Source organism: Ptychodera flava, chromosome 2 (assembly GCF_041260155.1).
Source record: "Ptychodera flava strain L36383 chromosome 2, AS_Pfla_20210202, whole genome shotgun sequence".
NCBI lineage: Eukaryota > Metazoa > Hemichordata > Enteropneusta > Ptychoderidae > Ptychodera > Ptychodera flava.
The window spans coordinates 37,420,993-37,550,023 of record NC_091929.1 but is presented as its reverse complement, the minus strand read 5'-3'; the positions used below and the strand labels follow the sequence as shown (position 1 = coordinate 37,550,023).

The 129,031-nt window shown below is 37.8% G+C and overlaps 6 protein-coding genes and 1 long non-coding RNA gene across 8 annotated transcripts; 3 read left to right on the top strand and 4 right to left on the bottom strand.

Moving 5' to 3' along the window:
• Positions 1-13,708: 13,708 nt before the first annotated feature.
• LOC139120290 (uncharacterized) lies at positions 13,709-26,566 on the bottom strand. Its single transcript, XM_070684593.1, has 7 exons — positions 26,453-26,566; positions 23,651-23,918; positions 21,154-21,210; positions 20,357-20,512; positions 19,600-19,734; positions 17,914-18,034; positions 13,709-15,316 (listed from the first exon to the last, which is right to left on the bottom strand). The coding sequence occupies exons 2-7, from the start codon at positions 23,915-23,917 to the stop codon at positions 14,796-14,798; spliced, it is 1,257 nt and encodes a 418-aa protein (XP_070540694.1). The 5' UTR covers position 23,918; positions 26,453-26,566; the 3' UTR covers positions 13,709-14,795.
• A 12,217-nt stretch (positions 26,567-38,783) lies between these two features.
• Positions 38,784-74,668, bottom strand: LOC139120277 (gamma-tubulin complex component 2-like). The gene is made up of 19 exons (XM_070684564.1): positions 74,254-74,668; positions 73,185-73,352; positions 72,185-72,359; positions 69,334-69,436; positions 57,735-57,901; positions 54,785-55,012; positions 52,822-53,021; positions 50,857-50,971; positions 50,086-50,260; positions 48,829-48,979; positions 47,602-47,781; positions 46,886-46,959; positions 46,454-46,563; positions 46,009-46,079; positions 44,425-44,599; positions 43,614-43,757; positions 42,947-43,051; positions 41,513-41,771; positions 38,784-40,535 (listed from the first exon to the last, which is right to left on the bottom strand). Exons 1-19 carry the CDS (start codon positions 74,304-74,306, stop codon positions 40,288-40,290), a joined length of 2,901 nt encoding a protein of 966 aa, XP_070540665.1. The 5' UTR covers positions 74,307-74,668; the 3' UTR covers positions 38,784-40,287.
• A 210-nt stretch (positions 74,669-74,878) lies between these two features.
• Positions 74,879-92,029, top strand: LOC139120285 (uncharacterized). Its single transcript, XM_070684577.1, has 6 exons — positions 74,879-74,994; positions 82,291-82,328; positions 82,980-83,098; positions 83,342-83,419; positions 83,921-84,031; positions 84,829-92,029. Exons 1-6 carry the CDS (start codon positions 74,951-74,953, stop codon positions 86,056-86,058), a joined length of 1,620 nt encoding a protein of 539 aa, XP_070540678.1. The 5' UTR covers positions 74,879-74,950; the 3' UTR covers positions 86,059-92,029.
• Positions 92,030-94,860: 2,831 nt separating this feature from the next.
• LOC139120269 (uncharacterized) lies at positions 94,861-101,023 on the bottom strand. Its single transcript, XM_070684553.1, has 7 exons — positions 100,898-101,023; positions 99,147-99,339; positions 98,837-98,893; positions 98,242-98,391; positions 97,001-97,132; positions 96,326-96,355; positions 94,861-95,683 (listed from the first exon to the last, which is right to left on the bottom strand). The coding sequence occupies exons 2-7, from the start codon at positions 99,318-99,320 to the stop codon at positions 95,669-95,671; spliced, it is 558 nt and encodes a 185-aa protein (XP_070540654.1). The 5' UTR covers positions 99,321-99,339; positions 100,898-101,023; the 3' UTR covers positions 94,861-95,668.
• A 1,090-nt stretch (positions 101,024-102,113) lies between these two features.
• On the bottom strand, positions 102,114-113,853 carry LOC139120264 (membrane-spanning 4-domains subfamily A member 12-like). 2 transcript variants are annotated; one of them, XM_070684530.1, is made up of 7 exons: positions 113,705-113,853; positions 109,988-110,182; positions 108,471-108,527; positions 107,214-107,372; positions 105,283-105,414; positions 104,833-104,892; positions 102,114-103,220 (listed from the first exon to the last, which is right to left on the bottom strand). In XM_070684530.1, the coding sequence occupies exons 2-6, from the start codon at positions 110,159-110,161 to the stop codon at positions 104,863-104,865; spliced, it is 552 nt and encodes a 183-aa protein (XP_070540631.1). In that variant the 5' UTR covers positions 110,162-110,182; positions 113,705-113,853; the 3' UTR covers positions 102,114-103,220; positions 104,833-104,862. The 2 variants fall into 2 exon arrangements, with proteins under 2 accessions (XP_070540631.1, XP_070540642.1); XM_070684541.1 differs by lacking the exon at positions 102,114-103,220 and having other exon boundaries at positions 104,742-104,892; positions 109,988-110,176; positions 113,705-113,843.
• A 4,900-nt stretch (positions 113,854-118,753) lies between these two features.
• On the top strand, positions 118,754-122,825 carry LOC139148233 (uncharacterized). The gene is made up of 3 exons (XR_011555900.1): positions 118,754-118,867; positions 122,134-122,273; positions 122,780-122,825. It is a non-coding gene; the product is annotated as an uncharacterized lncRNA (long non-coding RNA).
• A 74-nt stretch (positions 122,826-122,899) lies between these two features.
• On the top strand, positions 122,900-127,112 carry LOC139149968 (neuronal acetylcholine receptor subunit alpha-2-like). Its single transcript, XM_070722066.1, has 4 exons — positions 122,900-122,914; positions 124,048-124,157; positions 124,698-125,742; positions 126,508-127,112. The coding sequence occupies exons 1-4, from the start codon at positions 122,900-122,902 to the stop codon at positions 126,616-126,618; spliced, it is 1,281 nt and encodes a 426-aa protein (XP_070578167.1). The 3' UTR covers positions 126,619-127,112.
• The last annotated feature ends 1,919 nt before the right edge of the window (positions 127,113-129,031 follow it).

Here is a 129,031-nt window from a genome sequence, read left to right as displayed (position 1 = left end):
CTATTGTTGATTAGACGAGAGAATGGTTTAAAGTGTCATTGAGGAAAGTTGTGCGAAATTTTAAGTTTTTCACCTTCAAGACTCGCACTTCCTTCAAATACAACGTTCTCTTGTGTACTTGTTCCCTTTACCACGGATAGCATCAACGACAAGAGCTGTTTCTCTTTTACAGTGTCCAAAAGATCTCGACGAATATTTTCCACGCTCTAAAATTCGCCATGAATATAAATGTTTAACTTGTGCGAGAGTGTGAACAACATGATAAAAACGAAGCAATTCACACAGAGCACATCCATTCAAACGCAGAAAACAGCCCCAAAAAAGGAATTGTATGAAAAATGAATTCTAATCAAGACTGAAATAACATCGGTTTGACACGATAACGTTATACACTATAAATAGGAGGCTTTGAAAGGCTTTGTCCGGGTATTTTAAAAATATCTTAGGAACAGAGCAAGTCACGAAGCTGTATTATGTTTATTAGCTGGAAAACTACATCAAAAGCTACAGCTGAGTGATTTCAATTTTGATTCCGTAATTTCGAGATGTTCCCAACGGCACTTTCTTGACAATTGAATGAGGATAGAAGAACTCGTCTATTGGCTTACAGAATTACCAAAGTAGGTTGTATCGATCACGTGTTCAAAATTCTAATTTTTTTCAAAGCCGATAGGAATTTGCTAAAAGTAGTTTTTGCATATTGACTAGCCGTTTATAGCTGTATGATTTCCTCTTATTAGCACAAAGTTCACAACACAACAATACTGTACTGAAGCAGGATTGACGGGTTAATACAACATCCCGTGTCAGTCCAACTCGCAAGACATCCCCGCGACATCTCCATGTCAACCGGTGTTGTTTTGGTTCATGAATATTCATTTATGATTGAAGCAATCTGGCTGAGCATCTAATTATGTCATCATTTGTTCTGCTCGGATACACCGAGTACGTATAATAACGTCATTAGCGGATGCCGGAGTTGGAATAGATCGGCGTGTTTTAACATTGTTTCTATGTGGAAATTACGGACATGGCGGAGACGACGTTGTTTGCTGTGATGATTTTGCTTTCACTGGCAAGGTTAGGAGGGTCTGTTCAAAGCAGCCCTCACCCCCCTGACCAATTTGTATTGGAAGGCGAACCAGAAAATAACTCCTCAAGATTCAATTTTTCCGTGCAACCACAAATTTTACAGGAGGGAATCCCTATCCAACACCACTGGTTCCCGTGTCCGAATCCAAAGTTGCATCACGAAATCCACTACGTTTTTCTCTGCGCAGACACGTGTCTCCAACGTGGAAAAACATGTACATCGTTCAATTATCATATGTACTTACGAGAATGTGAGATCTGTCCGTCCATGGCTTCAGACGAGGACGCGGCGTTGGAATACCGACCTGGATGGGAGTATGCAAGGAAAGAGCAATATGAATTGATAAAAGTAAGTATCTAATATTTAATCTCGAAAGAAAATTAAATATTCCTTTTTTACTGTATTGTTTATTGTATTGTCTTCTTTTCTTTCGTTTCGTTTTGTTCTGTTCAGATTCTGAACAGATAGATAAGGTTGTCATTTTTTGTCTGTCGCCCAAACACAGTTTTCCCGAAAAGCAACAACTAATGTTAGAATAGCTGCATCTATACGCTTCGCTTCTAACGAAGGTCGTCTCATTTTGTCCGTTTTGCCCCTCCGAGTCTCCTTTCACGAGATTGCATCGACTTCTGCAACACATGGCCTCGTTTTAATATGGTAACCATGTTACGATTAGGACATCTATATTTTTAAAAACTGTGCTTTTATTGTAGATTAGCAAGCTTTCCTTTAGAGTTTGTAGGCGAAACCAGATTGTTCATTTTGTCGAATTCGTTTAGTTTGTTCCCCTCCGGGCAAGAATTTTAATGTTTCCCACTTTTTTGAAAAGCATTGGTTGCAATATTCCGGGTTTCAACTCAAGATTTTGTAGAAAACACGATTGGAACTAATTTGGGATAATTGGATGGTGAAGTAATGTCGATTTAATCTACAAATGTTATCTCATCTGCTTTCCTTTTTATATTACACACTTGTTTTTAAGAGTAATTTGCGATATTGCAACATTCAGCTATATGGCACCTAACACTTTTGAGAAATTTGCAAAATATAAAATCCATTTATCCCAAATTAGTTCCAATCGTGTTAGAATGTAACAACAAAGAGACACGCCTAACATTGTCATCACGAGGGAATAATTTAGACACCGGGCGATAAATTCTTTGGTTTGTTTGAAAATGTTTTGCCAGTAGTAGTATAAATACGACGAAAAGAGTGCGGAAACTTAGATCTGTTTTCAACAGGGGACGGTGTTTTACTCATGTGAGTAACCTACATTGTGAGTTAGAGTGGAATGTGTCTAGGGGACAGATATTCAGACCCCTATATTTTACTATTCTTTTCTGGTATACCACTTGTGGGGGCTTGTTTTTAAGCTCTTTGTTCAAACAACAATTTCTACAGTCTTAGTTTTTCGATAATCGAAAATTTTATTTTTACATAGAGTTTGAATTTGGAATTTTAAATATCGGTAAATCTTGGATAATTTTTTCTGCATCACCAAAATTTGCATGGTGACCCCCCGATTTTTTATTCTTGATTTTTTAAAGAGAATGGCTGAAAGATTCCTCAAAGAAAAATTGAGTAAAAGTTTGAATCTTTCGTTTTCGAGGCACATACGACTTTAAACATCTGAACACATGAATAAACTCTAATGTGTTACTCTTTGAAAACATGTTTGCATAAGGTGGTTAATCCATGGTAAACATCCGTAGAAGCACGTGCACGATCAGTGTTGTTGGCTTACACTAGCTCCTATTGCAGCAAAATTACCGACAAAGGTAACGAAGGAGAGATTCATTCTCAAATTGCTAGCTTCGTCCTGTAACCATAATATGTATCTCTGTGAACCACAGGCCCCCCTGGGAGGATGTGCCAGTAACCCGTGTTTGAATGTGGACACTGCTACAACCTTGGTTATATGTCCTTGGACTTTGTCTGTGTTTGCAAAGTTGGTAACAGATTTATTGGGCAGAGATGTGACATTCCAGGTTTGTGGGTGAAATTTCTTAACTTACTTGCTCGGTTATTTATTTGTTTATTTACTTTCTCCCTCACACGACTACTTAAGGTAGTAAGCTCCTCGAAAAGAAACGACTAAAACTTTTGCTCAAACGTTCTTAAATTAAAATTTCAACAATTTTCCTACCTAATGAAGAACACAAATCAGGGGTTATCGTGCAAATTTCGGTACAAGGAAACAAATTATCTGACATTTACCGGAATCTGAAATTGAAAATGACCGCTGTCCCTGTGCTAACTCTATGAGAAAAAGATAAATTCTCGATTTTATAAAAAACTAAGACTATGAAAACTTTTCTTACTCCCTAACTTTAAACTGAGCCCCACAAGAATTGTAAAAGTTTGAGAGTCCGAATATCTGTTCATGAGGCGCATTGTACCTACTTACTTACTTACTTACTTACTTACTTACTTACTTACTTACTTACTTACTTACTTACTTACTTACTTACTTACTTACTTACTTACTTACTTACTTACTTACTTACTTACTTACTTACTTACTTACTTACTTACTTACTTACTTACTTACTTACTTACTTACTTACCTACCTACCTACCTACCTACCTACCTACTTACCTACTTACCTACCTACCTACCTACCTACCTACCAACCAACCAACCTACCTACCTACCTACCTACCTACCTACCTACCTACCTACCTACCTACCTACCTACCTACCTACCTACCTACCTACCTACCTACCTACCTACCTACCTACCTACCTACCTACTTACCTACCTACCTACTTACTTACTTACTTACTTACTTACTTACTTACTTACTTACTTACTTACTTACTTACTTACTTACTTACTTACTTACTTACTTACTTACTTACTTACTTACTTACTTACTTACTTACTTACTTACTTACTTACTTACTTACCTACCTACCTACCTACCTACCTACCTACCTACCTACCTACCTACCTACCTACCTACCTACCTACTTACCTACCTACTTACTTACTTACTTACTTACTTACTTACTTACTTACTTACTTACTTACTTACTTACTTACTTACTTACTTTCTTACTTACTTACCAGCCCTGATGATGGAAATTACTGTTTGACGTTCAGTATTTCGGCATGTACAGAGATAATGGACAATTAAACAGACGACATTAACATTGAAAAAAATAATAGGCAGCGTTTTATTAATTTTGAAATATCGCAAAGAATAGCCATTCCTCGGTTAAGAATTTCTTGAACAAGGAGTGGTTCAACTTTATTGTACATACATCTACGTGTATTACTTTCAGACTCAAAAAACTGTTGATAACCTATTTAACATGTTTAAAACGTCTTTTGATTCCATGATTTTGCAATGAACAGGTTGTCTTGCGCAGTGTATTTTTTGTCCCTAAATTTTCATCAGCTTCATGCAGTAACTTTTAAGGATATCGAACTGCAATTTACGCATTCTCTGGTCGGAAAGTCAATGACCCGCTTGAGATGTGGATCAATAAGCAAAAATATACAGAAAGACTGCAATTTCCTTAACAATTATATACGTTGTAGTCAGAAGTGAGTACACAAGAAATATGGCAAGAAAATCATTATCCCCGTCTGACATTTTTGAGATGCATCGTATCCATTTACGCCATACTACGGAAGCTTATTAGGGCCAGTTTATTTTCTTTGAACTTGGTTTTCGCGCGTTTTTTTTTCAATTGTACTTCTTTAGTTACGTTGGTTTTCGTACTCGTTCATTAACTTTTACTGGGTTTTAAGAAATCATCTATTTGTACTTTTTATTTTATTCCACCACTGTGCATATTCTTTTATTATGTAAATATCTTTCGTCAAATTTTAATTCGTGTTTGTGCCGTTTCTTATTAATACTTTAGTAATCTCTTGGTAACTTTTGTTTTCGTGAGTAATTGTTTTGTTTGTTTGTTTCTTTTTATCATGGGTCTAATAAGCTTCAAAATTCGTACCACGTCCTTTGAGTATTAACATTATCCAATAATGAGATTATGAACGTTAAAATGTAGAGTTTGTAATTTAAATATTCTTTTGTAAATGACTTTCAGAACACATGAAGAAAGTTTTGTGTTGTTCATAAGGCAATGCATCCACACAATAATATATTTGTCGAAAAAACAAAGAACAAATACCGAGTGGGAGTGTTTCATGTGTTCATTTGCAAGGAAAGGATTTATCTTGCCATTTTATCTTGAAAACTCGCGCAGTGACACCCGCTTTTCTAGATACATTTTACAAATGACTTCTTATTCAAAGTCTTTTGTGAGGGTTTCAAGAAGATGAATATATATAAGGATTTTTTGCATTTCTCCGCCAGAAGCAACGGCATTGCAACCAATTCGTAGTTGCTACAGTAATATTTCTTTATAATTTAGGAGGTATCGTATCGTTTTCTCATTAACGTAATTACATTACTTTTGTCAATAAAAAGATACATGACTATATATTGTATTTTTGACGTCCTAGTAAGTGGCACATTCAGACTCATTGGCGTTCATTGTTCGAATGTCAATACGTTAATGGATGAATACGCATTTTCCTATTATTCTTCTGTCCCTATGAAATTTGAATACATTATCGCTCGATCATACAAAGACGAAACATCATTAAAACTGCAATAGCAAGATCCGGTATCATTATGTGGAATATTAAACTGTTGAAATATTAACAACTTGCATTGGCAATGTTTAAAGGGTCCTGTATGACCGAGGAACATTTTGAACAAAAACGCAACCATGTTTATTTTAACGGTTCCAGTAATCAGCTCGCGCTTTTCGTCTTGCTGTCGGCGGATGTTGATCTTTCCGTGACATCTTCACCGGTCACGCTACACAGAACTGTCACCTTCACCGGATACATCTTCATTCTCAAAACGCATCTATCATAACAACAATATCCGATTTCCAGGAATTCTATTCGGTTATAAAATCATGCCATTTCCTGTTTTTATTATTTCAAACAACAAAACAAGGACACACATCCAATAAACATTCATCTTAAAGTCCGATGGCCGACTGTGCAATTGTACACGCCGCCTACAGACTTTCCTAGTATAATAATCTATCACACACACACACACACACACACACACACACACACACACACACACACACACACACACACACACACACACACACACACATATATATATATATATATATATATATATATATATATATATATATATATATATATATATACATACATACATACATACATAGGTAGGTAGGTAGTAGGCCAATCTATATTTGGGCCAGTTTTGTCTGACGATTGTGGAGTTAGCGGTCACTTTATGGGTACTAGAGAAACAAATTACCCAACATCTACCAATATTTGGAATTCACAATGGCCAACATCTCTATATCAACTGTGGGGGATACAAATCAATTTTCGAAAATCTAAGACCGTAAACAGTTTTCTTACTCCATGAGCCTCAAACTGAGCCTACAAAAGCGATAAACTAGACTTGTTCCAGGTCGATGGGCATATTAAATATCGAGACAGAATAAATTGAAGAATTTAACTCTAGCAGACTGTCGTGCTACATGTATAAGTGGTTGGCCGTTGCGTAGATCGTGGTGTGAACGCCTTGACCGGCCAAGCTAGCCAGTAACTGCTGTCGAGAAACGCCAGGCGACTGGGGCCAGTCTAGCGATAGACCAGAAAAACTATTTGAGAGTATGAATATTTGTCCCCAAGCACGTTCTTTCTTTAAGAGAGGGCGACTTATTATAGTCTCTTGAAATAAGTAGAACAGAATAGATCAAAACGTACGTTATATAGAAAAAAAAGTTACATGAATTGGCATATGACTTATTTTGTTGCATTGCAGTAACGGACGGTGGCTGGGGAGAGTGGGCTGCCTGGTCGGAGTGTACGGCGTCCTGTAACGCTGGATACAGAACGCGAACACGGCGATGTGACAATCCAGCCCCGGGGGACGGAGGAGAGACGTGCCCAGGGAGTTCCATTGATTATGACAAATGCCACATGCATATTTGTCCAGGTATAATATTAATCATATTTATACGTCTTTTTAACTTTACAGTGCAAGCTGGCGCCTGTTACAGCGGCCATTTCAACATATCTTCAGTCAACATGACTGATTAGATTTTTTCATCCATTTAAATTTTTCATATTAGTGATCTCAGTGCCTATTAGGATCGTAAATTGATAGGTTTCTTTTCATCAACGGACCTTGCAACACCTGTATTCGCACAAAGGTCGAAAGAAGCCGCCTTTTATATATCTTGGCAGACTTTTTGAAAATTAAGGGCATGACAAGGACAAAATTATTGTTTTATCAGAAAACACTCCAGCTTTGTTTGAAAACGAGGGAAGTAGAAAGAGCTCTATGCAAAATTAACGACTACAATCATGAAATTATTGCCCCCGCGCGTCCTACAAATATAGGTTCATTTCACAGCCGGTGAAAGTTATATATCATAAGTGATTATTTAACAGGAAAGGTACTGTATAAATCAGTGGACAGTGTCGTAAAACTCAAGGTTAAATTCGTCTTGGGGACAAAAAAATTGACTCTCAAATTACTACAATATTTTGGTCAACCACTTGTTAGGGTTCAATTTGAAGATTGTTGAGTTAATAAAATTCTAAAAGGCGCCCTTTTGTGAAAGTCGAAAACCTAACTTTTCCTCAAAAAGCACACAAGGATAGCGGTTATTTGAATTTCATATGACGGCAAATCCAGTGTTATTTGATAATGTTTTATAATAGATTTTGCACGCTTATCTATGATTTGTATTCTTAATTTCGATAATGAACGGATTAAAATTCTTTACGAAAAGTTTAAATCTTTCAATTTCGAGGCATTAAGTACTTAAAGTTTACAACTAAATTTCCATAAACATTTTGCGAAGCTTTCATTGGCTGTTTCATGTCACCTCCGGTTAGCACAAGCTATAGTTGAAAGGCTTCAGTGCGAGTTGTGACACATCACATTTTCAATCGTCCTTATTCTTTTGTCCCCTTTAAAAATTAATGTATTTTTACGTTTGGTGGTTTTGAACATGATTGTCTAATGAATATTTAACCTCGGCAAAATGCTTTCTTTTCAGTTTACTGTTTCTTAATACAATCAAAAGAAAAGTTTGATCAAATTTCCCTACAAGTAGGGTCAATGGAACTACGCACATTGTCAATTTCATTTGACGGCTGGCTGCATTTTGTGATCTCATTAGAAATCGATGATTTAATTTTGTCATTGACGTTGGCGCCTAACTTTACAACTAGGATTATAGTAATATTCGAATAAACCTTAAAGTTGGAAGTTTTCCAGTTTTCTTGAGGGCAGGTACTGTATTTTAACATGTTAGCATTTGCCACCTGCAGAAGAAGCGACGGCCAATTTCGACAAACATTATTACGTCATTGAAATAATGAGTGTCCTTGAGCGATGTGCCGCATGCAATCTCGCGAGACGTGTTGAAAAACAAGAATACGAATGAGATCGGTATGATTAGTTGCCGCGGTTAATAATTGATCACGTGTAGGGATGGGGCCGTTGGTAGGGCACTGGTATCGCCTAGGACAGGCATACATACATCTCGCACAATCATAAGAACACATATGTTTAGCGGGTGTGTCACTCCTCGCTTTTTCCGCGTCATGTACACTTTTGGTCGAGAAAGTTCGATAAAGGGTAGTTATTTTACCCAAGTATTTTACTCTGGCTCGACTTTAGGTCCCAAGATATCTTTATCCATCATAAATTTAGAAAATGATTAGTTTTCGCCTTTGTGTTTAGCCAAAATGAAAACTTTTGACCCCTCTGAAAGTTAAGAGGAAATAGTACAGTTTGTGCCCGTCGTTTGAACTGTCCAGTGCAAGCCTGTACCAATTTTTTCGATGAGTGACCCCGAGGGTGTTAGGCTACGTATCAATGTCAAATTCGTAATCATCGACGTCTGTGAAACTTTTAATTTGTTATTTGCGGTGTATCGTCACTACTGATAAATTAAACCCTTTTTCTTCAGTTTGGTCAGAGTGGAGTTGGGTTGCCCTGTACACCCGTAGCTGGATCACGACTGCACGGCCGACGAACGAGAACACGAGTGTGTCTCTTCGGCGGGACGCCCAACGTCGATGTGGGTTGCCTTGGGAACGAGACCGACATACAGGAATGTCGCATCCGTGGAGTCAGTAAGTCATGTTTTGTTGTCGTCTGAACATTTCCTCAGGTATTTGTCCTCATTGATATGTCACAAAATATCGGTATCTATAATTACTCTCATCCTTTACAATACTTATACCTCATTTCATCATTTTTGTTTCAATGGGCGAATGTAATTTTCTAGGAACTTGGAGAAGGAATCATTTATAAATTTGAGAGAAATTACTAAAACATACTTCCTTAGTCTAAAAGGGTAATCATTAAATCAAAAGGTACCGTCTCTAGATCTCGTCACATGTTGGCGCACTGTCAACTGTTGAACCCTCAAAGCGGGTATAGGCTTTTGTAAAAAAAAGTCTGGAAACTCTTCACCACAAAAAATTGTAAAAAGATTGCAGCTATACTGGTCTGACTTTGGAAACATTTCACATGACTGTCGGCCGAAAACGAGTGAAAACTATTCTATGGAAAATCGAGAGAAAACACTTCCAATTTTTTGTGCGGAGAAAAATATTTTTACCTTCTGACCACTACCACGAGAAATCTAACGTGAAAAGCAACGTGTCTGACAAAACGGTATATGCATACACGGGTATGGTGGCCTGGAGTTGTCACCAATAAAAATACGTCTAAATTATTAGTGTATTTTGTTTTTATGTCAAATATTATTTTAAAAGCGATTTTTAACAAACGAATTCGTGCTTAATAAGTAATATCGAAACAAAAACGAAAAACTATTGCAAATAAGACAAAATAAATTTGAAAAAATAATTTTTTTTGTTTCTTGAAAAGGAAAAAATCAAACATTAGACATTGGAAACAAAAATTGTTTGTTTTATGATTTTATCTTGATTTAAAAAGCAGGAACATTTCATTTGAAACATTTTTTAAGAAAAATAATAAATTCACAGTTAAAATGAAAATATAATAAGGTGAAATTAAAATGAAAACATTTCATGTGAAATAAAGAAATTAAAAGTTAAATGAAAAAAATTAAAGTTGAAAATAAAAATTCAAAGTAAAATGAAAATAAAAGTAAATTCAAAGTAAAATGAAAACGAAATGAAATGTATTTCAACTATGGCCGACAGTTGTCATAGTAGACCAGCATCCTTTTCGGTTCCCATAGAGTTACATGCAGTCTAATGACAATCCTCGGCCGTCCTGTCACAAGCAAAAATTTTCAAAGAGAAAAAAATCAGAATGCGTTTTCGAGCACACTGACCTCATCTAGGTACATGATATGCTAAGCTGCGCTTGTAAACTTACGCAAAGCCCACTTTTCTCCCTATATGCGAGGGAAGCATTCGTATCTGCCGCCATTGTGGATCTCCTTCCCGAAAAGCATGCTGGTATACTATGACAATCGTCGGCCATCACCAAATTCTGATTTTTTTCTCTTTGAAAATTTTTAAAAAAATTTTAAAAAATGTTTCAAATGAAATGTTCCTGCCTGTTTTAATCAAAATAAAATCATAAAACAAACAATTTTTGTTTCCAATGTCTAATGTTTGATTTTTTCCTTTTCAAGAAACAAAAAAATTATTTTTTTCAAATTTATTTTGTCTTATTTGCAATAGTTTTTCGTTTTGTTTCGATATTATTTATTAAGCACGAATTTGTGTTAAAAAATTGCTTTTAAAATAATATTTGACATAAAAACAAAATACACTAATAATTTAGACGTATTTTTATTAATGACAACTCCAGGCCACCATACAGATGTGAAAGCTTTAAAAATTTACATTCAAAATTTGTTTGGCATTGATGTCTTTGTTGCCTGTCGCCATATCAGTTGATATGCAAATTTTAAAGTGTTACGTATTTTCGCTGTTTCTTTTTTTATCGGAAGGTCCGGTTCGCCTGTCGGGATCGTCGGAATTCGGCCGAGGTCGGGTCGAAGTATTCCGAGAAGAAAGGGTACAGTGGGGGATAATATGTGATGATGAATGGAAAATGACCGATGCAAATGTCGTCTGCAGGGATTTAGGATTTCGCGCTGCTGCACAAGGTTGTATACATAGATTTTAATTTTTCTCTTTGTCCGTAGGTTGTAATATCGTTATTTCTAGTTGAAAAGCCGGTGTTTTTAATATTGGTGTTTCGGTGATAGGGCTAGTGACGTCACATCGCCATCATTAATATGCTAAACTATTTGTCTGACATGTTTGATGACAATCTTCAAAACTACTCTCACACAAATGGCAAACATGACAGTTTTTTACCAATGATTTTCTGATTGAAATTTTGAAAATTCAAACGAACTGGCAACAAATTGGTATACATGGGCACACAAGAAATTTGTCCTTTTTTCTGTCGGCAGCTGCCGATGTTGCTCACATATATTTATCATTACATCATAAGAGTATTTATCACATGCCTCGTATATCGAACGTCGCGCGCTCCACAGGATTCAATGCATAATGGTAACTCGCCGATGACGTCACGGGCCGCATAGTCATCACTGGACTGAAAGTAAACCGGAAGTGTTTTCAACTTGAAAATTTTTGGATATAAAAGTCTTGAAATTTCATGTTTTGCACAGAAAATCCGTGGTTTTTTTTGAAACTTTCGCATAAAAATATTGATAAACCGCATAACAGTAGTTTAAATATACCAATGCGCCATTCGATGATGAAAATGGTTCTATTTTCCGTTTTTTCGTCTAAAATGAAAATAAAGCATTTGACTATAATTTGCCAATAAACGTTAATATTGTTGGTGCAAACTGAGTAAGAGAGGCATGCAATAAAAACATTATAGCCCAAACAAGGGACTATGTACCCTCGGGGCAGGAGACCATTTGCCCTCCTTACGTCGGGCAAATGGTCACCTACCCTCGGGCACATAGTCCCATGTTTGGGCTATAATATATAATATTGATGGCGCAAAAACTGTTCTGATAGGTCGAGAAGTAAAAATAATCGTGCTATATTCGTGATGTAGAACAAAGTGCAACACGCGCGAGCTCTCACCTAGAGAAAATTTCCCTTTTCACTGTTTTACGCCAGAATTTCAATATGCTGTAATGATATAACAGCAATACACCACCCCAGCACGGGTATACCACTCGATTTTGATCAATTTCATCAATTAATGACAAATATGCACAAGCGATAGCGAGCATGAACTTGTTAAAATCTAATGGTATACCGCATACCGTCAATGAGTGTCGTTATCATAACAAACATTAATCTGAAACATGACTGCAGATATTTCACTCTGACAGGGGACAGAACCACGGAGCCCCACTTTTTCGCCTTCATGATAATTTGATTCATATACAGAGTAATACTGATACGACAATGTCATACCTTGTGAATTTTCAGCGCCAATTTATCGCTGTCAAATTTCAGTCTGCATTTTCACAATGCAATGCTCTCGAACTACAGTTGAATAGACCGAGCAAAACTTCGAAGTTTAAAGAAAGTTACTCGTCCCTTATTGTTTTCCACTTTAGACTTGGTTCATGTCTGAGCTTTGTGAATGTTTGAGTGGGGTAAACGCGGTGATTTATGTTCTGTTTTCACATGAAACGTGTGAGTTGGGTAAATGCGATGAGTGGGGGTGTAACGCGATACGGGGAGTTTCATCGGGCAAAAACTAATCATTATACGTATACTGCGCAGACTCAAATGTAACGCATTACACCTGCTATGAAATTCTGAACATGACTATTATAACAAATCGATCAAGAATTCGAAATACGGCGAATTCTTTAATATATCGAAAAAGCGTTCACAAAAAGAAAAGAACATTTGTATAAGAATAACTAAGTATTGTCCCTTTCATACTCTAATAAGTTTTGTTTCAACTACTGTATACCCTGTTCCTCACATTCCTGTACTGTATTATGAATTATAAGGTGACTTATAAGCCCATTAGGGTGGAGAGGTCTTTTTTCCTCAGGTCACTATAATAAAATAAACTACTACTACTATGACGTCGTCATCACTCTGTGTGTCACAATTACCGCTGCATCAATGTAGGCATTCCCGGTTTTCCAATTTTCATGTTTGTAATCGAATATTGTTAGCTAAGAAACCCTTAAAACCGCGTCACCGCATTCGATTTTTGTGAAGGCAAGGATGAGAAACATGCGCACAGCCAGACAACTTGCTAAATCTCATCAAAATTTCACCATATGTTTACTCCATTCTTTGTTAATGGTGGATGTAGTAAAAGCTCAAAGAGACGCACACACTTGTGTAACAAAAATCTTGCTCGATAATATTTCATCCACTTCGAGATTTCATCTACTTACGGTCACCTGTTCCAATTTTGCCACAGTTACCACGGAAAGAGAAAATCTAACCAATCACAGATTTTAAGCGGGTGGCCGCTTTTAAAAACAGCGCCCTCACATGGGCATTTTGAATACCAAGGAACGCCCCTTTGACCATATACGGGCATATTTAAATTACAGGTGACTTTATACCTTTAAACGACCAAGCTCCAGACTAAATGTTTATTATTTGTAATCAGCTTTTATTTACTCAGCAATGATTGTGATTTCGATTTCATACAAAAGTGGGGTTATGCAGCTTTTAGATTTAATAAATTTTCTGTGGTGGCAATATCGTGTTTGTAAAATACAGCCAATGTCCAACTCAAGAAATCATGTATACACGCCAAGTGTTCATATTGTCAACCATACAGAATGTTTGTAATGTCAAATATCGTTGTCGAAAACTAAATTCCGTCCGATTCCGAGGAAACGTTTATCAAAGGTAACATTGCATTCTGTACAAAAGGCACTGTGTAGGAAGCATAGTACAAACTACTTTACGTTCTAACATACTTTATGGTAAAGATTCAGAAAATAAATTTGTTTTATAGAACAAAGCTGAGGAAATAATCAGCTATACTATACTCTTATTAGCTGATTCCCATTTGTTCTGCTGTCGTTCTTGAACATGAGTCAAAAAATTCAAATCCACGAAAAATATTCTCTAACCAGATTCACATTCGCATTGGCGGAAGCAATCATAATACGCGAACTTTATTCTGAAAAAACGACTTTCAATGCTAGGACCTTGTAATATTTATATACGGATATCAAAAAAGCTTCAAAATCTATCTTAGAAGCTGTAAAATGTATAGTACGCGATTTAAGGCGCATAAATGTTCTTTAATGATAATGAAACATTGTAGCCTAATTAGCATACATCATCAATGATTGAAATTTGATTGAGATTTCTTACCACCGTCCTTTCACAAATGATTAAGGAATGTGATTTCACTCTTACACAGAGAGAAAAACGTCCACAAAACCACGTAAATGAAAGTGGTAACAACCACTCGTTACTATAATTTGCATAAATGAATATTAATATGCAGCATATCAAATATTATATATGATGTATTATATGGTGAAATGCATTAAGGATTTGGATAATCTGATTAAAGGCACTGACTATTTCTATCTGTATACTGAAGACAAATATTGATATTTAAGTGTAATCACAAATAACATTCCTAGAAAGCTTTGTCAGTGGGGTGTTTCCAAGACCTTTCAGTGGATTCCAGGGGCCTGCCAAAGCCTCATATTCGATTAAGCTAAAGTGATCTCGTTTTCGACCAGTCCAGCTGACATATCATCTCTGACATGGGAACTTGTCGGTGGCGACTGAACCTGATCCTGGTTCACATTCACATCCGGGCCAGTGACTTTTCCTTCAGGCTGCTTGGGAGGTCCAGTTGTTTGCTTTGGCTGTGGCTGAGGTTGTTGATGCACAGCTCCAGGTTGCACTGACTGCGGCGGTGGATGCTGCAGCTGCTGGGTCCGTAGCTGCTGAACTTGTTGGCGTTGTTGCTGTGGTAACTGCTGTCCCAGTGGTTGCTGATGCATGGCTACTGGTTGCACTCCTGGCTGCATTTGATGCTGCGACTGCTGGGGCTGTGGCTGCAACACTTGCTGGCGTTGCTGCTGCTGCTGTGGTAACAACTGTCCTTGACCTTGTCCTTGTTGGTACACAACTCCAGGTTGTGGCTGCATTTGGCCGCTAGGCGGCTGATTGGATATCACTGTTGGTTGCGTGGCAACCATGTAACCTTGCGGTGCTTGCTGTTGATCTGTAACGTTGATAAACAACCAATCAACAAAGTTTTCTGAAACTTAAGATTCAACAGCAATGAAACAGTATTGCTCCGAGCTGCAAGTTTCAGTTCTTTTTAGAGATAGACTAAGTGATCGGTAATACCAAGCTGAATATAAAGAAAAATTCCACTGAACATTCAGAACAGACTGGATCGATCAATCAATATGAAAATTTTTTATAACATAAATTCAACAAAGGAATGGCGGCCATTTTGAATTTCTAACAAGTCATCGTTGATGACACAGTCCCCGCTTGTCCATTTTGTTATAATCTTTGGTGTCTAGGTAGCTGTGGTCTAGGTCGCTGTGGAATGACATTGATGCAGCGGGTGCATCAGGCCTGTGACTTGCATAATGAAGTAATCTGAGGAACATTTCAATAAATGACTCATCTCTGCCGGTAATGACCACTGAAGGAACTTTTGATTACATCACACATAACGATGCCCTCACTGCCTCTAGTGTCATGACGGCACATACTATACACATGGTTTGGTGGAATTTTCGAAATGCTATGGGATTGGGTATGTTGTTGTAATCAGCCATCAGCCATTTCGGATCATATAATGAAACAATTTAATGTGCACAAGAATGCAGCCATAGTATTTTATCTTCGTATCACGTTTGAACAAAATCAGTCCATCGAGGGACAGTGACCTATGTTTATGTTTCAAAGACATAAAAAAATCACACCAAAATTGAAATCAAATGGCTGTCTCTTGACCATATGGATCATAGCACAAAATTAGTAGACATGCATATGTATGCCATGGTACTTTATCTTTGTACCAAGTCTCAACAACATTGGTTAAGGAATATTTGCATATGATTAAGCCTCAAAGACATGAAAAAATCCAAAAATGACCATCGGGCAGAGATATTGGAAAAAAATTTACAATCTGGCAGCCATATTGGAACATGTCACGAAGTAAATTGACATGTATGCCATAGTGCTTGATCTTTGTGCCAAGTTTGGACAAAATGGGTGTAATGACCTTTGAATTATGCTTCAAAGACATGCAAAATTCCAACAAAATGGCAGTTCTGCAGCCATATTGGATCCTATCGCAAGGTTAATTGATACATGCATATGCATGCCATAGTACGTGCTTTGCCTTTGTGCCAAGTTTGAACAAAATCGGTTCAAGGATGTTTGAGTTACGGTTCAAAGACATGAAAAAATCGCAAACAAAATGGCCACCTGTCAGCCATATTGGATCATTTCACAAAATAAATTGGTGTTCATATGAAGGGCATACTATTTTGCTTTTGTGCCAAATTTGAACAGAATTGGTTCAAGAATGTCTGAGTTATGGTCCATAGACATGAAAAATCGCAACAAAATGGCCGTCTCACGCCCATATTGGATCGTATCACAATATAATTTGACATGCATGTGTAGGCCATAGTGTTAAGCCTTTGTGCCAAGTTTGAACAGAATCAGTTTGAGGATGTTTGAGTTATGGTTCAAAGACACGAAAAATCGCAAACAAAATGGCCGCCTCGCGGCCATATTGGATCGTGTCGCAAACTTATTTGACATGCACATGTAGGCCATAGTGTTATGCCTTTGTGCCAAGTTTGAACAGAATCTGTTCAAGGATGTCTGAGTTATGGTCCAAAGACACGAAAAATCGCAACAAAATGGCCGCCTCGCGCCCATATTGGATTATATCACAAAATTATTTGACATCCATAGTGTTATGCCTTTGTGCCAAGTTTGAACATAATCTGCTCAAGGATGTCTGAGTTGTGGTCCAAAGACATGAAAAATCGCAACAAAATGGCCGCCTCGCGGCCAAATTCGATCGTATCACAAAATAAATCGACGTGCATCTGTAGGTCATAGTGCTATGCCTTTGTGCCAAGTTTGAACGAAATTGGTTCAGCAGTGTCTGAGAAACTGTTGATGACGGACGGACGGACGGACGCACAGACGGGACCCAATCTATAAGTCCCCGCCGGACTTCGTCCGCGGGGACTAATAACGGTAAATCTTTGGTTATTTGTTTCTCTAGTACCAAAATTTACATGGTGACCCCCCCGATTTCTATTCTTTAATTTGAAAGACAATGGTTGAAAGATTCCTCAAGGAAAGTTTGAGCAAAAGTTTAAGTCTTTCACTTTCAAGGATCATACTACCTTAAACCTTGATTTCCTCTGAAAGCTTCAAAATGAGCCCCCACAAGTAGTAGACTACACAAATATTGTAAAAGTTTGAGAGTCCGAATATCTGTCTCCGAGACGCATTCTACCTTAATAATATGTATTTATGTATTGATATGGGTAACAACAATTACTTTGCAGCTACTGTAAATCATTGCATTGCGGTAATAATCACAAAGTATGTAAGGTTAACAACATAACTCTGTATCTTTATCGTGGGGAACAGCATATGATGTTTTTATTACCGTCTCAAACAACTAACTTGGAGAGTTGTTGAGTTATACTTAACTAAATGCAAAACAGATAATGAAATCTGGTGGAAACCAGCTTATTCAGACGAGTTCAACTTATTAACATAACAGATATCATTGGTGTCACCCAAATAAACCTAAATGTAAGTACTTACTTAAGTTCTGTGGTACGAACTGAACTCCAGAGGGCGTCATATACTGAACAGGTGGGTTTTGCAGCATGGTCATTGGGTAGCCCTGAACAACCCCTTCCTGATTACTCGCGGCAAAGTACATCTGTGATGGTAAAACATACAATAGATTGGAAAGATTAGGACATTTTTTAAATAAAAATACCGCAATTATACGGTGTCGCTCACATTTGATCAGAATTGGTACATACCAGTATGGGTACCAAAGATCAACAATAAATGTTGTTTCTATTTGTTCAGTGCAGGAAAATTCTACGTTGATGTTATGACAATAATTTCTGCACAGTACAACCAGAAAAACAACAAGAATGACAGAAGTTTGACATACTGCTACAGAGAAATTGATGTTTTGATCAAAAAAGGGCAAAATTGTCCTAAAAACGCAAATATTGATATTTCACCACATTTTTTGCAAACAGCTTCTCAGCTTGTCAAAAGATGATCTGCAACATTTCGCGAAATCTGTCAGCAATATAAATCACTGGGCCATAAGTAGTTACAGCATGCAATCTTATTTGCGCTAGTGATATGGATGTACAATGTATCTCAGACAGCGTCTAACTAAAAAAAAATATAAATCTGAAAATTTACTTAGTAAAAAATATTAGCACAGCTTTTCTCATTTGGAAAAATTTTTTTTTAGAAATTTACAGTTGTAAAAAAAAATGTTCACAATTTCATTGAGGCCACCCCTCCCAAGATCTAATGGTCTGTCCCTTAGTTTGAGCAGGTCTGTTAATATGTAACAGTTCATAAACAATGACAGAAGACTAGAGGTCAGTGGAGTATCCTGTTTCAGCCATTGGCATGCGACCACTTCTGAACATTTGCAGAATTTCCCTTTTTCTTACCTCATTTGCACATTTTTGACACTGATGTGTTCATTTGAACAAATTCACATCTCAACCCCTGCATCTACCTGTACACCAAATACTGAGACGGTAGCTTTGGCGGTATGGGAGCCTTTGTGTGTGACGGACATACATCCGCACATACCCACAAATATACAGACGCCACTCAGACTCATCATATAAGCTCTTTTTGGTATTTATATATAAAACCAAATATGAGCTAATAAAAATCAAATAATAACAAAATAACAAATTCTCATAAACAATAACATCTATATTGTTTCGCTTGTTACTGATTGGTAAACAACTGAGTGTTCACATTTTAATCCAAGTTTATACGAAGAGAGGGCGCTGTTCTAAGTGGCAATCAAGCTAATATCAAGCTAAAAATCTGACCAATCCAACTGCACGAAAACTAAGAATTGGTTTCCTCTTTAACAAGCAGGCGACAGGTTTCAGCTCGGAAAGGCGTTAGATATAATGAATTGATGACATCAGCTGACCTTCGATGTGGAAGACAAGCTGCACTGTGAATCAACATTCGATGTGAAAAGGGTATATCTGTAGCTACATAAGTTGGGAAGTTCTGAAGGGTAAAGCTGACTCTGGCGGGCATATTACATTTCCAACAGGATACTAGCCTCTGCCTGTTTGATAGTGGTGGGTGTTTTACCCTACGCAACACTTCTACAAGAGCAGGACACCAAACAATATGCCTCTTTCATTCCGTTTTTCTCCCGTTTTCCTGCTCACATTTAAGTAGATTTCTCTGATGCATGATTGAGGGCGATATACTCACCGTTGACTGGTAACGCGTTGATGACGTCTGATTACAGCAGTACGCTGCACAACAGAAAACTGACTGAAGGATGGCGATCACTAATTCAGCCAACGTCACCAAAGCCAGGATACTGTCAACGGCAACTCTACCACCCTGAAAAGTGAAGAATATGGTGTATAAGTTTATTATGAAGTCACAACATGGGTAAAGAACGTACAGATGAAGATCAAGGATGTTTCCAAAAAGCAGATTGACGTTTTCACTGAAGAGCTGACCAATTTGATGGCAGTGATAGTCATTGCAGTGGGTGAAAGGTCATCCCTCTGAAACCCATCTTTGCTTGCCACGGTCTCTTGTCTGGGCAGCTGGATCTTATGCTCCTCAAAATCAGATGTCAAGTAGTTAGTTGATGATGATGATGATGATGATGATGATGGTGGTGGTGCTGGTGCCGGTGCTGGTGCTGGTCGTGATGCCACATCCCAATTTTACTAAGATTGGGTTGGTAGCTATGAGTTAACCCTCTGAGTGCCAAAGTCAATTTTTGCCACCTTTATAAAATGTACCCCAGTCAATTTTTTCAGATTTTTGCCAGATTTTGGGGGGGAAAATGTAGCCAATGAAATGTAATGTCAATCTGATCCAAAATTATAAAAAACATTACAGAAACATTCACAAAAATTGGTAAAATGTTGCACTAAAATTTTGGCGGGAAAAATAACAGCACTCAAAGGGTTAATGAGCAAAAAATAAAAACTGAGACATGTCAACTTACATAGCTTGAATCACAATAGTAGTCGTAGTCGTAGGGGTAATAGTTACGATAATGGTAGTAACACTCCTCTTCAATTGCTGCAGCGATGATATTTGTGATACAGGCACCGCCCGCCATAGTTGCCGCGATGATAGACAGAACCATGGTGGTAATTATCTGTCGATAAGTAAATACAATTAAATGTATACTGTCACCTGTTCCAATTTTTCACAGTTACCATGGAAAGAGAAAATCTAACCAATCACAGATTTTAAGCGGGTGGCCGCTTTTCAAAAACAGCGCCCTCACATGGGCATTTTGAACACCAAGGAACGCCCCTTTGACCATATATGGGTATATTTAGATTACAGGTGACTGTAGTGTATACCTTTAATATCCACAGGGAGATCAGACATGTGATCTGATTATATCCATATGAAAAAGCAAACTTCAGACGAGGACATCGCAGAAAGAAGAGTTCAAAATCGAAATTAAATTAATGAATGTAGAACGTCAACAAAAGAGCTGTCAAGGCAACCCTCTGTATTACTTCAGTAAAAATGAGGTGTGTGAAATAATGTGCCAGCTTACACACCGTCAAACTTTTTCAAAGTTTATTACCTCTATTAAAGTGGTGTAATATTCACATTAGAACAATCGCAAGAGAATGATCTGCTTGCTGTCTCGAATCGGTCACTTGTACTTTTAATGGCTTGATGTAAGACTGTGAAAGCAAACGTACAAATAAACACTTGTCGGTCACCCTGCAAAAATGTGTATAAAAAGCTTTAGGTACAAGTCGATGATGAGAAGCTTACCATTGCATTCGTCTTCTTGAAAGATGCCAATAATCCAAACACTCCAGCTAATGCGAACTATCAAAACAAATAACATTGATAAATGCATATCTTTATAGAAATAATACCTTCACAAATATCAATGAAGACCTAGATAACAAAGATATTCGTTGCCTGAAGAATGGACATCCCATTCAAGTATAACTTGATTGACACGACCTTACAGACATAAGTAGATCATCAAGGTGTACTTTGGTATAACACGATTGGAACTAATTTGGGGTAATTGGATGGTGAGTAAGGTCGTTTTAACCTGCAAATGTAAGCTCATCTGCTTTTCTTTTTAAGTTAGACACTTGTTTTTTAGTAATTTGTAATATTGCAACACTCAGCTATATGGCACCAAACACTTTTGAGAAATTTGAAAAATATGAAGATCCAAGTTCACATTGTGTTGTATTATTTAGGCCAAATAAAAAACAGTTTCCGGTAACCTGACCAAACTAGAAACATAAGGCCAAAGTCCCTGAAGCTACTATAGACATGGATACAAAATTAAGTATTTCCTGACTGTATGAAATTATCTCACTAAGGTCATCCTAGGGACATGTAAACCAAATATCATATAACCGAGTTAGTATTTCATCGGGGTTGAGCTTTTAGCGAAAAAGGAAAATTTAAGCCAGCGGTTTTGAAAAACAAGCGACTCAACAGTTGACAGAGCTCTGCTGTGTTATGTAGAGAATAACCTTTTGTGACACATGTATTGATGAAGAAGGTAGATAGATATCTTTGATAGCTCATTTCAGGATGGCCTGACCAAAAATGGAAAAAAATTCCGTAAAAATACAGATTTGCATATTTCATCAGACTATATTAGTCTATAATAGCAAATAAACGAGAGTTAATTACATTCTAATTAAAGTAAACAAGACTTGCTTAAATCAAGATTTACGTCATAAAAAAACAGCATATCTGTCAGGTTATAAAGAATCTTGAGCTGGTTACCTTTCAATATCAGTATTTTCATCCTATTAACCAAGCACATTTTAACTTTCAAATTAACATTGTAAGTTCTGTTGAATAAGTTGAGACTGTACGTACTCAGAGAAAGCACACTGAAGAGACAAATGTTTGAAACTTAAGAAGTTCAAGGTCATCAAAAGCATTATAAGGAATCATGTTACACTTTCATTGCACTGTTTACACAGATTGCATAATTGCTATAAATAGCACATGAGGAATCTTACACTTACAGCCCAGCTTTACCATAAAAACACTATCACTTTGACCACTCTTTTAATTGACCACTCTATTTTTTTCCTCAAAAAGTAATCTTATTTTATCCTTACCAAGTCAACCATAAATGGAAATTAGAACTTTCTCTATCTCTATTTATTTGACCACCCTATCATGACAAACTATTATGAGCAATTTTTTAGATACCATAAATGGTTGTTCAGAATATATCAAAGTTGGGATTCAGGAAAGTTGCCTTTACATGTTTTAATCCTCAATTCACTATGAACTGTCAAAAAAAGTTGAACTTACTGATAATTCCACACTAAAATTATTTTGGCTTTGATGATTTCCTAATTAATTCAATTATTTGAAATCGTATTATATTTTTTCTGGGTGAATTGATAGGGTTTATACAGTACAAGAATTACATACAATGTAAGTCAAACTTTGACCAAAAATGACAAAAAAATTCCTTAAAAATACACATTTGCATATTTCATCACAATTTGAACAAACCTAAGTTGGGTTATCCCTAGGGACCTGTATACCAAATAACAAAGCTGTCTGACCAGCGGTTATGAAGAAGAAGATTTTTTACCAAAAACACCTTTTTTGGCATTAATTTGCCTATTTCAACAATATCAAAAAATTAAAAAAAATAGTTTCTCAAAATCGTATTTTTCATCTACACAACAAATATCAAATCAGTAAGTACTGCAGTTCTCAAGATATTTGAGTGGACGGACGCCTCACAAACGGACATACATACATACATACATACATACATACATACATACATACATACATACATACATACATACATACATACATACATACATACATACATGACGACGACGGACGCCGGACGGATACCCATCCCAATAGCTTCTATAGACTATAGTCTATAGTAGCTAAAAAACCCAACGATTATAGACTTTTCGAAATTTAAAAACATTTTGACTAGACTTTCGGTCAACAAAAAAAAAAAACGCTAAAAATTTCCTCCGCATACCCATTCTAATATTCAGAGGTATGTTATTGGAAACAAATATATTTTTACTTTGCCTGACATGACCGCAGAATAGGGACTTTTAGACTATTGCATTTTCATTGCTATAAAGTTCACAGCAAAGTAGAAAGGAAATTACATCTCACATGACCTAAAAGCGTAGCCTTGATCCTGTGAGCCTGAAACATTTACATGTATTTGGTGAGACTTGCGAACATCGATTCAATCTTTAAAGAGAGGGCGGCGTTTCGAAAAATTCATACCTACCATGACACCACACCATATACCAATACCGGCTTCCCGAAGTTGGCATCGGATAACGATGGCAGTAATACCAAGTATTACACAAATGCCACCGAATATCATCTGGAATATTCCAAAGACCATGGTCGCCCGTGAAGCAAAGCCTGGTCGTTTACCCGTTCCGTTGGCGTTCCCTCGGGTTCGTCCCTGTACAGCCTGGGTTGGCTGGCTGGCATAGTATTGCTGCTGCTGTTGCAGCGGTCGTTGTTGTTGCTGCTGTTGAACTTGCATGCTGAAGCGAAAACAAGAACCCCAATACCGTATTCATAGGACTGCAATATACATGATGTCACTGACATTGTCAGAAACAACAAGCCGTGCTGTCACTCGACTCTGTCTTGTCACAGTTCCTTACGCAAAAAATGGCACAGTACGATGAATCAGCTCAAAGAAGGTATTTAACCCTTTCACCACCATGGTTTGTCCCAAATCCATTGTTTTCTATGGTAAAGTTGGACCTGTATACAGGAAACTGGGGGTGAAAGGGTTAAACAAGCTGCAAATATTGTACGTATATTGTATGGTCGTTATCTCCGTGCATTAACTTGTATTTTCTAACTGGTGTTTTAAATCCCAGTCCTCAATCGTTAAAAAGATTCTTTTTTCTATGGTCCATGACGTAATTGTAATATCTGTGGACATTTTTTGACGGCTACGCGGCGCGGCTACGCACGAATAGTGATGCGATCAGACCAACCAGTTACATGGCTGCAATTCTGAACACCATATAACCATAGCATTCCCGGTCGCGTGTTTTTTGAGGGATTCTGTTGCACACCTTGTCAGTATTTTGGTTACAGTGGCGGGCATATCCACTGATCAACAGATCGACCCGAAAATCGATCTACTTAGCAGACTGCCCAGCTAAGGAGCGCCTGTGCCGCTATCGAGTGGTTTAGGAGTTTCCAACATGTCACATACAGAGCATTCCACTAATTCGCAACAAAACGTTTGTTTGTCATTTTCCAGAAAATATTCTAAATAGCTACGCGGAGACGCAAAACGATTTTTTTTAGTTTGGCCAGATAAAGCCAATACAGCGCCATTTGTATGAGTAAAACGTAAATTTTTTTTCAACATTCAATCCCTCGGTGACGTATTACTCTGTATTGAATATGAACAAAGAGCACAACCTCAGCGAACCGAAAAGGGTAGTGTACAGGCTGTCACCATTGTTTTCACGCAAACTACCGCTGTGAGTTATTTTGTCAAGGGGGTCGCACATACAATTCCCTGTACATCAACCTAAACTCTATTGGCAGTTCAGGGCACAGCACCTTAAGGTTTATGTCATTTACTGCTGGCCGTGAAAGTTCAAGTTTTTTTGTTGTAATCGTTATGCAATTACCAAAATCTCATTGGTAGTTCAGTTTAATGTGTTGTTCACGATACAGAACAACTGTAGACAATAGCGAATAATTGAAAATAGGAAGTATGCACGGAGCACATGGTTATTTCAGAGAGATATGATAATGTTTTGAAGCCGTGCTTTTTTACGGTTTCGGAGTTGCGTATGTGTACGAGTTTTCTGCGCGTGTGAACATTTCGGAGAAAGTCTGTGGCCTATGGCCATGGATCGCTTGTCCTTGAATCTGACCATGGGCCAAAGGAATCCTGTGTAAAAACAAAGCTGTCGTTTGACTCACAATATGGTCAGAGCTCCGTGCAAGTAGCAAGCTAAGGTGTACTCGTCTGAGTAGAAATTAGTGTACCCGCCCAGGTTTAATACTCGACATTTCTCGAAGGACATATGACCATACTCAAGCAGCGCAATAAAATCATATGTAGAGATGGCATGTTCGTTCGCACTTTTGCTTAATTCTGCAGTGAGGCCGGCTAACGAGAACTAGCTGCAGTAGGCCCCCTACACTAGTAGCTCGAGGTTTTGCCTGGGTATTTGGGTCGGACGGCAAATCTGGTTTTGCCGTCCGACCCAAATACCCAGGCAAAACCTCGACTCCTGTACTGCAGCTAACGAGAACAGCAAAGAACAAGATCGTCCGAGCGGTGCAAATTCATTCCACAGCTGGCGCTTCTATATGTACGCGTACTTGGAAAGACTCAAGTCACGACCGACTACGACAGTACGGCGCAAACGAGAGAGAAAAGTGGGCGCAGACCGTGAACGACAAAATACAGAGACGCTGTTTCAGTATGTCTTCTTGCATTGATATAGGCCTACCAGGGGAACTCCGGTAACATTCCCTTGCCTACCGCACTGAATTGTCCGTCGACCGACTACAAACTTACTTGACATGTAAATTTCTATTTTTTCCTCTTCTTTTTTTTTTTACTTCGCATTGTATTTAGGCCGAGGCCTACGGAATTGTAAGGCCTAAGTATCCCAGGCGCTTTATCGTTCGACAGGACGGCTCGAACGAATACGATAGCTCGCAATATTTTGATTGCGCCAGTGCTTTCCGGATCTAAACAATATGCAACCACTCCATTGCCGTGTCGTTAGCAATAAAAACGCGCGAAACAGCACCAAAGAAATCTTCTACCGTGTGACGAAGATTGTGAGTGATTTTCTATAACAAGGTCAGAGGTCATGGACATATGCTAATTAAAAGGAATGTTATCATCGGGACATAGTCACGTACAGCACCGCGCCTGTGTTCCGGGTTTGGCGACTGCGCGTCACTACAAAATTAACTGTAGAGGAACCTTCGGATACACTGGCAGTAAACTGGTAGTTTAGATAACTTCCATTATAAACAAATTGTCCGTAAATCATCATATATTGTAATGTTTTGATAACATTACCTGTTTGTGTCCGCTGTAACAAAATCACTCTCACTGTCTCAGCTCGTCAGTGGAAGCCACAACAACTATGGCCGTCAGTGATGATGTCATCTCCTTCTGTGTGACGTCATGGGTATCCCTAACGCTTTCACTGTTTGACACCTGTCCTCACAAAGCATACTCCGTACTTCGTTCGGAGTAATCTTGGTGGCATAACTTGAACACGATTGGAACTAATTTGGGATAATTGGATTTTTATATTTTTTTTCAATTTCTCAAAAGTGTTAGGTGCACGATAGTTGAACGTTGCAATAATACAAATTACTCATAAAAACAAGTGTGTAATGTAAAAAGAAAAACAGATGAGATTACATTTGTAGATTAAATCGGCATTACTTCACCATCTAATTATCCCAATAGTTGCAATCGTGTTCTTGACTCGTGCTCCTAGTCAATATTTGTGACTATGAAATAATAAGCTTGATACAAAATTTGGTGACGTCGACCACTGTGGTTATTATTAACTTCGAAGGAGTGTGTGGTTTAATTATAAAGTTTTCTGGATGAAAGTTCAAGCAGATGCATTTCAACTAAGTTTCGAGGCGCATACCACCTCAGTGTAAATAATATAGCGTGTTTTTTCTGGATTGGAAATTGTAGCAGTGTTGCAGATCACCCGTGGTCCTCCTTTTCTATGTTGTATTTAGCGGCAAACATTTGCAATACGTATCTGATTAAAGTTGTGTGTACTGACTATTATGGCACTGTTTATTTCTTACAAGAACACGTTTCTGCTTTTATTTTGCCAACCAAGGGAGGCCAATAAAGCCGTTCGGGATAAAGGTATATTGGCAAAAAAAACTTTTGGAAGGCATCAGTGGGTGGGGAATGGGGTTTTCGATCGATATGCATCGTCAGCGCTAGCCAGCGAGGAAATTTTATCCCTTGGCGTTGAATCTCTGGGTAACTTTGTGGAGACATAGAGGGTGGGTGTGGACAGGGAGTATGATTTGGGTATTTGTGGAAGTTTTGCTGTTGAGTAAGCTTATATCATGTAGCGAGATGTAGACACTTTTCAAATTGGAACTTTTTAGGGAAAGGGCCATCTACGCCGATGGTAGTCCTGCTGGGCGGAAAGGTCCAACTTTGGGTGTTTGGCGGTTGTTGATGCGAAGAGCTTTCACTTGCCGCTCAATAATGTAAAAAATGCCGAAATAATAGTACCTGTAAAAATTGTCCGTCTTTACAATTTCATGTAATAATCTCGTCGGCTGCCCATGGCAAGTGTATATCAGTGCTGTTCAAAAGTCGTGAAAACACATATTGCCTTGAAGTGCTCATTAATTTTATTATTTTATTTGTTCGCTTGTTGGTTTATTTGTTTGTCTATTTGTATGTTTTATTTTCTGTCCTCTGTAGCAAGTGCGACGTTCTCTACACCACGCAGTCTGCCCGTCGTGATAACGCAGGTCGACTGTAGCGGCAACGAAGACTCCATTACGTTCTGTCCCTACAGCAATGCGGTTGGCGTGGATAGCTGTGATCATGAACACCAAGCAAGCGTGACGTGTGCCATCGGTAAGTTACACGTACAAGTAATCTTGCGAGTTGATTTGCTTGAGGAAAGTTTGAGCAAGTCTTTCGCTTTCGAGGCGCGAAGTGTCATGCATATTGTCAATAAAAGGACAACTGACATTGTCATCGCAAAAATTTTGTATCAAAACTGCACATTTTCATTACATGAATGCTGGCACGTTATCACTGCACATTATCAGTGTTGTACATTATTATAGTGTTATGAAAAAGAATAGCGAATGTCAAATACACATACATGTCAAAACTTTAGACCATACTGATGTTCAAGCTGACTTGATCAAATGTTACTTTCACATTCTTGTTTCACTTGTATTAGATGTTTCGATCCAATAGATGTGATTCTCAGAGTTACCACTCTCTCACAAAAGTAGGTTTGATTTATTAATCACCAAATAATTCATAAATCTTCTAAATTTGCTCACTGTCGCTGCTAATTTTCATTACTTCTAAATTATCATTACTTGTTTATTAAAACTTGCAGATGGTGGGTGGGGAAAGTGGTCGCAATGGAGCAGTTGTGCAAATCCTTGTTCTTGGAGTGTACGCGTGCGTACTAGAGACTGCGACTCGCCCTTGCCAGCCAACGGTGGCGCGCATTGCGAGGGGAATAACACGGACACGAAACCTTGCAGGAGGGAGGCAGGCAAATGTGGTAAGAATGAAATATTTTCTGTAAGTACGACCGAAAATAGAAAGCCTTTTTGAGAGATTCTCTATCCTTTTCGTTCTTACACTTTGGTTTCGTTCTTACATGCCTGACGATATTATATGTCCTGAAAGTTGCGATACAGAAAACACGTACACACAATTAAAAACAATATGCTTATATATCTGACTGTGTGAAAATGCCGTACGCAATCCTACAAATATTATATTTTCAGGCTGTCCAGAGCTAGGTTCTGTAGAACATGGATCCGTAACAGGCGATACGTCTTATATGGGCTTCCGTGTTTTTACATGTAACACCCGTTATAAACTGGTCGGGGAACGGTCAAGTCAATGCATAGACGCACATTGGTCCCATCCTGCTCCATCATGCAAAGGTTAGTAACATACCTAAAACCTTGCCATTGTCATGTTCTTTAAGTATACCATCACCCTTACATCTGTTTCTTGTCAACTCATTTCCGTAAAGGTAAAGTAGTGCCAGTCACGATGCAGAAAAGAAAATCGTTCTAAGCTTACGCGATCTTTCCCTTTACCACCAGGACCCTTTTGATTGTATACTATCACCTGTTCCAATTTTTCCACAGTTACCACGGAAAGAGAATATCTAACCAATCACAGATTTTAAGCGGTTGGCTCCTTTTTAAAAACAGCGCCCTCACATGGGCATTTTGAATACCAAGGAACACCCCTTTGACCTTATATGGGCACATTTAGATTACAGGAGACTGTATACCATTAAAGTCCGGTTCGAAAAGGTCCCGGAAAAGGTCAGGGACCGGCATTAAAAGTCAACTGTAATCTAAAGATGCCCATATATGGTCAAAGGGGCGTTCCTTTGTATTCAAAATGCCCATGTGAGGGCGCTGTTTTAAAAATGCCACCACCCGCTTAAAATCTGTGATTGGTTAGATTTTCACTTTCTATGGTAACTGTGGCAATATTGGAACACGTGACAGTATACCTTTAACTAAGGTGTTAAGAAGATTATGCATGTGTCTATATCTCTTTGTTTTTCTTGAAAATTTCACTCGTTGTATATGAATGAAAAATATAAATATGTCGCTAGTCCCGGTCGAAGAGATAGAATATTCTAAGTTGTTTGAAAAGTTTGCTCATGAGCAGTTACATTGTGCTCAATTAAGTTCTGGAATCATTTCATCCTGCACTCGTATGTGTTCATGTACTTTGTCACGGTCTCTGCTCCGACTTCTGAGAAGGGTGGATCTGCTGTCACGAAGAGATCACGTACTGAACTACTTAAATACCGCGTTGTTTCTTCTCAGAAGCAGTTGACTTGTGACTACGTATATATTTGTGATACAAATGACGGACTATAGGGGCGGGGGTTACTCGAATTGAAAGGTGCACAAGTTTGTGCTCTCACGACAAAAAACTATACATTGGTCGAGTTTTTATACAAAACCCTTCACATGGGTCGATAGAATATGTAATATGCCCAAACGTTTTAAAGCACCTTGACAATGCAACAGAGTAAGTAATGGTCGATAGAATATGTAATATGCCCAAACGTTTTAAAGCACCTTGACAATGCAACAGAGTAAGTAATGGTCGATAGAATATGTAATATGCCCAAACGTTTAAAGCACCTTGACATGCAACAGGGTAAGTAATAATCCTGTAGGTATAATCCAAATTTTTCAAAACCTCGCCCCAGCCGGTCGTGATATACATAACGCCATTAACAACTCTGGCCAACTTGTAACATGGAGGTTGATGACCAGTAGTGACCCCGCCGATTTTGAACAGATATCACTGCAAATTAGTCAATTTTGGAGTACATGGACAGATGTTTAAAACTCTGGCCGCACACCCCGTATGAAAAGATTCGGAGTACTCCTGAATTATTCGCAACCCCATCAATGTGCGCCTATCTATACATTACAGCGTATTGCGAACCGCCGACTGACAGAACCATCAAAAATGGCACGGTGGTGTGGGAAGATTGGACACCTCATGAAGAGACTGCAGAAGTCAAGTGTATCCCGTTTCATTCAACGGACGATCCAGTGCTTACATGCGATGATGGGGAGTGGAAACCGACCTCTACGCCAGAATGTTCAGGCAAGTAGGGTCTGTTCAGTGAAAATATGCGCTCCACACTCATCTCAGCAGCTGGGTCAGATTCAGAACTGGAATTGTAAAATGATTTTCAGAATCTATACCAAATTTACGAAGCTGTAATGTACTCACAATGTGTTCAGTATTGCGCAGTCACAGTCTTGCCGTGGCCAACAGGCGCCTGTGTCCTGGCTATCAACGGATGATATTAATCCTCTGTCTTCAAAGTTGTATTTATTTCTTCGGTTTGTCTCTGGAGCCTTTGTAGAAAGATTTTAATTAATATACTATTATGATGGTCACAGAAATTACTTCTCAAAAGAATTAATTGATCAATAATAAACGTAAACTTTTAATAAGACCAATAACTTAAAGTTATGTCGAAAATGCCGCAAATGGTGCACAAATACTAGCATTAGCACATCGTATCGCCTGATGTGAAGTCGGGGGGGGTTAGGGGTTGGTGATGGTGATGCGTGCGGCACAATGTCAGAGTGTATTTATTATGCAAGTATGGAACGATATCTGGACGTGCTTCTGATGGAATGTGTATCTACACGTGTACAGTGAGAGACACAACTATCCAATTGGTCCCTTTAACCTCGTAGAATAAAAGTCGTGCACTTGGGATACCCTGAAACAGTTTCGAACACGCGTTCTGTACTTCCTTCATAACGCACGCAGACAAAACTTTGTTTGAAAGCATATGGTGGATGTATATAATCTGCACTGTACGGTAATTTTAAGTGACTTTGAGGCACTAATAACTAATCATTGATTAACAATCATTGATTAACAATGGATTCAATTACAGAAATCAAGGCCTGTAAAAAGATAGTCACAATCGGACTTCATTTCGTCTGCATCAGTAAGTCGAAGTCTTCTTGGGAAACAGCCAAAGAGTTTTGTGAGGACAACGATGCACAACTAGCAAAGGTGGAAGATCAAACAAAATTTATCGACCTTTCTTTAAAACTTCTTGTAGATAACAAGTTTCCATATTGGTGCGGGCTCAGCCGAAAACGCAAAGTAAGTCAAATGGATCGTTTGATGGGCTACAGTTATGAACACCTATTACCTGGTCATGAGGGCTTTAGCGCCCGTTTATTACCCTGAGGGGCCGTGCGTTACCGGAAACACATCGATTTTCCCCTAGGCCGTAGGCCGAAGGGTATAGTGATGTGTTTCTGGCAATGCAACGTCGCAAGGCCAAACAAGGGGTAATAAACGGGTGCTAAAGTCAGAATAGAGACCAAATTATATGTGTTTTATAACACACTACATGCTCATACAGAAATATGTTATAGTTTTAAATTTGCTTCGACAGGTACGAAACAATAGGTTGTGTTCACTTGGCGATTCCACAGCGGAAACTGTAGTGCAAATTTCTTCATTAAAAGAAGTTAAATGTCCTCAACATACCGTATAACGTCCTTGGTTGCACTTGAATCTTTGTTGTCAATGAGTTCATCAAGTTCCTACATTGTTGAAATAGGAAATCTTGCTGTCTATCAGTCGGAGACTCGTCGCTCATCCCATGCAGGCACACATCATGCTCCAATCACTCGCCATTGTTTCAAAGCTGCAGACGACACTGAACCTATCGTCACGTGACCGGGTACTTTTAGAAAAACATTTCGCTATGCAAATAGTTTTCGGAAAAAATACCCTTTGACGTTCATGTTTTTAATACCAGTACGACTGGTCGTATGTTTTCTCGTCACGTGACGTGTTCTGGCGAATCGCAGTACAGAATAAGCATGTGGCGCGTTAATAAACTGTAGCTGTATGTGTATGGTCTGATTCTTGCCTTTATGAACGATGTATTTTTCAGATCTCTAAGGTTTGAAGCATGTCAAATGCCACATGATTTAAAATGACAAAGTCGCTCTTTTTGAACTTAAGTGCATGAATTTTGTTTGATATGAAAAATTGTGTCGTTTTTTCAACATTTCTTTTTTATTTTCGCCGGGTATGTACTCTGTTAAACTAATATTGCCAGCGACCAATAAAATCACCCGTTCTGTTCTTTGTACGGGTATCCTTCTAATCCGTACAGCATGTTAGTAATGAAATACCTTGTATTCAGCTAGTCAACATCGCTTATATACTAGTATGACAAATAAGGCTGTAACACAGTGAATAAAATTACTAGTCAGGATATTGTCTCTCCCTTTTGATGGTGGTCTGAATCGAGGGAAAATCAGCGGGTAGGGGTTGCTAAATTTTTTGCAGCCATACAAATGTCATGATCATCAAAATTGGCACAAAGAAAATTAATACTTCCATTATTCAAATCACTTGAAACCGAAAACCGTATCGAATTCTTAGTGAAAGAAAATCCATGCTATGCCAATATTGAAAAAATCATTTGTAAAATCTTGGAACGGAAAAACCAAACCTCATGTCACTCCAATCTGAACAAATATACCCTCCTATCATCTATCTCAAAGATTATACCAAATCTTGAAGCAGTTTTATTCATAAGATTAATGGAGGTTTATGACAACAATAGCATGCATGATTAGTACATTCTTGACAGTTCTACGTTAAAGGTATACAGTCACCTGTATCTAAATATGCCCATATATAGTTCCTTGGTATTCAAAATGCCCATGTGAGGGCGCTGTTTTTAAAAAGCGGCCACCGGCTTAAAATCTGTGATTGGCTAGATTTACTCTTTCCATGGTAACTGTGGCAAAATTGGAACTCACAAACAGATCGAGCTCATGAATTTCAAGTAATTATGTGAGGAATTTCACCACAAACAAACAGGGAATTGACAGGTATTTGGTAGTGCGGCCTAAAGCTTTAACCAGCTTCTCCTCGCACTGCCCTTTCACCAACAGAAAGACGACTTTGAATGGACAGACGGAGACACCGATGGTTTCAAACGCTGGAAAGATGAACCAGATGACGACGATGTTGGATGTGTTCTTTCATTAACAGCAGAGGCCATGTATACATGGAACTTGAAGATTGTGACGATAAGGAATTATCTGTGTGTGAAGCAGAGAATCAATAATATGGCAACGTCATTCACCACAGCATTGCTGCATGCATCGATCACATCCCCTTCTGTAGACCAAAGCAAACTTTGCACAACATAATGTGCGAGGTGAAGCCGAGTACATTATGGAGTACAAAATTTGCTTGAGTTCATTATGGACCAGGAGGGGGTACATTATGGATATTATCTTATAGTTTTGACAATACCAGTGAATTTGTAGACGTAGAACACATCTGGGTCACAATATTAGATAATCGGATATATTATCAGTAATAATCTAGAGAATGACATCACAAAATCAACTTATATTGACAAAGCTATAATAGAATTATTTACATATGTATTCATTGTGACATAGATTGTTTATATGTATATTATCATATACATTTATGTATTTATTTATTTGTACTGTCAAACAGTAACTTTAGTCAAAATTTAACCACATTTCTGCCAAAAAGTTCATTTGCTTTTTGATGTTGTCAGTGCTGTTTACTGACAAATGTTATCATTTACCAATCCAAACTCAAAAGTTACGTCTAATATTATCAGTCGCTCACCAAGCACAACTACAGTCAGTCTTAGAGATCCCTATGCAATGAGAAGTAAAGGTCCTTCTTCGGGTACAGCGCCCTCAGTTGTCCGTTTGTGTCATATTAAAATGATACATGCCTTGAAACAAAATTTCAAACTTTGATGTAAAACTTTAATTAAAAACTATCTACTGTTGATTGACCAATCAGAGTGCTCAATTCAGGGTGTTTTATTTACTCATAAAGCCTTGGTCACCAAATTCCAGAAACGAATGACAGCGCCGTAGTAAAGTACTGTCCAATCAAAGTGAACATGTCATATTCTGTAGACATCTGGTACGTTTTACTATTCAAATTGGTAACACAGTGGAAACCAGCTGCAACTCAAAATCTGCTGTGCCCTTGGGCATTTATATAATGTGCCCTAGGGCATTATAGGATGTTCCATTACATTGGAAGGCTATTTCACAAATAAAAGTGTTAATTCATATCCTAAACATGTTACATTGACAAAGGGGACGGTTGACGTAAACACATTGAAAACGAAAATATATCAGTTAGGGGCGATAGTTTTTAAGTCGGATAAAACCCTCGTACTCGGGCTCTTCTGGTATATAAAGTCCAACCCTACGATAAATGTCTCGGCCTGCGGCCTCGACATTTTATCGTTGGGTTGGACTTTATATACCAGAAGAGCCCTCGTACTCGGGCTTTATCCTATACATAAAGCATTCTCCAATCCAATCACGAAGAAAGATCAACGGTCATCTTGCTAAGTTTAGGATTAACTTTTGAATTATTACGATCACCAAATTTTCACCGTAAAACTTTGCAAAGACTCCGGCTACTTTACATTTAAAATGGTATGGGTTGTGCATTTTACATGAAGATGCTGGTCCTATGCCCTGCCAACCAATTTTGCGTCACGACTTGTATGATCTCATTTGTCCAAAACTTTCTACAGCTAAAATGTTTAGATGTATGTATTTGCTCTGCAAATGAATTAGTTCACTATGACCAGCTTTAACAAAATGTTTAAGTTGTATGGTGAAATCATTCTTGACAAAATCACCACAAAAGAATGGTACGCGAAAACAGGCACCTTATCCCTGCTGTCAGAACTGAAGTGCCTTACTGTTGCAATAGCTTGATCTTACGTCACTATTAAAGCAAGGCAAGTTTTAATTTTATGGACATGAAAGCTTGCTGCCATGCTTAGCCTTATAGGAAACCACCGACAGTTTTGAAAGAAATAATTTACTGTAAAAAGAACTTTCAAATTTAAAGGGGAAAAGTGACTACCTATTGGCTATTTTTGTTCAATGCCTGAACTTATTTTATGGTAGTTTTTTCACTTGAAAGTGAAAGACTAAACTTTTGCTTAAACTTTCCTCAATGAAACTTTGAAATTTGGCACTAGAGAAACAAATTACCTAACATTTACCGATTCTTGAAATTCAAAATGGCCGCCATCTGTGCTAACTGTATGGGGAAAAAATACAATTTTTTATTACGAAAAATTAAGATGGTGAAAATTTTTACTCCAAGAGCTTTAAAATGAGCTTTTACATGTGGATGATCATAAAAGAATTTTTAAATCGAAGAGTTAGAATATCTGTCCTTGTGTTAAAACCTAAACTTAAACAAGAGCACAAGTGGCAATACTGGTATTGCTAGTTCTACACTGATCACATATGATAGTGACTGTACACATGAATGTGCTACCAAGTAACAAAGTACTAAAAGCAACAAAGAAAATGTTTTATAGAGTAATGGAGCAAAATTCGAGTAACCGTATATACAGATGTAGAAATTTTATGAAGAGCAAAAATTAGACAATTGATGCTATGAATTATGCAACATGTACATATTTTTATTCAAGAATATCATTTTTATCATACATATATGGCAGTGTTCATACAAAACTTCAGAAGAAATACACATCAAAAACTCTTACACAAATGTTAGAAGAAATTTCTTTCTGTATTGTAAAGATAATGTAAAGTGACCCAATACAACCTGGGTTTTTTTCAGAGACAAATCACACAGAGTAGGTTAGTAAATATAAACTTTGATTGAGGCAAGGTCAACCATGAGCTAAAATAATGTTGCTTTGTATGCCAATAAAGTGTGAATAATATTTCAATAATTGAGTGTGTTTTCTATAAGGGGGCTGTGGATAATTAAAGCGTGCACATTACAAATGAAAGTCACTGTGTTCAGGGTGATGGGGGACTTTAGCGCCGTTTTTTTTTGGGGGGGGGGAGTTTTAGCTCTGAGTTGACTATTATATACATATTCACAATGACTACATGTCATGGTAATACTGTGGTCATTGTGTAAAAGTATATGCCTAATACTTCATCAAATTTTCTTTTGAAATGCTTGTCGTTCAAACGTCTGTTAACAGTAACTTCTAAACACCTATTTCAGCAGTTTGTCATGGTTGAAAGAAGTTCAAATCACGACATCATCATTGGATTTTCAAACTTCCACACTTTTACATAGGGGAAATGGTACTTTGAAGTCTAATGTGACAAGTTCAGTTTGCTGTGCATATATTTTAATTATCCATGGTTCTTACATGGAGAGAAAGGCTACGAAGACGACTATGCAGACGTTGCCATTGGAATATGGTTGTGCAACGTATCGATTCAAGAGTATTATGTGTCCTAACTAAACTGATGGACATACACAAAACACACACTGAAATGTCGGCCTATATCTCAACCCTTTCACTACCATGGTTTGGCCCAAACTCATTGTTATCAATAGGTGAATGTGGACCTGTTTACTGGGAATTAGGGGTGAACAGGTTAAATTGTTCGGTGCATTGTGTTTTTTGTTATGTTGCTAAACTGCTATATTTCTAAGTCATTGCTATCTATTTTTCTCTATCACTGCAGAAAAACAATAACTTGAATTACCATCAGTTTTCAGTTACAAAGTTGTATTTACTTAAAATACCTTTCACAGATTTTGTGATAGTAATATCTGAAAGACTATTAATTTCGGACAATAGACATTGAAGGATGATTACGTCAAGAGATACATTTAACGTAAAATTCGATGTTTACAGCTCATCTTATCAAAAGCACAGTAAAAAAATGTTTATGCTGCCAAGAAATGTTCAAATGTTTTTCTAAATATTGATGAAAGTAGTGGCCCACTTTTATAAACAGAACAAGTCATCGTTGATGACACAGTCCCCACTTGTTAATTGGTACTTTGATTACAGGTCCTCAGAGAGGATAGAGTCCTCTTCATTAAATCTGTGATAAAAATACTTTTGAAAAAATTCGCTGGATACATGTCTGAGTTATCGTTCAGGACATAAAAAAATCGTTATAAAATGGCCACACGGCGACCATATTGGATTGTATCACAAAACAAATTAACGTGCATATGTATGACATTAATCAATCTCCTAGCTTGTACCAACTTTTAATAAATTTGCTTGATACATGTCTGAGTTATGGTTCCAGACATGAAAAAAACGTAACAAAATGGCCACACCGCAGCCATATTGGATCGTATCACAAAACAAATCAATGTGCATGTGTATGACATAGGTCAATGTCCTTGTACCAACTTTGAATAAAATCGGTTGAGATATGCCTGAGTTATGGCTCTGTACATGAAAAAAATCTTAACAAATGGCCGCACGGTGGCTATATTGGATTGTATCACAAAACAAATTGACGTGCATATCTATGACATTGGTCAATGTCCTTGTACCAACTTTGAATAAAATCGGTTGAAACATGCCTGAGTAATGGCTCTGTACATGAAAAAAATCGTAATAAAATGGCCGCCTGGCGGCCATATTGGATCGTATCACAAAACAAATTGACGTGCATATGTATGACATAGGTCAATGTCCTTGTACCAAGTTTGAATAAAATCAGTTGAGATATGCCTGAGTTATGGCTCTGTACATGAAAAAAATTGTAACAAAATGGCCTCACGGCAGCCATATTGGATCGTATCACAAAACAAATTGACGTGCATATCTATGACATGGGTCAATGTCCTTGTACCAACTTTGAATAAAATCGGTTGAAACATGCCTGAGTTACGGCTCTGTACATGAAAAAATCATAATAAAATGGCCGCCTGGCAGCCATATTGGATCGTATCACAAAACAAATCGACGTGCATCTGTATGACATATGAAGTAATCCTTGTACCAAGTTTGAATGAAATCGCTCTAGGCATCTCTGAGATATCTGCGTGAACGGACGGACGGACGCACGGACGCACGCACGGACGCACGGACACACGCACGGACATGACCAAACCTATAAGTCCCCCCGGACGGTGTCCGTGGGGACTAAAAAAAGGCAAAACAGTTTTGTACGTGTTACAGAAATATGAACAAAACAACAGCATCTTCACAAAAGATCATGTAAACATTTAAACAGGAAATTCCTACAAAAAGTGTTCACATGTCCATATGCCATTTTGCAATATGTACAGAATACAGAACAGGAAACATGGACAGTATTTCAGATGCTTAGGGAGGTCAAAGGTCAAAACAAAATAGATATATGTACACAGCAGTGATTTGACAGCATGGATGAATATACCAGTACAAAGGGTGAATGCCATTTGCAGGTCATAGAGCAAATAGTGTTTTTACAAGTTCCATGACACAGTGTTGGTAGGATATACAAAACGTACATTACTCATAGAACTTACTAGCCGTAGGGTGTAGGCTGGGGATGTCAGTCATTGTACACTACTGCAGGCTACATCCTGACCTATATATTCATTGCCAATCGATACATGTACACAAGGCAATTTTTGGCAATGCAAATTTATGTCAATCTTGTATAACAGGACAGTTGTACAACACAAAATCAGTATGTTTTTGCTGTTTTGAGTGTGTACACGATGTTTGATACAACCACAGCGATGCATTATGGGATAACCAGGAAAAGGTCTATTAGAGGTAAGGGCTTTCACACATGTACAGTGAAGAGGTAGGGTGTGAAACAGTATGTATTGCATTGCATGGCTTGAAATTTATTATATAGCCTGTCAATTGGACGAGTAGAAATGACGTGACCACAATGCCTCAGTTGGTTCAGATGAATGTATTATCACATCTAGGGATATTTTTTGGTTTTTTGGTGTATTCAAATACAGCGGGGACAGATATTTGAACTTTCAAAACTTTTACACTATTCATATGGCCTACCACTTCTGGGGTTCATGCTGAAACTAATGGAGTAAATAAAGTTTTGAACGGATTAGATTTGTGAAAATTGGGACTTTTATTTTCTCCATAGAGATAACACAGGGATGTTTTTATTCTTGATTTGAAAGAGAATGGTTGTAACTTTGTTTGAGGAAAGTTTGAGCAAACGTTACGTCTTTCATTTGTGAGGCACAAACTACTTTAAATGTATGTGTACAATCATTTTTTTTAATTTGTGAATGGAAACAATAGTCTGAGGTTTAAAATAATTATTCTGGAAATTGTATACGATGATATGATTCAAACTTTAAAATGCATTGACTGGTTTAGCCAAGACACTGTCATACTGATTGGTAGAGTGAACATTTCAGACTTGTCTGATTGGACAAGGACTTTCAAAACTATCAACCCTAGACATCAAAGTGTATGTCAGTGACTGGCAGACAAGCATTATTTTAAGCTTGACAGCTTGACATTGGTGAACACAACCACGGTATGATGTGGAGAATTTCGTTTTCACAGTAAAATTCAGACACAGTTTGTAAATGTTCACCAATACACTGTAACAATTGAGAAAAGCACTGATTGGATGTATGGCATGGGTACATTATGCAATTTCAAAGAAGGCACTGGCTTTTCCTGTATAAATTGGAATGGGAAAAATATAAAGATGCTTTCAAAATTTATGATACAGGATTTATGGATAGCATCAGAGAAACTGTATCTACACTAGGATTAGTTGTGGAAATTGGATAAACCCAATTCTTTGCTACTCATGGCCCCCTCTGCTGTGGGAAGATCTGGATGACCTGCCATTCCGGGATGACTTTCCATGCCTGTCTCTTGACCCGGATCTTTCCCGGCGTTCATGCCTCTCCTTGGAAGTATGCCTCTCCTTGGAAGTTAGTTTTTCCGTTGGGTAGGAAGACGATGACGGTGACTTCTTGCTTCCCGGGGAAGACCTGGTGGATCTGTCACTGCTGGATAAGGAACTGCTTCCGGAAGACGCACCGTATGCTGCAAAAATGACCAAAATAAATTCAAATTTGGGAAAACATGACAAAATTTCCGAACAGCTCAGTGTTACACATATTGTATGTGTAACTAGACAAACCAGAGATTTTCTTGATTTGCAAAATAGCTATCTTTTGCTACAGACCAAGAGTCAGAGTAAGATCTCTTGGGCATCTCACTCAGGACAAGCTTTACTTGTAAAATAGAATAAACTTGAATATTTCATATATATTTGCAAAAAAATATACATATGACACATTCATTCCATGAGGAATTAATGATAGAATTACTGATGGAACATAGAGTCTTATGGAAATCACAAAGCTATGACCATACCAAAGTTTAAGTTTTGAAGAAAATCAAAATTTCAATTCCTGCTCTTTATTCTTTGATGTTTGTATCACTCTCTACCAATAGTCTTTGTATGACTTTACTCTTCACGTGGAGCGTTCAAAATACAGTCAAACTATATGTATTGTAATCACGTCAGGGCCAGCAATACTAGTAGCTGGTATTCTGATGTTGAAGGCATGAGAGGAAGACCAGAGACAATGAGTACTATTAATTTACTTTACATGTATTCCCACCACTGACTACAAAGCAGACTAGAAAGCTGGAGGCTGAAAATATGCAGGACAAGTCATTGTCAATGAGGTAGTCCCCACTTGGTTAATGAATTGGAAACCATTGACGGAAATGATGGTCATGTTGGATTGTATCACAAAACAAATCAACATGCGCGTATATATGACATAGGAAGTAATCATTGTACAGATTTTTAAAAAATTCACTCCAGGCATCTCTGAGAAATTTCCTTGAACAGACAGACAGCCAGACAGGAACAAATCTATAAGTCTATAAATCTATAAATCTATATACCCCTGTATTTTGTCTGTGGGGGACTATTTTGTCTGTGGGGACTAAAAAAGACAAAGAAAACGCATCTTTGTTGCCGAAAAACACAAGAAAGGAAAGAATACCTGGATCATATGTCTCAATATGTTGGAGTTCAAGCATACTCCGTTCAGCTGCAAGTTTTTCCAAGGGTTCGGTATAGAAACCATTGAAGTTGAGTCGGTATATGATATTCATCATATTGTGTTCACACTCTGTATGACTATACACACTAAGCTTGTCCAGTAGGTCTATCAGATGCCGGGAGAAGTTGGTGTCGAACGTTTCCACAGTCCGCTCAAAGTTTTCACTCGTAAGAACTTGATCGACATGCTGTGACACAACCTAATACAAGAAAGAAAAGTTGTTATAATGATAAAGTCATGTAGAGAATGCACACCTATATGTACGGTATTCCTTATCAGATATGGCAGACATTGCCTCCAGTACAGGTTGTAGGCCTCTCAAGTTTTCTGATACTTTTCTGGTCTATCACTAGTGTAGACTCGGTTTGAAGTTCATGGAGAAAATGAAGTTTCCATTGTCTGTTGTTTTGTGAAACAGAATATTTCAATTTTTCTTCAAGGAGTAAATACAGAGGAGAGTAGACTATAAATATCAGTAAATAATAGAAAATTTGATCTCCGATATTATTGATCATGAAATTGGTTTGAGCTTTCGATGAGTAAAATTTAAGCAACAGTTAAAACTTTGTTTCAAAGCATGTCTTAGCCTAATATCTACAAGCAAACAGAACCAGACAGGAGACAGTACTTATACATATTGTGGCACAATACTTCCAGTGTAATCTCTTGTCCTCTAAAATTCAGCAAAACCCTGTGGCTCTTAAAAGAAGTTCACGCCTCAAAAATGAAAGACTTTATAAACTTTCACTTCATTATAAACTTTTGCTCAAACTTTTCTCGATGAAACTCCCAACCCTCCTCTCTCAAACTCAAGTATAAACTAATGGAGTAACCGTAAAAATTTAGTTAAAGAAACACAAATAAATTTAATATTTACTGATACTGTAAATTCAAAATGGCCGCCATTCCTGTGTTATTTCTATTTGGGATGTTAATATTCCCAATTTTCACAAAACTAAGCCAGTGAAAACTTTATTTACTCCATAAGTTTCAAAATAAGCCCCACAAGTGGTAGGCTAAACAAGTGTTGTAAAAGTTTGAGATTCCGAATATCTGTCCCCGAGCTGCATTCTGCCTCAATGACCATGTTGAAACTAAAAGACACATGAAAGGTTGTAGTACATGGCTGGAATGTGCAGTTTTACAAGCAAATCAAACCAATGAGCGTTTTTCGATTACTATACACAGTATTTCTTTTATTTTATCATCAAACTTCATCAAAATTTATAAGAATTTCTTGAGATATTTTGAATTTGTGTTCCTTGTCATCAGCTTACATGCATTGTATCACTTGTGCTCTTTCTGAGAGGTTCATGATGTACAAATAAATATCTGCCAAAGCCTGGTCCAGTACATCACTTGACTTTATCGTACCTTAGATGTTGCTACTCTGTCACCCACATCATGAACTTCTTTTCGCTTGCTCCTTCCAGTCAGACGATTAATCTCTTCATCAACATTCATGGTACCAGTAACTCTCTGTTATCAGAATAAATGAGAATATTATCTTCTGTCATCCTTACTGAAAACCATTTAACACTTTCTATATCTCAATCACTGAATTAGTATCATTCTTTATTTAAATTTCTCTCTATGGATCTCATCTTGTCAGCACAGGGTACTTGTCTTTGAATCCACTACTTCCACTCTGAGTGTCTCAACTACCATTCATTTAGCAATTCATTCTCTCTCTCTCCTCCACCTACAAGCATTCTACTACCAAACTATTATCATGCGTAACATAATACTCAAATAAAAGTCAAAGCACACACAAGATTTTCTGCAGTACAAGAGTTTCACAGAATGCTCTATATGTATGACCTATAAAAATATGAATTATTAAGTGGTCATGAATGCAATTAACAACGTTCATCCAATTAACAGCATTGCACCCACTAATATTTACACTTGCATTCATTTTTGACCTGCATATCTGAATTCCTAAACTCAATTTTCATGAATGAAGTTAACAGAATAAGCCCGCTAACGTTGAATCTTGCAATTATTTCTAGCATGATAATATCGCCAAAATTAAGCACACCTGTACAAAGTTGTGAAAGGTAACACAGACTAGTAGCAGCTTGCTGACTATCTTCAACAGTTCAGTGTTTGTCAACATACAGTCCTTCAAACACTTGTCAAGGAATTCAGTATGATGGGCAATGACATCATCGATGTTGGATATCTGTAAATAAATGTGAAATTGAACACAAAGTAGAAAATTTATTACTGAAAGCAACAATTTTCCTTTTTAAGAATCGGTCATCATCTCACGACAACTCTCCAGTAAGTAAATTTTACCAACAATGACAAGATTGGTGGCTCTGTACAATGAACTGGAGTGGCCTGTGTGCACACATGTTGACCTTTGCCCTGTAATTGACCCCTCCCAGTGAGTCACTTGGCCCCAAGATCTGAGAAATGTCAACAAAGTTGTATCATTATGAAGGAAACATCACTGCTGATATATTTGAGTACAAGTTTGCATTTATTTTACCCTTCATACATGTTTAAGGTAGTATGTGCCTCGAAAGTGAGAGACTTAAACTTTTACTCAAACTTTCCTCAAGGAATCTTTCAACCATTCTCTTTCAAAATCAAGGGTCAGAGTGTAAGTTTTGGTACTGGAGAAACAAATTACCCTAGATTTTTGATATTTGAAATTCAAAATGGCCGCCACCCCTCTACGGAGAAAATAAGAGTTTTGATTTTCAAAAAAACTAAGGCAGCAAAAAGTTTTCTTACACAAAGAGCTTTAAATGAGTCCCATAAGTAGTTGTAAAGTTTGAGATTCAGAATATCTGTCCCTGAGGTGCATTCTAACTTAAACCAAATGTCCTTTGCATACTTACACTTTTAAGATTGGTTTCTAGGATGTTCCAGTTTGGTTCGATGACTTCAAACATCATGTAGTATTCAAAGTTTTGCACAAAGTGTAACATACGTTGTCTGAGGGCAAACGCAGATGCATACCACTGTGCTGTGTGTACACTGTATTGTTTGGAAAGTTTATTGTCAACCCAGACACTGTGAAATAATGTAGAACATTTACCAGTTAGATTAGCATTGAACTTAAAGTTTGGATTTTTCACTTTTCGTAATCGCACTTTGCTTTCAAATTCATTCATTCTAGCATTAAAATTGGTCATACACTATGAATGATGACTTTTTTATGAAATCATTTTTTTCACATTTCCATTTTGTATGTCAAACCAAACTATTGATCTGCTCCCCAAGGCATGTTAAACAAAGAGTACACATGTAAAATGCACTGTTACTGTTTACATTTAAATTCTATTTGGGACCAGAATTCAATTGTAAATTTATTTCTCCAGAAAATCACGAACATCGTACATAGCAAAGGAGTAAACTCAAAAGTATTTCTGGTGAGGTCATGGAAATAGTTCTATTTGAACTAGTCAAGTCCACGACCCTAACAAATGTGATTTTACTATAGCGAGTTCAAGTGTAACCGTATGAGAAACCTTTAAACGAGCATAATAGTAGTTTACTAAATGTCAACTGCAAATTAAGAAGATTGCAATACTCAATAAAATAAAATACAATACACAGTAAATTACATGAGCAAGTACGCCTTTAAAGCAGCTGCAAATAATCTTCTATCTGAAATATTTTTGATATGATCTGGTAGGGAGTTCCAATGAAGTGTTGCAGCATATGTAAAGTTGTGTTTACTCTGTGTCAAATGAACTTTAGGAATAGAGAAATTGTCAAGAGAAGCGAAGCGGGTGGGATAATCATGGGGAATTGGATTTAGGTAATGGTGTATATCATGGGCAAAATGATCTTTACGCAGATCATATACAAACAAACATGTGTGAAGTTTACAGAGTTGATGAACATCTAAGATTCGAAGTTGTTGGAATAAAATGGCAGAGGGAGCGCGGAAGTCAGAAAATGTAATCAGACGGACAAGTTTCTTTTGTAACAGGAGTATTGGCTCTAGATACGAAGTAAATGTATTGCCCCATATTTCAATACAGTATGTAATATGTGGTAGAATAAGTGAATTATATAACAAAAGAAGGATATGTATGGCAAATAATGCCTTAACTGAGAAATGAGATCAATTTGGGGGCCTATAGCTTTTACAGACTTTTTGGACATGAGACTTCCATGTAAGGTTCACTTGTCAACAATGACAGCAGTCTATAGATCTACATGTGTACAGGCTGAGTTGACAAGCTCAATACTGCGTATATTAGTGTGCCTTAGAGAGTAAAACAAGAAATTGTAGTGGGCATTAGAAAACAGAACCAGCAAAACATCAGAAGTTACAGCTAAATACTGATCCTTTAAAAATGGTGAACCACAATATTATGACAATTGTTGGAGTGTGTTTGTGAGAGATGCAGATTGATTTTACAGAGACAGTGAGGTAACTTTGAAGCTGATAAAAATTGTTTAAAACTCACTTGCATAGGAGTCTCTCCACATGTTTTGCATAGAAGAGATGTCTAAACAGCATTTGATATCTTGTGAGAGCCTGCAAAAGTAAACATCAACAGTTATAGGTCAAAAGGTTACAGTTTAGAAGGTTATAGGTCAAGAACGTTCAAGGCAAGGAGGTTATAGGTCAGAAGGTTATAGGCAAGATAAATATCAGAGCCAAGTAGATGTCTGAACAGAATTTGGTATCTTGTGAGAGCCTGCAAAAAGTATTCATCAACGGTTATGGGTCAGTTTATAGGTCATAGGTAGAAGGTTATACGTCAAGAGGTTCTGGGTAAAGAGGTTATAGGTCAGATAAACATCAGAGCCAAGTAGATGTCTAATGACAATGACAGTAAAATGACTTTTCCTTTTTGAAAAGAAACAAAGACTTTCAAAAAACATGAGCAGCCATATCTGTCTACTCACCTTTCGACTGAGAATAAGAGATTCCGGCCATCTGACTACATAGTCAAAGGAGAACGCTTCAAGTCCAGAGATCTGCATTTCCGTTGGATCCATATCTTGCAACTTCAAAGCTGCAATAAGTTGATTTGTGTCATTCATTACATAGAGAACGTGAGATTTTATAATCTATTATCAAACTTTACTAAAAATTACTCAAATACACTAACAGGAGTTGGACTTGGAGGGACTTTGCAGCATGTCTTTTTCAGTGACCTTTTCAAAAATCTACCAGATAATTTCCATTAACTTTCATTATTTGCAATATAAAAATTTCATAATTAAATGATTAGACATGACAATACTGATCTGAACCATTTGGTGGCAAAAGACATAAGTGATTTGCATACACGATCTTTAATCAGATATTATTCATACACACTTTTATTTACTTACATTTTTCCTGTTGTGAGTCAATAGCAAGGATTCTAAGCAGCTGTGTAATCAAGTCATATGGAGACAGTTCAACTCTGAAAATAAAAGGATTGGATAAAGATTGTAAAAGCATTCATGATATAATTACAGCACACTGATTATCACCAGGGATTGCCTTCAACTCCACATTTTACATCCCAACTACATATTTTTGAGATGGACCCTTACTGTCTTACTGTGGTGGTCATATCTCGCACATGCAGACACAGATACAGACACACAGAAACACATATACACACCCAGACACTTTTTCTTATGTTTGAATTTCCTGTCTTATATATTCCTTATCACAGTGCCCTTGCCTGTACACATCAACAATAAATCTTATGCAGCCAAGTTCATATTTCACCATTAGGTCAAGTTCATTCAAGCATAAAATGCTCCATGTGTTGCATTTTAACAAAGACTTGAATATTCGAAAGCCCAAGAAAACAGATAATTTAGACATTATTCTTACGGACTTAAATGGCTACAACATACAATGGACTAAGTAGGTAAATATACATACAATTTTTAGCTCAATACTGCTTTTTACTGACTCGGCAGATGGAAAAGTGACACACTTGGTAGGACAATTGATGCTATAAACTTTGTTGGATAAAGTACTATCTTTTAAATTATCTTATCACTGTCAATGTATTTTGTGACTAAGTGTACATGACGGTCAAATGAGTTACCTGAGGTCGTCCTTGAATGGGTCATTATTGGCCAGAGAGGTTCTCAGTGCCAATTCCAGCAGTGTTTCAAGTCTTGAAGGCACTATGTCCTCTACCAGTTTCTTGAGTTCATCTTCTGCTATGTCCATGAAGTGTACAAAGAAATCACCCTGGTCCATTAGAAAGTAGTGTTTGATAGATCTGTGAATGGCAAGCAAGTTTGATTTAGTCAGGGTTTGGTTATAGCACTGTGATTCAATCATGAGCTACATAGGAAAACAGTATGCACCTCGAACTAAAACTTTTGCTAAAACTTTCCCCAAGTTCCTCAAGGAAACTTTCAACCATTCTCTTAACCAAATCAAGAGTAAATATCAGGGGTCACCATGCAAAGTTTAGTACTAGAGAAAAAAATTGCCTGAAGATTACTGATATGTGAAATTCAAAATGGCTGCCGTCCCTGTGTTAACTCCTTAGGGAAAACAACAAATTTCAGATTTTCGAAAAAACTAAGACGGCGAAAAGTTTCTTACTCCAAGAGCTTTAAAATGAGCCCAAACAAATTAGTAAATAACCAAAGAATTGTAAAATTTTGAAAGTCTAAATATTTGTCCCCAAGGCATATTCAAACTTAAAGTAAGGCAGCAAACCAAAGATAAGTGGGAACGCCTAGCATTTTGAAACAACCACAAGTTACTACTGAGCCATAAAGTTCAGGTTTAGGGAGTACAGTACACAGCTAGCAGCCCATCATTCCAAAAGTTTGGGTGAAGTAGTTTTCAATGGTGCCATTTCAGTTGTTGGAACTAATGCAGGATTATTAAAAATTCATTATCGGTATGTGACTGTGTGCAAGTGTGGTGAGGGGTGGATGGTTGCTTGGTGTGTGTGCAAGCTATGCAGATGAAAAGTGGGGCATAATTTCTCAATTTTGTCCCCCAGAATCGCAGAGATTAGTTAGATACCAGTAAACAACTATTTAACTAGAAGACTGCATAATTTATAGCTCAGTTTGTCAGCAAGGCTTTGGATAAGACAGCCTTTTCTGTAATATACTGCAGAATTGCCAAGATATACAGACTGTGATGATGCTAGTAAAATAACTGGTAACATATGTACCACATATTGCAAAGTACGGATGTACTTTTTAATTCACTAAATCAACAGTTATGTTTCTTTTTGACAAGGCTAACTTAAGTCAGACAATAATTCTGTCAAAATCCATACAGTATTTTTCTAGTAACATACCTTAATCTGCCGAGCAGTTCTCTTTCTTCCATCAAAAGATGTAATAACATACCACTGGCATAACTGTGTGCATTCTCGATAACTTCCACATACTGTCTGTCTTTCAAAGTGTAGAGGATTTCTTCAGCATGAGGGCATCTTGGATCTTTTCCTGGGTAGCAAGAAAAGTTCATGTCAGTTTTTAAGGTAAAGTTCACCTCGGGGACAGATATTCCGACTTTTACGATTGTTATTCTGATTTACCACTTGTGAGGGCTCATTTCAAACCTCTTGGAGTGAGAACTGTATTCATGGTCCTAGTTTTTTGAAAATCAAAAATTTACTTTTCCCCATAGATTAACACAGGGATGGCACTCATTTTGATTTACAAATATGGGAAAAACGTTGGGTAATTTGTTTCTCTAGTGCAAAACTTTGCATAATGATCCCTGATTTTCACTCTTGATTTGGTAAGAGAATGGTTGAAAGTTTATTGAGGAAAATTTGAGCAAAAGTCTTTCACTTTTGAGGTGCTACCTTAACGTGTTGTTTATGAAAGACTGAGAAAAAGTTCTTCTCATTTACATCATTGTTAGTATCCTGAAAATCCTTCATATATTCCTGACGCTTTACATATGTATGATATGAACTAATGCCAATGTCATTCATTGATGTGGTTCACCTGTACAAAGGTTGGTCTGAGAGAGGGTTACAGTTTCACATTTTGAAATAAGGAAGAAATTTTTCAGTGTCGCTCCTCATCAACAAAAAAAACAAAAGGTCCACTACAGTGACTGTTTTTCAAATATTAAGGTAGTGTGTGCCTTGGGGACAGATATTCTAACTCTCAAACTTTTACAATTCTTTTATGATCTACCATGAGTGAGGGTTTATTTTAAAGCTCTTGTTGTAATAAAAATTTCACCATCATAGCCTTTTGAAAATTGAAAATATTATTTTACCTATAGGATTACCTCAGGGATGGCAGGCCACTTTGAAATTTTCAAATTATCCGAAACTCTAAGGTAGTTTGTTTCTCTAGTACCAAAATTTGCACAGTGACGCTGATTTTTAATCTTCATTTTGAAAGAAAATGGTTGAAGTATCCTTGAGGAAAGTTTGAGCAAACGTTGAAGTATTTCCATTTGAGGCGCATACTACCGAAAGTCATAATCTAACATTTTGATACAAAGACTACCATAGTGTTAAACATGTCCTTTTAGCCTGGCAGTGTTAAAAGTTAAAGGCAATGAAGCTTTGACTCAACATTAAACTCACCACACTGCCTGACAACATTCAAATATTTGCCAGTGTTGAGTATCTTATCCACACACTGTTCCAGGAAGATTGGGATTCTGTCTCTACAAATAGTATATCGTCTCTCCCAGTATGCATCGTTGTATTCCTTCTGAATTTTCTCTTTGTGAGCCGAGTCATCCTCTTCAATGAGAAACTGACAACAAAAATCAATCGTTTCACTTCAGTGGAATAAATCAAACAACAAACATATTTCATCTAGGGCATTTTGTAATTTTCTTTCAAAACATACCATGTATATCAACAAAAAATATGAATATTCCTGTGTGTGTTTAAGTTACTCCTGATCATCGGATAACATGACATGTTTTCTATATTGTGCCTGATGGCATAAGGAAATCATTAAGTTAGAATGCACCTTGGGGACAGATATTCAGACTTAACCCTTTGAGCGCCAAAGTCGATTTTTGTCACCTTTATAAAATATACCACCGTCAATTTTTTTCTGATTTTTGTCAAAATTTTGGTTAAAAACTGTAGCCCATGAAATGTGATATCCATTTGGTCCAAAATTATGAAAAAAACTTACAGAAAAGTTCACAAAAATTGGTAAAGTTTGCATCAAAATTTTGGTGGGAAAAATTATAACAGTCAAAGGGTCAAAACTTTGTTGATAGGAACTTTACAGCAATGGTTTAAATTCCAGATTTCTAATTTATGTGCAGCTTCACACAGTAAATATATGAAGTGTCTGAATACCAATATTTTGTTTGTTTGTTTATCAATGCTTACCTCACAATACGGGTCTTGAATAATTCCCTTGTAAATCCACTTTTCTAACATTTCAAAGTAAGGTGCACAGGCTGACTGTGTCAGGAACAAACACAGGTCCTGAGATTTGGCATCTCTGAAATTAATAGGGAAAGGATTTATAGTTCTTCCATGTGACATTTAATTATGAGTTTTGAAATTGTTTCAATACCGGGCTCATGCCAAGCCAGATTGCAAAGAATATAGAGAAAAAACCTCTAGGTGAAAATGCTGTGAAATTTAAGATAAAGTGAAAATGTTAACTTTACTTGTCTACTCTATCATAAATATGTGTTGTTGTACTACAACTTATTAAAACACTGTTTTTACTTAAGGCCTTTCCGGTCTAAGCTCCTAGATATCAAGATAATTCTGGGAATTTGCCAGAAAGTCAGCCCTCACATTTGCTGGATGACTGTGTATGTTCACATGATATCATAGGTCATTGGGGTCAAGGTTCAAGAGTCAAGTGGTAGAATTTAAAAGAGTATCTCAGAAAATGGCAATATATTTTGATATCAACAAATTGCAAGGAGCTGCATTGGATGGAAAAGCCTCCAAAATGAAACAGTTTTGCACCAACTTTCAATATCTTAAATCTTAACTGAAGACACGTCTTTCAGAGTACACTTTGTGACTAACTTTGGGTGTTAAATTATGAAATGCCAATGAGAATGTCTAATGGATACAAGGCCAAATATAAATGCATACCTCACAATCTATGTATCTATCTGTAAATTTATATCTACCTTCCAATCTTGCTAACTCTCTACATATTTATTGATGTAAATATCTTTTATCTACCAACCTTTCCATCTATCTAGTATCTATACATCAGTCAATCAACCATGGGGCCTATGAACCATTTCTACTAATATCACACAGTAAATGATAATATACAGGTGAGGCAGTGTTCTCCCCAGGATATTTTGACAAGAGGGCGAAGACGTGGTGCGAAGCACCACAAGCGAACGCTAACGGCAGGAGGGGGGTGTCCCCCCTCCTGCCGTTGGAGCTTTTGAAAAACAGAGATTAAAATGGTGTTATTTGGTGGCACTTGGGGAGTATTTTTTCCGATTTTTTTCGTATAAAAAACATAAAGGAAAAGAGATCTGACAGTGTTCGATAACTTTTATTCCAGTTCACTGATTTCAATGAAGATTACATTTTTTGAAAACGAAAACACAGCGACAGACATACATTTATTCATCGATGTCAAAATTATCAACACTCACGTATTCTCATCCTGATACACGTCTGGCCGAGCCTAAAAATAGGTCGTTTTGCTTTGGGAAGGAATACACAAGCGAAATTCTAACCTCCTATAAAAACTTCAGTATACTCTGCTGTCCTTGGTTTACCCTCAAGCTCCTTGGCATGTTTACTCAGCTAAGTCGGTTACCTAATGCACGGTCCCTATGGAGGGACCGTGGATAACGTTACGGCCTGAGCCATGCAAATATGGCTGCCATCGATGAGTTGCACATGGGCCTATGATCTCGGATGACATCACAAACTCGCGAGATTTGCAAGATCGATGAGAATTACGTTTGCAGCCTGCAGGATCGACGCTCACGCTTGCATTTTGCTTGTAAATCACCGTCAACTTTTTATCTCGTACATTTTATTGTTTTATTTTCAAAAAAATAAATCTTTTCATTTCTGGCAAGGGGGCGCTCGGAATTTACAAGAGGGCGCCACGCCCTGTACCTTATTCGGGAGAACACTGGGGGAGGTACACAGAATGGTTCTACTCTAGAATAAAATGGTTGTGTGACGTTCTACAGACTCAGTACACCCAAGAGATCACATGGTCTTCAAACCGACCCATTGGTACAAACATGTCTGGAAATACACATATTTCTGTGCTCCTTTGCGCACATCACTTTGTATGTACCATGATCCCTTCAAATTCTGGGTTGAACCTATTGGCAGTATCTTGCCTACCCGATGACAGCTGATGTCTGGTTATGAAGTAAACTGAGAACAGCGCCACCAGTACAAGCTCCTTTGTCAACAGATTCTGCAATTGATGACAGTATTTCCATGGTACGCATTGCTGGCTGTACATAGAACCAAAACTTCTGCAGTGTAAGATGGCCCTGTCGGTGTTGGTTTTCCAACTGTCCAACTAAGATATGGTATTGCTGTAAATAGAGAAAAAGACATGACACTTACAGTGGTAATAGCCTCAGAAACATATGCTAAACAACGAACCCTGATCCTGCAAAGTCATTGGATACTGCATTGATTTTGAGGGCGCTCTACTGCTGGCTTTCAGAAGCCTAATCTTGTTATCAGAAATTGCATTGATTTTGAGGGCGCTCTACTGCTGGCTTTCAGAAGCCTTATCTTATCAAGTCACTGGAAACTGCATTGATTTTGAGGGCGCTCTACTGCTGGCTTTCAGAAGCCTAATTTTGTTATCAGAAATTGCATTGATTTTGAGGGCGCTCTACCAGCAGTGCTTGCTTTCAGAAGCCTTATCTTGTCATTGGAAACTGCATTGATTTTGAGGGCGCTCTACTGCTGGCTTTCAGAAGCCTAATCTTGTCAAGTCATTGAAATTTAGTAATGTCGTTGTATAATAGGCAACCAATTTCATTGACACACACTATGTTTTGGTTGATTTTCAGGTGCCTTTAAGAAACCGAACATTACGCACAAACACATCGCATTGTTTATAAGGCTTGCAATATTGGTGAAAATAGGCCCCTGAAAACATAAACAAGTATACGTGATTTAAACGGAATAAAGCTGCTTTAACAGACCAATATGGCTTTGGTGCAATACAGCTTTTCACTGACTTGGCAATATCAGGAATTGGTACTGGCAGGAAAAGGGATACTGTAAATGTCTATGCATGTACATGTACTATGTAATGTCAGTTCCAAAATTTCACCTGAACATCCAGCTTTGAGAGAACAGACTTTTTCTTCTCAGTTTTTTTTTTCATTTTGACAGCCACCCAGAAAGAGTTTGAAAAAAGGCAAGTACCTTTTTCAAGCTGAATAAAGATTCAAAACATCCTGGTGATAGAATCTTCATATACCAATTGGGCGACATGTTCACAATAATTGCTATAATTCAAATGTCAGTGAAGTCCTGTATCAACACTTCAGTAGACATTAACTATCAGTCTGGTGTTTGTGAATCTTCAGAACTCTTTGCATCAGTTATGGAATTTCAAGAAACTTCTCAAAGTCAGTCCTATATTAGTACACATAATATGAATAATTTTCTCAGAATTGGGGAGAATGTGCTTAAAGGACAGATTTTCAGGCATGAAATGTTTTACGATACTTCGCTGATCAGCTGCTTGTGTGACTCATTTTGAAGTCTTTGGAGTAAATGAACTTTTCTCAGTATCGTTTTTGTCACAATTGAAATTTTAATTTTCTGACAAGGAGTTAAACACATGGTACAGCAGCCATTTTGAAGTTCACATACCAAAGGTTTAGGTAATTTGTTTTTCTTAACCAAAGCATAACACGTTGACCCCTGATTTTAATCTTGTTTGTGAAAATGAACTGTATGAGCGAAACTGTCAGTTTCAAAGTAGGTATTATCATAACACTTTGAGTCAATGGCACCAAAAATAGTCTTAGAAAACACACTGTTAATGTCAATGAAGAATTAAAACATTTACTTAGCCATCTAAAAGATACTCTCTATCATTGACGGCATGTGCAGTTTTCGGAGGGAAATATTTAGAACACAAACAAAACACATCAATAATGGAGCTAAAATTACTCTGCCTTACAAGATAATTATACCCTGTGTCTTCTAAGCATCACTGAACCAGTGAATTCTTCAAAGTCCAGTGAAGACACATCCGATTAGGGGTCAAGGGTCAACGAATAATAAATACATCAGGTGACCTCTGACCGGGAGGGAGACGCCTACATACCTTCATGACAGTTCTCATGGCATTGCATAAAGCATGGTTTACCATACCATACTCAAAGGAAACTTTCTCCTCAATGAATCGGACCACTTTGGAGTAGTTGGCACAGATTGGTAGTATGCGGTACACCAGATCTCTGAAGGACACATCCAGGGACTGTTCAACAAGGAAGGTTCTCTCTGCATATTTGTCAGGCAGTGGCTGTGCTAGGATATACCTGGCTTCGATGCCCTGGCAATAAAATAAACCATCGATGATTCAACAGCTGTCTCCTATGAAAGAATCACTTTGGGCACACCTGAAGTACACTGGGTCCAATCTTAACAATGAAAATAATAATGTTTCTTGAGGGGCCCCAATACCTTTGCAAAGCCGCTGCACACCCTAGGTTTTGCGCTAATCTGTAGTATCATTCAGTGAACGCCAAATATTCTTCAGCCTCCCTAAATTGACACTAAAGTTTCGTATCATCTATGAAGATTTGGGTTTACTTTTTAAGGTAGAACGCACCTCAGGGACAGACATTCAGACTCTCAAACTTTTTACAATATTCTTTAGGCTTACCACATGGTGGGGGCTTATTTTGATGATGGAGTAAATCAAATTTTCACTGGCCTAGTTTCATGAAAATCCAGAATTTTATTTTCCCTCATAAAGATAACATTGTGATGCCGGCAGTTTTGACTCAAATATCGGTAAATATTGGGAAATTTGTTACTCTAGTACCAAAATTTGCATTGTGACCCCAATTTTTATTCCTGGTTTTGAAAGAGAATGGTTGAAAGTTTGTTTGAGGAAATTTTAAGTAAAATTTAAGTCTTTCATTTTTGGGGTGTAAACTACCTTAATTTCACATGATTCCATTCAGTCTATTTTTGGTTTCTGATGAGCAAGTCAAAAAGACTCCGATACTCTCTATTTGACAACAAAAATACACGTAACCTCATCCCTAGTGTGTCCATCCAACTGATAAAATAATTTTTTGATGTTAGTTTAGGTGAAAACAAAATAGGTGAACTGCTTTGTCCAGTCAGTGCAGTAAGTTTGTATCTGCAAACTTTTGTACTTCGCAGGTATGTCCGAAAAAGTTAATTTAGTAATAATAGCAGTCATGTGCAGGGTTCTTCACAAGATGTTTTAGGAGCATTCATTTCACATGTTAATAACAATACAAAAGAATGCATTTCCACAACAAAAGAATATGCAAATTATGCATCATTATGTAAATTGAACACCCCTCTTTTTTTCTTAGCTTTTGAGAACACTGATGTGAAACATAAACTTCTAAATATTCAAGTATGGCCCTACACAGTGATTTTACATCACTTGAATTTTAATTGAACAAGTTATTTAAGCTAAAGGGCTAGTAGCTATAACTTTTGATAATTTTTCCAATATTTTTGTTTCATATGTCAATTGCAATTTCTTGTTCTACCCCTAAAGCTAGTCTCGTTTTACCAGACCTCGTCGCTTCGCCACTGCAAAGTGCGCTGCTGACGGTAGGACATGGCGAGTCGCGGAGCGACGAGCGCCGAGTCGCGAAGCGACGAGGGTCTGGTGACTACCACTGCATTCCACTGTGATGACGCATCAGGACAGGCGGAGCACCAAATTTAAATATGACCCTTGACCTACTTGTATATTCACTTCGAAAAACCAAGACAAATGCATGTGTTTTCAATATGCGATAGTCAACATCGAGCTCGTCGCAAATGTCCGGGGCAAATGTACTCTGTAGACAGTGACCATGCTGAAACTTCCCGTGAAAATATACGGAGAGCATGTGAAGACAACAGCCAACAGACTTCCCGTACCCAGTTGGCAAGTTTACGAAGACGTCATTCCCCCGTAGAAAAGCTGCGATTGCTTCAATTTGCTCGTCTTTCAGGCATTCTATGGCTAATTTTCTTTGCCACAATCGATTGCTTCCTAAGTTTGGCTGTCAGCCCCCTTTTCGCCAGTTGAATTACGCACGTCCGCGTACTGTGAATGCCCAGTGCGCTCTTTATCAGCGATGCGGACGCGTCGTTTGGGGAATCCTTTTATATACGTCATATCATTGCCTTGTCACTTGTGACGAGCTTATTGACGTTGTAAGTCACAGAAGTTCCTCATAGTTGTTGGTAGATATTTTTACAAGCCCTCCTTCTATTGAATATGCATGAAAGTTTGCCTGTTGTCGCGGTTGTCGATTGAGCCATTTGATTGGTGGGTATAAATATCTTGGAATGCGGAAGTCAGTAGTCTCCAGACCCCGTCGCCCAGCCAGTGGAAAAATCACTTCATGTTCCTACCGCCAGCGGCGCACTTTGCACTGGCGAAGCGACGAGGTCTGGAAGCGAGACTACCCCAAAAGCATGCTGAAACAGCAACTATGTAGCATGTGAGCACAGTGTATATACGTGTAAAAATTTACTGTTTGCTGTTTACATTTGAATTCTAGTCCAAACCAGAATTCACTTGTCAATGATAACAGTGCAGTTTACACACATATAGGCGGAGTTAATGAGGTGAATACTGTGTATCTCAATGTTCTTTGGGAAGTAGAACAAGAAACTAGTTGACATTAACCCTTTGAGCGCTGTAATTTTTTCCCGCCAAAATTTTAGTGCAACATTTTACCATTTTTTTTGAATTTTTTCTGTAAAGTTTTTGATAATTTTGGACCAAATGGTTATCACATTTCATTGGCTACAGTTTTTTGTCAACATTTTGGCAAAAATCTGAGAAAAATTTACAGGGGTTTATTTTGTAAAGGCAACAGAAATTGACTTTGGCTCTCAAAGGGTTAAAAACAAAATGGTGAAAAAAGAGCTACTGGCCCTTTAAGAAGCCAATGATGCCACTATTATTATGATACACTGTAAATACTGTCCAGGATAAAACCAACTACACGTGACATATACAAACACACAGATGAGTGGTCAACCCACAGATATACAAACACACTTACTGTAAGAACAAACAAGAGGTCCTCTATCATAGCCTGCTCCTGCAGTGCTAATGGGAGTGTGCTGATGGCCACGGTTGGCTCCCGGTTGTCATGAGTGATGACGAAGTCGGCTTTCAAAAACGGCCGCTCAGACACCCAGTCAGGCGTAGATGGCAGAACAAGAGATGCTGAACAAAAACAGAAAACCATTAAAAAGCATAACATGAATACTTCATTCACGCTTGCGTGGATTTTCAAGCCCAGCTGAATACAGAGAGTGTGGATAATTTTAACTCCACACAAACTGTTACAGGATTTCACCCTTGTGCTCACAATGTTTGCAAAGATTAAAGCAAAAAATAGATTCAAGAAAATAAGTATGACTTAAGGTAGAATGCACCTCGGGGACAGAAATTCAGACTTTCAAATTTTTACAATTCTTTTCTGATCTACCACTTGTTGGGGTTCATTTTAAAGCTCTTTGTGTAATAAAAGTTTTGATCTTCCAGTGTTTCATCTAGAGAGGGGGACGGGGGGATTCCCCCTCTGGTGACATGTTGGCACCTCCTAGTAATTTGTCAAGGGGGGACCAGGCCCCCATGAAATGGTGCCATTCACACCTTAGAGATACAAGTAGAACACATGAACTGGTGAAATCCCCCCTAAATTTTCTGGTAAAGGGGGGAAAATGCCCCCTGTTAACACCATCCTGGATGAAAACACTGATCTTCTTAGTTTTTCAAAAATTGAAAATTTTATTTTTCTTCATAGAGTTAACACAGCGATGGCGGCTATTTTGAAATTAAAATATCGGTAACTGCTAGGTAATTTGTTCTCCAGTGCTGAAAATATGCTCGTTCACCCCTGATTTTTATTCTTGATTCTTTGACAGAAAGGTTGAAAGTTTCAATAAGAAGAAACGTTTAAGTCTTTCACTTTCACAGCACATACTACCTTAGTGGAAAAGTCTGTACTGGCATACCCTGTCAGCTTAATTGACACGTCATTGATTTGAGAAATGCTTCTCCGTCTAGACAAATATCTTTCACAAATATGCAATGGGGTGTAGGACTGACCCATAGGATCAATAAAACTGACTGAAGTTCTAAAAACATTTTACGTTAGAAGATGCACAGTTCGTATAGCGGAGAGAAATTATGTTGAATAGCTGTGTTATCTTAGGGAGGTTGTCCGTAAATCAGATGCTGAAAGAAGTTGAATTACCAGAAGACAGAGCTATGTACCAGTAGCTTTGCAGCAAAAACAGGTAAATTTTTTCTTTATATGTGACAGAAATTCACAGATGTTAGGTTTGTAAAATTCTGCAGTTCATTCCATATATAAATACCTTTGTCACACGGCTCTGTCATGTAACAATTCAGCAAGGTTTTGAAAGTTGAATAATACACATCTTAAGGTGGTTGGAAAGGCTAGAGCGTCAGTTATAAATTTCAACAAAAACTATTAAAATATAAAAGTAGTCAACATTCTCTGTAGAATAAAAAAAACTAGACATTTGGGCACAAAGGCATTGCAGAGTTATAGCCTGTTAAAACTTCTGAAAAAACTGACCAAATAAGAAGAAGTTGGGGAGTCCTTAGTGTATTAACTATGGTAGAGGTCCCCTAGCTGTTAATAAAATGTTTGAAAAGGGAAAGTCATTATTTGCTGTTTTTCAGGAAAGTTTGACAAGGTGGTTGCTGGCATTCAGAGTGAGTGACTGCTATTGTAAATGCATTTTTAGATTCTTGAGGTGTCAAAGAGGTTTGTCAAAGTGAGATAACCAAAAAATCAAAGTGAGACTTGAAAGTGGACACCGTGGGTCACCAGTATGTATTAGGGAGATGGTGCAGTGGCAAAGAATGTGAAATTTTCAGAAGAGTTACTTTCAGAATGTGCTTTGGAATACAATTCAGAATAACATTCAGACACTCACTATGTGAGATAATATTCTGTATATTCCAGAAGAGTCCTTTCAGAATGTGCTTTGGAATACAATTCAGAATAATATTCAGACACTCACTATGTGAGATAATATTCTGTATAGAAGTAACAAGTCATTGACATAGTCCCCACTTGTAATAGGAGTATTAGTCTTGATGGGGCAGGGAAATGAGGTCATTAAGAAGTATCACTGGAGTGTATATGTTCAGATCTATGAAGTTATGCATATATATGCATATTCAAGGTCAAAGGTCATCAAGGTCACGTGACATTTTGAAAAAAAACCCATTGTATTGCTAATTAATCCATATATGCCAAAATTCAGACCTCTAGCTCTATTGGCTTGCCCACAATTATATATGGGCATAATTAACGAGGTAAAGCATGTGTTGTCATAAGGTCTCCCATCCTACTAAATATAAAGGACATAGCACTTGTGGTTACTTATTTATTGACATAATCGTGTATTTTACATAAAAGGTTATCGAGGTCACATGACATTTTGTCAAAAAATTTCTATCCTATAGTCTGTCCCTATATACTAAAAATCATACATTTACCTCTATTGGCTTGCTCGAAATTAGATATGCACATAATTAATGAGGTACAATATGTGGCGTCATAAGGTGTCCCATCATACCAAATATGAAGGGTGTAGCACTTGTGGTTCCTGAGTTATGGACAAATATGTATATTTGAGGTCAAAGGTCACTGAGGTCACGTGACATTTTTTCAAAAAATTGTATTGCTAAGTTATCCCTACATACCAAAAATCAGACCTCTAGCTCTATTAGCTCGCTCAAAATTAGATATGCACATAATTAATGAGGAACAATATGTAGCGTCATAAGGTGTCCCATCATACCAAATATGAAGGGTGTAGCACTTGTGGTTACTGAGTTTTGGACAAATATGTATATTTGAGGTCAAAGGTCACCGAGGTCACGTGACATTTTGTCATAATAATTGTATTGCTAAGTTATCCCTATATACCAAAAATCAGACCTCTAGCTCTATTGGCTCGCTCAAAATTAGATATGTGCATAATTAATGAGGTACAATATGTGGCGTTATAAGGTGTCCCATCATACCAAATATGAAGGGTGTAGCACTTGTGGTTACTGAGTTATGGACAAATATGTATATTTGAGGTCAAAGGTCACCGAGGTCACATGACATTTTGTCAAAAAAATTGTATTGCTAAGTTATCCCTATATACCAAAAATCAGACCTCTAGCTCTATTGGCTCGCTCAAAATTAGATATGTGCATAATTAATGAGGTACAATATGTGGCGTCATAAGGTGTCCCATCATACCAAATATGAAGGGTGTAGCACTTGTGGTTACTGAGTTTTGGACAAATATGTATATTTGAGGTCAAAGGTCACTGAGGTCACGTGACATTTTGTCAAAATAATTGTATTGCTAAGTTATCCCTATATACCAAAAACCAGACCTCTAGCTCTATTGGCTCGCTCAAAATTAGATATGTGCATAATTAATGAGGTACAATATGTGGCGTCATAAGGTGTCCAATCATACCAAATATGAAGGGTGTAGCACTTGTGGTTACTGAGTTATGGACAAATATGTATATTTGAGGTCAAAGGTCACCGAGGTCACGTGACATTTTGTCAGAATAATTGTATTGCTAAGTTATCCCTATATACCAAAAATCAGACCTCTGGCTCTATTGGCTCGCTCAAAATTAGATATGCACATAATTAATGAGGAACAATATGTGGCGTCATAAGGTGTCCCATCATACCAAATATGAAGGGTGTAGCATTAGTGGTTACTGAGTTATGGACAAATATGTATATTTGAGGTCAAAGGTCACCAAGGTCACATGACATTTTGTCAAAAAAATTGTATTGCTAAGTTATCCATATATACCAAAAATCAGACCTCTAGCTCTATTGGCTCGCTCAAAATTAGATATGCACATAATTAATGAGGAACAATATGTGGCGTCATAAGGTGTCCCATCATACCAAATATGAAGGGTGTAGCATTAGTGATTACTGAGTTATGGACAAATATTTATATTTGAGGTCAAAGGTCACCAAGGTCACATGACATTTTGTCAAAAAAATTGTATTGCTAAGTATCCATATATACCAAAAATCAGACCTCTAGCTCTATTGGCTTGCTCAAAATTAGATATGCACATAATTAATGAGGTACAATATGTGGCATCATAGGGTGTCCCATCATACCATATATGAAAGGTTTAGCACTTGTGGTTACCGAGTTATGGACAAATATGTATATTTGAGGTCAAAGGTCACGTGACATTTGTGAAAGCGTCTGAGATATCTGCGTGAACGGATGGACTACATGGATGGACTGACGGACTGACATGACCCAATCTATGAGCCCCCTGGACTTTATCTGTGGGGACTAAAAACTGTGTCACTGCATCCTTTTTGCAATATGAATACGATGAGAAACTAATTTTTTATTTTCTTGGCCTTATACATGGGAGTCTATGGACTGCCTTATACATGGGAGTCTATGGACTGTCTTATACATGGGAGTCTATCGACTGCCTTATACATGGGAGTCTATGGACTGTCTTATACATGGGAGTCTATGGACTGCCTTATACATGGGAGTCTATGGACTGCCTTATACATGGGAGTCTATGGACTGCCTTATACATGGGAGTCTATGGACTGCCTTATACATGGGAGTCTATGGACTGCCTTAAACATGGGAGTCTATGGATTGCCTTATACATGGGAGTCTATGGACTGCCTTATACATGGGAGTCTATGGTTTGCCTTATACATGGGAGTCTATGGATTGCTTATACATGGGAGTCTATGGACTGCCTTATACATGGGAGTCTATGGACTGCCTTATACATGGGAGTCTATGGTCTGCCTTATACATGGGAGTCTATGGTCTGCCTTATACATGGGAGTCTATGGTCTGCCTTATACATGGGAGTCTATGGTCTGCCTTATACATGGGAATCTATGGAGGCGAAAACTAAAAAGTCCTCTAACACGGCCAAATTTGATCGCATTGTGAAACAAATCAACGTGCATCTGTATGAGGTAGAGTACTATCCTTTTACCAAGTTTGAACGAAATCGCTCCATGCGTCTCTGAGATATCTGCGTGAATGAAAAAAGTCATAAAATATGCAAATGAGCAATTAATTAATAAGCCACACCCACCAAAATCTAATCAGATCTAAGTCTCATCATGATAATACCAAATACCAAATTGCATGACATTGGACCAAAGGGTTCTTAAGTTATGAGTGGAACAAAATCTGTCTACGGACGGACGGACAGACGGACAGACGGACGGACGGACGGACGGACGGACGGACGGACGGACGGGACGGAGGACAGACGACACACACACAGACATTGTGGCGACATAGGACACCTTTGGTGCTTCGCACCACGGTGTCCCAAAAAACTGCTCAATGACTTCAAAAGAGGGGTGCAAATATGGCTTGTTTTCAACATTTTGACAGAATAACAGTTTTCCTACATAATTGTATACCAATTTAATCCAACTTTGAAATGAGATATGGACATGGAATTTTTACAGCCTATTAACAAGGTTACAGATAAGATTTGTACAGCACAATTTTCCTGTATTTGAAGTACTTTTTGAAAAATCATATTTTTTATTTGGAAGAAATTTTAATAATTTTTTGATATATAAACCCATGTAAAATCATAAAAACAAATTTTATTTACAAATCCTGCCATACAAATCTTACAATAAATAGTGTCAACATATTTATAACTAATTTGGTAATATTAATACTATCCAATTCTTATTAAATTCAAATATGTACAAAAAATATGAAAAATTAAATTTTAATATTTACTGGTGTCATATTTCAAAATCATGGCTGCAAATATACAATTTTTACATTCTTTGGAGAAAATATTAACTAAGGGAGTTATCCTGAAAATTTGAACTAAATATCTTGATTCTAACACTTGAAACTTGACATAACTCTGAGAAAAGAATTGGTGCAAAAATAGCCTTTCCAACCACCTTAACCCTTTCAGTCTATTTCCTGACATACAGGTCTACTAACACCTATTGAAAACCATAGTTATGTACCAATATCCTCCTGTGAAAGGGTTAGGATAGAATGCGCCTTAGGGACAGATACTCAGACACTCAACTTTTACAATACTTTTTGGTCTACTGCTTGTGTGGGCTTACTTTGAAATTCATAGAGTAAATAAAGCTTTCATCCGCTTATTTTTGTGAAACTTAGAAAATCTTCTTGTTCCACAAAAAATTAAGAAGGGGATGGAGGAAATTTGAAGTGTCCGTAAATTGTTTCTCTACCAAATGTTGCACTGTGACCCTTATTTTTAATCTTGATTTTAATAAAAGGAATGGTTGAAAGTTTCCTTGCGGAAAATTTGAACAAAGGTTAATTCCGTCACCTTCCATGGTCACAGCCTGACTTAGCTATGTGTTTAATGTTTCTAAATTTTGAAAAAGGAGGTCATTTGTTTATCTAAAGTTCAATAGGCCAGACCTCCATGAATCTGTTACATGTACAGTATTACAAAGTCGACTAGTTCAGGTTATTTCCCTTGAAGTATCTGTTGGTTGGCATTCTTTGTTCATCAAGGTAGTATGCATCTAGAAGCTATAAGTTTTCAAACTTTCCTGAAGGAACAAAGGTCAATGGCTGCTATGCAAATTTCTGAAAAAAGAAATTTCAAATTCAAACGGCAACAAACCATATGTGAACTCTACTGGGAAATATTAATTTTTGATAAACAAGTCATCGAAAGATGACACAGTCCCCGCTGTTTACATTGTTTGGAATGTTTAGTAGCTGTAAACTACTGATAATTGTGTTAATGTTGAATTCTGAGTATCATGTCAATAACATTCAACATCTAAGAATTCCTAGGGTTTCTGCGAGCCCTCGAGGCAAATATCTCCCTTGCTCTGCCGTACGGGAAATCGGCAACACACGGCCCTTCCATTGAGAGCAACATCAAATTATCTACATTGCCGTCGGAAAATCACTACGGGCTCCTGTTTTAGCAGCTGAAGCCCTTTTCGCATGCAACCAAGGATACAGGAATTACTACTGCAATACATGTCAATTGTCGAACTGCAGGAAACCTTTCCGCATATTCTTGAATTAGCAAACGACATGACATGACGACATGAGTTCTCAGCGTAAACTTCGCTTGTCTGAAGTCCTTTTCTAAACGCGTTGCCGTGAGTGCTCACGGTTTACGTAGTCTGATCCAAGATGATCGATGAAGTTTCAAGTGCCCCGATACCGTAGTCACGGAGTTCATTGTCAATCTCTTGGTATTTACTTGCATTTATGACTTTGTCAAGACACAATAGGATATTAGTACATGTAGTACAGTTGGCAGGAAATCGCTCCTCCGTTCGCTGTATCAAATGTTCGGCGCGATGAAGCGTCGACGCGAGTTTGCACAGGCAAAGCGGATGACGCAGCTCTCATTAGCATATGTCAGGTCGTGTAGTTGGCTTCGATTTCTTTTCTGAACTCGCGTTCATGATTCCTTTACATCTAACACTGTCCGTAATTCTGCGATGGTCGACTGTATCATTGGTTGTATTATCGAAAGGTTGCATTCATGATTCCTTTACATCTAACACTGTCCGTAATTCTGCGATGGTCGACTGACATTGGTTGTATTATCGAAAGGTTTGCATCCTGACTATGAAAGACAAAATTACATTGGTCAATGATCGGCATCATCAACATGCATGTCATGGCTATACGAACGAATATTGTTTGCTTCAGCAAGCCGTCTGCAACGTTGTTATTTGCGGCATTCATCACCAAACTCCAAAAACAGCGCGGGCCTTCACACCGTTACGCTACACCAAGGGATAGCCATCGGGCAGAGCACGGTCTGGAGGGACTGTGGGCAGAGCATGGCTCCTTCAGACTTTGAAAGTCGACGTTCTTTCTCGAGTATTTTATTTCGATCCCGTACTAGCCGTTCTTTCAACTTCCGAGTAGCGAAAAAAGTTGAATATTAATGACGGTTTTTCGGTACTGCATTACTTTGCGGACGGCATCATTCGTGGCCAATGCAGTCGACGTCGAACGCCGCCTTCATTTTTTCGTCCCGTCATGACGGACCGTCTGATCCCAAACAGATAGACAACTAGCAACTTTGTCAAACAAGTCATTGTCAATGACATAGTCCCCACTTGTAATAGGAGTATTAGTCTTGATGGGGCAGGGAAATGAGGTCATTAAGAAGTATCACTGGAGTGTATATGTTCAGATCTATGGACACATAGGTCTATGTCATTGTTCCCAATTTGAAACAAGAGGCATGTATAGTTATGGTTCTAAATCAGGAAAAAAGATCAGACCTCTAGTTGTATTGGCCAGCCAAGAAATACATATGTGCATAATAAATGAGGTACAAGATGTGACATCTTAAGGTCTATTATCCTATCAAAATCAAAGCGTAAAGAACTTGTGGTTACTGAGATATGCATATATATGCATATTGAAGGTCAAAGGTCATAAAGGTCATGTGACATTTTGAAAAAAAAAACAACAACATTGTATTGCTAATTAATCCATATATGCCAAAATTCAGACCTCCAGCTCTATGGCTTGGCCACAATTATATATGGGCATAATTAACGAGGTTAAGCATGTGTTGTCATAAGTTCTTCCAACCTACTCAATATAAAGGACATAGCACTTGTGGTTACTTATTTATTGACATTATCGTGTATTGTAGGTATAAGGTTATAGAGGTCACATGACATTTTGTCAAAAAATTCTATCCTATAGTCTATCCCTATATACTAAAAATCGTACATTTACCTCTATTGGCTTGCTCAAAATAAGATATGCACATAATTAATGAGGTACAATATGTGGCGTCATAAGGTGTCCCATCATACCAAATATGAAGGGTGTAGCATTAATGGTTCCTGAGTTATGGACAAATATGTATATTTGAGGTCAAAGGTCACCGAGGTCACATGACATTTTGTCAAAAAAATTGTATTGCTAAGTTATCCCTACATACCAAAAATCATACCTCTAGCTCTATTGGCTCGCTCAAAGTTAGATATGCGCATAATTAATGAGGAACAATATGTGGCGTCATAAGCTGTCCCATCATACCAAATATGAAGGGTCTAGCACTTGTGTTTACTGAGTTATGGACAAATATGTATATTTGAGGTCAAAGGTCACCAAGGTCACGTGACATTTTGTCAAAAAAATTGTATGCTAAGTTATCCATATATACCAAAAATCAGACCTCTAGCTCTATCGGCTCGCTCAAAATTAGATATGCGCATAATTAATGAGGTACATATGTGGCGTCATAAGGTGTCCCTTCATACCAAATATGAAGAGTGTAGCACTTGTGGTTACTGAGTTATGCACAAATATGTATATTTGAGGTCAAGGGTCATTGAGGTCACGTGACATTTTGTCAAAAAAATTGTATTGCTAAGTTATCCCTACAAACCAAAAATCAGACCTCTGGCTCTATTGGCTCGCTCAAAATTAGATATGCACATAATTAATGAGGAACAATATGTGGCGTCATAAGCTGTCCCATCATACCAAATATGAAGGGTGTAGTAGCATTAGTGATTACTGAGTTATGGACAAATATGTATATTTGAGGTCAAAGGTCACCAAGGTCACGTGACATTTGTCAAAGTGTCTGAGATATCTGTGTGAACGGATGGACTCACATGGATGGACTCACGGACTGACATGACCCAATCTATGAGCCCCTGGACTTTATCTGTGGGGACTAAAAACTGTGTCACTGCATCCTTTTTGCAATATGAATACTATGAGAAACTAAATTTTTATTTTTCTTGGCCTTATACATGGGAGTCTATGGACTGCCTTATACATGGGAGTCTATGGACTGCCTTATACATGGGAGTCTATGGACTTCCTTATACATGGGAGTCTATGGACTGCCTTATACATGGGAGTCTATAGACCGCCTTATACATGGGAGTCTATGGACTGCCTTATACATGGGAGTCTATGGACTGCCTTATACATGGGAGTCTATGGACTTCCTTATACATGGGAGTCTATGGACTGCCTTATACATGGGAGTCTATGGACCGCCTTATACATGGGAGTCTATGGACTGCCTTATACATGGGAGTCTATGGACTTCCTTATACATGGGAGTCTATGGACTGCCTTATACATGGGAGTCTATAGACCGCCTTATACATGGGAGTCTATGGACTGCCTTATACATGGGAGTCTATGGACTGCCTTATACATGGGAGTCTATGGACTTCCTTATACATGGGAGTCTATGGACTTCCTTATACATGGGAGTCTATGGACCGCCTTATACATGGGAGTCTATGGACGGCCTTATACATGGGAGTCTATGGACTGACTGCCTTATACATGGGAGTCTATGGAGGTGAAAACTAAAAAGTCCTCTAACACCGCCAAATTTGATCGCATTGTGAAACAAATCGACGTGCATCTGTATGAGGTAGGGTACTATCCTTGTACCAAGTTTGAACGAAATCGCTCCAGGCGTCTCTGAGATATCTGCGTGAACGGACGGACGCACGGACGGACACACACACGCACGCACGGACTACGGACGGCCGCACGGACATGACCAAACCTATAAGTCCCCCCGGACGGTGTCCGTGGGGACTAAACAACCAGATTTCACAGCACGTGTTCACTGCATGTGATCACCAGCGATTCAAATCGTCTGACCATACCATTATTTTACGGGAGCCCGCATAAACAACGTAGTGCTTGTCAACGATGACGTTTAAAACTGACGAGATGACATTTTTTGCAAAATTACTAAAGCTTTCTGTGGCTCTCGTTCATCACGACAGACAACGCTTGACGCCTAAAACTCCTAAAACTGACCAACCGAAACCGTCACCAGTCCTGCGAAATACCTTTTGGAATCGACTACAACCTTTGCTAGCGTCTCCCCCATAAATAATCGTACAGATTTACGTCATCAGTGTATTTACATGATCCAATCATTGGCTTCAGATTCGGATTCAGAGAAAAAAAGTCTGAATAAAAGACATCAAGAGTAATTTGGTGACTAAATTGAATTATTTTGAGATAATAAGGACTGTGCATCAAGAGACCATATGGTACTACATTTAGCCCAGTTACAAAACGATCGCTTCACAGATGCCACAGAAATCGTTGATGACAGGTGCACGGACGGAAGGACGCCGGGACGGACATGACCTAACCCATAAAGTCCATAAAGTTTAATTAGATAATTAAGGGTAGAATGCACCTCAGGGACAGATATTTAGACTCTGCAACTTTTATAATTCTTTTCTGATCTACCACTTGTGGGGGCTCATTTTAAAGCTCTTGGTGTAAGAAAAATTTTCACTGTCTTGGTTTTGGAAAATCGAAAATTTTATTTTTCTTCATAGAGTTAACACAGGAATGGTGGCAATTTTGAATTTCAAATATCGTTAAATCTCATATAATTTGTTTCTCTGATGCCAAAATTTGCACATAACCCCCGATTTATACCCTTGATTTTGAAAGAATATGGTTGAACGATTCATTTAAGAAAGTTTGAGCAAAAGTTTAAGTCTTTCACTTTTGAGGCGCATACTACCTTAAGAGAGAGGAAGGAACACCATTGAAACTTACTATTTTTCTTTGCTTGTTTTTCTCTCATCATTTTACGGACTGCCTCCGGTGGTTGTGTAACTATCGGCGCACTGCTGGCAATAGTCTTCAACTGATTCCTCAACTGGAGAAATTGCAGACAAAACAAAACAGAGAATAATACTGGGGTCAAAAAGTGATCACCTTGAAGGTCATGACCTCAAAAAAGGTTATGACTTTTGATCAGGGTCTCCCTGATATCATGCGTTTGACTTTCACTGCACTTCATATCCATAAAGTATAGGTAAAGATATCATTCAGGGCTCGAAAAGTAGCAGTAGTCCCGCGTCTACAGAATACCAACTTTTCCCTGGGGCTACCAAAATCCATGAAATGGTAGCCAACGTGGACTACCAGAGCCAAAATCAGAACTTGAAACTTGGCTTGTGATGTCTGTCACTTTAAGACGAGCTGAATGCAGTCAACCCAGCTAGCTGGCTGGACAAGGAAAGGCTGGACTATGACTTTGTCATGGAAATTGCAAAGGTGACAATGCAGAGGAATTTTGCAGCAAAGTTTCAATATCAGAACTGATGTACTTGGTTGACAGGCACAGGAAATGATGGCCAATGAAAATGCATTTTCATTACATTTAGATCATAATGTATCAATCACAGTTACAGGGAAATTATTGTCTCCTTCCATGCACAGAAAGCCATGCTCTATCTTAGCCCTGCTGTGCTACAGTGTATGTCTCATGGGCTGAGAGAAAGTCATTGTCATGGCGACTATCAAAATTTGCATACAACTCTGAGTATGTAGGTCACCAAACTTTTGAGTGTCACTGCTGTCCAATTCACCATATTACTGGTTCTCTTTGGGTATTAAAGTGTGCAAGTATTCACATCAAATGACTAGAAAATTCACATCATGGGCAGAATAAAAAAATAGGTCTTTTCTTGCCTGGTTAAGGGGAAAAAATATCCCTAAACTAAACTATGCATGGGCTACCAGCCATTGTCACTGGGCTACCAACTTCAGAAAATGGTAGCCGAAGTGGACTACCGGGAAAAAGTTAATTTCGAGCCCTGCCATTAAAGAATACTTTTCTAACGTACAGTATTCAGCTGATGAGGAAAACCTAGTGTTCTCCTAAATATAGGCAAGGTACCATTTGCAATTTGTTTTGTTCAAACTATTAGGCCCAATCATAAATTGTTTTGGATTACCAGGGAAAGGGGTTAGGGGTGTTTAAAATTAGATGTTTTGTGGACAATGTTTTTCCAACAGCTATAATACTGAATATCATGTTTACATCATCAAACACTTCACAATGTCATACAGACACATCACTAAATTGTAAGTTTGTAACATTTTTCCATACTGTCCAAATTAAGATTTAGATTGGGCTGAAGCAATGCACAGAGGTGAAACAGTTTGTAACAGTTGTCCAGTGGACATTTAACCCTTGGAATCTTACAGTGTACATGTTACGCTCTCTCTAACCCTACCCAAAGCTGATGGTTGGCACCTGTCCCAATGGTAAGTTTCTACAGGATAACTGTTCTCACATATAACACAAGGGACATGTCTGCAAACTTTTAATGCAAAGCACTTACAGCCATATTTGGTGTGTACTCATATACATTAAGCTGTTCACCCCTATTCCCTGTAAACAGGTCCACAATCACCATTGCTAACAATGGGTTTGGGTTAAACCATGATGGTGAAAGGGTTAAACCAGTATATTGAAAAAGTTAAATCTTCATACATTTGTTTTTGCAGAACTTTCCTCAAAACCCTGTCTTTGATAGGTTAGACTGGCCTATATATTTGGCGACATTACTGACACCAAAGACTGAACTACCAAAGTGATAATACATGCCAACTTCTCACGCTAGGCAACTCTACTCTACTAACCTTCACAACACTAGCATCCTGTAGATTTCTCACCCTCTTCCTCTTTGCAAAGTGCTCCCTCTCATAAGTGAGACTGACAATCCCCTCTCTATTTGTGCTACAATCTTCTTTACTGTCCCCACTAGCCTTCTCTCTATCACAGCAATTCACTTCAGTGCTAAAAAGTTTGTCGCAAAACCAAACTCTACTCTTATCACCTAGCTGGCTTGTACCCATGTTTCTGTCTACATCTTTGTCGTCTGCAATCCTATCCTTGCCAACTATGTCTCCACACTGCCCTTCTTCCATTGCTTTGCTAGCATCAATAACAACTTTGCCTACATCTCCTGTAATTCTATTCGTGTGACTAAGCTCTTGACAAACTCTATCCAGTTTACCTATGTCGGAGTCTCTATCACTGTAAGCTAACTTTATCTTCAATGAAAAATGAAATCAAAAGAAAACTTATTCACACTGTCCTAACTTACGTATGATCATATGTATTGTGATTGCTTTTTCTAACTTCTTTGCAAGATGTACAAATACCATGAAATCTTAGCTGTACTTGCTAAAATATGAGAGCACATCCTGTGCACAATTAATGTACAATATTTAAATGAATTGCATCTGGGTACTTTTGTCAATACGTTACCTTCATACGTGTATATCAGTCATTTTCTACTAGAATGTGAATTTTTACAAGCTCTTTTGGCTGGTAAGTACCCATGCATATATGTGTGACACGAACTATTACTGATGATAACTGAATTTGCATCAAGACTGAAATGCAATTCTCAACGATAAATAACTATTATATCATACCAGTATATTGATGGCGCAAATACATTGATATTTAAACATGCATGATAAAGTCAACCAGGGAATTAATTGTTGCACAGAAAAAAAGACAGTCACATGTTGCAGTCCTTGGGTGTCCAATTTACCTATAAACAACGATATATTAATTACGTTACATGTTTATATCAATCCTTACCTCAGACACTTCCTGTTGTGACATCTTACTGCCAGACGGTGGCAGATTAATCTGATTTAGTGGATGCGGTGGGGGTGCTGGATTTTCCTTTGCATGCTGATCCAGGACCAGCTTTGTCTTGTCTTCATCAATGAGTTTGGACAATAGATACACCATGGGATCCAGTTCTCTGACACTGTACGGTTACAAGATAAATACAGCCAATCGTAACACATGATTAGCCGAGATATTGATAGTACAATGGTCGCTGGTCAAAATGCCTAGCTGATATATGTGTGTGTGTGTGACTTGCCGTGGTTTCTCTGTACAAGTTCATGAATACCTGTTCACCCCTGATTCCCTGTAAACAGGTCGACAATCATCATCGATAACAATGGGTTTGGGCCAAACCATGGTAGTGAAAGGGTTAAACTACAAGCTGCCATGTCTCCCTCGTATTTCATCAACTAACATAACAGCATCACTGAATCAGCTCCGTAGAAGTACAGTCGTCTCTCTGAATTTTTTCCATGTTTCCAAAAGGCTTTAGCAATACAAATACATTTAAAACAGAGGACTCAACATCTCTGTTCCAGTGCAATATTGTAACATTGGCAAAGAAATTTAGAAAATCACAAATTAACATTTCCTCCGACCTTTTATTCAGGTTGGGAAAAAATTGTACAAGATTCACAAGTGAGCAGGGTGAAATGATGGGTATTGTGTGTGCAAGCCACTGACTCTGATTACTTGAAAGAAAAATTTCAAGCAAATTTTGAAAAGATGACAATGTATGTGAAATATTCCTTACATCCATACAGTGAACGGTAAAACCATGTTTTAGTATCTGCTAAAATAAACATCCTTCCAGCCTAATTACAAAATAGGTTTACTGGAATAGTAACATTATCAACTAGTATGTGATAGCACAATGTACGCTATTTAATTACATTATAAGTGATAAGTTATTAAAAACTATATAGTGATTGAAGAACCTTGTCAGCAAACCTACAAAACCTACTTTCTTGATTTGAGTTCATCGTATTTTCTTAAGAACTCTTCAGGCTTTCTTGTGTACTCAGCAATCTTCCTCTTCGCACTGTGGGCAGATACTTGTGTGGTAACATAGCCAGTCATGTTTTTCAACAACGTATCAGCATACACATCTGCCCCTTCCCCTGAGTTGACACTGGGAATCAAAGTGCAATACAAAACTGTTAGAGCTGTTCAAACTCTTCTAATATTCTCATGTTCATGACCAATATTTGTAAATAATGCTTCATATAGTAACACTGCACAAAACATGGCAGTACTCCTAATATAAGAACATCTGAAGGGCATTTAGCTCATGGGTTAGGGAACTTTGCCTCATGGGCCAACAGAACGTCATATTAAGTTTTTAAGATTTTAACACAACAAAAAACCTGGGCTGATGTCCATGTATCTATGCAAAAAAACCCAAATATGAGCTAAAAAATCAGTACTAGAAGGGCATCTATGTAACAGGTAACGGCTAGATTGATTACCCAGTTGCCTTCTTAATTTAAAAACACAATGAGTTATACTTATGAAATGAATGAACGAAGAGGTTTACAAAAAAGTTTACAAAATACCGTCGAAACAATAATTTAAAATGGTCTTACTGACCCGAACTATTCGTTTTTGTTGTTTCGTCTTTTTTTTAATCTCGGTACTTGATGAAATTAATATTTATATATACATCGTTTGATGATTTCACTTATCCTTATTTTTCTATTTTCGAAAAAAATAAACTATCATCGGGCAGTTTCTGGTGGTCGACAGGTCAAGTGTATCTTGTCGAACAGGTATCTACAAAGCACAAACTATGATAATTGAAAAAAATTATTTGACATTTTGCTTAAGTCAAGTTTCCTAAAATACTGCATTACTGTTGGCAAATCATTAGAAAATTTGCTCATTTTATGTGGCAACATTCAAGAGACAAACATTCATAACGAAATAACTCTGCAGCCATGCAACACACTGCTTCAACGGGAATGGACACCATGGTCGCGGAGGTAGGAAGGGAACTTATATTACTTGTAACGCTTATTGCGTGCAGTGCTTACCCTAATTCCGTCAACAACTCATTAACATAGTGATGGACTTTGAATTCACTCATGTTGGCCTCCTTTTCCAGCGATGCTTGAGCGAGAGAACCTAAATGTACCGTCTACGCAAACGACCAGTCGCCGGGTAATCCGTGCGAACGTACGCTCGAGTCTACAGACAGTCGTAACGTACAGAACAAGTTTGGGCGACGTTCACATCAGTGGTAGAGAACATAAAAAGTCCGGAAAGAGAAATACTTCTCCTATCTACGCACTAAAATCGATAAAATTCTGGAGAATGATAAACTCGCGATAGAGGTCTTAAGATACCGATGGAACTTGATGCAGACGAGAAATCTTGAAGTTGTCCAGAAAAATAACTGTCTGGCGCCAGATTTTCATTTTAGTCAGCCATTTTGTCCCAGTTGCCAAATCGAGGCAAGTTGAGTTTATGGATATCTTCGTAGTATGTCGTTCAGATTGTGTTTAGAGATTATGAAAACGGAATGCCATAATAGCTACAATAAAAAATAATTTGATTTTAATTCACAATGCGAATTAATTGAATTTTAGGCCAAAACAGTTTGTCGAAAATGCCGTCTCGTAATTATTTGCATTCGAATTCGGTGCTGTTTTTACACAGCCATCTTTCTTCCCAGCTTGAATGAGCCAAGTGTCAGCTCAGTGTTGAACTGCTGGAAAAGAAGTCCCCTAAATGACGAAAAACTCGGTAGTTTTTGCTTTAACACTCATCCGACAGTAAGTAGTCTACCATATGTTGATTCTTTAAGGTGATTGAATCTGTTGTGTGCCGAAAGTATGGTTAAAATGTTTGCAAACTGTGTTAGCGTTAAATGTGAGTCTCCTTTTACAAGAGAAGAATGTGTGTCAAATGTGCTAATTTGTCGCTTCTGTGTTCAAAAGGTGGACGTGCAGTTTTGCATTGCCTTTTACCCCAAATCAGCGTCATTTACTTTACATTTCAAGCCACGCTCTGGTAATCTTGCGCGGTGTAAAGCTAGAGTGATGGCGCATTGTTTTTGCTGCGTTATCCGAGCTTTGAAACCATGCCAGAAAAGTGACCCTGGTTAGTGACACGGAATGTAGGGCCTCGACGTGGGCGACCCTACACTCCAACTCAGGCCGAGATACAACGCTTCACAATGCGAATTCTGGTGTTAACACGTCGAACCCACGACAGCGCGTCGCCGTCCGTGAAACAGTGCACCTCCAAATCGTGTCTGGCGATTCGAAACGCGATCGCGTTCGTGATAAATGAATTTCATTTGTAACACTTCTCCCCAGTTCTCGTTTGTTGATCTTACTGTAGCGAAGGTCATCTCTTTAGCCAGATTTACCAGCCATCTCCTTGTAAAGCTATGCTGGGAAGTAAACGCGATAACAGGATTGTGACAACAATCAGTATTTTGTACAGTGCGCATTTTTAACGAAGTCTAAGTTAGCAAAACGTTGCCCAGACGAGAAAGACTTAACTTCGTGATGCTTTGTACCTTTTACGAAGTGAAATCTGCAGAACCATGGTAATTTTGTAGCTATTTTGTGCACTTCAACTGTTTCATAATGGAAATGTAAAACCTGAAGTAATGGAATAGTAAAACGTTTTTCAGAGCACAAAAATGCATGAGTATATGGAGCAGAATCTCATGGCTGAAAAATTGACGCATATTGTTGTAAGCAATCGTCATTGGACTTAAAATGACAGGATTCTGATTGTACAAACACATGCACATACAATTTTTCAATATGATCTCATCTCAATCATGATAAACTAGTAAAGTAGTCATGTACCATTGTTTTCAGAAGCGAATTTTGAACCTATTTAGCATAGAAATCATGATAGAGAAAAAATATTGATCAAAGAGATTGTCCTGTGTTATAAATAAAAATTCTAATTTTTTGCGAAAAAGACTTTTCTCAAGTTGTTATATTTTTTTTCATCTGAGGTTACTGCACATAGCAAGGTAGCATTTTGTAGCCATTGTATTGAGAGTTAATTATAGTGACTTTTGTGCGATGAACTGGGTGAGTCAAATTACACCCTAGTCTTTGCTTGCATACTGTAACTTCAGACAGGGCTCTGTTACATTAGATTAGTGATTGAGTATCAGGCATCTTAAAACCATTAACCCTTATTTTGCGGTTTAACCCCTGCTTTCAGTTGTGAATAACGCTGCAGAAGCCTTAACTGGTTAGAGAATGAAGTGAGTGGATTTGTGAAGACACACAAAGACATTTAAAGAGCTAAATGATATGATTTATTTTGATACACTCCTAAAATTGACTTTTATGATTTTAACAGCATTTTCTGCACAATTTCCGGATATTAACTCTAATCCTGCCAGACAGTATCACTTCCTCATGTGCTTACGGTATTGACCCAAATCTATATTTTCACCCTCTTTGCATGATATACAATGGCAAGTTTGGTCATGTGAAATCACAAACAGAATCTAGATTTTCGAAACCTACCCGTGGTTGAACTCGAGATGAAAGGTTTGAAGAATTTTGATTGGGAAGTCCATTGACCTGCTTGTTCGATAACTGGTGAAGTGGTGTTGGTTAAGCTTTCGCTGGAGCACTTGGGTCCATCAATGTCAGGAGTTGTTGAACAAAGTCTGTATCTGTTTGTGATGCGGCATTTATAGCTGTGGATATCCCTGACAGTCACAACGCCATAGGTTTTGCATTGGTATGGGGGACGAGACAAAGTTTATGTTGTCACCGGTGGGGGCACTTTGCTTCATGGTAATCGAAAGTCCTTCGAGCTAAAGGCATGCTGTTGCTGCCTGTACCATAGAAGATGGCAGTGGGCCAGAGGTTCAATTTTAATTTGAGCAATGTCACTGTCTTGTAAAAATTTTACCGCTGGTAAGCAAGTAAAACCATAGTTCACAGGTAAAGTCAAAGTCAATGATGATATATAATTGTTTGTTGCCTATTGTTGCAGCTCTAAGTCAACAATAGGCTGTCTTTATTCGGTCTGCTACTGGAAGTTGGTGCGGCTGGAGTTGTAAGAAATTAAGCAGAAGGAATACCCGAAATCTTTGGTGTGTTAATGGTTTTTCACGTCGAAAAGTGCTGGTTTGAACAGGACGCATGCATGCACATGCACACACATATACTGAAATATACAAATGCATACACACACACATACATACATACATACATACATACAATAATACATACATAAATACATACACATATGTACGTACGTACATATATACATACATATGTACATACATACGTACACAAATATAGATATATATTGGTAGTTTCCAACCAAATCAAGAGTAGTTGAAGGAACATTAGCTGTGTAACTTGTGGCAAGTTTTACAGTATTCTGCTTGTGTTATATTAACTACCGTGTCTGACCCTAATCCGTTTGTCATGCTTGAAATTTCGAGTATTCTTCTTGTCAACACAGCTTGTATGTGTTGTAGTGATCATTATTGTTTATTGTTTACAAATGAATTCTAGTCCAGACTTCAATACAATTTTCAACAATAACAATGGAGATTATACTCATATAGGTTGTGTTGATATGCTAAATACTTGGCAATAAATTAGTTACGGGATTCAATGCAAAAAGTGTAGGGAAACCACAAAACAAAAGTTCTGAAAAAATAGCCAAAAGATACAGCTTATGGAGCTTTAATTAATATTACCTGATAACCAGGTGAAAAATCTCTGTCTACCCCCAGAGCACATACTCATATTGAGAATAGAACACATCATCTCAGGACATTGAAATTTCACTTTCAGATTCAAAAGGAATGCTGTACGATTGAAAATCACATTTGTTGTATTTACATAACAATATTCAATTTACATGCGCAATGTCCTGACAGTGTCTCCATTACATTGTTATTAGCATTTGAATAGATTGTTATCAGAATAAGGGTGGTCCACACCTCCAGGTCTATGCCTGGTGAAATGCAGTAGGCTGTAAAATTATGCTCTACAGGTTTTTAAGCTATGTTGTATGCATCATTTGATCTTGGTAGTGGGTGGTCAGAGTGATGATATGCAGTTTTCTTTGGACATCCAAGATCTGAGTATATTTTCTCACAAATACACAGAACGTGTGAACTTTTACCTCAAACTTCAATTTCTGTGCATTTTTCAAATATCATTTTGCAAAGGCAGCAGGTCTCCATTAACTTTTTGAAACTTTTGCTCGTATTTGAATTTCTTATTCCCGTTTGACCACCCCTCCGAATAGTAAATGGTCATGCCCTAACCATTCAATCAAGGTTATTTTGTTGCAATTGGACACACACATTCTCTGTTGGATTAAAATTCTTTTCTGATAGGTACACCAAACTTTACAGTTGAAATCAGCTAAGCCATGGAGGGAAAATAAATCCATATCCATAAATTTAACCGTGTTGCAGGGTTCATTTCCAAAGAAGTTTAACTTTCACAGGGTTGTCTGTGATTGGTCCATCTCTTCATGTTCAATCATTTAACCAATCTTATTTGTTTAACATATGTAAATAGATCCTATCGTGTATCTTCTCCAATCAGCTGAAGATCACTTCTGCTTATTATATTTGTATTGTACAATTTTGTCACTGAGTGGTGGTCCATCACATTTTCAATATGGCTGATTTCTACATCTACTCATAATACAGAAGGAAAAATAAAGTTTTAGGTTGTACAGGAATTTATGCCGGACATGCCTGAAAAGATTAATGAGCGAAGCTAGTTTTCACAAACAAACAGAACTTTCTGCCGTAATATATCATGAGATCACTATCTTAAACTCTTGCAGAGGTGAGAAGTCGGCTTTTTACCCACAGTGCATTTCAATATCACATAGTTTGGCTCCCTAGTACAAGACAAAAATTATTTATAGTAGCGAGAATTACAGAAGATATTCATTATGACAAAATCTTTGGTCTGATGAAGATATATTTTTGGAGATGTTTGTTGTTTGCTCTTGTAGAATGAAGGGAGATCTTCTGGAGGTTAGGCTATTAATAATTACAGTCTATTTATGTTAAGGTAGAATGCACCTTGGAGACACATTTTCCGACTCTCAAACTTTTACAATTCTTTGCTTATCTACCACTTGCAGCTCTTAGTGCAAGAAAATGTTCACAATTTTAGCTTTTCGAAAATGGAAAATTTTATCTTTCTCCATAGAGGTAACACAGGGATGGCAGCCATTTTGAATTTCAGATATCGGTAAATCTTAGGTAATGTGTTTCTCTAGTACCAAAATTTGCATGGTGACCCCAATTTTATATTTGACTTCTTGAATTGTGGATGGGTATAATTGCTATTGATTTTCATAGTTTCTGAACTCTTTTATTCAATTTAGGAATTTCATACAACCTCTATGAATCAGTTGTTCACAATACATGTGACCTAGAAAATTTACTTCAAGGCAAAACATGCTGGGTAATTAATTTTCCTCCAGACCATACTGGCAGTCAATTTAGGTTATTGTGTAATGAAACCTATGTAAAATATGTATACAGATTACTCTGTCTGATATTGATAATTTGAGTTTATCTTTGGTTTTATGGTAGAATTTTTCTGGGACACAGTTTTTAGGATACTCACCTTTCTCGTCTGCTGTATCGGGGACTTGTTTTGTAACATGTAGAGTAAATGCAAGGATGATGAAAATTTGGTTACACAAGGCAAAAATGAAAGTACAGGTAGTTACAAGTGGTGTGTGAGCGCACAAATTTTGTGCAAAAATGTCTTGATTTTGACTGAAACTAAATTTTCACAGCCGGCAAATTTTAGCAAACAGCCAGTTGGTTTTGCTGGCTGCCAGCTATTTTCTACATCCCTGAAATAACGTTTTAACTGCCCTTTTTTTGGTAAAAATACAAGTTTGCCTCCCAGAATTTAGAGTTAGGGTAAAGCAGTTGTTTTGGAATTTCAACTATGTAATGATCAACTTTGCATTGTACATATAATCCTTGATTTTAAGTTCTGTCACACAAAGCAGTTGTCGATCTGTCCCTCTGTTTGTCTGTCTGCAAACACAATTTTTCAAATACTAATATCTGATTCAACTGAAATTTTCTGTTTCAGTGAAGTTAATTGATATGAAGAAATTTCGGTTAGCAAGGCATGCATAATTAGCATACATTTGCATAATTTCTGTTTAGGCCATTCATGGATACCTGTACTTAATTTGATGAAATGCCACATACCTTGCACCAGGCTAATGTTGACCTCATTCAGATTTTTCATATGGTAATGAAATTTGCACATTTGTATTGCAATGACTCGTCTAATTTTTCCAGGTAAAAGACAGTCTTTGCAAACTTTTCCAAGAGCGGCCTATTCTTTTACTTCACTTTCTCGTAAAGCTTTGAGAGGGTCTCATTCCATGATTTTAAGATTGTGACAAAAATATGAACATCGGGGGACTAATTTCTCATATTTGATAAAAACATGATGGGTATAAAGTTTCCTTTAAAACCATACAGTAGTCATGCGTTTCTCAGAACTTTAAAGTGCACGGTTCAGAAGGTACAGTGTATATCATTGTTTGTTCAGATACAAAGAAACAACAATTAGACTTCAAGATTAAACCTCCAAAGTTACATATACAATATTATTGTATAAACATGAAGAAAGTTTTTCTTCATCTTCTGGGAGAGTTGGCCTGGTACCATTTAACCCTTTGAGTGCTGTAATTTTTCCCACCAAAATTATAGTGACACATTTTACCGATTTTTATGAATTTTTTGTAATTCTTTTGAAAATTTTGGACCAGATGAACAGTACTTATCATAAACTCCAGTTTTTGGTCAAAATTCTTGGAAAATTAGAAGAAAATGTTTGGACATGAAAAAAATTGTTACGGTTATATTTTATACAGGCAACAAAAATGACTTTGGCGTTCCAAGGGTTAAGTGTGATATGCATAAGCACCTCTTGTTACTACATTTTGTACTCCGGAAGAATTCAGAAGTGTCCTTTCCATTTCTATGCTGCATAACTACACTTTATGGTTACCATATGTTATTGATACTAAATTACAAAACTATTATCTGTATACAAATATGTAGATATTGCGTGGGGAAGTACTTCTATGATGAAATAATGGGTATTTAGCTTGCCTACTGAAGTTGTAGGATAATTAGGATACATGTATCTGTTGAAGTTGTATTATGAAATACTTGGTATTTAGCATACCTGTAGAACACTAAACAACAAGAAATAAACATGTACACTTAGTCAATTTTCTGAAATCTCACATGAAATTGTAATAGCAGAGACACAAGTCATTAAACTCATGATGGGGTACACCATGGACCATACCGGTAGACAGTCGAGGGGGAAGACCCCCCTCTACATAGACAGTAGAGGGGGAAGACCCCCCTCTACTGTCTGCATGGACCTGGTACACTCAGTATACATATCAATGTTCTCCCCAGGCAATTAAGCATGGTGACAACAACTCTTTAATTTTGATGAAACAATAGCAATTCATTTACATAACAATTAATTATATTGTTATGTAAATTAGCCATTGTGGCAGGATTCTCCCTGAATTTGAAGTAGAAGGGTACTAGCTAATTTCTGTAGAATTCCAGTAACTGTTTGCATATATTGGCATGAAGTTTAAACTTAGTCATCAAGAGAGATGTACCTGTAGGTTATGATTGTACAAATTGTTTTTCTGTCCGTTGGTTGAACTCAAGATGTGTGTCAGAAAATGTAGGTCAAAGGCTAAAGGTTATGTTTTGCATAAGGAAGGTGACGGTAAAGGTGTATGAATGATCCCTTTCATAGCTTTTGTCAGTTTCATGAGTGATAAAAGGTTTTGTGTATTTCTGGTCCAACTCATTTTGAAGTTGACCTACGCAAACACAGTTCTTCATCTGCACCAGTGTGCATGTAATACAGAAGTAACTCATCCCATACTGAATACCTAGTGGACACTTACATCAAAATTGATATGTTTTAAATTCTTCTGTTGCTCTAACTTTTACTCAGCTTACAGTTTGGAGTGCAGCAACGGGGAAATTGATCACGTTTTTGTCTTTTTTAATTTTTCAGTGGAGAGACTCAATGCAACAAAGAAGAAATTATCCAGGGTAAGAGCTGTTATTGAAATAACATTTGTTTATTTTTGGTAGAATGCACCTCACTGGCAGTGTTGAAGTTTTCACAATATTTTATTTGTGTGGATTCGCTATGAAACCTGTGTAGTCAAAGTTTTGGATGTCTTGTGCAAATCAAAAAATTAGTTTTTCCCGAGTCACTTATTAAGACCCAGGATGGATGCCATTTTGAATTTCAAGTAGCTTGTGCCATTTTGAATTTCAAGTAGCTTGTAGTAAACTTGGTGATTTGATTGTCCAATCCTGAACTTTCAACTGTGACCTTCTGATCCTTATTCATGATAATTATAATTAATAAAAGAGAACAGTTTAAAGTGTCCTTTTGAAAAATTCTTGAAAATGGCCATGACCATACACCCACATCACAGTCAATTTGAAATCCCAGTCATGGGTGTAGGGTAATTATGATAATAACATAGTGACAGTGCATAGTAGACAATAGAACATCATTGTGGCACTTTGGCCTTCACTATAGGTATGGCAGTATGCTTTGTTAAAGTCCTTGTGCATATTCCCAGGTATTTTCATAATGGCCTTACATGAATAATGTTGAAATAACATTTGGTTGTCAGAGCCCTGAAATACTTGATATGCATACAATTAAAAATCCCTTAAAATTCACAGGGCAGCAGGATGTTCCATTATCAGAGGAAGGGGTGAAACAGGCCGTCTTGCTTGGCAGTAGGCTCCAGAATCAGAAATACACCCATGTGTATGCCAGTGATTTGGCCAGGGCTTTACAGGTATGGCTTATCTGTTTAAAAAGTTTAGACTTTTCTTTTCATAGTACTACACTGGTTTTTCTCCCAAGCAGCAAAAAAAGTACTTCTTAATGATTCCTCATGTAAAATAGGAATGCAGAAGTTCAATGTATGATAAATTCAGTGGTGCGTGTGAATTTCAGAATACCTATACCTGACAATTTATTGTAATGAACAAACCAATGGCTATAATAATCTCCTTTACTCTATATTTCTATGCGTTAGACCACTAAACATGTGCTGGAGAAGAACAACATGTGTAAGAGTCTGCCAATACAGAAAGATCCTAGACTTCGAGAAAGGGTAGGTACTCCGAGGTGGACAGAGAGTGTTAAATTAGTGCTGCCCAGATGACAACCAGTACTGTTCATGAGATAACTAGCACTATTCATGTGATAACTAGTATTATTATATAGCATGCCACATGTTCATTCCATGTTGCAATCCCCCAGAACATGTCACATGATGAGAAAAAATATACGTCAAGTCTTCACTGGTTTGAAAAAAGCGACATCGGAGGTTTTTTGAGGGCTATTTCCATAGTGAAATAGTATTGATGTTTTGATTGAAATATTGAAATTCATTATCTTATGATCTGGTTTTGACAAATTGATGTGATGTTAAGAGACTTTGTGTAAAGGCATATTTACCCCTTTTGCCATCGTGGTTTGGCCCAAACCCATTGTTATCAATGGTGATTGGGGTCTTATTTACTGACCATTGGGGTGAACAGGTTAAGCTAGTCTCACTTTGTTGTCATTATGTACCAGCGATTCCCTACTGACAAGCTCTGATTTGTTCCAGAAATATGGCACAGTTGAAGGCAAAACCAGACAAGATCTTCGCAGAGCTGCTCGGAAACAGAAACTGTCTCTGGCAAATTTCACACCACCGGGTGGTGAAACCATCCATCAGGTTAGTAGCTTTGTTATTTTACACTGCCGTGTTATCATTAAGGTAGAATGCACCTCGGGACAGATATTCAGACTTTTCGAAAATCAAAAATTTTATTTTTCTCCATAGAGGTGTAACACAGGGATGGTGGCCATTTTGAATTTCAAAAATCGGTGAAACTCGGGTAATTTGTTTCTTCAGTACCAAAATTTGCACGGTGATCCGGAGGATTCCTTGAAGAAAGTTTGAACAAAAGTTTGAGTCTTTCACTTTCGAGGCATATACTACCTTAGAAGCTGTTTGTAAAATCCACTATTTCTTGAACATATACAGTTTTCTCCAAAGCTTGGAGAAACTGAGAGGTGGCCAATTTACATTTCAATGTATATTTTGAATATTATTTTGTTGTGAAAATGTATTCTTTTGTGTGGTCACTAACATTTGGATTAATTGCTCCAAAAACAGAGGGGTAACCCCCCCAAAAATACCCATGTTTACAACCCTGATATTCGGGTATGTTCTGTTGCTGTATGACTAGTCAAGCAAACCAATATCCATAGTACAGGAAATCACCAAAAGAGGACTGCCATCGAGAGGTTAAACACACGTGTAATGCAGTTTTGAAACCCCCTTTCTTTTCACACCGTGTAGACTTTTGAGCAAGGGAAATACTGATCAAATGTGGACTGTTTTTGCCTCCAACATGGTTTTTGTCTATCATTGCTCCTCGCACAGAACTGTCCAGGGTACATCTGTATCCAAAGCGTGGGTGATTGCCGTGTCACTGTTCAGACTGACAGTGTTCATCTTTCTTTCAGGTCAGGCAGAGAGCAGAAGTTTTCTTCAAAGAACTCTGCCAACAGTTGGTGGGTCGAAAACTTGACAACCTGAACACGCCCAGTAACGGCAACAACAGTTGGAAGTATCAGCTTCCGCGTCTGTCCGGAGTGTACGGCCATCGAGATCCACAGCCTCCGGATAAAGCATTGAATTTGAGCATCCGCCAAGGGACACACTCATCACAGAGTACAGAGGTGGTCTATGTCGTGCCAAACGCTGCTGCTGCTGCTGGAGGCCAGTCAGAATCTAAGCGTACAAAATCTCAGGGAACACACGCTGTTGCAGACTCAGTCGTTGGGGAATCAAACCCGACCGAGATAAACTGTGCTGACACTCAGCAAACAGCCCCATCAGGGAAAAATCTTGCCTCGGATCTGAAAGGTGAGGTGAGTTGTGATCTGAGTGTTACGGGGGAATGTCTTACGAATGCTGCGCTGAATGAGAGCGGTGAAAATGCCAGAGAAAGTGAAACATCGTCCAATCAGCATAGCTCTACAACAGCGGCCAATCAGCATCTTTCAAAATCACCAAATCAGCATAGTGAAGAGATTTGTCCCACAGAAGAGGCAGTTTGTCAGGACTGCACTGTTTCTTGTACTGACTCTGCTGTTATCGCCTCTGCTGACAAAGTTAATGATGCTGCTAAAACTGAAATGACAGGAGAGAATAATGATGTCACAGAAAGTACACCTGGGAGGGAGGCCAAGCGTGCCAAGATAGCTTCCAGCGATGATGAATCGGCTGAGAAAACGCCACTTAAGTGGGAGAAAACTCCCTCAAGAACTAGATTCCACATCGAGGACTCTGACGATGAGATAGCAGAGTCGGAGGTGTACAAAGACGTAACGCCAAATGTCGTCGTATCGCGCACGTCCAAGGAACCCGTGGTCATGCAGCGCTGCGATTCAGACCCACTGATGGACGTTGGCGAAGACGTGATCCTGAGTGCGGACATCCTGGTGGTGAGCCACGGCGGGTTCCTGCGCGAGCTGATCCGCCACTTCATCGACGACTTCAACTGCATCGTTCCAGGAGGGGACGTGTCGGCGCTCACCGTCAGCCCAAACACGGGCGTGTCCAAGTTCATGATCTCCTTCTCGGAGGATACCGACAAGCCTCAATTGACGTGTATCTTCATCCACGACAGGGAGCATCTCAATATTGCCCACTACAAGAACACCAAGTACATCTCAGACAATTTATCATAAAAGACAACTGTACCATAACCCAACATACAAATAGATGTTACACTTCTATACTCTAATTACTCTAATGTGTGCTGATCTGCAGAAGCAAGAGAAAAACGTCACTTTTTGTGGACTGTAAGTCGTTTCTTTCTCATAAATCCATGAACTGTTTTGAATACTGCGTTCTATGTATTGTTATGTAGTATGTGACTTGCATATTAGTCTCATTCTGTTTCAGAGGGAAAATTTTTTCGTTTAACATCAAAGCAATCGTCGGGGGTTCTCTGATTGGATGTCATGTGTTATCCATCAAGATGTGGCATGTGTGTCTCGCTAATGCAGAAATTTGTTATGTGAAAAACGTAAACACATTTATGTCACAGGACTCGGTTTCTCTGAGGTTGCCAAATGTACAATAATCTCAGTATTTTTAAAAGACTTGTAAATAGGCCATTATGTCGGAAAATTTGCATCTTTTGACATAATTTCTTCAGAGAGATATTGAAATTTGATCTCTGATGCGTTACTGATACTTTGAAACCTGAAGACGATAGTTAAGCCCAGGAACATAACGGTACATTCATGCAGGCACATTATATTGCATTGATTCATAATAGAGCTTCTCTGATAATATTCAATTACTGCAAGTGCCACTATTATTAAGCCTCATCAGACAAAATCAGCTGAAAGATAACATAATCTGACAGAGTTGATGTGAAATTTCAGAAAACATTATTTTTCCCTGACCCAGTAAACTTCTTAACTATGTTTGTTGTTAACAGCCTTCTTGGTACAAATTCCATATGCCTGGAGTGGTCGTGTCTTCATAGGCTCCATATTAGAGTGAAACGCAGGCATTGAGAGGGGAATTACGAAAAGGAGCATTTTCTATCAGTATAATGTGTACTCACTGTGCATTTTGTATGCTGTTATTTTTTAAGAAGTTTGGATTTGTGCTACACAGGGACAACATTTTGCAGAGACTTATACTAGCCACAACAACATATAGTAAACAGTGTAGTTTACCAAATAATAGAGTCAGTAACTAGTGTTAGACGGCTGCAAGGCAAGACAAAAATATTATGAGAAACAGGAGAGACATATTTCACAACCTATTGTATCCCAGACTAAATGTGCATAGTTTGCGTGGGCTTGTCCACAGTGGGTTGTTTTAGAGAGCGCCCTCATGAGGCCAATATGTGTTGATTACTCTGCAATTGTTGATTGAATGCAGAAACAGAGACAATGTAAGCTAGGAGTTGCCAGAAATGTACGTTACCGTATGATCTGTCAAAAAGGATCGGTGAATTTATAAGGATACTTGAATATTTTTTCCACTTTTGGATCAAGATTTTCATGTCTTCATAATGAAATAGCAAAGATTTGTGTTGCTCGGCAACATTCTGAGTTAATATTTCTCTAAAGATGTTTTACTAATCGTTCAGCGGGTTTCACTTCTGTGCCACAACTGTGTGCGTGAGATAGATAAAAAAATCTACTAACTTTTAGCCATAATTGTTACTAAAAACAGCTACATTGTAGATTCAGAGGAATCAACTGTCCAGTTATTGGTCCAGTCTGAGTTGCTCAATGCTAGATTACTGTATGTAATTAATCAGTGAGTCAGTGAATCTGAAATGTGTGGTGATACCCAAGCTAATCGTTTACATTGTACATACAATGTGTCTGTCTCACACACATAGTTGTGGCCTCAAATTGACACCTACTGTCATCATAATTTTTATTACCGTACATTATATATCCCATGTTCCACATTATCTGAAATCCACAGTTCCAAGTGATGTCAGTGTATGATTCTCATTAAGATATGATTTGTGTTCAAGTGCCATGAAAACCAATCCTGTCAAACTTTTCAATCAGGAGAAATGCACCCCAAGCACAGATATGCAACTCAAATTTTTACAATTTTTTCTGATCTCCCACTTGTTGAGGCTAATTTTAAAGCTTTTGGAGTAAGAAAAATTTTCACTGTCTAAGTTTTTCGAAAATCAAAATTTTATTTGTATCCATAGAACACTGAACAGGGTTGGCGACCATTTTGAATTTTGATTATTGGTAAATGTTAGGTAATTTGTTTGCATCGTACCAAACTTTGCAATGTAACCCCTTATTTTTGTTCTTGGTTTGGAGACAGAATGGTAGGAAGTTTAAAGGAGGAAATTTGAGCAAAAGATTCAGTCTTTAATTTTGAAGATACCTGAAGATAGTATTCAGCTCATAACGTTCTCCTAGGAAACTTGAAACCATTCTCTTTTAAAATGAAAAAATACACATCAGGGGTCACCATGCAAATTTTGGCACCAGAGAAACATTCAAAATGGCCGCCATCCCTGTGTTAACTCTATGGAGGAAAGTAGGATTTTTGATTTTCACAAAAATAAGCTGGCAAAAACTTAACCTACTCCATGAGTTTCAAAATGAACCTCTACAAGTGGTAGACCAATAATGTATTGTAAAAATTTTGAGAGTCTGAATATCTGTCCCTCCGGTGCAGTGTACCTTTAATCAGAGCACCATTTATCACGCACAGATTTTGAGCCTAAAGTTAAAAAGTTAAAAAAGAATACTCGAAAAGTGCTTAGTGTCCTCAACAGACGCCTCTTTGGGGTACTTATCACTGCTGAGCATGGTTTTGCACAGACAGCTTTATCTGTACATCAAGGATATTAACAGGTACTGCCCAAATATGGTAAGATTTTAAACACAACTAGACCGTTGTTCAACAAGTAGGGCACACGTCAAAATCAAACAAAACCAAGTTCAACTCTGTACAACTTTACTTTTATAACACTGTCAAACATGAAATTATATTTTACCCAGATAGAGAGAGAAAAATGAGGAGAATTCAAGTTCAGAAGTATATTTCTATTTAGCAATAGTTCACATATCTTTCAAAGAAATAGTTTATGGTTGGCAATTTGCCATGTTCTGCATAACGGAAACATTGTAAGGATAAAGATTGCATTGAAGCACTGCCTCAAATGAAGTGGTTTTGAAAAGTTTACAGATAAACTTTTCAGCAGCTTTTGACTCCAAGATAGCGCACAAAATTTATTTTTGAACAGTAGATTATCATAAGGGATTTTTTCATGGAGAATTCATAATTCATAATTTAGGATGCCAAAGAAAATCAACAGGAACTGGCAGTCTTTTTCATCAAAATTTCGTAAATGTAGCAGTCGGAGACAACTGATGATTCAAGCAGTTGAAGCTTTCTCTGATGAGAGTGCTGACCAATTATATGTAACAGTCATCCAATCACCGTAGACCTTGCTTCCCATTATGAGACAGTCCTCCAATCACCATAGACTTTACTCTCCACCACTGAACAGTCCTCCAATCACTGTAGACCTTGCTTCCCATCATGAGACAGTCCTCCAATCACCATAGACCTTTCATCCCATCACTGAACAGCCATCCAATATCCATAGACTTTGCTCTCCATCACTAAACAGTCATCCAATATCCATAGACTTTGCTCTCCATCACTAAACAGTCATCCAATCACCATAGACCTTTCTTCGCACCATGTCAACAGTCATCCAATCACCGCAGACCTTTCTCCTCATCATTTTACAGTCATCCAATCACCGTAGACCTTTATACTCTCCATCATTGAACAGTCATCCAATTACTTTGGACCTTACTTTCCATTACTGAACAGTCATCCAATCAGCATAGACCTTACATCGTAGACCTTTGTTTCCTCAGTCCTTTCCCTCCTTGATAAACAGTCATTTGATTACCATAGGCTTTTCTCTTAATTGTTGAACAGTTGTACAACCAACACTAGTCATCCATAAAAGTAAGAAATTACAAAATTTGCTTTAGCACGCTACTTAAAACCCCATTGGATGCACTTTCCTGCAGGATATGAACTTGAATGTGTCGGGACCTGTTCATCACATTTCTATTGTGCTGTTTTTCAATGAACACAGATGTAGTTACATATTTGAGAAGGCTGTTCATTTTCATCCATTCTTCTGTGTGTACACTCAAAATGTTCTGATATATTTCAATTATTGAGCGTTTATTATTGAGTTTGACTGCCCATGTAGCATTTTATGCAGACAGGCATATATTTATAATTTTTAACGTTTGCAGGCTTTGCATTAGTTTCCTGTGTATCATGGATGTAGTGCATTGGTTTTGACTAAACTGCTCAATTCTTCAGCAGTAGATATCAGTTCCGTACAAGCTTCTGCAATTTCCTAGTCGGAGTTTACAATTTTGTTTTTTTCTGTCGCAACTTCTTATGTGTCAACAAAGAGTGAAGTTTAATGGTTCACACTGAAGGATGGAGCTCTGTGTTCCATATACACACGGTGTTCCTGCCAAATGACGTGTTGGCCAGCAATTGTCGAAATAACCCTTTCAGCTTCAGACTTTTGGTAGGAGAATATGTCGGACCTTAGTATTTGAAAATAGGGGAGTAAGCATCATTGGTAGTGAGTGTAAGCAATGAGGCATAGGCATCAAAGTTCTCTCTTCTACTGTCACACACCCCTGTCATAGCCATGCTGTTGTCTAACCCCATTATCTGCAGTAGGGGGGAGGTGGCAGCACTGTACACTTTGAAATGAGGTGGGGGGGGTTGTGGGGAGGGGGTGATAGGTGCAACTTCATACTTTGTCAACTCAAAGATATTTATCTTTTAGGCAACAGGAAGTATTATATCAACTATTTTTGAGATTGAAATTTTAAATATTTCACAGATTTAACAATATGTGATAAAAAAAGACTGTGTACCTGTTGTTGAACTTCAACTACCACAACAATCAAAACACTGTTCATGGCGTACATAGCACAGATACTTCCGATCAAAATCTTAACAAAGCATTTCAACATTTAATCGCCTAGGATTCCATACCTACACTTACCTATATGCTGTTTTGTTTTTTGTGTAGCTTGTTTTATTTTTGTAATTAACATGATTTAATAAGCACTTTCCTTTTTATTGAAAAAAGTTAAAGAGGATAATAAGAAAATAGGATATGAGAAATGTATCTATGTGTATAAACTATATAACAAATGAACCATACTGTCCAATATTTTTCAAAGTACATTTAAAGTAACTTGATTTTGTTCTTTTCTGCAACTGACCAGTGTTGAAAATCCCAAGAAATAGCCAATTTTCATGTGATGCGTTTCCGTAACCTCAGTTTTCTGTGCAGAAAGCTTGTTTGCAGGATTTTTGATAAGTTTTGCCATGATAGACAGTGGCACGGTCTTCCGCTCTACTGTTTGTGGTTGTACAAAAGTAGTGAAATGTGTTCTCCCACTGGGAATAGATTCTCTGTATTGTTTTCAGTGGGGTGGTATGATCATGTACAGGGAAGTGAAGCAGTTTGCTGCTGTGTAAGATCACAGTTTTTGATGGTGACGGTTCATTTATGTGCAGGGAAGTGAAGGTGTTCACCACTGTGCCCATGGGTTAACATAATGTACTTCAATGTTGAGGTTGGATATATGTATCGCAAAACTGCACTTCCCACCATTCTGTGGTCTGACCGCTTTCTTTTTAAACAGTGAGGTTTTACCCGTGTGATGTTTGCCCACAGTTGTGTTGGAAATTTTGAAGACAACAAAATCATCACACACCTTGTGTCTTTCATTCGCCAGCCCTTCCACAAATCATATTTTCAAACAGGTGTGTAGTGATCCTGAAACTACAAAAGTATTTCAGTAAAGAAGAAACCTCATCTTTCACTGATAATCTGTGAGTTTTACCATGAAAATGCTCGCACTCTTCCGATCAATGAGAAATTGCCCATAGTAATGGATTCTGAAGCATCATATGTCTTTATTATGGAAAGCCATGTAATCTTATAACAAATATGTATCAATGTCGGTGACCAAAAGAAAGAAATGTACCAGTTTTTTTTTTCGTTTTTAAAAACAAGTTTGATAAAATAGGTATCAGTATTATTGTAATGGTTATTAATGATATTAAAGTGACTCTTTATGATCATATTTTGTCTGTGTGTCTGTGGTTTGTTTATTTGTTGTGTAATTACTATAATCATAGTCTACCAAGATTTGCCACCTAGTTGTTTAGTTGCAGGATGACAGATGAGTGAGAAATGTCCGGTGCTGTTTTCAGTGATAGATAAGTCTTATTCAAATGACAATCATTACAGAATGCGCCTTGGGGACAGGTATTTAGACTCTCAAACTTTTACAATTCTTTTCTGATCTACCACTTGTGGGGGTTCATTTTAAAGCTCTTGGTGTAAGAAAACTTCACTGGTTTGTTTTTTTCAAAAATCGAAAATTTTATTTTTTCTCCATAGAGTTAACACAGGGATGGCGGCCATTTTGAATTTTAAATATCGGTAAATCTGTGGATTATTTGTTTCTATAGTACCAACATTTGCACGGTGACCCCCCGATTTTATTCTTACTTTGAAAGACAATGATCGACAGAGTCATTGAGGAAAATTTGAGCAAAAGTTAAGTCTTTCACTTTTGAGACGCATACTACCTTAAAGGGTCGGTAGCTGTAACTTTCGATGATTTGCTTACATCTTTGTTTTGTGTTTGAAAACTGCATGTGTAAAAACTCCAATGTGTCCACAAGACTCCATTCTAATTTACAATATTCAAAATTTTCTGGGTCTGTGAGTGGTGGGCACCCCTCCTGACACCCCCAGCAGTTAAATTTATTGTATTTCATAATTTCTCTCTGTTTGGATAATGGAGTCTTTGAAAACCTTGGTTGGCTAGGATCTAGGAATACTTCTAATGCTACTTTTACACAAACTTAATCGCTCGACACCTTGTCATTCATTAATAATCTTACTGCAGTAACGGTTGCTTATATTCTTTATTATACAACATATTAACTGATAGTTTAGTCCAGGTTTGGTATGGTACATTCAAAATGAAATCTATGCAGAACAACATCAACCAAAACAGCAAAGTAATACAGCACATTAGGGTTATACCATGTGACACACGTTGTGACATATGAACAAATTAAAGTATAAATGTTTTTGTAAAATGTCGTCCTTGCTCGACACTTCCTTTCAATTTCGAATTAAAGTGTATCAAAGTTTTCTGTAATTTTTATTTTTTTAACCATTTGATTGTGTGACTATATGCACACAATTTATGCTTGAAAATATATACTACATATGCCGATAGGTAATCCAGTAAAACCTTGTTCTTGACGACAAGTATTTATTTTTTCATACGAAAGTACTGAAGACTTTCATTTTCACTGGAATTTATTTTAGCTGAAAACAGATTTTCATTGTTTCACTGTCTTATTTTCACTTTGTCTAGTCTGATTGGATTTTATTGTAGCAGAAAAACAGGTCCAGCGAAAGTAATGAAAATAAATTCCAAGTGAAAATAAAGTATTCCACAGTATAACTAAATCAGCTGAAAATATAAAATTTCTTTCAGTCACTCGAATCCGAAACCGAATCCGAAACTGAATCCGAAACCGAATCCGAAACCGAGTCTAATTTCAGCATCGTAAAGTGCAAGTGGTAGTAAAATTACCGAAGAATTCTAGCATATGTTTTGCTCCAAGTCTGCGGGCATATAAATATCAAAACAATAAACTTAAGGTCTAAACTTCAGTAGACTGTCACGTTAGTGGTAGGCTGTTGCGTAGATCGTGGGGTGAACGCGTTGGCCCACAGCACAGTCCCCTGTGATCTATTCCGCTCTCGGACTATGCGCCCCGTAGACGTGTGTAAATATGCCTGAGAAAAACCAGGCATATGTACACACGTCTATGGGGCGCATAGTCCGAGGGCGGAATAGATCACAAAGTGACTGTGCCCACAGTCAGTAACTTGCTGCCGATAAAAGCCAGGCGACTCGGGCCAGTCTGAGTAGAATTAGTCCTCTGCATGCTGCACATAGCCCGTTCTCCACTTTACCTTGTAAATATTCCACGATACAATTTTCCTTCGTGCGTAATCAGTGATCGTGTTGATGTAATGGCATCACATGGTATACTATTGTTTGAAACATATTTCCTTGTGTCACTGATAAGTACTAGTACTTTTCAACCCATAATTTGCACTCGGCATTCGCATTTCGAAAACGATACGAAATGTCGCTTGCCAGTTTCTGGCGTTCGCAAAAAAAAACAGGAACAACTGTAAAACCTGGCCTCAAAGAGAAGCTATTAACTAATTTCAAACCATTCTGTATCGACATTTAGATGGCTATGCTGTCATTTTGATTTCATAATCGTTTAATATCACAAGACAATGCGATTTTTGCGAAGATCGCCAGCATGCGAGATACCATTGAGGAATTTTTATCGCAGGGAAAGTCAGGAAAGTCTAAAGTGGTTCGCATGGATCAGACGATCAAGATATGAGAACGAGATTTGAAGGGTATTTCAATACATTCGTACCGACGTTGTAGCATTGGCCACCATAGCTCAGTATCTTTCATTGGAAAATGCACAAATGTGCATGATACCAACATTGTTACCAGTGCAAATCAACCACTCCATCAACAGAAATAGTAATTCTCCATGGTTTTCCAGATGTCCATGTTACCAAGAAAACGTGAGGAAACATCGTTAATTTCCACCTTGTAGCAAGCTTGCACCGTCTGATAGAGGGCGCTACTTCCGGGCCTCTTTCCCGACAGTTGTAAATTCAGATGAACAATTGAATGTCCTATAACACATCAGAATATTCTCTAATCAGAGCATTTAAAGAGGTCTAGTCTCGTTAAGTGAACACAGGCACTGTAAATAGCATGCTGTTGGTATGGTTCGTTATAACAGGACGAAGCTGGAAATAATCCCAAAAGTACAACAACGAGAAATTCATTGTGAGTTCGTTTATTCTTTAAAAGACGTACATAGAGGAAGTCAAAGCAAGCGTGTTTTGAATAACTAGTATTATAGTGTTCGACTTAACTCTTAATTCGGTTCTATAATTTCACGAGTTTACAAATCCAACATTTTCATTTGATTGTTACAGCATTGCGAGTCAAAACGTATGGTGTTATCGAGAATAGTAAATAAATCATCATCATCATAATCATGAACGCGAACGCAAACAAGCGAACACCTTCTATGCAATACATTTCTGATTAAACCGTCCGACAGTAGAGAAGTAAAAATATCCAGAAATAAAAGTGTCACACACGTTTTATGATGTACCTTAGGAGTGTCCACACAGAATGAGTTGTGTTTTTGCAGGGTTTTTTTCAAAGTCTGCAAATCACTGCTACATGTATGGGTACAGTAACGCTTTATGTAATGTAATACGTACAGGGTGTAACGAACTCGCGTACATCATTTGTGTCTCACTGAAAGAGTGTGATAAATATTGACGTAGTCATAAAACCCAACTTGAGAACATTTAGAGTAAAACTGACGATCACAGCGTTGTTTAGATCGCTCAAAAACAATAAAAATTCACAACTCTGTCCACTACGTTAGTCTATATCATACACAAATAAATATTACATCATTAGAAATAAACACATTTCTGTAAAACTGCTGATTATCGTAACGGACGAATCGTAGTTCATTCACCATCTCTCTAAGTTGTAGCGTTGTCTTTCAACTTATAATTTTATAGCTGAACTACGCTATGCTGTATTAAAAACAAAACCAAATGCTTCTTTATGATTCTTCGATCTGTAGAAAAATACAGACAACGAGACATCAAAGACATAGTAAGCAAGAACTCAATATATGATGAGTGTCTTTATCGGTGTGATAGTAAGGTAAAAGTAATACGAAAGTTATCGCTGATTTTAATGTTGGTATTTTGGAGGTTTACAAGAAATTACGGTCAGGTAACAATTTGTAACAAGTGACAGTGATAAAGATGACATAGTTTTATGCATGACAGCCGCGTTGTCAGTTCAACGTTTGCACATCGTATAACAGTCATCTGTGCTATATTCACCCGAACTAACCACAGGGAACTCAGTCTCCGGTGTTTGTTTGTTTGTTAGTTTGCGTGCTTGCTTTATTTTTGTTTGTGTACAAATAGATAAATAGAGTAAATAACAATATAGCTGAAACATGAAGATGTTTGTGGGATCGTTTCGGAATAAAGCAATAAATAAAACATCAAATGTAAAATGAAAGCCAAAACAGCACTCACACTTAACATTATATTTTTTGTTTTATTTACTACTTTACTTCGTGCAGACGAAAAGACATTTTCATGTTTTCAGCTATATTGTTATTTACTGTATTCGTAAACAAACAAAAATCAAACACATGGCAAGAAAACATCGAAGACTGAGTTCCCTGTGAGCTGTCACGTACCTGTCCGCCCTCTTCGGTGGCAACGTGTGTCTGAAAAACGGAAACGGGAAAATACACCCTTATAAGAAACCATAGAAACTTTCAAAGCGCGCATGCCTAATGAAACACGTTGCATTGGAAGAGATAGGGACTCTATAGTTTATCATACGCAAATTCGTACAAACAAAATGGGAATTCCTCATCTCCAAACCATCGTTTATGGGAGGGGGTAGTTTGAAGTGAAACGCAATGAATATCGTCCGCTAAGTTTTACAAATGTAATTAACCATGATCCCTTCTATCAGAGAGAATTTTCTTGGATGGGGTATTTCAATGTAGGTTAGAGGGTACACAATAAAATACCATCAATACCAATTCTTTTAAGAAGGTTTTTTTTTCTTTATCTCATACCAAATTATTTAAAATGCTTCGTGTTAAACTTATCTACACAATAATGACATTGTGAAATATCCATAGATCGACGTCAACAACTGGATTCTAGTCCAGAATAGAATTCATCGCAAACACATACACAAAGAGTTTTGTACGTGTTTGTAAGAATAATACTTTTTATGAAGTTCAAAACACATTGTGGGAGAGAAAATTACTTATTTTGCAGACAAAATAATGAAAATATTATCAATAGTTAAAGCTATTCTCCCTTTACGTTTAGATAACTGTCTAAGAAGTCAGTACCGTTTTAGCTTCTGGTTGCTCTTGGCAACAAGAACATGTGTCGACACAGCCGACCACAGAGCCGAGAACAGCAACGATGCCTTCGATAGCAGCCAACAACATGACGACGCCATCAACGATCTTGTTCCGCCTCTGACAAAAAAACAATATGTCATAAAATCATATTAGAGGAGGGCAGTCTTTATATATCGAAGCTGTCGTAAAATTTAATTCGTGAAATCAAATTGCTGTGCTTCCGTTTTAAGTCTTCATGTTGTAGTTATCGCGATTGATATCATATATCATCTTAGTAGAATTAGCTGGAGACAGTTTTTTTTTACAAAATTTTGCTGATAAGCAACTTGCGTGGATATATCATAGAGTTATTGGAGTAAGTACCTTCAAATTGTTTGCCTCCTAGTATTTGTATAATTCGAAAATCTAATTCTTCAAAATTATCGATTTTCAAGTCTCTCGTAACAGAATTTTCACGATGACATATGAACCATGATTTTGATTCCAAATTTTTGAAGAGTCTCATTATAAATTTTCTTTGGGAGGAGTTTGAGCAAATTTTCAAGTTCAACTTGGAATCTTTCAGTTCCAGAGCGCTTACAACCTTGAATTTTGGAAAGAGACATCTAACTTTTTCAGAACTCCGTTCCGTGCCTTTACTGCATACTATATGCCACTAAAATTGTACCGTGGTAATTAATTACAGAAGAAAGTCTGAGAATTTGGTAATTATAATTTCTTGTGCAAAATTAGTCCTGTTGCGCAGACCGCCAGCTTCTCTTGTTTGTTTGTTGTTTTGTTTGTTTTGCTGGTTGGTCTTTGTATCTGTCACAGTGTCTCTCTGTATGATTGTTTGTGAATATACAGAGAATTGATTACATACAATGTATGGTCATATCTCATGGCATGGACACAGTGTTTACCATTCTATATTTTCGGTCTGTTTTATGTCATCTGTCTGTCTCATATGCAGCGATCTCTTTTATGTCCAGCTTGCGATGTATAAACACATTTACACAACATGGACTATCTGCATCCCACGGGGTAATGTGGGACACATCTCTTCAGCAGCGTATCTCTTTCATTTCATTGTGACCACGTGTGTTACTTCTTTCTCAAACACATAGTCGTAAGTTGATAAGTACTTAAGAGCATGTTTTTGAGAAAGAAGACAACGTGAATCGAAGCTCTTCGAAATGGGAAATTCTATCAACGATATTAGAACAGCTGTAGCAAATAGTTCTTACCACAATGTCCACACATGTTGCAGAAAGCAGACGACAATCTTTGGTACGATGGACAAAGTAATCCTCTTGAAGTAGCGCATACAGCATAAAAAGAAACAACAGCAAGCTGAAGACAGCCGATACTATTGACATTATCATAAAGGACAGCGTCTAAAAGGAAAACATGTTGAACACATGTTGTGATATATTCAGCTGTAATGATAACCTATCGACCGGTTACATGTATACACTTTCTGTAAAGACAAACCGCAGGTCTTCTATGGTTGAAACGCAGACCCACGCACACATGCGCACACATGTACGTTTATACATATTCATCCATCCATCCATCCATCCATCCATCCATCCATCTTTAATTTACATACATGTACGAAACACATACATACATACATACATACATACATACATACATACATACATACATACATACATACATACATACATACATACATACATACATACATACATACATACATACATACATACATACATACATACATACATACATACACAGACAGACAGACAGACAGATACATACATACATACATAGACAGACAGACAGACAGACAGACAGACAGTGACAGAGATACTTCACCTTACATCTTGTTTTCTTCATTGCGTACAGTAATCCAAATACTCTAGTACCAAGAAACTGAAAATATACATATGCCTTATGAGAGACAAGGTAGTTTGTCCCACAGACATTTCCTTCGTATTTTTGGACAAAATCACTAACTCCAGTTATACAACTTCAGTAATACAATGAAGGGGAGAGAGAGAGAGAGAGAGGGAGAGAGAGAGAGAGAGAGAGAGAGAGAGAGAGAGAGAGAGAGAGAGGCGAGGAGGGCGAGGAGGGAGGGGGACTGCCTAAGCATAGTATCATGATATCTAGCAACTCAACTTACCAGGAGTCCCATCCAAATGGGCGCACCACCGTTGTGATATGCACATCGAAATGCGATAGCCACAATGCCCATTATAATGCATAGCAACCCGAGTAGTACATGAGATATAGCGAATAACGCTGCTAATCTTCGCATGCTGTCCTTCCTCGGCGCTTCATCGTCTTCACTTGCCATCTTGACGACTAGCAAGCCTCTAAGAGAAATATAAGAAACGCGGAGACTACATTTCAGAGAGATTTATTGTCACTGGTGTGAAAAGGGCAGCTGTGACGTAAAGGAAAAAGGCAGACTCAACATGGTTGAACCAAGTACAAACGTGAATTGAGTTAACCGTCAGAGTGAAAAAGTCAGTTTTTGTCGCCTTTACAAAATATATCCTATTAAAAATTTAATCAAATTTTTGCCAAAATTTTGATTAAAAAGTGTTGCCAATTATGTGATGTACATTTGCTCCAAAATTATCAAAACAAATGCAAAAATATTTATAAAGATTGGTAAAATGTTGCTTTAAAATTTTGGTTGGAAAGATTACAGCGCTCAAAGGGTTAAAAAGACGAACTTCTCCGACGATTTTACTTCAAGCCATTTCCTTGAAGGGGCAGTCTGCTGGCCCGAGTGTAACTACAAAGTACAAAGTTTTACTCCTGAAGACTGAACCGGATCTGACGTCACAAAGGATGTGAACTTCGGAAACTTTACACCAGAACATTAATTGGCGACTTCTGCGATTTGTTATCACCAAGGAATCGATTTTGAGCGACAGATGCCGCCATTTTTGTTTGCTTTTTTGCCAATTTTTCGTTTGTTGCTACAGCTTAACGCGTGCTTGGCTCGGTCCATGAGAACATCATTGTCATAAATTGGACTGCTGAGTTCAATTATCTAAAAGTACAGTCACCTCGTCATACAAAACAAAGTATTGCATTACTGGTTTATTCATAGACAGTAGAGACGTCTATGGTGTAGTCGATATTTGCTAATATACCATCTATTGCTTTCAAAGTAATTGTGTTATATTTTAGAGTTTAGACAGCCTTTAATATGTAAGCGAAAAAGTTGAAGGAGAAACAGATACTGATAGAAAGCAGATCTATCGATGGATAGACGGATGGGCAAGTGGACAAAGAAATCGACAGGCTGACATATGTGTAGGAATATCGCTCGGGGGGACCAATTTCGAATATTCATCATGCACTTTAAAGAAATAATATCGCCGTCTGTTAATTATTATCTATTCAATTTTATCTGAGATTTTATTTGAGTGTGACTGAAATGTCATCGATGTAGGGTTGTGTCGACTGAAGTCTGGCCTACGTGCCTAGCTCTCATGAGCATGGTTCGATTGCATTATTTCTGGTGAACCTCATCAATAAAGTCGACAAGGCAGCCATGTGGCAGATCTATAAAAAGAATATAAAGTCGAGAGCTGGAGGCATCTCAAAAGAATTTCTCGTTTGCGACATAAAAGAAGAAATCACTTCAAAAATTTGATAAATTCAATCCGTAATATAACGGTTGACTCGAAGTTAAACTTTGCTTTCGAGGGTTAGTTTGAAGCGAGCCTCAGATCTACCGAGACTGGCTTCCATGGCGATAAATAAGCATTGCCTTGGCGGGAATGTGTACGTTATGTGTGACGAAACAAAGCTGACAGGATGGTCGGAACTAAAAGTTAAAGTGACAGTTGAACTATTCGTACGCATTGCTGTCGGTAACAGCACACGGTGTCACCTCACAAACTAGAAACCTACCTGGATTCCTTGAGCGAATCTGAACCAAGCCACTGAGAGGAAACTAAAATACCTCAGCGTGTAGACCTAGAACGAGTGTCGGGACAAAACAACAATGCCTTATGTAATATGAACCCAGCGATTGAAGACAAATTATGTAAAGGGCCTCATGTTACATTCCTGAAACGGCGCGGCTATTAAGAAAGCGGACCCGCTTTACGCCCTCTTGAGGGTTAAAGGAGCAAGAGTTTAACCCCGCTCTCACCACTTCGTAGCCAAACAACTTTATTGAATTACATAACTGATGTATTTTAAAACTGTTGCTCTGGAAACAGACACAACTTGACGTCCTCCGGGGATCAGAGGGGTTATGACCTGACGGTGAGGGAAGAGGTCAAAAGCCATTCACTTTCCATATCTTGAGTCACTGCACAGCAAACAACGCTTTGGGCGGGAAAATGTGAATTTTGAATGACACCGGGCAAGAAAGTTCGGCAGATCGATGTAAGTGCGGGAAGAAAGAAAGATTGCAAAATTTGAGCAGCAAATACTGAATAAACTACCAATTGAATTGTGTCCATGAAGATAAAATTCATCGCTTTTTGATTTACTTCATTCGCTGTAATTGTTTTCACAATATTTTGTTCAGTTTTGTACAAAACAGATTTGTTTCATACACTTGAATCATGTCGCGGTGTTCAACTTGTCGACAAAACCTGTGTGTGTGTCTGTTGTTATCGTTGACAAATTGGTCTGGAACAGAATAGACCTTTTCCCGGTTAATATCCCATAATGCATTGCTGCGTCTGTATCGAACATCGTATACAGACTTAAAACAACGAAAACATACTGAGTTTTGTGTTGTACAACGATTTGTTATGCAAGAATGACACAATTTTGCACTGCAAAAATGCCTAGTGTGTTTTGTATCCGTCGTCGACGAAAATGTAGGTCAGGGTGTGACCTGCCATAGTGTTCTCTGAGAAACATACCCTGCGTTTACCGTACGACTAAAATGTTCTATGAGAAACGTACGCTTTGTATAGCGTAGCGCACTGCATCATGGAACATGTAAAAGAACTGTTTATTTGTCAACAATTTACGCTCTGTTCTCGCTTGACCAGTACCCTGCATTTCGGCATACTTAAGGAAGTATAACAAAACTCCGAAGTCAATTTCACAAACGACTGTACATTTCAAAACAAAGAAAATCAAGTTGACAAAATTGAAACAACCGTCTTTGTCTTAATACTTTATTTCCGTCCAATGTTAGTTCATTGTGACAATTACTATTTTACAAAAGGCTGCCATTTATCAAAAATTTGTGTATCAGGAAAATTTTAAATGTTAATACGGCAATGATACCAGTTCGTCTGATTAATAATCTATTCACTCAAAGGGAAACAGTCGTCGGAACTGCGCCTGCGCGAGTTTCTTCTTTACAAACAATGTATTTCGTGCACGATATCTGTAGATGCACCTCATCATCATAGCTGCAACATTTAAATTATACGATGTAGATTATGAAAGACATGTTTTAACTTTCATCAATCACCATCATACCTTGGATACAGTGTTGCCATTGGTCGTATGGGTCCCATACGACCTTTGAGCGCAGTTCCGACGACCGTATCCCTTTAAATCGAAAAATACCAAACACTTAATGCGCTGCGTACTGAGTGTTTCTATTTCTTCAAAATCTAACCATATCATCAACATGAGAAGTTGAAAATCCCTGCTATCTCTTCAAATAAACTAAGAAATTACATTATATTTATAATTAAAAGAAAAGAAAACAAGCTTTTGTTATTTCGTTTTTCAAAAGTTAAACTTAATCGGTTATCAATTTGATTATCAATCATTTTATAAATATACCATACAAAGTAAAAGCGACCATTTATGACCTTGTGGTGGCAATAAAATATTAGTGAAATAAACTTTAAACAATGTAATTCAAGGTAAAAAAGCTGTAGAATATTCTTTATTGCTTTGTAGTTGTGTATTAAATAATGATGTACAAAAGTTGAAACGTATCAGGCAGCATGCTCCATTGCACGATATTGCCAAATTACATTGTGGCTGTGTATGTGTCAATGACGCCTCACACACTCACAGCCATGAGGAATCTACCATTTCGTCAGGGGGGTGTCAGTATATCAATGTCCACTTTTGTGTATAAGGCAAAGATTTTGTCAGAATTCCAAGGTCATATAAGGCTGGTTTCCTAGCCACTTGCGCATGTATAGCAACGCTCAAAAATCCATTCGTCCGCTCGCAATACGAACACTTCTGGTATCAGAAATTGCATGCCCACACGGCATGATATAGCTCATCAAGTCTGATTCTGAAAGAAGAAGATATTAGACTGGTTAGATATGACGCGTTGTCTTACTCAATAATCTCTGACTTGTTGAATATGTTGTAATAAACTTATCGGTTGCACCTGCAGATATCTTGAAACTAGCGCTCTGGTTAATCTTATATTGTGTTTTTGTATTAAAGGGAAACCATCCTCGAAACTGCGCCTGTGCGAGTTTCTTATTTACAAACAATGTATTTTGTGCACGATATCTAGATGCACCCCATCATCATAGCTGCAACATTTAAATTATACGATGTAGATTATGACAGACATGTTTTAACTTTCATCAATCACCATCGTACATTGGATACAGTGTTCACATTTGATGGATGGGTCCCATACGACCTTTGAGCGCAGTTCCGACGACTGTATCCCTTTACGTTTGTTAAATATTGTTTGTCGGTGCATTTACGACTAGAAATGAATTCTAAAGATTAAAATGGCAATGAAAATACAGAAGATTCTGATAACTGATTACATATTTAAATGCGTGTCAACACACTAATTTCCTCAATCGTTCATACATTTTTACAGAAAATTTTAAATGAAAACTCTGCACGAATAATGTCAGAGAGCGATGTCTCTGTATTTACGGTAGAATGCACCTCTGGGACAGATATTCAGACTCTAAAACTTTTACAATTCTCTTCTGATCTACCACTTGTGGGGGCTCATTTTAAAGTTCTTCGAGAAAAAAAACTTCTTAGTTTTTCGAAAATCGAAAATTTTATTTTCGAAAATTTTATTTTCCCCATAGAGTACACACAGGGATGGCGGCCATTTTGAATTTCAGATATTGGTAAATTTTAGGTAGGCCTAATCTATTTCTCTAAATTTGTACTGTGACTCCTGATTTTGTTCTTGATTCGGTAAGAGAAAGGTTGAAAGTTTCATTAAGGACTGTTTGAGCAAAATTCTAAGTCTTTCACTTTCTAGGCGCATACTATCTTAAGTCTGCTTCCGATGACGTAAAGTGTACTATTTCAAAAATGTTGACATGTTATGTTTAAGACAGAGTTATGAAACTATTTTGAAATCTATTTGAAATGACAGATTTTCAGATGCCGTCATTTTCACGTTGTTTCTCGCCGATTCTTCTTGAATTCGACAAATAATTGTCGTTGAAGCTGTGATATCTTGGTGTTCATGTGCAGTAGAACTGAGTTACCAAATTCGCATGAATTTAGTTTTGTAAGAAACGCCTCTTTCACAATATATTTTGAAGTAAGAGCTTAAAGTAGTTGTTCATTCTGGGTCTTCCATAGAATGTTACAAACCTTCAGAGAACCGTAATGTCTGACAGAGAGAGAGAGACAGAGACACACACACACAAATCTAATGGTGTACAGAGCTTTGTAAAGAGCTCGTCATGTGGATGAAATTACATTTTTACATTTTATTATTTTTATTTTAAGCGGGTGTCAACTTTTTAAAAACAGCGCCCTCACATGGGCATTTTGAATATAAAGGAACGCCCCTTTGACCATACATGGGCATATTTAGATTACAGGTGACTGTATGCCTTTAAATTAGAAGCAAGCCCCTCAACGACGGTTAAAGTAATCAACGTGTTTACACTAAAAACAGCACTTACATTTTGTTCAACCGTTAACTTTTACACTTATTATTTTCCTTCCTTATCAGGCGAGTACACCTACAAAAAGAGAGAAGAATATTACTCGTATATATTTGTTGTGAGCAATGAAAAAATCAAACAATTTGATCAGTCTTGAAATTAATAAAGCCATCACCATTGCCATAGTATCTTCACTGTCGTCAATTGTTGTTACATCTGTCAGATGCGTAGTGAGCATGTGTTTGATACGTATCAACGTACACAATTTCCATACTGATTGAAAAATTATTATATTTTCACACCCAGGCTCTCAAGTAACGTTTCGTACCAAGGACTAGTATAAAACTTTACCAAAAAAGACTATTTACTTCTTCCGCAGAAAATAGTCGAAGTTTTGTTTATATTATTTGTATAAAAGTGATTTTATCTTTCTCTGAAATTCTCTGAGAGTAAAGAAAGACAACTTACGACTATCATCTCAGGCTCACCACCACAACAAGTACAGACGCTCTTACAGCAGATCACGGATGATATGATGGCGATGACACACTCGATAACAGCCAGAATAACCAGAACCCCGTTCACAATCCTATTGCGCCTCTGAAAGACAAGGGATAGTTCAGTGTCATTGATTAGGCGTTTCCGTTGTTAGACTGACTTTGCAAATTACGGTTTCCGCGAAACCCAGCTGTACAAACAACTAGAAAGTATCCTTTAAAATGAAGTTGGAACGCGGTTTGTATAGGTCCAAGGAACGTCTTCCCTACAGCTGACCTGGATGGATTTAATTCATGCAATCATTGTATCGGGTCTACTTTAATACAACTTAATTATGAACATACAGGGCTCGAAATTAGCGGCAGTCCCGCGTCCACAGACTACCAACTTTTCCCTAGGGCTACCAAAGTCAATGAAATGGTAGCCCATATGGACTACCAAAGCCTGGAACATGAAATACTTGGCGTGCGATGTCTGTCACTTTCGGACGAGCTAAATGCAGTCAACTTGGAGTTTCATGCGTTTGAAGCAATTATCCTTTCATCTGTGAATTTTTTTCTGGTGACTATTACAATTTTCACTGCTATGTTGTTGTTTTCATAAGATGCAGAGCGTTTGATACTTGAATGTGCAGTCTTTGCATGCCAGTTCACACTACCGGTATGCTGTTGATAGGCAGCATACAAGACGTACTTGTGTCAACTTTTTGGGTTTTGATTCTGAAATTTCACAAGACTGTCACTTCTGTATCAAGAGATTGTGTAATCAGTTTGATTTTAAATAGTAATGTAAAACACTGTGTCAGTTAAGCTTGGCCGAGTTTCGCTGTCTTTTATCTATGGTTGTCGATCAGTATCAATGTATTACGTTCTGTATAGAGAGACTCGGGTGTAACAAGGCATGCCAGTTCATAAAGATCATGAGAATATTTTTTTCTGTTTTTTTCTTTACTCAAGTTACAATTTCTTTGGATGTATAAGCCGATTTTGAAAGTGATAGAAAGTGTTAAAATGTACATAAATTAGCATAAATTAAGCGTTCGTGACACATAACATGCGGTTTCTCGAGTTGAAGCCCCTAGTTTTACTGCTATTTTGTGTTGCTGAACCGGGGCTTATACTCGGACGAGTACAGTATCCCTAAACTAAAATATTCATGGACTACCAGCCATTGTCACTGGGCTACCAACTTCAGAAAATGGTAAGCCCAAGTGAACAACAGGGTAAAAAGTTAATTTCGAGCCCTAATATATATCCCATGACATCGCATGGTAAAAAAAACACAATTTCACTAGTGGTGAGTAATGATCATCAAGATAGGACCACTGAGCAAAAATTTGGCCAAAACTGCGATAAAATTGACAAATATATTCTTCAACTTAATTTTAAAAAAACATGCAAAAGTACATACTCTACACCTAGACGATTAAACCTAAGTACTTAAACTTACATTCCATTTCTAGAAAGTCTACACCTCTGTACATTTGTACATGATCTGTACACATATTTGTATGCTTTATACGCACGTATAAGACATACATACATACATACATACATACATACATACATACATACATACATACATACATACATACATACATACATACATACATACAACATACATACATACATACATACTACATACATACATACATACATACATACATACATACATACATACATACATACATACATACATACATACATACATACATACATACATACATACATACATACATACATACATACATACATACAACATACATACATACATACATACTGTCACGCATAAGAACTACGTGCGTACATTTTACCCATAAAAAATTATACATTACTGTTAAACGCACAAATGCGCACAGAAGCACAGGTTTACAATAAGATAGACAGACGTGTAGAAATTACCGTCAGACCATCGCATTTTTCGTTAGACCATGTGCCGAAGTAGCATTCCTCGATACTGTCGACGAAGAGGCCCTCAAGGGTGATAGCGATAAGGTAGGCGATGATGAACACCCCGGCCAATATTGCTGCCAGGATAGACAACACCATGAACACAACGATCTGCAGAGAAAATCATTTATGATAATAATCTTACGCTTTCCCGCCAAAAATGTTATTTTATTTACCATCAGACATTCATTTTTACTCCTTTCAAAGTTTTACGGAGATTCACCTTTACCTAGGACATGGCAAATGTTGGCCACATATAAGAATAATCCTATTTATACAAATAGACACAAAGTCACGGTGTTGGATGTTAAACTACTTCATTACAATGTTGACAGGCTCTGAGGCCAAAGCCCGCCTTTACAGACCGAACAAGTGTATGAAAGCTAAAATACAGGAATGGAAAAAGAGAATAATGCTATAGGTGCTGGTGCGTTTGGGAGGTTAGGGGAACGAGATAACAATTAAGGAGGTGACAGACAGTCAGACAGACAGTCAGACAGACATACATACAGACAGACAGAGATGTAAGAAGCGGTAAGTACATAGAAACCGTAACAGACAATGTCAGGGACGGGCAAGAGCAGAGTCGATAGACAGACAGACAGACAGACAGACAGACAGACAGATATGAGACAGAGGAGAAGTACTTGAAAAAGGTTTCTTGCTAATACTTCAATGACATTCGATGTATTCATAAATCGCATTAAAAAAATTGGGAATATTGCAGTGTTCTCGATTGGCAGAATATGTCAGTATTGACAGAAGTACAAAGATGTCGATGTAGAAAAACTTTCAAGTCTCAAACTTCTTATTGTATTAAAAAGGCTTGCCTCCTATCCCGCATCGTTTCTGACTGCTCTTTTTGCATTACAGCCATCGAAATGTTCAAGCCATTCAGTCATAAAACGTGAGGTTGTTCCGATCTAGGCCTTTATTTGTTGTATTAAGACACTATTTTACGAGCGATATAAAATGCTCTGTATTTTTGACCGCGGACGCCAACACGTGACGCGGATACACATAAGATTGGTACAATTCGCATTATACGGTACAGCATCAGCCAATGGGCGAGATCGAAGCGATCAACAAGTCGGCTTTCAGTGAATGCAGTGCTGCCTCGTTCTGAAATCTCTACCGCCACCGTCATCCGTAGCATTTGATTTTTTGATCGTTTTGAATTAAACAATGTAGGAAAATTATTATACTTACGATGTTTCTAGCTTTCCTGGAAGATGAAAGAATACCGAACACCCCTGTCACAATAAACTAGAATTGCAAAAAACAAACAGGAATTAATTTTACACACATTGCCAAATATTGTTATATGTAAACTCTTGCGTATTGAAAAAGACAAAATGGATTATTTAGAAAAGTTTGAATTTTTCAATGTGTAATTCCTTACTATAGCCACCATTTCTAATATAGATAGGTTGCCGACAGTACAACAGAACATTGTACACGCGAGATAGTACACTGCACAGCCCTCTATCAAATTTTATCCTTGATACCGAAATCAGTCATTCGGTCATGTCATTTTGCAGTTCATTGGAAGGGTTATGACGCTTTACACTGGATCAGTAGAAGATATACGTCTTGTGATCGACTAGTTCGGGACAACGATCACAGAACAACCCCTCTCAAAGACAACTGTATCGTCACGCGAAACTCCAAGTTAGGGTTTACGGTCTGTTCAGATGAAAATTGTCGTATCATTCAGTTTGATTAAGCCATTACCTTATTACCAACATTCAGACCAAGGGAATTTATCTGTTGACAACAAAGTCTTTGTTTGGGAAGATTATCAACAGGTAGACTCGGAGATGCAATCGTATGACAGCGCTCCGTGATTTCTGGGGTCCCGTAGCGCCCTCATACGACTGAAGTTTTCATTCAAACCAGCAGGATTACTATTTGCGTGCTGGTTTGTAGAAAAGATGCTGACCTTTGGCGGTAAACCTTAGCTGACCAACACTTCAGAGAACTATCATTCGAAACCAATATTAGACTTCCCGAATGAGACTTTCCCATGTGAGCATGGTGTAGGCCTAGATATAATAGTTGACAATGTCCGTTTTGATTTTGTGTCTACACAAGTCAGATATGCATGAAACTTCCGGAACACCAGGATTATTAAGGGAATTTATGAATTTAACAGCAGGGGAATTTGTTTGCCATGTACACGAGCAGTATCCCTACCATTGGATCATTTAGGCAATTCTGTTTACATGATTTGTTTCATTTGCGAATCGACTTATCATTACACTTTCACGTGATAACACATTTCGTTTTTGCCTTTACATTTCATATTTTTTGAAGAAACCACGTACAGTGTCACCGTCTATAACGAACAGACAATCACGCCAAGCTATTGAACCGATGTAGCGTCAGATATGCATCAAAGTCGCTGCACCATATTCGTGTATGAAAAATTGCAAAGTCTGAAGTAAAACAAAACCACTAATATTTTGGACTGATTTAATTCTTCTGCCGAATATTCCTCCTGAGGTGTGACGTCAAGTCTCTGCATGCCCACAAAGTGACATTTTGAAAGAGGGCCGATAGCAATAGTTGTGATTGCACGATGCATTTCTGTCAAGAAGACAGAGTATTACTCGAGATAAATTTAGGAAAAATACAATGCTGAAAATTATGAGCCTTATTTTAGTATTACATATTGAACTAAATGAAAAGTTGGAAAGAAAATACCGCCCTGTCTTGCAACTTACATAAAGTCCAACCCAAAATGGCGCCCCGGCTACGTAAAAAGCCGACTGTATTATGACGGTGACGACTCCTAGAGTTATCATTAGGCCGCCCACGGTCATCTGACACGCACCAAGTATGGCCGGAGCTCTGCTTCCGTAGCCGTGAATGACGTCACTTCCGTCTTCATTGACCATCTCGAAGGATGCGGCCTGTGCCTAAAAGACAGATGCAATGATAGGTAGTTAACCATGGATGAATTGGAACGAAACGTGGTGAAATGTAAGCATTATTACACGCCTCATATATCGATCGTTGCACCCAATTGGGAGTCAATGGTTACATTTTGATGACGTAGCAGGCCGCATATTCATCAGTTTGAAAGTGACCCGGAACTATTTTCACCACGACAACGTTGGGATTTAGAATGACTAAATTGCATATTTTACACAGGTAATTTTAGAAAATTTTGCATTAAAAATCGATAGACCGCGCCATTCAATGACGAAAAGAGTTCTATTTTTAACGGATTTTCGTCTGACAATGCAATACAATAAAATACAATACAATATTATTATTAATTAATCTCCGCCAAGATATTACAATGTCTGCTTCAAAACAATCCAGCAACAAACAATAGAAAGTCAAGCGCGTTCACACACAGACATAAAACGTAACAAAAACATACTTGCTTGAACTTGCCCTGCTTTATCTAAAATTATAGGCTGAAATAGTTCTTGGGACAAAAGAATACTTAAAACACTGTGTGCACTCAAAGGACACTCTAAATCTACCACCATCTCCTTTTGTGTATATTTTGTAACTAAGATGTACGGTGGGCCGAGGCCCTGTACCGAAATACATTGAACTTTGAACTTTGAATCAATATATATACGGGCAGCTTTAACTCGAAGGAGTACACTTTGCAAAAAAAAGTAAAATGCTATTCTGTTTGAGTATTTTAGTCAATTTTCAATGATTTTAGAATGGGGAGTTGTCAATCAAAATAAGAAAAAATAGCTGAATGAGAGGCTAACACCGTGAGATGCCGTCTTTTCTTCGCCATATGTCATAGGAGTACAAAGGCAAGAGGGGTTTACATATAGAGTATAAGGTTACTTCATACATACGATATAGTGTCTCATATAGCTTGTTTTGAGTTGTATATTAGCCGTTTGTTAGGGAATGATATGTTAAGATTTTTTATGAGGCACTGCTATGAAGGACGTAACGCGCAGATCTCGAAAGGATACATATCGTCAAACATCGCAACGTATTCACTCACAAACTTCAAGTTTTACCGTCACCGTGCTATGTGGCAAAAAAAATAAATTATTATTGAGGGGCATTTAACGACAGAGAAACACTAACGCAATCGAGTTTGCAAAATGCATCCCGGAGACCAACTTTGGCATGCAGCCAATGATTTCTTAGGACAGTGACCCTCCTTCGTTGGTTAGGGAGAATATGGTACGCCGACCTAGGTGCCGACCGACGGGGGACATGCACATATTCTGACTAATACAATATTTAATACTTATAATATAGTTAAGCAATAAAGCACACCCAGCGATGGTATACCACGAGATTTTGACCGGTTCACGACATATGCACGAGCGATAGCGAGTGCATATATGAACTGGTCAAAATCGAGTGGTATACCGTCGCTGGGTGTGATTTATTGCTATTATATCATAACAGTATATTGAAATTCTGGTCTGGAACGTCGAAAACGGATTTTTCTCAAACCGAGAGCCCGCGCCATTTTGCCATTTTGAATGCAAACATCGGCAATTTCTAGTAAATATGTTTTATAATTCACATTTAGCGCAATGACCCAAGGTTTTTTCTAAATCATAAAAGGGAATAGTTTAAAGTTTATGAGGAAATTTTACATGTAAGTAAAAGTTTAAAATTGTAATTCGAGGCGCGAGACGGTGAAAAGTCAATCGGCTGATACGCGTCTCGTCGTGTCACCAAGGTGACCTAAACCGCTATGATCGGCACTGTGGGACACTCTCGAAGAAAACTGGATTAGTGGAGTCAATTCAAACCTTTTCAAGGTCTTCTACATATCACAGAACGTAACAAATGCTGTTGAAACCTTGCTGAAACCCGAACTTCAGAAACTGCGAATTATACGAGATTAGAAAAGCCTTCTATATAGCTATCCTCCTGGGCCGAAATGTGATATTTATAAACGAAAGTTGTTTGTCGTCAGTCATACCACAAAGTGGTAGGCACTTAGTACTAAAGTAAAAGCTAAAGCTGCTAAATTTATAGATTTAGACTCCCTCACAACCCCTCCTGCGATACTGTATACGGGGTTACGTCTGTCTATTTATTATTTTACTAATTTTTATCGTCAAAATTCTTTATTGGGTCAGATTTAAGCCACATCAAACTTTTCTTTTAAACAATTCAGTCGAATAATAGTTTCTTTGTATATAACCCACATAGTGTTTAATTGTATACAAATGAGAACAATACAAATTTACATATAACGTAAAGAGTTTTGAACATAAAAATTGATTCAGTAACAAATGTACAGAATGACCGCATAACTGTACGCAGTGTTACTCTCTCGTGCTCTGAGCTATTTAGCCCTGTGCTCCACCACCTATCCTGCCTGCCATCTCTAATTCCCAATTGCCAACTATCTTACCATTGCTAGCTATATACCAATTTCCATCTTAGTTCTGCAATAGTTGCATTTTACTAGATTCATGAGAATGGACGATCTTTGAAAGGTACAAACACGATGCTTTTGTTTCAAAAATCGTCCATATGCCTTCATTGAGGAGTTATGGAATGGGCCCTTTAGATTTGTGTAATATTTGCCGAAGATGCATATGTATGACTCATATGATGGTGGCAGAACACTGGCTCGGCCGGCAGTTTTCTCTATGGCCTTGGCCTATTATATGGGCCTGGCTGAGCCAGACCATAGCGTACGCAGTGGAGCGTACGTGTGGGTTCTGCAGCTGCGTAGAGAACAGCGGTCATTTTTCGAGAGTAGGTTTGGGGTACTGACTCTCGTTTGGACGATAAGTCTGAGGCAAGACACTATCGATACTGGTAAACATCCTACATCATCAAATGGGACTTACTTGGGAGATTGCAATGTGTAGTATGTCGCTGACTAGACGGCAGTCAGAATCGTGTCTATCAGAACACGCGCCTGCACGCAATTTCATGTTATAGCTTTAGTTCGGGCATAGACCCTCTTGGTCTGTGCTTTAATAGGCAATCTCATTCAGAGTTTAGGGTATCCGACGAAAAGGAAAACGGGGGGTAGTCATTTTGACAGTGAAAATCCACGCTGTATGATTACGTGATCTGCTTCTGAGCGAGTGTTCAATCGAAGGCGTTCGATAGCATTGGAATAATTTATGCTAATATCCCCGACTAGACCATCTGACATAAAATAATTTTTCGTGTTGTCTAAGAAATAAGAAATAGCGAGGTATAGTATGAGACACACAATTGGATAAAATTAAACAGAATGATAGAGGGAGCTTGTTTACGCTGTCGGAGATTACCAAGACGAGATGAAGCCTAAAGGTTAAGGATTTGAAGCAAAAGGGTTGACATTGATTGTGTGGTCGCATGCACACAGCCCTAATCAATGACATCTGTATTAACGTTCTCGCAGTTTACGTAACCAAGCTGCAGAGACCCACGGAGGGCCTACGCGACACCAAACCCTCTCACAAATGATAGAGCGCAGCCTCACTTACCTCAGACACGGTGTGAATTCAAATGAGGACAAACGGAAGACACCAGCGATGCAATATAATGTGTACAGTCCGAGAAGCAACCGAAGCTGACCGTGATGCGACGCCCTTCACAGGCTTTGTTGTCGAAAGTATGTGAAAGTGACAAGGCTGGGGCAGGTCAGGTCAACTATCCTCTTTACTATTCATAATGCAAATATCCACAGTCGAATTTGTTTATTCAATTAATCTCTCTCTCTCTCTCTCTCTCTCTCTCTCTCTCTCTCTCTCTCTCTCTCTCTCTCTCTCTCTCTCGTGTAAATTTACATACTATTGAATGTATGAATGTATTGGCACACACACACACACACACACACACACACACACACACACACACATAATATATATATATATATATATATATATATATATATATATATATATATATATATATAACATACAAAGATTGATGGATGGATGGATGGTAGATAGATAGATAGATAGATAGATAGATAGATAGATAGATAGATAGATAGATAGATAGATAGATAGATAGATAGATAGATAGATAGATAGATAGATAATACCTACTGTTTGGTTCAAAATGATTGGTTTTATTTTTCTTTATTAATTTGGTTTTTTTGTTTGTTTATCTGCTTATCAACATCGGCATAACGCAGAAATTTACACGAGGAAATAAAGAAGACAATGGACACGATAAATCGTTAAAAAGACAATGGCCCGATATTGACAAAACCAACTGAGGATGTCTTTTAAAAGTAGGGCCTATTGAAATATATAACTTATTGTGTAATTGATTGAATGATTATTTATGAGTGAATTTAGTAATGGTCTCGGCGGACGTGGACGGATTTGAAGATTACTATATTCAAAATGTAGAAAGCAGGTTATCGTCTATACATAAATAAATACAATAAACATTTAACTACATATTAATAATGTATGAATAAATGAACATGAGGCGCTATTAGTCGAGTGTGGTTTCAATATTTAAATGCAAAATATAGAATTGCAATAAGCTTACAGAGTATACAGACAAGCGTAAACATCGCCACAAGCGACTGCCAATCTTTCGTCATTGTAATATGACGCTCTATTACTTAGCATGAGTAACGACCAGACGAGGTCACCTAAAGGTCACTATATCGATAAGTCTTGCCTTCTTCAACTATGCCGCCTCGTCCATTTATAAAAAAGGGGGTGTTGATTATTTGCGTGCGTTTGCAACTTATTGCTGGTGTTTGTTCTCTGCAAGCTCCTTCATGATTGTGATAGTTATTATCTATCAGTTTAATTTACCGTCTGTCTCTCTGTGGACTTTTTTAATGTTTATATCAATCTTTTAACTAGAGTATTTAAAGTTTTTTCTATATTTTATATAGATTTAAAAAAAAACTGTGTTGTACATTTTGACGTTTTTTATATATTGTAAACTCATTCTGTTTGACCTTTGGGTCACACATTGAGTATGAAATAAACCATAATAATAATAATAATAATGGTCAACGATATTATACATAATATGACCTAAGGGAGCGTCCAGTTATTACGGCCAGGGTTGGGCCTGCAAAATCCCGGGGGGTTCACCTTAAGGTTGAAAACTGAAAAGGGAGGGGTCATGTGTTTTTCAAACAGCACAAAGGGGGTCACTTGATTTTCATATGTGTCCATCCTATCAAAAAGCAGTTTCAATGTTCAAAAGTATTCTGGGAAATAAAAATGATATTTTTGCTGTATGATTTCATTCTCTGAAGGCATGAACTGAATGAAAGTATACGTATTATCTCTCACATAAACATCTTGCCTTGGCAACTCTATAAGCTTACAGGCTTGTCTTCTTGTAAAGAGAGCTCGCTGAGGGCAATGAACAATGTCAGTCAGCCTTTGGCTGAGGCAAGGCAACGATTAGGTGCAAGCTATATCTTAAACTGAAACCTGGCATACATTTAAATGTCCCCCTCGTGCTGTTGCATTCCACTGTTGATATATGACCAGTTTTCAGGAAAGAGACATACAAAACTTATCTGGATAAATAACGCAAAGGCTCGATAATAAAAGCTGACGCACAAGAAACGTAATTCCTTCGTTTTACTTGAAACCCCCTCCCTCCCCCCTCAAAACGAAAGTTCTTATGCGGAACCAACTTCATATTATGATGCTATTTCTGACAAACCCACACACACCTCTGCGATCCGCACGCCCATGAAAAAACACCGGAAGTTCACATCAATTATTAAACTTCACTTTACGCGTTTCACTTTTTAAGACACAGAACATTTTAATGTATTTCGCATGTAGGAAAATGTTTCATGTATATGTTTCACGTTGAAAAAACTTACAAGTTTTATTTCACATTTATGTCTTTTCGATAACGTTGTCTCTTTTGTCTCCGTATTTTGTTGTCATTCTGTTCTCGATATATTATTGCAAGATAGTATTGCGTTCTCGCTGCAAAGTCGCACTTCGAAATCAATAGACGAAAATCCTTATGCGATTTTGACGCACGCAAAACGAAATAAGCTTTTACCCCCCCCCCCTCCTAAACGAAAGAATTACATTTGTCGTGCGTCAGCTTTTATTATCGACGGCCCCTAACACAAAGGCTTGAATATAAATGAAAAGTTTCAATTACTTTGTTTTTTTATGTCAATTAGCAATAAGGAAGAAATACATAAATATACCTTTTTGATTATAACTTAGAATAAATATAAAATACGTGTATATACTATTAGTAAAGTATCCTCAGCCTTAAGGTAGTATTATGGTATCGTGGTCAATGTATTCCACGAGGGAACATGTCCTTATTCAAGCACTTTTAGCTCACTTTTCTTCCCCTTACCACAGGAACGATGGGTACCTAGGCCTGTAAATTGCCATTTGACCCCTTCATGACCTTATATCCTGGCATTTTAGGTGATATGAAGGGATTACGTTGCAACGTTTTCCTCGGAAAGAATTCATTTACGTGCAAATGTACAATTTCCCTTGGAAGTGAGGCCCGATGGAAATGTGGTTGAATGTTACAAAGTTTTCAATCAACCATGTTGTAGACGTATATCAACAGAAATACAAGGATGTGTAGTCCAAGAAGGGATCACGGAAATGGCTATTTAATACATGTATGTTTTGGTCCAATACCTGTTGAGAAGTACACGATATGTACATTATGTGTACAAAAACTGAACAAATACTAGACTTTCTCCGAGTCTGTGGGCATATAAATATCAAAGCAGAACAGCAGACTGTCGTGTTAGAAGTAGGCTGTCGCCTAGATCGTGGATGAACGCGATGGCCCACACCAGCCAGTAAATGCCTCCGAGAAAAGCCAAGGGACTGGGGGTCAGTCTGAGCAAATACTTCATTCACCACAATCTTTCATGCAAAGGGAACAAAGGAGACAAAATCAAAGCAGTTACCTATGACCCAGGAGAGAACAAAAAACATGTAAATTCAGTGAAAGATCATAATTATTTTGTAACTGTATAAAATAAAGATAGTTACAGTGACAGTGAGAGAGACATATCAGACTCAGAGCTCTTTACCGAAGAAGAGGATGATGATTTTGTAATCCATGAAATTGGCAGCAGCACAAGAGATGAAGAACTCTTGGAACCTTGCGAGACAGTATACATTGTATACAAGTTCAGGAAGAAGAGCAGGATCTTTGCAAAATATCCCGGTTTTGGCACTCCGCGGATGGCAGAGTATCCATGCCCATTTCGCAAAATTTCAAAATACTCCTTTTCGAGACTTGAACAAAATATATACACCCTTCTTGAGAAATATGGAAGGAAAATAGACTATTTTACATAATCTAGGAGCGTAGGAGAAGTTATCACAATGCAGTCACATCAAAGCCCGTAATGCTGAATAGAGAGATTCAATATTATTTACACGTCCCCGGGGGGTCTGCACAACAGATTAAACAACCAAACCAATTGGGTGAGACACTGCCCTACATTTTGAACTCGCCGGCGGTTTGAAGCAGTTCTGAAACTCAAACTTTACCTTTTTGTGAGTTTGGAGTATTCGATGGGTACTCTAGTCCTTACAATGAGAGGTTTTTTTAGAAAAGTTGAAGGTATACCTTTTCTTTCTTATACGGATTCTAGTTATGTACAAAAATCAAACACAGTTTGTACGATGGCGCCTGATTTTTTTCTCCTGATCATTGAAACGATCGAATGAAAGTTTAATCGACGAAAGTTTGAACAAAACATTTAAACACTGCGGACATAATACCAATTTATACACACTTAGACGAGTCACAATAATTCAGATTTATTCATTTTTACTATGTGTGTCAAGTCATTTAGCGTGTTATCGACTGCTATTCACCATAATTGTGCTTTGGAATGTTGAAAAAGCAGTACACGACAGTTTTATCCGTTTGTTTGTGGTCCTTTCCTTCGCAGTTTCCTTAAGCTCAACTGATTGCAGTCTCTCTCTGGCGCTACAAAATGTTTGTAATGTAGCTTAGATTTTAAAAGCAATCTGTCAAAATGATGAATATAAGATACAGCGCGTGTTCCTGAAATCGTGGAAACGGTGTTTTTTATACAAAATCATAGTCCGTGAATACAAGAAAAATGTTACCCTCAACTTTTCAAAAACCTCCAATTGAAAGGATTAGAATGCTCATCAGATACTTGACGAGACCTGCAAGTACATAAATTTCACTTAGGTGATGTCCTCGTTGGGGGCGCAATTTCAAAGTACAGGAACGCCATACCTCACAGATGGACAGCACGTCGCGACTGTGCGTCCCTTAAACGTGTTGCATTTTGCGTTACATGCAGGCAGATATTACTACAAATTTCAGGAGTCGTACAAATAAATTAGTTGTGTCGATCGGAAATAAGTCATTCTATGTTTCACACTGCCAACAAAACTTTTAAATTTCACCGTGAAACAAGATTGAAAGTTTTTAAAAAGTGTATGAATAATGCAATTTTTGCATGAACAAAACCACCTGTGAACGTCTTCGTCATAATTATTCTGGGTCAGAGGTCAAATCCCGAGTTCAGAATGATATGTTGCGTTCAGTCTTGATAACGACGTTCGTGGATCAGTATCGTTTTATCGCCATGTGGTGCTCAGAAAAACTTGCAGTGTTTTCATTTCACTGTCTGGCCGTGATTATGATCGCAATAATGAGAACTTCAGGTGAGATTACCAATATTTCTGTGATGACGACGTATTTTATTGTGAGAAATCATCAACTTAAGCCTTAGTTGTCTTATGTCGATGTTTCGGGGTTTTTAAAACTTTTCAAAGATCATTACCACCTCGATGCAAATCGCATTTTCTTTTTCTCATATGTTTTTAACTTCAAAAAAGGAATTTTCTGAAATTTTGCACTCATACATTCCTTGTCGATCTGCAAAGAGTCGCATTACCTGTTAAGATCTTTCTATGTTACACACTGTCAGTACACTTCAAGCTCTCCGACTTTACAGGCTGATGTACCTAACTACCTATTGTTGTGACGTCATACCCTTTCTCAGAAACACATTTTCGCCGTAAACGTCTCTGCAATACCACGAAAGCATTACTTAAAATGTCACATTTATGGGGGAAATGTGACGACATTGAAAAAGTGACGGCTGTTGCACAACTTCATTAAATCTTTGCATGTGGTATTATGTGGGACCTTTTTGCGTCTGGAAAATTTATCGAACACATGCGAATGTTTTAAAGTCGGTGTCATAACAATCAGACGGTGCTGCCGACCGCTGAACACATTCCGATGGGAAGTGGAATTTCTATCGTAGATGATCATTTTACATATCTGTTCCGTCAGAATCGGAAATCCTGGTCGTTACGTTTGCTTTACCCTTGATGATAATGTACAGAATTTCCATCACCTTGAAGAAAGCGTCTGGTTTGAGGTTGGAGCGTAACAAGTTCAACTTTTTATGGCTTACCGTCTCTTCTATGCATTGGTATCAGTGTTGTAAGGTGTAAGCGAGTGTTGAAAATCACGTGACGGGAAAGTAGCCGACTTTTGAACCGTATCGTCACATTAGTGACGGGTCAAACAAGGCGTATCAATAGACTGGGATCCTCCTGTTAAGGTAGAACGCGCCTTGGGGACAGATATTCGGACTCTCAAACTTTTACAATTCTTTTCTGATCTACCACTTCTTGAGGTTCATTTTAAGTTCTTGGCGAAAGAAAACGTTTTATCGGCTTAATTTTTCCAAATTAGAAAATTTAATGTTTCTCTATAGAGCTAACACAGGGATGGCGGCCATTTTCAATTTCAAATATTGATAAATCTTGGGTTATTTGTTTCCCTAGCGCCAAAATTTGCACGGTGACCCCGATTTTTATTCTTGGTTTTGAAAGAGAATGGTTGAAAGATTCTTTGGAAGAAAGTTTGAACAAAAGTTTAAGTCTTTCACTTTCGAGGTGCATACTACTATGATGACTTCCGTACGTTTTATCTGATAAAGGTTGATGTCTCGTTTGGATGACAAGTGTATGAGATATGAGTGACATACAACCTGTGTACTAATCAATAATATCTGTACGTTCTCTTTCATACGAACACATGGCAACTTTTGTGAAATTTATAATTTTTTACAATGATAGCTTTCGAAAAATTGGACGTATGGATATTATTTCAACTTTTGCAAGAAATTTCTTTGACCTATTCTCTTTTTCCAACACAAAATTTTAAAGTATTCCGTTAGTATATGTTTTGGTTACTGTGCAATAAGAACGCGCACTTCGTTCTGTTTCAAGTTAATGACTTTTATTTGTCCCCTAGGCCCTAAATTATGTCAATATACAAAGTTGGGTCCTGCCAATACAGCAGATTGTGTAAATAATGATATGCAATGTTGATGTCGACAAATGAATTGTAGACCGGACTCACCTGTAATTTTCTTATCAACAATAACATTGAGATTTCACACGTACAGGCTGCATTTACAAGTTCAACGCGAGGTATTTGAGGTAGAACGCGCCTCGGGGACAGATAGTCGGACCTTCAAATTTCTACAATTCTTTTCTGATCTACCACTTGTGGGGGCTCATTTTAAAGCTCTCGGAGAAAGAAAAGCCTTCACTGGCTTAGTTTTTGGAAACTTCAAAATTTTATTTCTCCCCCATAGAGTTAACACAAGGATGGCGGCCAATTTGAATTTTAAAAATCACAAAATGTTGGGTGATTTGTTTCGCTAGTTCCAAACTTTGCGCGGTGACCTCGTTTTTTATTCTTGATTTAGTAAGAGAATGATTGAAAGATTCCTTGAGGAAAGTTTCACTTCCGAGGCGCATGCTACCTTAATCATCATTTTAAGAGAGTACGGGAATCTGTATTTCACAAACAGAACAAATATAATGAAAACTACATTAAAATAACTGTTAAAGATAATGGAAGCGGTTATGATAAAACTTGCTTCAGGGCATTCTGATGTTTATTATCTCAATCTCAATATAGTTGTCATTTTCTTCATTCTCATAGTTGTCATAATCAAGCAGATTTTGGGCAGGTAGAAAGTGGGAATCGGATAAGGAGACAATTTGCACACCTAGGTAGCAACATATTTGCAAGGTGTCAGATGATGACGTATGTGTTTTTGATGGTATGACTTCACATATACCGCGGGAAACTTTTTGTTGATAACGCAGAATATGATTACGTATTAAAATTGTTATGGAAGTGTTTGTAAACATTCTGCTATTGGTATTTCAATGTATTTTTTACGAGCGCATATATGTACATAAGAAGAGGTTTAGACAAACATTACGATTACGAGATATCGCAAAGAACTCTGTTCGTACAAAAAGCTGTTCGTAAGCTATTTCTTGGCTCCCGAGCGGGCATTATTTTCCCCATCAGCGCGGGCGGAGAATGGTCAAGCGGGCATTTTCATTTTTTGCACAGAGGGCTAGTCGGGTAAAACCCAAGGTGGGAAGGTGTTATGATTCGCTTGTTTTCGGGAGCTTGTTGATGTTGAGGAAAAAAGCATGTGATAAGGATATGACACAGTGGGAAGGTTGTGGTGACGAGATGGCAGTTGGGAATTTTTGATGTAGGGAGGTCAGAGATCTCCTGTTTGGGAGTTGGAAGAGGCGACAACTTATAGGCGGGGAGATATATTTGAATTCGTAGCAGGAGGAAAGTTATGAAAAGCAATGATTTATACCTCCAAAGTTTAATTGTTATCAAATTATGGTAGAATGACATATTTACATGAAAAAAACACATAGCATTACAATTTTGCAAACTCGTCCGGTTGGTGGTCCCCTAATTCACTGATAAATCGAAATTGAAAGCTAGTTAAACTTGTCAGTGAACGCATAGTCAATGCACTTGACGAGAGGTTGTAACGAGTACGAACATTGCACTACAGAAGAACACATTTTTTGCAACAACTCTCTTCACAAATACTTTTGCTCTTTTCCCAATCTTTTCCCAGATTGCCAAAAAATCATGGCAGAGGAAAGACTTCTACAAGATTTGTTCCGGAATTACTCATCAAGCGTCAGACCTGTTACCATGGTAAACGAAAGCGTAACCGTGACATTCTACATGTCAATATTACAATTAATTGACGTGGTAAGTTGGTCAAAGGTCACATGTAATTTGTGAAAGGCATTAAGAATACAGTGTGCTCAGTATTTAAATCCTTATCAAAGTAATTTTTCAAACATTGAAATGGGATGCCGAGATATATGAGCTTCAAAGATGATAATATTAGTCTGCCCGGCCAGTTTCAAATAAGTATCGTAAAGATGTATTCGAGTTACAAATCAATTTATCCGTGAATATGAATGCAATTAAATAAATATACATCGAAAAAAAAACCACTGCACTGTGCCAAGATACATTTAATTATGAAACCTGCGCTCTCTGCGGCGAGCTTTGGTCAAGACTCGAAGTAGCGGCAAAGGCACGTTGAAAGCCCCTGGGTGGAAAGTTACCGTCCGAAGCTTTCTGATCAAACTCTCGTTTATGCAAATTCTTCGCCATGACCGTTACATGAACTGAAACGACATTCTCCACGTTATCTCAGTAATAAATGGCAATAAATGTTAGTTATTTTAATACTTGTTAATTCATAGGATGAGAAAATGCAAATGATACGAAGCAATGTCTGGATGTATCAGGTAAGATTGAATTGTAAATATTATTATTAATTTATGACTAAACAATCATTTGCGGATATCAAAACACGTAGAAAAATGAAAATTAAGCTAGTAGGCGCCTCGAAAGTGAATAGACTTAAACTTTTGCTCAAACTTTCGCCAAGAACTAATTTAACCATTCTGTTTCGAAATCAAGAATTAAAATCGGGGGCAAACTGCGCATTATGGAACTAGAGAAACAAATTACCCTAGATTTACCGATATTTGAAATTCAAAATGACCACCTTCCCTGCAGTTAACTCTATGGAGAAAAATAAAATTTTTGATTTTCAAAAAGCTAAGACCGTGAAATTTTTCTTATTCCAGGGGCTTCAAAATGAACCCTCTATCTATCTATCTATCTATCTATCTATCTATCTATCTATCTATCTATCTATCTATAAATCGATCTATCTATCTATCTATCTATCTATCTATCTATCTATCTATCTATCTATCTATCTATCTATCTATCTATCTATCTATCTATCTATCTATCTATCTATCTATCTATCTATCTATCTATCTATCTATAAATCGATCGATCTATCGCTCCCCATGAATCGCTTAATCAAATAATATCAACTAATTGATACGTTATCGCTTGTTTTGATGCGGTATTGGTTGACTTTACTACGTTATCCGTTGATTTAATCCGTTATCGGTTCATTGATACGTTATCGGTAAATTTGTTGATACGTTATCAGTGAGGAAAAATTACTACGTTATCGGTAAATTTTTACTACGTTATCGATTAGAAAAAATTACTACGTTTTCGGTTAGTTACTACATTATCGGTTGATATGATACGTTATCGGTAAATTTTTACCACGTTATCGGGTTTGATACGTTATCGGTTAGTTACTACGTTATCGGTTGGAACACACCGTTCCCATTGCGCATACTTTCTACTTGGTTTAAAAATTGAAGTTTGATGGGTAAAGTAAACTATGACTCTATGAGTGAATAGTGGGAACGTTCACAGGCGACTCGTGCAGCTGTGCGATTTAAGAAAAAGACCGGGCAACCTATGACCTTATCGTTCCTACGTCGTTTAACTTTTACGAAATTTACATTCCTTTTCCTGACCACTCCCCCTCCCCAGGATTTTACGGTTCATCCCCAAACTACACCCCCCTTCTCAGGATCTATCCGTTTGTCGCTCATCTTATCGCAAAACAACGTGTTTTCCTTTGACTGTCTAGGAGTGGAGTGACTACAGACTGCAATGGAACCCACGTGATTACGATGAAATCAAGCTCGTCGTGGTACCGGTCACTTACGTATGGAATCCCGATACTGCACTGCTCAATGGGTGAGAACAACGACTTGCTGGAAACCATCAGCCCAGTCTTTTATTGCAATTTAAAGATATTTCCTCGTTCTCCTAAAAAATCTTTTAGCATTTAGAATAGATTGTGCGTTTATGTAAAACACATTATAGCAGCTACAATACCAAATACGTTTGCTCCCCAGCATCTTGATGATCTCAAAGCTTGTGAATAGTCCTAAACAAAGACATGATAGTTTTTCTTGAGCAATATGGATCTTTGTAAAACTTATTTAACACATAAAGCGAATTTAAGTATTTTCGAAAAGCTTATTTGAACAAGAGACGCTAAACAAAATTTTGTCTGCGTCGTATATTTAATTTAAGTGAATCTAATACGGCTAAAATTTTTAATGAGTTTTTGGATCTAATACGATAGACTGATGTAAGGGTTGAACATATTTCTTTGATCATGGTTATACGGCAAGAGTATTGACACAAATTAAATACTAACTCAAAGAACTTATTTTTAAAATCGATTTGAAATGATGGCTTATTTGAGTGCCCTTTTTGTATTTACTCCAGGGTCGATGGTGAAGTGCCAGGTTATCCCCGCGTTCACTTAGAAGATCTAACACTTCAGATCGTTTACACCGGCGAAATTCTAAAAGTGACACCGAACATTTTACTGACGCCATGTTTGATGGATATCAAGCATTTTCCGGTGGACGAACAGACATGTCATTTCGAATTCGGGCAGTGGAAATACTACGATAGAATGGTTCAACTGCGCCCGGGCGTCGATCACGCACCTAAAGAAAACCACGTTGATAACGTTGAATGGAGCATTATCGGCTCAAGGGTTACAGCCGTTTCAAAAAACTTCATCGGAATGGACAGCAAAAATGACAGTTTCACAAGCATCATCGTGACTATCAACATTCAACGCAAACCTCTCTACTATGTGGTCAACGTCATAGCTCCTTGCATAGTGGTTTCTGTGCTCAGCGTCATCAGTTTTTGCCTTCCGTCCTCGTCCAGCGAAAAACTCGATCTAAGCATAAACCTCCTCTTGACAATGTATGTGTTCAATCTTCTGGTCATTGACATTTTGCCTGCGACTGCCGTCACGGTTCCATATCTCACCGCATACATTCTTTTCAACATGTCTGTCATTGGTATCTCACTCGCTACCACAATGGTGGTCCTGAAAATTTATAAAATGCCCTCACAACGCAAACAAATGCCGCCACTTGTGAGAAAGATATTCCTAGGGAAACTGGCGAAATATTTACGGGTAGACGTACATGCTAGCTGTGAAAGACAAGAAGTAGCTACTTTAAACCAGGTCGGGGTTTTAAGAGTCGATGATAAGTATTGGAGTTCAATTCCCGCACAGACGGTCCTGAGCAGTCAACTTGTTCAGCATGGACGCTCGAACCGTCGTCACAGTGTACCCTTTCCGCAGTTCAACGTTGGCAGAAGAAAGCTTCGCGGAACCTACAAACGACGGAGGCTGATTGATGAGGTACTGAATGTTGAAACCAGGGTTCTTCCCGCCCTGGACAGAATGACTGAACTCCTGCAAAAACTGGTCAAACATTTCGTACCTGATCGGAAATATGAAAAGGTGAGGGTACATCCAGCAAAACATATCAATGAAATACAGTTGCCGTTTTTACATCATTTTATTTAATTGTTTTAGAAGTTGGATAATCTCTTCAAATATGTTGATAGGGTGACCAATGAAACGTACCTTCAAACACACTGAGAGACAGACATGATAAGTAAACGATGACGCAATACCTACCGGATAGATGTGCGCCAGCAAACACTGAACTACACATAACAAGTAAAGCGAGGTGCTCAATGAGCCTCGAAAATGGAGACTTAAACCTTTGCTCATAGTTTCCGTAAAGAAATTCAATCCGTTGCTTTCAAAATGACAATAAAATAAAGTGTTTTACCAGCGAAAGAAACTACCCAATATTTAGCGATACTCTACTTTCAAAATGGCCATTCCTTGATAACTCCAAGCGGATATATCAAATTTTCGATTTTCAAAAACAAATTAGCAGGTGAAAATTTTATTCATCCCGCTAGCTTCAGAATGAGCCATCACAAGTGGTTAACCAATAAAAGTATTGTAAAAGTTTGAGAGTCTAAAATAACTGTCCCCATTATACTTAATATTTATGAGTGTTCACCTCAGGCATAAAGCCACTTTTTTATTCAAATCGTCGGGTGTCAGAATATAAACCATGTCACCTTATTTTGGCATACACACTCTTCCAATGTATTACCTAAATCTGTGTTTGAAAAAGTTGGAAAGAGAGTATTGCTTTGGAGAAATTCAGTGTTACTGACAATCTATAACATTTTTATTTATCACCAGCTTGATAGAGAATGGACTGCTGTTGCTATGGTGATAGACCGTCTTATCCTGCTACTGTTCGGTGTTGTGTACCTGGTCGGCGCTAGTGTCATGCTGCCGAGGATAACTTAATCAGCTGTCGAGTGATGGCGCTGTTGCGATTCAGAGTTGATAAGACTGCAAGTTTCAGTCACGTATTTGTACTTAGCCGTCAGATTCTCCTACCCTCATATATACGACTTAATTTTTTCGTATTATAGAGTTGACCAGAGAATCATTGCAGTTACATGTGTAAGTGTATTGTGTGCTGTGTATTTGATGTTAAGAACCACATGTAAATTTCTCTAGAGGAGATAATGAGTTTTCTGAATCTGAATCTGAATCTGAATGTAGTGAAATAAATCGTTGTAAAAAGTAACAAGGAAACGTTTGCCGACAGTATCGAACTTGAAGCGGACAGTACATTACGAACTATCTAATGATCTTTCACAGTTTGGTATATAAATCTAGAAGGACTTGACCAAACACAATTACACTTACAATATAAAGTGGTGATACAATGACAGCAGTCAAAGAAATTTAGTATTTTTATTTCAGCTAATTACATATTTGTATACTTAATGACCTTTGAATTAGTCTGTTGTGAATATTGTTCATTATGTTGATCATAACAGTTTCAATGAAGTTGCAAACTTGTGGCAAAGTTTCAAATTACAGACAACTCCGATGTGTAGTGAAACACGTGAGCATTTTCAGTTCGTATGTTGTTATTATTGATTTGGTAAGAGTATGGTTGAAATAGTCCTTGAAGAAAGTTTGAGCAAAAGTTTAAGGAATGTTTGAAAGATTCCTTGAGGAAAGTTTGAGCAAAAGTTTAAGGAATGTTTGAAAGATTCTTGAGGACATTTTTAGCAAAAGTTTAAGTCTTTCACTTTCGAGGTGCATGCTACCTTAACAAGCAAGTAAAAAACTCGATAATAAGGTTGTATGAATGGCTATGCATGCATGACTATCAAGTAAATGTAGAGAAGGACCTAAACTAGAGAACCGTGCTATCTACCTGCCATCGGGGCTAGTATACGTTGTAAATATCAACTTGGTCAATTGAACAAGAAAGCGCCATATAGGATTTCAATACAGAGACAAAAAGCAAATGTCTTCAAAGTCCAATTCTCAAGAACTAACTTAAAATATTTATGGTTTTATATTCTTTGAACCCATGTACTTGATGCGGTTCGAAGTATATTTAGTCTACGGGGTAGATACATGCATGTACTGTATTACGCAATTCGATTCAAAATCACTATGTTGGACGATTTCTACATTAAGGTAGTACGTGCCTTGAAAATGAAAGACTTTAACTTTTGCTAAAAGTTTCCTGAACTTTCTTTCATACCCTCACAAAAAAAAAGAATAAAAAGCAGAGGTCACCGGCCGTGCAAAGTTTAGTACTAAAGAAATAAATTACCTGGCATGTACCTATATTTAAAATTCAAAATGGCCGACATCCCTGTGTTTACACAAAAATTAAAATTAATGATTTTCGAAAAACTAAGATTCCCAACTTCAAGGCCTTAAAATGAGCTCCCACAAGTGAAAGATCAGACTAGAATTGTAAAATTTTGAGAGTCGGAATATCTGTCCCCGAGGCGCATTTTACCTTAATGCTCAGAACCTAGGGTTCATGACTGGACCTACCCTGTCACAATTTCAAGTGAACATTCACTGTATGTCTCGGAAAATGATCATTTTAAGGTGAAGTTGAAAGGACACACTTTCTTTAAAAATCTAAAACTAGTGGATTTCATCCGTTCAATATGTTTTCATGTTTCATGTCCATTATCAGTAATGGAGACAGTGCAATTGTCGGCAGCGATCCAAATACTTGGAAGTCACGTGACAACCACACTAAAGTTCCGCTGTTCAAAACCTCGTCTAAGGTACCGTTCAAATTTTACGGCCTGGGGGGCGGGGGGCGGCAAAATCTTGTCGCCGGTGTTCAAAAAAATATAGACCCCCCTGCATTTTTCGTGAAAAAAAGATGACCCCCCCTTTGTCAGACGAAAAAAATTCAATGCCCCCCCCCCCCCCCCCGCTGAAAATTAACAAAAACCCATATGTCAATTTATCCACACGGTTTGGATTTGAACTCCGGTACACGGCGCACTTTATTCGTGTAGCAGAGATGCCAGTGCACAAACTTCTCAGCCACATCCATGCAAAAGTCTGTTAATTAGGACGACTGTAAGGCAATTTAAACGTCATTTCCATAGACAACTTATGTCCATGGACATTGTATAAAGTAAACTTTATTTGAGTGGTTCATCAAAGGCAGCCCTCCAGTTAAGAGGGTCATGGGTCATTACGTAAAGTCAACTTTATTCTAGTCAATGTATTAAGGTGGCCCGCTTGTAAAGAGGGTCGATCATGGCCGTTGCACAAAGTAACTTTAATTGGAGTGGGCCACCAAAGGCGTCTGCCCAATAAGAGGGTCATGGGCTATTACATAAAGTCAATGTATCGTATGTATCGTAGTGGGCCGCCG

What these genes read in the sequence shown, in the direction of transcription:
- LOC139120290 (XM_070684593.1), bottom strand. Translation starts at nt 23,917, where the DNA reads ATGCAAGTTCAACAGCAGCAACAACAACGACCGCTGCAACAGCAGCAG. An exon ending in ACTATTGTGATTCAAGCTAT is followed by an intron (nt 19,735 to 20,356) that starts GTAAGTTGACAT and finishes TTCACTTTTCAG; the next exon opens with GGTGGTAGAGTTGCCGTTGA. An exon ending in GTTCGTACCACAGAACTTAA is followed by an intron (nt 15,317 to 17,913) that starts GTAAGTACTTAC and finishes TCAACGTTACAG; the next exon opens with ATCAACAGCAAGCACCGCAA.
- LOC139120277 (XM_070684564.1), bottom strand. Translation starts at nt 74,306, where the DNA reads ATGAGTGAATTCAAAGTCCATCACTATGTTAATGAGTTGTTGACGGAA. An exon ending in CACAACAGGAAGTGTCTGAG is followed by an intron (nt 69,437 to 72,184) that starts GTAAGGATTGAT and finishes CAATTTCTCCAG; the next exon opens with TTGAGGAATCAGTTGAAGAC. An exon ending in ACCTCTTGTTTGTTCTTACA is followed by an intron (nt 55,013 to 57,734) that starts GTAAGTGTGTTT and finishes TTTTATTGCCAG; the next exon opens with GGCATCGAAGCCAGGTATAT.
- LOC139120285 (XM_070684577.1), top strand. Translation starts at nt 74,951, where the DNA reads ATGACGAAAAACTCGGTAGTTTTTGCTTTAACACTCATCCGACA. An exon ending in ATCCTAGACTTCGAGAAAGG is followed by an intron (nt 83,420 to 83,920) that starts GTAGGTACTCCG and finishes GATTTGTTCCAG; the next exon opens with AAATATGGCACAGTTGAAGG. An exon ending in GTGGTGAAACCATCCATCAG is followed by an intron (nt 84,032 to 84,828) that starts GTTAGTAGCTTT and finishes TCTTTCTTTCAG; the next exon opens with GTCAGGCAGAGAGCAGAAGT.
- LOC139120269 (XM_070684553.1), bottom strand. Translation starts at nt 99,320, where the DNA reads ATGGCAAGTGAAGACGATGAAGCGCCGAGGAAGGACAGCATGCGAAGA. An exon ending in TGAAGAAAACAAGATGTAAG is followed by an intron (nt 98,392 to 98,836) that starts GTGAAGTATCTC and finishes TTTTCCTTTTAG; the next exon opens with ACGCTGTCCTTTATGATAAT. An exon ending in CAACATGTGTGGACATTGTG is followed by an intron (nt 97,133 to 98,241) that starts GTAAGAACTATT and finishes TTTTTTTGTCAG; the next exon opens with AGGCGGAACAAGATCGTTGA.
- LOC139120264 (XM_070684530.1), bottom strand. Translation starts at nt 110,161, where the DNA reads ATGGTCAATGAAGACGGAAGTGACGTCATTCACGGCTACGGAAGCAGA. An exon ending in CATTTTGGGTTGGACTTTAT is followed by an intron (nt 108,528 to 109,987) that starts GTAAGTTGCAAG and finishes TTGCAATTCTAG; the next exon opens with TTTATTGTGACAGGGGTGTT. An exon ending in GTGAGCCTGAGATGATAGTC is followed by an intron (nt 104,893 to 105,282) that starts GTAAGTTGTCTT and finishes CTCTTTTTGTAG; the next exon opens with GTGTACTCGCCTGATAAGGA.
- LOC139149968 (XM_070722066.1), top strand. An exon ending in GATACTGCACTGCTCAATGG is followed by an intron (nt 124,158 to 124,697) that starts GTGAGAACAACG and finishes TATTTACTCCAG; the next exon opens with GGTCGATGGTGAAGTGCCAG. An exon ending in CTGATCGGAAATATGAAAAG is followed by an intron (nt 125,743 to 126,507) that starts GTGAGGGTACAT and finishes ATTTATCACCAG; the next exon opens with CTTGATAGAGAATGGACTGC.